Below are 144179 nucleotides of genomic sequence, written 5' to 3' on the forward strand. Positions count from 1 at the left end.
ACCCACACAGCAGAAAAGGAATCGTGATTTGAACATTAGGGCGCATCATCAGAGAAGAGCTGTGACGCGCGCCTACGAAAGAGCACAGCGTCGACAAAAACAGTATTATTGTGCTGGAAAACCACCGCACGGGGATAAAGGACAGCGCCTTCTCTTCGCCTCAGGTAATCACTTACCGTTTCTGGTTTCCATTTAAGCCGGCCGGTCAGAATAGTGAACGAAAATATCAATGACTGGTAGCGGCATTTCGAGTACAGCAGAGGTGCGACCGCTTATTACTGAGGTGTAACGTGTGATGCTGATTGACAGATAATGTTGCTATAGTTACAGCAGTGACCGTTAAGAGCTGTTCGCGCCGTCAGCTGGATAAGCGCGCGCATTAGACCCATGCAAATAAAACACATTAAATTAATTTCCAGCTGGAAACAGATGGGGATCACCATTCTGCTCGTGTTAGCACGGTTAATATTATTGCATTATTCTGGCGTGAGTTCTGTCATTTCGATGCGGTGCTGGATCGCCGGATTGTCATTTTATGTTTCTATTTCGCAATATCCAACCATTTAGATTAGTTTCAGCCGCGTAATACAGATTTGAAGCATATGGCTCCGTTTCTATCCGTGTCAGCAGCTGTGAGTTATGTAATGCATATGCATTATTGTGGTGTTATTTATCGTACTGCAGAGAAATGAGCAATCTCTCGCTCATCTCCCCCTCTCTTAAATGTCGTGTGGATGTAAACATGTGCTTGAGGGGAAAAAAAGACCCGTTTAACGCAAATGACCAGTATTTAGATTGATTTTTGTTTTACAGCTGTTTTTAGACATTTTGCAAATACAAGCTCATGTCTTCATGGTGAAAATTGTTGTGAAAATCATCCAAGTGGCTAACGAAGTGTCAAATAATCTTTTATGACCTTGTGAGGTCATAAGAATCCCTCATTGTGGGAAAATTGTCTTCTTAATGGTGTGAATTGTGATAGCGTTGTACAGATGTGGCCGAAACCCTCACCCTCTCCAACCCCATAAAACTAGGTTAAAATCAAAACCCTGGAAATACAAGCATTTTTAATGGAACGCATGCACCATGCAACAACTTTTTCAAACTCCATAACCCCTCGAAACATGTTACATCACAGTGTAGGAAAAACTGGGAGAAGGGGAGAAGAAGAGTGAACTAAATGTATTATTAATGGCCAGGGAGGTTTTGCTTTGCATGTGTTACAGCATAGCAAATGGCACAGTTCCAGTCAAACAGATGCAAAACCCTGAACAATGCATACAATATGCTGGGTTCAGTCAGAGGGATGGGCGTATGGTCAGGTTATATGAACATGTTATGTAATGTATTAAAGTGCAGGTGCATTAGGGTCTGGGTGCACAACCCTGGAGGTTTATATTGTTCAAAGTAGGAACTATAGAAGGAACAGGCTGAGGTGGGCATTGTTTTATGAAGTGCAGAGTAGCTGGAAGTGGTGGTAAGTCTGTATGGGGGATTTTTAGTGGGATATTTTAGTGTTACAACTGTGTTTTTTTTAGATCAACAATGTGCTTTAGTGTTTTTGATGTGTTGTTGTAGGGTGTTGTCTTCCTGCTGCTTTGCTGATGTGCTCAGTACGGGATTTCAGCATTGTTATTTATGAGTCCAATAATAGCTGTGTCATCTGCATATCTGAAGATTTTATTGAGCTGTGATGGGATGTGAAGTGGATGGTCTAGAGAGAAAACAGCGGAGATTAATTTTAAGTTTAAAGCTGAATGCTGATTGTCATATCTGCTCTTGTTCAGGGTTTAAGACGGTAATCGTATACAGTTATTTTTCTGTCATTTCAAGTTTTTTGGACAACTAAGTCATGCATTAAAAATATGCATTAGACCAAAAGGCATTTACAAATGTATTTATAAAAATAGATATAACAATATAGAAACTATAAATTAAATAATTAAATTAAAAGGGTTAATTAAAAATTACAATTTTGCATAACCTACTCACCCTAATGTAATTTCAAACCTGTATTTTGAAATTACTGACTTGCTTTTTCCTGTGAAACACAAAATAAGAAATTTATGTTGGCAACCAAACAGATTCAGTGACCACTGACTTCTATTGTATATATGAAAAAAAAAAATGTTCTGGGATGAATTAACCCATTTTTCACTCTGCTAGTACACCTGTGATCAAAAATCACCAAACACCAGCTGAAAGGGCTAAAATGTACATAAATTAAAATTTGCATATCACTTATGTTTTGTTTTGTTTTTGATGAGTTATTTAATACAATGACATTGCATTTTAAATGTGAGAAAAAGACAGTTAATTGCATGTTACTTACTTTACTTTTAATTAATAGAAAAATGCGTTATAGTTGTATTTTATGTTCAATGCAATTAATTAAAACTTGAATTTAGTTAAGGAGTACTTTTTAAGACGTAAGTTCAGAATTATTCTATTGTCTTTGAAATATGGTTAAAGTATAACTGCTGAATGTACTGACAAGTATCTATGATAAATTAAAACACATTAAGTACATTTTTTAAAAGTCTACTTAAGAGTGTTAAGAAACATAGTCATGAAAGTGTCTCTCTTTAAGTACACTGAAGTGCCCTTTTATTTTGTTAATATTTTATCTCCAAGTTCAAAATAAAAAAATACACTTTTAAGATTTAAAGTACATTACAAGTGCACATTCAATCAGCACACTTCATTTTTACAAGGGTTGTCAGCCCTGACTCTGAACTGATGCTTTCACTGATATGTTATATAATACTTTAAGCAGTATTGCAGACTATTGCACTTTTGTCACTGCTCACCAATGTCAGAAAGTGAATACAAACTCATCCTTGTTTGTGTGGAATTAGGCTTAAAGAAATTTATTTTCAGAACAAAAATGTTAACATATTCATGTCTTTCTTTCTTTGGTCGTAAAGAAATTATGTTTTATAAATTACGTAGGAAAACATTTCAGGATTTCTCTCCATAGTGGACTTCTATGGTGGTTCTATGGTGAGTTTGAACTTCCAAAATACAGTTTAAATGCAGCTATAGAGGGCTCTAAACTATCAAATCTGACGAATAAGGATCTTATCTAGAGAAACAATTGGTTATTTTCTAAAAAAAAAAAAATTACAATTTATATACTTTTTAACCTCAAATGCTCGTCTTGTCTAGCTCTGCGTGAACTGTGTGTATTCCGGTTCAAGAGAATTAGGGTATGTCAAAAAACTCCCATCTCATTTTCTGCTCCAACTTCCAAATCGTCCTACATTGCTGTTTTAAATTTTTTTTGTAAAGGCCGTTTGATCATCCTTGTGCGTTCACTTTGTAAACACTGGGTCGGTACTTCTGCAGTGATGTAGGACGATTTTGAAGTTGGAGGAGAAAATGAGACAAGACGAGCATTTGAGGTTAAAAAGTATATAAATTGTCAAATTTTTTTTTTAGAAATTAACCGATTGTTTCGCTAGATAAGATCATTTAGAGCCCTTTAAACTGCATTTTGGAAATTCAAACTCACGTGCACCAAGGAAGTCCACTATATGGAGATAATTCCTGAAATGTTTACTTCAAAAAACATAATTCCTTTACTACTGAAGAAAGAAAGACATAAACATCTTGTATGACAAGGGCGTGAGTACATTATCTGTAAATTTTTGTTCTGGAAGTGGACTTCTCCTTTCCAAAACAAAGATTCACATATAATGTACTCACCCCCTTGTCATCCAAGATGTTTATGTCTTTCTTTCTTCAGTCGTAAAGAAATAATGTTTTTTGAGGAAAACATTTCTGCATTTTTCTCCATATAATGGACTGATACGGTGCCCCCGATTTTGAACTTCCAAAAGGCAGTTTAAATGCAGCTTCGAATGATCCCAAATGCAGTTGTAAATGATCCGAGGAAGAAGGGTCTAGCGAAACGATCGGTTATTTTCATTTTAAAAAATACAATTGAAATACTTAGACAGTTAGGGTATGTCGAAAAACTCCAATCGTATTTTCTCCCTCAACTTCAAAAATCATTTCAAAATTATCCTACATCGCTGCAGAAGTACCGACCCAGTCTTTGCAAAGTGAAAATCAAACACCCTTAACAAAAAAGGTAAAACAGTGATATAGGACGATTCTGTAGCTGAGGGAGAACATGAGATGGGAGTTTTTCAACATACACTAACTGTCATGAACTGGAACAAAAACAGTCCAGGCAGAGTAAGACAAGACGAGCGTTTGGCATTAAAAAGTATATAAATTGTATTATTTTTATTAAAATAACCGATCGTTATGCTAGATAAGACCCTTCTTTCTCGGCTGGAATCAGCTGCATTTAGGATCGTTTGAAGCTGCATTTAAACTGTATTTTGGAAGTTTAAACTCGTGGCACCATATCAGTCCATTATATGGAGAAAAATCCTGAAATGTTTTCCATAAAAAACATAATTTCTTTACGACTGAAAAAAGAAAGACATGAACATCTTGGATGACAAGGGGGGTGAGTACATTATATGTGAATCTTTGTTTTGGAAGTGGACTTCTCCTTTAAGTATGTTTAGCTGTATTGGCATGCTGTGGCAATTGCCTCATAAAATCAAACCACATTGCACCACAGACTAGGATTACCATTTTTACCCTGGTGAATAATGTTTGTGGTGAAATCTTAATGTAATTACATGGTATTATGCTATTGAAGCTGGGAAAACTAGTTCTCAGGTTGTCTAAGCATGGATTTTACCTGTGTATTAAATGCTCCTCTGTAATCCCTACTTAGAATTAGAAAGTGTTAGCAGTATTAAAGGCATAGAGTGAAAGGTAGCTGTTAAGCTCAAAAAAAGTACAAAAAGTACCATAAAAGTTTTGTGTACTATATTCAAAGTCCTCTGAAGTCATACGAGAGCTTTGAGTTATTTTTATCTAAAAACCTTTGACTTTGTATCCATACCGTTCGCTTGTGATCAAATCATGTTGTTCATTATCTTCTGTAAATGTAATTCAGGGAAGCAAGAAAGGCAGTGGAGACGGGGATCATCAGGATAATGAAACATGAAGCACCTGTCTTCAGCTTAATGGGAGTTTGGTTTCATTCTGGGCAACATTAAATATTGAACATTACTAGTGAGTGATAAGAGCAAGAGAAAGTATTTATAGAGAGCTAGCTCATATTTTCACTCTCTCTGTTCTGTCTCCTATTTTTTCAGTCTGCTGAGGCAGAGAGAACTGTCAAAGTTGACTGGTTTTAAAGTAGCACTTGGAAGGAACAGAAAAATCCCTCTTACATTTTTCTCTTTAGTATGATTGACCACACTTTAAACTGACACGTGCCTTTTTAATGGTTTAGTGCAGTGATGCTGCAAACTTCTAACGGAGCCTCAAAAGGACTTCTTCATTCAAGAGGAATCACACAAAAATGAACATTTGCTGAAAAAGTACTCACCTTCAGGCCATACAAGATGCAGATGAATTTGTTTCTGTATCAGAACAGATTTGGAGAAATTTAGTATTACGTCAGTTCCTCAGTGAATGGGTGCCATCAGAATGAGAGTCCAAACAGCTGATAAAAACATCACAACAATACACAAGTAATCCAATATCACTCCAGTCCATCAATTAATTTCTTGTGAAGTGAAAAGCTGCATGTTTGTAAGAAACAAATCCATCAAGGTGTTTGAACTTCAGATTAGTGTTGGGTGATATGCTCAGTTTTCATATCGCCCTATCGTCAGCCCATGAGATCGCCGATACACGATACTATAGTGCTGTTTTATTTAATTATTTACTTGGTTTCATTGGCGGTGTTATGCCAAATTCTGACCCCTGCCAGATTACTACCCCCCTAGTATTGGTAGGTTTAGGGTTTGGTGTGGGGGAAGGTTTAGGATTAGGAATGGGAGTAGGATTAGGCAATCATGTAGCGATTTAAACGAGAGGGGGTAATAATTTGGCAGGGGTCGAAAATGGGCACAACACCGGCAAATAAACCAACACCAGCATACGGCTAAGAGCAGCCTAATGTTTTCATGACTTAATTTGTGTTTAACATGATAACAGTTTAATAGAAACATTGTAAGTTACTAATAAGATAATAATCATTTCCTTAGTTATTCAAAAAGCAGCTACAGTAAAAGAGCAAAGAACATTTACTTTATCAAAGAACATCATCACTGAATAGCCTTTATGCACTTTAATAGTACCATAAGTGAACAGAATAGTACATCACTATATGATGAATACATTTCTTACCCCTTATTTACACTGCAAATGTCTGTGGTGCTAAGGGGAGCCGTTTCCTACTAAATGAGTTACAGTGTCCCCTCTTTTCCATCCTCTCCCCTCCTTGCTGAACCGGATCGATTTCAAAAGTTAAAGTAAAACCGGAAAAACAGCGCGCATTAGAAAGCGATTGCGTGCTTTCGCGAGCATCAGCAACTGCACGCAAAAACAGATAACACGTTGTGTTTATACCAGCCACCTCGCGGCAAGTTTCTGGAGCGTCCCAGAAGCGGCTCTCTGCACTGCATCGCTAAAGTTAGACGCCTAGTCTATTTTTGACGGATATTAATAATAATCGTCTTGCTATGGTCAAAGGCATCAGCAATAGGCAATATCTCTGACTGTCGTCGATACACGATACTATCGTCCATCGGCACAACCCTCAAACTGTCCATAAGGTCCATAATCCACTATAACAGTTCCACCAGTGAAAAAAAGTCAATTTCCTGTTGTCCTTTACATCAGTCAAGTTCCCAGCCAACATTGATATGTGGGCCCCATATGGGTTATACCTGGGCAGCATGGGTTCCATGTGGGCATGGGCTGAATATGGGCACTTTATGTGGGTCCCATGTGTGTTTCACAGTGTGGGTCCCATATAGGTTTAAACATATGGGACCTTCATGGGATCTATGTGGGCATGGGCTGAAAATGGGCAATTTATGTGGGTCCCATGTGTGTTTCACAATGTGGGTCCCATATAGGTTTGAACATATGGGACCTTCGTGGGATCTATGTGGGCAAAATTCTTTCACACTTAAAATACATTATAGCTTTTTTGGTTAATAGTCACTTTTTAACAAAGAATATAGATTTTATTGAGCTGATCAATATAACTACTTTTTAAATGAAAAATGCATTATTTTCTATTGTGATGTTTCATTTTTTTTTTTTTAATTTTCAATATTACAATGTTAGCATGCTCCCTGAAATTTCAGGGGGGGCGCTACTGTAAAAAAGAACGTGGGTACAACTTCCGGCGAGGTGGCGGACGTAGTATACCAGTGGTATTTTGTGTGATAATTAGCGAAGAGGCTAAGTGTGTTTTAGACCATTGTTTACTTTGTAAAGATGCACACCTTTATGAGAGATGTCATTACGTTCTTATGGATAACATATGCTTTTCGAATTTGTGTTATTAGCCATTTTGGATCGCTAAATCTCGAATGACTATCAACTAGTGAAATGACATTTGATCCAAGACTTCAGAGCTTGTGTTAAAGGGCATGCCAGATGAAGCCTCGATTTGAGGCTTGTTAATGTAGAAATCACTTTCGTAAAAGCCTCACTTTCTGTCTACTCATGTGCGCGATTCACTTTGCGTGTACATTTTCGACCCCCAGATCTTACTTTGCGAGTACATTTTCATTGGGACCCATTTAATAATTACATTTTTAAATACCCAGTCATACAAGTAATATGAAGAATACAAATTATTTCAGGAAAATTTAATATATGTCATATACAATTAATATATGTGTACACTATTCATATATTACATCATATTGATATTCGTACTGACATTTAATGGCACTATTCTGTAAATTGTGGTGAATGCGTCTTCCGACGGAGCTTTAGACTTTTGGCTGCTTTATTTTTACTAACCACCAGACCGCACTGTTTTCGACACTCTCGGAGCTTTGAATCTTTTCCCGAAACAGTCAGAGGAAAGTCTCGGTGCTTCACGAGGCTTCATTTGCCCGTCACTCCTGTCAACTGTTGAATAAATGAGTGTCACGTCCCGCTTGTTTACTTTGAACTGGAAGGTTCTTCATTGGCATTAATGGTTCTTTGAAGAACCTTGAACATCCATGGAACCTTTCAAATGCAGAAAAGGTTCTTTATAGTCAAAAAAGCTTCTTTAGATTTTAAAAATGTTCTTCAAAATGGTTCTTTTAGGAACTGTTCACTGAAAGGTTCTTTGGGGAACCAAAAATGTTTGGTTTGGGGAACCAAAAATTCTTCTATGACATAAATGCAAAAACACCCTGTTGGAAACTTTATTTTTAAGAGTAATATTATGAATAGAAAACTGTATTTTAGCAATGGTTTGAAGTTAAACAACATTTTAATGATGGATTTGTTTTATCAGCTGTTTAAACTCTCACTGAATTCCTAATTTAAAAGTGTGATTTTTTTAGACCTAGGAAAGTCATATAAATGAATAAAATAGTAAATCTCCATGGGTATTTTTATGATGAATGTTCAGTTTTCTAGTTATGCCAAACTCAAAATATTTTTATGATGTAGAAATTGTATTTTTTTTCTTTTTAAATCCTTATCCAGTGAATCCCTAATGACTGGAAGTGAATATTGTAGTAGACAATGAAGGGCTTTGGAGTAAATGATTTTTCATACAAAAGAGAGCGAAAATGTGCTTGAAATCAAACTATTTTAATAATAGATTCCCATAAAAGCAAGAATATTAAAAAAAAATGAATGTCTTCCAAATGTCTTTTGAATTTCAATAGTTTGATGCTATTTGCTGGCAGTAATTCAGTGCACAGATAAAGAGTTTATTTGCAAAAACAGATAACTTTTTTTTTTTTTTTTAAATGTTCAAAAATCATGTTTTTATATGCTGTCATATCTGTATTGTGTTTTGCTTGAGATAAATTGGAATGAATGGGGAAAAAAAATGGAATAAAAAAAAGATTTTTGAAAATTTGAATGAGGACATCAGTTTCTGTTAAATGATAGATAAACAAGTAAACAACAACATCTAAGTATATATCTTATTATGTATTTCTGATGAGTTTTCTCTGCTTCTCTTTTTTCTGTTTCGCATCTGAACTGGATCCTCCTTCATTGGCTGCTGATGTCATTGGAAATGGTCTGGTGTGATTTGTGGTGAGTCTGTCATTTTACTTCTAATGTTTATATTGAGATTTGCAAAGCTCAGCAGAGCAGAAACCAGTCCTTCGTTGCTGCAGGTCACCGTATGCTTCCTTCAGAACTCACATTTGTTTAATGCAGTGAGGTATCAGTCTTCCCTGTGCTAAATACAGAGTGCATAAAGCAGCATGAAAGCAGAATATATGCTCTCTTCTGCACTGATTTCATAACACTGGCTAAGCATAAAATTTGGTTAAGAAATACTAAAATTGCTTTTAAAACAATAATTCATAAAGTAGAAATCTCACTGTCTGACACAGACAGATGGAATCAGATCAGTGTATCTGTGCTGTCAGAGATGAGGCCTGAAACACTAAACCTGAGGCCGATGAAGAGACACAGGTTATCAGCACATCACTAAAAAGCCTTTTCACAGTGTTCAGATGCTGACAGATGGTGGGAAGTGGGAGCAAATGATAGATAAACAGTGTAAAGACAAAACATTGCTTAGGATAGAGTTTGTACTTGCCTATTAAATGGCTATTAAAAGGTTAAGAAAGTGATTTAATGCTTTAAAGATTAAATCATTGTAAATTTCTCTTCTGGATTTCTTATATTGTAGTTGCTTGACTGTTTTGTAATACTTCACAACAGATTTGAGGGTTTTATGATTGAGTCATTTGTAAATATGCGTCTGTTTCATTGCTGAGCACAAAGCCAAAGTAATTACATCAAATCAAGCATCTACAAGGTTCAGCGTGTCCACTTTCAGTGACCCTTGCGATCTTTTAGCAATCTTTTACTGCGTTCATATTTTCTTCCAAGCATTGGTGACATTATAAATCAGTATATTAAAGCCTTATTTTACAAGTGATTTGGTTCATTGGGCCATTAGGAAGCTATGTTTCTGACCCTGTTTGATTTATTTTAAATACTATTCATTTTATGTTTGTTTATCATTGACATTGTACAATTTATGTAGAATTTCTGCAAAATAGGGTGAAAACCTAACTACTGTTTGAAATGAAAACTTAAATTAAATTAAATTAAAACTTATTTTGTTCCAATTGAGCTTTTTTAATGGATTGTTTCACCTTTTGGGTTGTGTCTTTGGACTGTAGTCTTTTTTTGTTGTGGTCTTGAAGGATCTTGCCTTTGATTCATCATTTGGATAAATGTAAAAGCTATTATTATTATTATTTAATTCAGCACATTTACCACAGGCTTAATTCTAGCCTCTGTCTTCAAAATTGATACAATTTTAATTCAAGCACTTCATAATTGTATAGCCTAGTAGTTTTATGCTCATTAGAACATATTAGACATATCAAACACTTTCCCTCAGTTTCATAGGAAAATATTGTAGTATTTTTGATTATGCAGAATAGCGATACATGTGACCCTGGACCACAAAAGCAGTCATACGTAGTACAGGTATATTTGCAGCAATAGCCAAAAATACATTGTATGGGTCAAAATGATCGATTTTTCTTTTATGCCAAAAATCATTAGGATATTAAGTAAAGATCATGTTCCATAAAGATATTTTGTAACTTTCCTACTGTAAATATATCAAAACGTAATTTTTAATTAGTAATATGCATTGCTAAAAACTTTGGTTGGACAACTTTAAAGGCAATTTTATTTTGACTTTTTGCACCCTCAGATTCCAGATTTTTAAATAGTTGTATTTTGACCAAATATTGTCCTGTCCTAACAAACCTACATCAATGTAAGCTTATTTATTCAGCTTTCAGATGATGTATAGATCTCAGTTTCATAAAAGTTACCCTTATGACTAATTTTGTGGTCCAGGGTCACATATGAGAAATTTTATTTGCCTTTTTTTTTGTGACCCAGAGATGACCAAATCAAATATTGGCGCTCATGTTATTCTACATACTGTCAGCAGATGGTAGCAGAGAGTCAGATGAGGAAATGGAGGAACAGGTGGCCACTGGCTTGAGCTCTGGATTAACAACATGCAAACAGAAAAAACAAAAAAAATCATCCCAGGAGGAAACAGCAAAACTCAAAAACACCCAGAGGAAGAGAGCATGTACAGTGGATGTTTTTATCACATCAGCCTTTTTTGTTCCACACATTTTCAAATAACATTATCCAAAAAAAGGCATAATACTGATAATACGTTTCTTGTCATTCTACGTACACTGTCAGCCAATAACTTATTATAATATTATTTTCAGGGTTTTTGAAAAAAAAAAAGTATCTACTAACTACTCAAGGCTGCATTAAATACATTAAAACAGTAATATTGTGAAATATACTGTGGTGAAGCCAGATTGTTTAACATCATTACTCAAATCTTCAGTGTCACATGATCCTTCAGAAATAATTCAGTATGCTGATTTGCTGCTCAACCTCTATTTTATTATTTTTATTTATTTTATTTATTTTATTTTATTTTATTCAACAATAATTGAATTGATACATTAAAAATATGTATAATGAACTTTTTATTCATGAAAGAATCCTGAAAAAAATTAAGTCCAAAATCCAAAAAAACTATTAAGCAGAATTAACTATTTTCAAATTTGAAAATAAGAACCATTATTAATAATTGAGCACCATAATAACTGAGCAGCAAATCACCATATTACAATTTCTAAAGGATCATGTGACACTGAGGACTGAAGTAATGATGCTGAAAATTCAGCTTTGACCACAGAAATAAATTACATTTTAAAATAGATTGCATTAGAAAACCTTTGTTTCACATTGTAATAATATTTTGCATTATTACTGTTTTTTACAGTATTTGTGATCACATAAATGCAGCCTTTTTTGAGCATAAAAATGTAAGAGAGTGAAAAAAAGCATAAAAACAAAGTTATTCCAAGCATATTGCTGTTTATAATTACATTAAAGTGCTATGTGGATTACTATACGTGACCCTGGACCACAAAACCAGTCTGAAGTAGGGCGGGTATATTTATAGCAATAGCCAAAAATACATTGTATGGGTCAAAAATATAGAGTTTTCTTTTATGCCAAAAATTATAAGGATTTCAAGTAAAGATCATGTTCCATGAAGATATTTTGTTAATGTCCTACTATAAATATATCAAAACTTTGATTAGTAATATGCATTGCTAAGAACTTAATTTGGACAACTTTAAAGGTGATTTTCTCAACATTTTGATTTTTTTGCACCCTCAGATTCCAGATTTTCAAATAGTTGTATCTCGGCCAAATATTGTCCTATATCCTAACAGACCATACATCAGTGGAAAGCTTATTTATTTATTTAGCTTTCAGTTGATATATAAATCTCACATTCAAAAAATTGACCCTTTTTGTGGTCCAGGGTCACATATGTAAATGTAACACTATGACTAAAGTCTCTATAAATCCTGTGAGGCTCAGAAACGGTTGTGTTTGAAACACAGCCAGTGTGCTGACGATTTTTGACTGCACTAACGATCCCCAAAATCTCTGGCCCATATTAGCGTGAGCTCATCTGACATGACATCATTCATCCTCCGGTCGGACGTCTCCTATGGCCTGTCAGGTTAGAGGTATTTGACTAATGATGTGGTGGTCGACAGAGCAGTAATTAGGGCTTTGGTGCCCAGCTGGTGCCACTACCACAGATGTTAATAGAGAGGATCTGGGGGCGGGGTGGAGATGCGGAAGGTTCTGGAAGGACGGGGTGGGGTGGGGTGTGACTGTCTCCCCTCTGTCGCGCCCATCTCTGGGGACTCTGACTGTCTGGTTGGTGCTGTCATTTTGTTTTAGCAGAAAGCACCTGCCCTTTAAATTAGTGATGGGAAGGGCCAATTCTCCTGACGTGGGAAACCACAGGAGATCAGAATGTGACAGACAGAGATCCATATACGATTAATTATCAATCAACCAGCCTCTTATAAAAGATCCAGTTATGTTTTTAAAAAGGGTAACGTTTTATGACATCCCATGAGGTATCACAGGTTTTAAAATGATTCATATTTGCATCACATTTTAAGTATTTTTTTCTTCACTCATAAAAACAGCTTAAAAGCATAAAAAAGCTTCCAACAGTGGGGTTTTCTCAGTGATCTAATAGAAGAACCATTTTTAAAAAACGTTCTAAAAAGAACAATTTTTTTCTTAGTGTGAACATTTAAATATTCTAAAGAACCTTTATGTGGAATCTTTTGTGAAAAGGAAAAAATCCATGGACATTAAAGATTTTTCATATAACCATCAATGCCTATAAAAAAACCTTTACCTTTTATGACTGTTTGCTGAATGCTAAGAATTTACCTCCACACCAAAACAAATAAATGTGCGCAAATAAAAGTGCACATGCACTTTTTGTTTGTGCAGTCACTAGGGCGGCACCATTATGCATTATTTAGTAGTAGTGATGGATGATGGCGTATTTTGAGGGCAATGGAACACACCCAACCCTCCAGTCATAATTATTGTGTGGTTTGACAAAACACTGAGATTTACTACAATCCAATGGAGACATTAGATGTCCATTAATGGCAGGAGACACCTCATAACTGAACCTGAATTATGCAGTTTATATCTGAGATTTGTGGCAATAATTTATTTATTTTGCTTTAAAAGAAATGGCAATGAAATGCGCAAAACAAAATAAAGTAAAATAATAATAACACACTGTCATTCAAAAGTTTGGGATCAGTAAGATTTATAATTTTTTAAAAGACGTCTCTTATGCTCATCAAAGTTCCATTAATTTGATCAAAAACAGAGAAAAAGGTAATATTACGAAATATTATTGCAATTTAAAATAACAGTTTTCCCTTTTAATATACTTTAAAATATTATTTATTTCTGTGATGCAAAGCTGAATTTTCATCAGCCATTACTGTGTCACATGATCCTTCAGAAATCATTCTAATATGCTGATTTATTACTTTACTTTTATTATCAATATTTTTTTTTCAGGTTTTTTAAATGAATAAAATATTTAAAAGAACAGCATTTAATAAAAAAAAAGAAATATTTTCTAACAATATAAGTCTTTAGCATCACTTTTTATGAATTTAACACATCCTTGTTGAATAAAAGTATTAATTTCTTTCAAAGAAAGAAAGAAAGAAAGAAAGAAAACATTTACTGACCCCAAACTTTTTTTTTTTAAATAAATGCTTTTCATTAAAGAATCCTGTAAAAAGTATCAGTTTAAATAAAAAAAAAAAAAAAAAATAAAATAAAAAAAAATAAAAAAACTGTTTCCAGCACTGATAATAAATCAACATATTATAATGATTTCTGAATGATGTGACACTGAAGCCTGGAGTAATGATGCTAAAAATTCAGCTTTGCATCACAGGAATAAATTCTATTTTAAAGTACATTGGAACAGAAAACCACTATTTTAAATTGCAATACTATTTCATAATATTACTGTTTTTTCTGTGTTTTTAATCAAATAAACGCAGCCTTGATAAGCAAAAAAGACCTCTTTAAAAACATCTGTTTAAAAATCTTATTGATTTTAAATTTTTGAATGGCAGTGTACGTAACAAAACAACAATAACAATAAAATAAAATAAATATGTTTGTTTACGCCACCACAAAAACAGCAAAACCTTTATTGGAAGTTGTGATTAAATGCTGAAATAAGCGTGATAACACTTTCCCCTTAAAATGTGTGGCTTTTATTTTATTTAAGGGTTGTAAAAAAGCTAAAAACCAGTTTTTCACTCAGGAAACAAAGTAGAATCTAAAACAAAACAGCTACAAGACGAATCCATTTGATCCCGTTTCTAAGTCTCCTTAGTTACGATGCTGCTAACAGCCTTAGCGCCAGGGACCGAAGCTCAGTGATCTCGCGTCTGATTGGCTCATTCCAACCTCCGCTCGCCTCCCATTGGTCGCCTTTCCAAATACGCTTGGCTCATTGCATAGCTAGCCCCCCCTATTTACTAGAATCTAAACACCGTTTTAAAAAAGCTTGGATAATTTTCTACATGGGTTTGCTTGTGTGATATCTGTGGGAGAGCGGTTTCAGGATATTTTGTAGTGGAATATTTTTGCCCGTTGATGAGTTAAAGGGAAAGGTAAGAGGGGGATCTCGCTGCTGGATTATGTATTGTGTGATGCTCGGGAGGACGGGAATCTGTTGACATTTTTTTCACATTCGGCGCCATTTTCAGACATTCAGGCGCACCTGCTCACCCATTATGACTCTCAATATCAGAGCTTTCTGATGGACAGCTGTCAGAAAAACTACTAAAGCTGTAAAGTTACAGTCGTTTGATGAGCGCTCTGATTTATTGTATTGTTTCGGTGCTCTGTTGGCGGGCTGTCCGCATCTCGCATGGGTTTGATAGTTAATAACACTCAGTACAGGCAAATGTTTTCGTTTTTAAGCACTTAGATTAGAAATATCACAATTTAGTTGCGAAATGTATCATTTCTGTGCATTTTTGTGTCCGTTCGGTCGTGCCGGACGAAATTGTCCCGTGAGGCTGTGAGAGAATCAAGCGCACGTTTACTTCAGGCAGGTGCATTTACTATAAACAATGTTATATCGCTATTTCAGTGTTTATTACTAAGGCTGGTTGTGCACAATACGGTTGTAGCTTGTTTTGATAGGGTTAGATAATTAGATTATCTCAAGTTACCTTTGTTCTTCTACTCTTTCTTTCTGTCTTTCTTTCTTTCTTTCTTATTTGTGACCCTGGATCATTTTTTTGAGATTTATACATCATATGAAAGCTGAATAAGTAAGCTTTTCATTGATGTATAGTTTGGTAGGATAGGGCATTATTTGGTGTTTGGTGAAAATTAAGTATTCAAGGGTTTCCAAAAATTCAAAGTGTTAAAATCACCTTTAAAGTTCTTCAAATAATGTTCTTAACAATGCATATTACTAATCCAAAAATAGGTTTTCATACAATTACAGTATGAATTTTACAAAATATCTTAATGGAACATGATCTTTACTTAATTTTCTAATGATTTTTGCCATAAAAGAAAAATCAATTATTTTGACCCATGCAATGTATTTTTGGCTATTGCTACAAATAAACCCCAGCAACTTAAGGTAACCTAAAGCATGCTTCATATGGTAACATCCGAAACAACTCTTTTTATTCAATATTAATTAACAGGACAGAACAAACCTGGCTGCACCAACAAAATTCATGTTTAAATGTGTGATCACTTTATATAGTGCAGACTGGTTGTCTACAGTAAAATGAAACATGAGAAAAATTAATCCTTTTGCAAGACACAGTCTTGAAGTCAACAATTCACGAGTCCTGGAGACTTTGCATTGCATTTCAAACCCACAGGCCACGTTACTGTAATAGCAACCTTCAGTTTATTGTTTCAGTGCTTTAGCTTCTACCTTCACCCATTCAGAAATGTTATGCAATCAAACCCCATTTATAAATTGAAGTGATGTAAGCCTTCCTTTGAAAAATGACAGCGATGTGTAATAAAAAGCGCCATTTTGATTGAATAGTGTTCTCTCTGATGTGATTTTTTTTTTTAATGCAGATGTTCTTTGCATGCTCTTTGTGGTTGCTCTGTTGTGCAGCAAAAGCACTCAGGAGTGTGTAAGTGAGTACAGTTACGGTTTCTTAAGGCCCTTCCCGTATCTGTGTGTTCTTGATAACCCAACAACTTCTGCACGTGGTGCCTTTCAGATTAGAAGGAAGTTTAACACACCATCAGGGTTCATCAGGGTTTGTGTGTTTAGAGACGCTGTTATGCTGAAATTAGAAATTCTTAGCAGAATTATGAGTTGTGAGAGTTTATGAGCTAACACACCTGGGGTGTTAACAGTTATTAGTAGAAGGGTTATTGTTTGGGGCCCTGGGTGTTAAAAGTGTAACGGTTTAATATGGTTATGCTTTCTGTGTCTTGTTGATGTGCTAACATTTTGTTGTACATTTTGAGTAGTTTTCTTCTTTTGTCTTAGGTAGTTCTTTCTTCTCTTCCATTGTATCTTCTTGTTTCTCTATGTCTGTTTTATTCCCGCTGTCTCGAGCGACCACCCCCATCCGTTTTGTGTCCGTGGAGATCAGGTGCACTGTGGCGGCCTGTGCGACCATGTGGTCATTGATTGGTTTGATTGTTCTTCAGTTCATCCTCCTGAGCCCCAGTGTGTGTGTGTGTCTGTGTGTGTCTCTGTGTGTGTTTTTCACGGCCCCAGCCACTTACCCTTTGCTGGTCCCAAGGGGAACCTCTCAATTTTGTTAATTTGGTCATACTTGGTCTGTCCATCAGTGGTTTGCTGAAAATTGGCATCTTAATTTGGTTTATCGGACCATTTTCTGTCTGGACGCTTGTGTATTGAATCTAGAGGCTCTCCAAAGGTAAAGTGTGCAATTTTGGCACTATTAGTGGCACCAAATGGAATTACAAAAACAACTCAATTATTACTTTTAAGAAAATGTGAGTGGTTGCTTAGAATGGCATGTGATTGCTTAAGTTTACATGTGTAAAAATAATCAGGCTACTAGAGATTTAGTTTTCACATCATAATCAAACCTTTGATCTAGACAAAAATAAAAAAATAAAAAAAATAACTTCTGAAAAATGTTATAAATATATTTTATATATTCATATCTTATGTGTGTATTATGTAATATATTTCTGAATATAAATATACATATATATATATATAATGCATATATTTATATATTTATAAAATACATCTAAATATATTTATAATATTCCATATATATATTGGAAGTTTTTAAATGTATTTTTTTTTTTTTTTTTTTTTTATGTATTTATTTATTGTCCCTTGAGATATTTTGTAATTTGGCATTTTACGGTTTAAACAAAAATGTTTAAATATGACAATTTTTAAAGCGCTGTTTACAAAATATATTTAGCATATATTATATTTTTTGGTCAGAATGTAATTTTAATAATATGGGATTGAATACACTTAACTCTTTGAACTGCACATTAACTGCACATTTCAGAGCAAGCAATGTTTAATTAATCCTTCATTCACATTATCTAAGTTTGTTGGGTTCTTTTATTCAGATTAAAACGTGCATTAAAAGCAGTTTTAAATAGGCCAATTTTTTTTTTTGCTTTAGTTCAGCAGAAACTTTTTAAGTGCATGTAAACAGATTTAGCCTGCTAATATAGTCTCAGTAGTACATTAAACTGAAATACGAAAAAGGGTTTTAACATCAGTCAGAAACAGACACTTAAGCTTTAAATGCTCAAAACATATACCCTCCATGTTCCTCATTTCTGCCGTCTATAGCGCATGTAAAACGGGTTTGCTCAAGCAAGAGTTTTCTGGGTCATTCGCAGCTGGCGCCTGTCCTTGAGCCCTGGGTGAGCAGAAACCGGGTGTCTAAAGATGGAGACCAACATGACAGTGAGAGAAAGAACAACTGACAGCAAGATCCAGATGCTTGTTCTCCCTACATTACAGAGAGAGAGTGTTTGTCTCTAATCCCGCACAGGACCCCGATTAATTTTAAAGCCGCTTTCCAGTCTTAAGCTCACTTTCTGCATCCAGTTACAAAAGCGCACAGCACTTAGGCTTTCTACTACTCTGTTTACTCTGTCTTCCCGTCATTTATGTCACCATAGCCCTAAAGTGCCTCTGTTGGTGTGGCATCAGCGGTAGGTGTGATTGGAGTTAAACACAGGAGAAGAAACAAGTATGAGACAATGAACCCAGAGGAAGGATTTTCTTTTCTTATCGAGAGCCAAAAATGTGTGCATATGTGTTTAAAGGGAATAGTTCAACCTAAAAATGAAAGTTATGCTCATGCCAAATCCTGTATTGCTTTTTCTTGAGAGGAACACAAAATCAGATATTTGGCAGAATGTTCACATTGCTCTTTTCCATGCAATGAAAATGGATGGAGACTGTGGTCAAAAAAGTCAAAAAAGAAAGACTGTTGTACTATATTTTTAAATTATCTGAAGCAATACAAGGAGTTTGTATTGTTTACACATATCGTGATGTAAAATTACTTAGGATTTGTGATTTGTTCGTAGCACGCAGTCCTAAAGTGAAAGTGTAAGTTGTGTCACTGCAGGCGTGAATGTGTTTGTGTGTGTTTAAGTGGGTGTACTGTCACTGTCAGCATTCGGGTCGTGTACACCTGCTCCTGTAGGGTTCCCGCTTCCCGTTTTTATGCCCAATCAGCAGCTCCTGCTCCTGCCAGCCAATCACAGGGCAGCATTCCAGAGCTGTTATTTCTGCAGATTTAACCAGAGATTTCCAGCACTCATCATATTTTCTCAGTCTCACTCTCTCCTTTCCTTTATTTCTCAGTCTTAAAAACATTATGGAGATTTTAATAGTGAAATACATGTTCTAATTATGCTAAATTATTTAAACAACTAGAAATACTCTTGCTGAGTGCAGTCTGTAGAAAATGGTTTTATCATCCTGATGGAAAGATGTGGAAACCCTTGTTCAGCTCTTTTACTTGATGAACATTATAAATAATCAGTAATATGCTGTGGCTTTATTTATTTATTTATTTATTTATTTTGTAAACATGTATGGGCCATTCTACAGAATTGATGCCAAATGCTGACCCTCGACCAAAAAACACATTTAAAAAACAATTAAGTATTCAAATCTTAGATGTTTATTAAGATCCTTCTATTATCTATTGAAACCCACAATAATATTTAAAATATTAGTGAGCTTAATATATATAAAATCATCATTTATTGGGTACTTTCAATTGGGAGGTGGCTGTTTTGAACTCTAACCCCTAAATTTCAACTTATGAAAATTAATAAAATATATTTTTTTTCACATTGTTGTTTTAAAAGTGCCTTTTTGATTCTTTTAAAAAGTGAAGTTCAACAAATAAAAAAATTTATATTTTCTTTGTAAATGATAAAACTTTGTTTTATGTGTCCTGCATTTTTCATGTCGCTTCCGAAACAGTGCATGTTTTAGTCTGTTGGTTGAGACTGATTTTAACACTTTTTTTTTTTTTTTTTTTTTCTGGTGTTAAGCACACTTTTTTGGGAGTTATTCCATTTAGTTGTTATATGTATACCACTGTTAAAAACTGTGCTAGTTAACCATGTGCTGATTAGCATCTTTGAGCTAGGTTTAAAAGATTCTGCAATTGTCACTACCAAAATAGTCACTATTGAAACATTTGGTGGAGTTTCGTTAGTGACCCCTTTGGGGTTGTTATCTCATCAAATTGTCACTACTGAAACATTCATGACCAAAACATATCATCATTGTTTCGGTAGTGACAAATAATTCTTATACTTGGGGAAAATAAACAAAATATTGCTACAGTTATGCAGATTTTTTGTATTTTAGTATGTTTTTGTAGTGTTTTAGTATGAGTTAAAATTATGTGATGTGGTCACTACCAAAACATGGGATGTTTAGTCAAAAATAAAGTATACTACATTATCATGATGTTATGATAGTTTTTAGTTCAATGTTTATTGAAACTAATAAATCCTTAACTTTGAAATCAGCATGATCAACTTTTTGCCTTTTACAAAGAAAAATTGGATTCAAAATACAACTAATCTTATAAATTACACTTGAAATATTGTTACAAAATTTAATTGTTATGGATTTACCTCTGAAAATCTTTTAATAAAATAGCATAAAATTTCGGTGGTGACAAAATTTGGGAGAGGACAAATATTCCAGAATTTTCTGAAAATACAATATGAGAACTAACTGCATAATTACTAGAAATGTTACCTTGGATATTATACAGTTTGCATACATGCAATTTTTTTTTTGTAAAAACACTTTTTTTCCAAGACATTTCTAGCTCTGACTTTGGACCAATTCTGTAGAATTGCCCGTATTTGACTTCTGTGTTTATGAATAAATCCTAAAGCTCATGCAAGGGCTCCAAAGCATTAAATGGCATACTCATATGTGTATTAAAAAGGTCAGTGTGACATACAAGCTCCTACTTGCATATTCTCTAGTCTTGGACAGTGCTTGAATCTCAGCCATTGTCTCAGCTGATGTACCTCTGTATGACCAGAGCGACAGTTCAGTATGTGCTTGTTAAGCCATAAACACATGTTGGTTTGCCATGCAAACTAAAATGTACTTCGGTTGTGCATTTTCCAGCATGTGTAATTAGAACATTTCCACTTCTTGCAGTGTTATATTTACACTGTTATTACCAAAACATAGTATATGTGTTAGAAAGATAAAAACTTTTAATTAAACATGCTTTTTACATAGCATATTAGGTTCTTAACGTTCAGTTTTCAAAAGGTGAAAAGTGTGCAGCTGTAATTTACTTTCATGGCATATTTCAATTCACAGAGACACAGTACTGTTCAAAAGTTCGGAGTTAGGGAGGTTTTTCAAGGCTACATTTATTTGATTAAATACACAGTAAAAAGAGTAATATTATGAAATGTTACAACTGCAACTGTTTAATATATTAATATATTGTTATTTATTCCTGTGATGAAAACTTTCCTAGTCTTCAGTGTCACGTCGTCCTTCAGAAATCATTCTAAAATGCTGATTTGATGCTCAAGAAACATTACTAATTATCCACTATCACAAGACTTTCACACAGTTTCATATTCTCCAGAATTCATGTCAGTGATCACTATAATAAATCACAGAATATGTTCAAGTTCGCATGACAAGGTGTAGTAGTGTCATTGGCCAGAAATGCCCCAAAGAAGCCAGTGTAAGTTTGGTCAGCTGGCCAGATGCCATCAGGCTGTCCATATTATTGAGTCCTGGCACACAGCATCAGTGTGCTGGACTGAGACATGTGAGTCTGCTCTCTGACTGTATAGTATAGTACTCTTACGAAAATGAAAACAGCTTCTGCTTTTACACATCTTTGTTTTCAAAAGACCGATCTGTGCTTCCTGGAACATTTCCACATAAATCCTCTAATTAGCTTGATGTTTGTAAATAAACACAAATATAGCCTAGAAGTTTAACGTAGCTCGGTTTTAATTAATTAGTGATGCTGCACTACTGAAAAAAACACATACTGAACTTGATAGTTATTACAACGTTTTGCCAGTCATCAGCATTTGTTCTGCACTCTCAGAAATAAGTTACGGTCTCAGCTTTTGTACTTTTTTTCTGAGAATAACAGACCCATATATACACTCAAAAAAAAAAAAAAGAATCATTAGATGAACTCAATTTAATTGAGGACAGGATTTCCATCCAATAGAAATGTGTAATCCCAGCTCATAAAAAACAAATTCATGCAATGAAATGTAATTGAGTTGAGCCAACTCAATTTAATCAAATATAGTTAAAATGAAATTGATACGTTTTTTTACACTCAAAAAAACAAACAAACAAACATAAAAACATGCCAAGCACATGCTCTACACCATTAATTTTCCTTAACAAAATAAATATCTAGAAAAATAGAAAAATTAATTTCTGCATGTTCCAATGAGTTATATTGTTTCAAATCAAGGTTTGCGTTGTCTGATACTACTACTACTACTACTACGAATAATAATATTATCACTTTTTTTGTCTCATAGAAACGCACATTTGATAGTAGCTTGAGGATGCAGAGGTACATTTTTGTTCATTATCAATTAGTAACATCTGTAAAAATTTTAGCAAACTTTATATGGTTGACCCAGTTTTTTCTTTTTTTTTTTTTTTTTTTTTTAGTTAAGCATTGGTCTCCCATAGTAGCAAGCATACATTTTAAATCATGATAAACAGTTAAAACCACACATAATGGTACCTCGAAACCATGGTAAAAATATAACTACAAGGTTTTATAGGTAGCCTATTTGTATGAAAAATGGTAGTCTAAAAAAATTCCATATCAATGCACACATGCTATAGCTAAATCACAAATACATACATACTATAATTATATACCATTACTCCTGTAATAAAATTCAATGCGAATATCCCACATTTCTGCCACAATACCATGGTGCAGTGAGTGTTACTACAGTAAATCCATGGTAAATGATGGCGATGTGTAGATTGAAAAGCCTTCTGACTGTCTCGTTGCACACAGCTTTAAACTAGTTTGAATCACAGAGTCATTAGTGTGTTTCACACTGGATCTCACAGCGCTGTTTAGTGCTCGCATGATGGAGCCGTTCACATATCACGTCTTTTGCGTGCTCAAGTTTGTTTTTTCAAATGTAGGCGTGCAGCAGCTGCGCTCATAACGGAAGTGACATGGTCGCATAATAAATGCATTTTCTCTAGTGAGCTCGCGCAGCACGGCAGTTTAAACTTTGGTCAGAGTGGATAAATGGTCCGTGTGGTGCGATTCAAATAAGTTGCGCTGTTTTGTTTCGCTTTTGGCACATAAAAATTATATTGAACATTTATCAAAGTCTTCATATCGTTTTATCGAGGAAAATTATATCGCGATGATTATCGTTATCGAATTATCGCCCAGCCCTAACAGAATGCAATTGTTTAAATGGGAAACCTAACACAATGGTGTTGAATGAAAATTATTTCTTTCAAATAAACTGAACAGGGTTGTAGAATCATTTTTTTGAGTGACAGACTGGTTATTCTGCCTATATTTGTCTGTTTTAAGATGATTGGCACTGATTGATGTGGTTACTTGGCTAAGTAAATGAAATGTGATAGATTGAAGAATATTGAGGTATATTATTTTATTTTAGCTATACAGCTAACACTTTTCTCTTCCAGAAAAGAGCAGGACTAGAAAAGTGTGTGAAGATAAACAGTATTGATATGTCAGTGTAATCTGATCTTTAGTTCTTGTGGGACTGATGATGATCTGAGTCAGTAACTGGAGAGTGTGTTCCTCTATGAAGGGTGTCGGACAGGTCAGAGGCGAAGGGTCTCGCATATGTCCACTTTTCACGGTCTCTGAGAGGCCAAAACACCCCACACACACCATCTGTCACCACTGCACCATCTGACACGTGTGTGTGTGTGTGTGTGTGTGTGGAAGATAAGGAAAGATGGCTTCAGCAACTACGCAGATGTGTTGTTGTGGACGTGAGAGTTTCCTGCTGCCATCTGAGCGCAGTCGACTGTAATATACTGTAAGTGTTGCAGTGAGATATAATTGGATGAGTGTGTGTGCATAAGAGGATGATGGAGTGTGTGTGCGTACCTGTGCATTTAGGTGAACTGTAAAGGGATGATGTTGTGCGTGGGCAGGCCTGTGTTGATGTCATGGATGATGTTGTGTGTGTGTGTGGATAATTTAGAGAGCTGTAATTAGATAAAGTTGCGGGTGTCCAGTGGCAATAATTGGATAAAAGTGTGTTTTGGCTGATGGGGAGCTCGGGGAGCGTGTATTTTGAAAGAGTTATAAGTGATGTTATTTGCATAAGAGAGTTGTGTGATGTATTGATGGATGGCAGATGCAGCAGGGCGATGGAAAAGTGTGTGTGTGTGTGTGTGTGTGTGAGGGGGGGGGAGGGGACTGTACAGAGTGGATTAGTGTCAGCGCAGCGGCCAGAGAATCCAAACAAAAGCAGAGCTACATAGAGAGTTTGTACAGTGGAGTATTCTTAATAGTCATTACTTTCTTGTTAAATCTTGATATTATTTATTACCAATGCCAAAATATTTATCTATTTATTTATGCACTTATTTATTTATAGAGAAAGCATTTGTACAGTGGAACAGTGGAGTTGCAGTGAAGTAACATTTGTTATTTTGTTATTAAATGTTTATTTAAATATGCTAATTATGTATGTTACAAACTTTTATTTATTTATTTGTTTATTTTTCTGTTATTTTTTTTTATTTATTTGTTTATAGAGAAATTGTTTGTAACATGGAGCAGTGGAGTAGCATTCATTATTTTGGTATTAAATATTTATTTAACTTAAATATTTATTTTTACATTTTTTTTTTTTTACCAACTACTAATGAATGAGTTATTGAATGTATATATTAAAATATTACAGAATATATTTTTCTTTCTTTCTTTCTTTCTTTCTTTCTTTCTTTCTTTCTGTCAATATTTATTTTATTACTTTTATCACTATTGATTTTACTACCTTTACTAGCATTTATTTATTTATTTACAGAAAGACTTCATACAGTGGAACAAAGGAGTAACATTCATTATTTTGTTATCAAATATTCATTTAAATATGTTAAATGTTTATTTTACTTAAATTTTTAAATAGTTAAATATTTAACTTTTTAGCCAGCTTTACTGCTACAAATATTTATTTATTTATTTATTTGTATGTTTTTTTATTTATTACATATGTTATTTAAATATGTTAAATATTTATTTGACCTTTTTTTTTTTTACCAATTACACTTATTACATTTATTTATTTATTTATGTTATAAATTTATTTATTTGTTTATTTATCTGACATTATTTTCTCTGTCAGTATTTTATTACTTTTGTCAATATTTATTTGACTACCGTTATTAGGATTTATTTATTCATTTATTTATTTATTACAGAGAAAGATTTCATACAGTGGAGCAATGGAGTAACATTATTATTATTTTTTTTAAATAAATATTTATTTAATTATGTTCAATATTTATCTTTTTAACCAGGTTTACCATTACAAGTATGTGTGTGTATTTATTTATTTATGTTGTTTTATGTATTGTGATATTAACTAGCACATCTTTCAGTCAGTATTTATTTGATTATTTTTACTGCCGTTACCAGCATTTATTTGTTTGTTTGTTTACACACACACACACACACACACACACACACACAGTGGATATCCATTATTTACTTATTTAAATATGTTAATTTTTTTTTTTATACTGTAACTAGTGTTCATTCATTCATTCATTATTAATATATTTTATTTTTGTTACATTTATTAGAACATTTATGCCTTTTTTGTTTGTTTGTTTTATTATGTTTATTAATGCCATGCTTTTATTTATATATTATTATTTTTTATTACTTGTGTGTTATTTGAACTTTGATCTTTTTTTGTTTTGTTTTTGTTTTTCCTGACAGTTATTTTATTTAGTATTGTTTTTTAGTAGTTGTTGTTGTTGTTGTTGTTGTGTTGTTACTGACTGATGTCCTGATCAGGCAGGGTTCAGCATGTCTAATGCGTCCGTGTCTCGGTTTGGTGTGTTTGTTTCAGTCATTGTTGTCTCAGTAAATCCGTGCCGTCACGCCCTCGGCCCCTCCTTCCTCCACCCCACTCCATTAATAGCCACCGTACAAAAGCATCGTAAAACACAAATGCATGTAGACAGGCCTCATATTGGCGGTGAACAGGATATTAGCGGTGTGATAGTGCCTGTAGAAAGAATGACGTTGATTTGGGTGAGATATTGGACGGCCTTGGGAGAAAAGAGACTCGTGTTTGTTTTCTGTAATTGCAGACGGGCAGAATTATGTCACAGAAAGCTTCCAGATATCCACACACTCTTACCGCTCACCTGTTCCTCCAGGCCAGCAAAATGAGATGGGTTGAATTATACTGCTTTTTCACAGACACAGCGCTGAAGACAGGACAGTTCTGGGGCGGAAAAATGGGCTCTGCACCTGCTGTTCTCAAATCAGGAACTGACGCAAAACAAAACTAGATCACTCCCATCATTATCAACCAAGTTATTCAAACTTGAAGCACCCAGTGTTGTGTTCAGCTGACAGAAACCACATTATTGTTGTTGTCGCATTACAAACAGACTCTAGCCACTTTATTTAATCTGTTCATTCGAAATAAAATTATAGGGTCATTCCGGGTCAACACAAATGAAGAAGAAAGCCAAAATATTAAATGTCACAAAATTACAATTTTACCAGAGATTTGGAGTTAAATAACATGCAGGTAAAAATTACTTTGAAAGATGGCATTGTTATTTTTACGCAGAGATTGATAGCTCTATTAATAAAATCTGTTGGCATTAGCAATCTTTGCTGCATTGTTTGCCATTTGTGATCATTCAAAAATGGGAAAAACATTTCAGTTTTCCTTGATTTTTGCACGGCTATAACTCATCTTAAAATCCTTTTGTGGTTCTTAACAAAGTTTTGTTTTAGTATCTTAATTTAAAGCCTTATATGGTTCATTTCTAGATATATTGGGATTGCTAAACTTTTCAGTGGTCAAAAACCACATGTGGGTCACTTTGCATACAACTGATAACTATTGCCACTGGCACATAATGCAAAAAGAACTATCAGACCAAATAGACCTGACGATCTCTGTGTGAAATAACATAATGATGCTGCCGTCTTTCTAACATCATTTTTACCTCTCCAAACATCAAGTGAAAATTGTAATTTTGAGCCCTCACTGTAAAATGATGAATTACCCAATAAATATTAATTTAACATTTGTGACCCTGGACCACAAAACCAGCCTTAAATAGCATGGGTATATATTTGTAGCAATAGCCAAAAATACATTGCATGGGTCAAAATTATAAATTTTTTTTGTATGCCAAAAATCATTAGGATGTTAAATAAAGATCATCTTCCATGAAGATACTTAAACTGAAATTAGTTCATTTGGCTTTCATTACTATTGGATCACACTTTTTTTTAAGGACCAGTTCTCACTAAGTATGACAGCTCCTAATTTGTTGCTTATTATTAATAGTTAGTAAGGTAGTTGTTAAGTTTAGCTATGAAGAGGATTAAGAGATCTAGAATATTGTCATGCAGAATAAGGCATTTCTAAATGAGCAATTACACACTTGTAGCCGTGCGATTTGGCATTTGGCCATCACAGCATGCCAAAATACAGCCAAACGAGTGTGATATTGCGTTTATACAACAGTTTGATGGCACAAGTGTGTAAACCACCATGGATTTAAATCTAAGTTTGATAGTTTAACAGCTGAGCCCAAGCCTCCGTTACTAATTCCAAAACATCACTTTAGAACCAGTAATGAAGGAACGTTGAGTTGCTTCATTGAAAGCTTATTGTATAACCGTATTAAAAGCTCACTGTAGAATGTAGAATATTATGAGAGAGAGATGGACTGAGTGAGTGTAATTACCTGCATCTGATACAGCATTCATTCTTCATATCAATCTTATATTCATAAAACATTAGTTTGAATGTCCGCTGAGGAATGTATCTTTGTCCTACTATCCTTTCATCTGTTAAGGGTGTTTTCCAATGACAGTGTTTCTCAGTGCATTTGTTAGCTGTTTCTTACAATGTGTTGAAACTAAAATAACTTCCTTGTTTGCAGCCGTTTCAGTCTTTTTTTTAATATAAAAGTCTTTACTGCTGACTCAATGACTGCTGACTTGTCGCTATGTAATGAAGGAATAATGTCAAATAAAATTACCATAACAAACACACGCCTAAAAAAACTCTTAACTATAATCCGTGACGCAAAAACAATATTATTTATAAAATTATAGTGGATTTGGGCATCTGCCATCACCCTCACTGTGAGAAATACAACAAGCGGAGTGATACAAATGATGAAATGGTTGGAGTTCTGATATCACTGGAATATCACACACCTCTCAGCCAATCATATTCAAGGACCAGAAAGAACTGTTGTACAAGTACTCTAATAAACAGCCAATATGCTAGTAATATGCATGCTAGTTAAATTGGTCATTAAAATAAAGTTTTACCAATGTTTGTCTTTCTTCATCAAACATATTGACAAATTTAAAAAAAATAGCGGGGGAAGTTTCTGAAATTTGTTTGATTTGACATGGAATGACCCTTTACTTCAAATAACATGTTTTCAAAAGTCGTAAACCATCATGAGACCATCATGCACTGTGTATTTGTAGGCTGGTTGCAGTGTGTGTCATTATTTGACTCTCAGGTCAGTGAAAACGTGGGCTGGTTCTTCTGAGAGTTTCACAGATCCCCTAGCAGAGCACTGTGTGTGTATGTTTGCTGTAAGGTTATTGTCTGCTGTTGTACAGATGTGAGCAGGTAGATCAAGTGCTTTAAAGTGAGAACTTTGGCAAAGTACAGTCATGGGCCAAAAATATCGGCACCCTTGCAATTCTGTCAGAAAATGCAACCCTTCTCTTAGAAAATTTGCAGTTGCAAATGTTTTGGTACTCACATGTTTTCTTCAGAACAGAGAAGAAAAGTCAAATCTGATACAACTCCACACAGAACCCAAAAAATGCACTGGACAAAATTATTTGCACCCTTAACCTAATATTTGGTAGCACCCCCTTTGGAAAAGATAACTGAAATCAGTCGCTTCCTGTAACCATGAATGAGTTTCTTACACGTCTCTACTGGAATTTTGGACCACTCTTCTTTTGTAAACTGCTCCAGGTCATTCAGATTTGAAGGATGCCTTCTCCCAACTGCTGTTTTGAGATCTCTCCACAGGTGTTCTATGGGATTCAGATCTGGACTCATTGCTGTCCATTTTAGAACTCTCCAGCGCTTTGTTTGTAACCATTTCTGAGTGCTCTTTGAAGTGTGTTTCGGGTCATTGTCCTGCTGAAAGACCCATGACCTCTGGTGGAGACGCAGCTTTCTGACACAAAATTCATTGGTAATCATCAGATTTCATGATACTGTTCACACAGTCAAGGATCCAGTGCCAGAAGCAACAAAGCAACCCCAAAACATCTTTGAACCTCTACCATGTTTGACTTTAGGGACTGTGTTCTTTTCTTTGAAGGCCTCATTTCTTTTTTTGTAAACAGTGCCATGATGTCCTTTACCAAAAAGCTCTACTTTTGTCTCATCTGTCCACAGTATGTTCTCCCAGAATGATTGTGGTTTTGTCACATAAGTTTTGGCAAACTCCAGTCTTGCTTTTTTATGCCTTTGTGTCCTTCTGGGTCTTCTACCATAGCGTCCCTCTTCATTCAGATGGCCCTGCGTCTGCAGATCAGCTTGAATTTGTTTGGAAGTTAATCGGGTTCTTTATCCACCATTTGAACAATCCTTCGTTGTAATTTTTTCATTAATTTTGCTTTTCCGCCCACGTCCAGGGAGGTTAGCTACAGTGCCATGGGCTGTAAACCTCTTGATGATATTGTGCACAGTGGACACAGGAACATTAAGATCTCTGGAGATGGACTTGCAGCCTTAAGATTGTCCGTGTTTTTCCAAAAAATTTTTCTCTCAAATCCACAGACAACTCTTTACACTTCTTTCTTTTCTCCATGCTCAGTGTGACACACAACACAAAGGTTGCGTCAACTTTTCTCCATTTTAACTGGTTGCGAGTGTGATTACTATATTTCCCGCACCTGTTTCTTGCCACAGGTGTGTCTAAATACAAATTACAGGAGCATCTCATGCTTGAAAAGCAATTATTTCTTATAATTTTGACATAGTGCCAATAATTTTGTCCAGTCCATTTTTGAGTTCTGTGTGAAATTTATCAAGTTTGACTTTTCTTCAGTTTTTTTATGTTGTTGCAGTGCAAACAAAAACAATAAGCATGTGAATACCAGACAATTTTCTGAGAGAAGTGTTGCATTTTCTGACAGAATTGCAAGGCTGCTGATATTTTTGGCCATGACTGTAGAAAGGCAATGCAAGACACACTCTGCAGTAAAGCACCTATTTTGTATATGCAGCTGAATGGTTCAGTTAGTTGAGCAGATACTGGGTGGGGAGTTTGGTTGTTGAGGACTTTAAGTAGATAAATGAAGAAGTTGAGAAGTTCACTTCCTGTTTGGTTTAATTTCAAAATGGGAGGTGTAACATTTTGCTTTTGTCAGTCACGTATACACACACATGCGCTTAAAGGAGTAGCCTATTTTATTGCATGGCACTCAAACAAACCTTTCTGCATTTTTATATTGTGTTTGTAATTGCTAGTTTGTGAATTAAATAGAGTATTGGCCAATGCTGATAATTTAAAAAATACCAAATATTGGCCAATATATCAGTCTTTGTGATACGTAGTGGTCAGGCATTACCCATATTGCATTGGGTTTGATATGACTACAGAGCACAGATACAAAAATGTGAAAGTGTGGTCTGTAGTTTGTACAAAAACCATAAAACAATCAAAAGCTCACCAGATAATGTGATAATGCTGATAAATAAATAGGGATATCTTGGTGCAGGTAACACTAAGAAAGAGTCTGTGTTGCTCATTTATATAAACTACGAGCACTGTAACAATACAAAGCTAGCTGAAGCTTACCATTTAAGTTATTTTCCCCATGATATAAGTGATTTCAAACTTTACTGTTCTTGTGGGGACATTTTGAAGCTGACTCACTCACATTAATGACAAGGAAAGTTCCTTGACCTGTTGATTTACTGAGAATAAAGTAATATTTCTTGTAACAGGGAGGTTAAATGCATCTTAAAACCAGATTAGTTGATTAAACAGTCTGACTCAAACAGACACAGCCGTTCTGCATGAATGGGACAGTCTTTAGTCCAGTCTGTCCTCAAGAGACTGCATGTGCTTAAACTTGGAACCTCATAATGAGGCTTTGTAATTAGTTTGCTAGTGAATGAGAAAGAACGATTGCTGAATAGCAGACCTGTGTGTGTGTAAACAAGATGATTAAACGGGGAGCTATTTGAGTCTGGATTTATTTACTTGTGTGTGCGCTGTCAACTAGAGAGGCAATTAATCATTTACTTTATTGTCATCGCCATGCAAAAATAAAATGAAGTCTTTTTTATATATATATTATCATTGAACAAGTCAGCCCCATCAGCCCACGTTAGCCCCGATCACAAATGTGATATGAATTTTAAACAGCAATGATCCATGATCCATGCGTGCAGTCACCTTTTTTTTTTTTTTTTTTTCTAAATTTTTTCTAAATGAATCAGCCAATTTTGAATGAATCCTTTGAATGAATGATGCAATGAATCGCTCATTAAGACATGCACTTGCTGCCACCTACTGGCGATTTTAGTTATTTATCCATTACAGGCCTAAATCAGCACAAAAACACAAGATATCAATTTGTGTCAGTATGCACACACTTACTCAGATGGTTTAGTCTGAACTGTACATGATACAGAACAGCATGAGAGCTTGTTTGGTAAGATCATGTTCTTTGTAGTCTCAGTGATTCCCTTTGATGCAGGTGCAGCTGGTTCCCAGCAACTGTGTAATCAGCTTGTTGTGTTTGTCCAGGCTGATGCTGACATGTACAGAGGACACAGCAGCACAATATATACAATTAAATCCTTGTATAATATTGGAATTAAGGTGCGGTCACATTAAAACTTTTTTTTTGTGGCGTGAAAAAGTCACAGGTCAATGCACAGTTCACATGAACTCATCGCTCATTTTTCTTGTAAAACTTGCATTCATTTGCATTTGCTTGCAAAATGTTGATGTTCGTTCACAAAACTCACAATAGTTCACTCACAATCCGTTCTCTCGCTAAAGTATTCAGTTCCCAGACTTTGCTTTCGCTTGCTAAAAGTTTACGTTCGCTCACAAACGTATTATGTTCAGCTGCAAAATAAATATGTTCTCCAAAGAAACTTTGTGGTCATGTGCAAAACTATTGAGTTCTCTCGCAAAAGTTTTCCATTCCCCTGAGAAAGTTTACTTTTGCTTGCAAAACATAATGTTCAGTCTAGAAAAAATTGTGTCCTTTTGCAAAAGTAATGTTTTCTGCTGAGAAATTTTGTGTTCACTCAAAACTATTGCATTCCCCGATAAACTTTGCTTTTGCTTGCAAAAAGTTTGTTCGCTCACAAATGTATTATATCCAATTGCAAAAGTAATGTGTTCCCCAGAGAAACTTTGTTCACGCGCAAAACTGCCGCATTCTCTCACAAAAGTATTCCATTTTCTACTGAGGAACTATTTTATTTGAGAAACTTTTGCTGTTGCTTGCAAAACGTTTACGTTGCCCTATGGTTGTCAAAATGCCTGAAAAACGAAATTAGAATTTTGTACTTAAATATGATCAAAAAATGATCGAATTATATTCAAATTTAAAATGCATAATTTCAGTCGAGGCCACAAGAGGGCGCATCAAGAAAAATATTACTAATGCAGGTTTATTCAAAACAATAAAATAACATGACTATATGTGAAAAAAAGTGCGTAATGTTTAAAATGATGTTTATAAACCAATTATAATTAAGTTGCTTTAACTATAAATTAGTGATCGACCAATATTGATTTTTTTTTTTATAACCGATACCGATTATCTCCATGTTTATGTGCCCGATAACCGATATACAGAACCAATATTTATTTACTGTTGTAAATTAAATAAGTAGATACTTCACTTTGACTTTTCTTCCTTAATCTTCATATTACAACAATAAAAACGTTTTATTTATAATTTGTTTTATTTATAAAATGCATCAGCTGTATAAAATGCATCAACACTAAGCAAAACAAATGTAGAATGTCTAATGTTTTCAAATGGAGAAAATAAATAAAGGACAGGAGTCATATCAACTTGATTTTAAACTACAGTTTTAGTAGGTTTATAAGCTGTTTAATATAAAGAGTGAAGAACAGCTCACTGGATAATGTTAATTCACTGAATAATATTCTCTGAAATATTGGAATATAACAAACAAAACATTGTATTTTATTGCATTTCTAAACTGGTATGTTATATCAGAATCACTAATATTTTATCGTTCTAGATTCTGACAAAGCGCTGTTTACACAGAACTATACTCAAACTGCGATCGCTCGTGGAGATAATAAATAATTAATTTCCATAGAGTTGTATGTTTTTAGATGTGTATTAGCGAAATAATGGTTATGTAGTAAATGTTAATATAATTTAGGGTTTTTTAAACAAGAGAATCTTGTTAAAAGTTAGATGCGGTGACTATGCTGGAACATTTCCTAAGCATCAACCCGGTGAGTGAACAGCAAAATGAAAGCGAGTTCATGAGATTAATGACATACACAACAGAGAGAATTAAATTAAGCGCTTTTATTTCCAATATGCGCTCATTCATTGCTGTATTATTTAATTCAGGCAAAGTTAAGTCTTTATTGGGACAGGACTTGACGGATTGTTTTAGCCGACTCCAACTTCACGAGACTAATGACGAGCATACAGACAACACAGAGAGAATTAAGTTCAGCGCTTTCATTTCCAACATGTGCTCATTCATTGCTGTATATTATTTAATTCAGACAAATTTACGTGTTTATTAGGACAGATTTTCTTACGTGACTCTGTGAGTTCGTCTGTTTCTTAGAAAGCTGCATAAACTAGCTACATATCATGCATTTATGTAACACATCTAATATGTGCATTAATGGCTGTTATGTTAATTAAAGTTTACTAATTACAGCTAAGTAAGTGCTTTACCTACGCATGCCGTTGTTGTCTCATCTCTCCTCAGACGCGCTGAAACAGTGATCCTGCCGGTAATTCTCAAAACACCACGATGGCGGCATTTATCTGTGAATCCGATATTACAAAACCGATAACGGATTATGGTAAAATACTTAAATATCAGAAAATATCTGTGAATCAATATATCGGTCGATCTCTACTATAAACAAAACAACATCATGTATGAGTTTAATATAAAGGACCAGAAGCCAATCACACAGTACTTCTTTTTTTCATTTAAAAACAGGAGATGTAAGAACCCGCCATAAAGTCTTGAGATATGTTTTTTCGAAGTTGAACTTCGAACTTCGAGTTGAACTTAATTCTACATGGCTTTCTAAACATGCGTCTCTCCTGTACAATGTAATAGATGTCCCTCTAGAAAATGTGTGAAAAAAGGCTTAGTTTCAGTTTTGACAAAAACTTTAACTGAATAGGCTAATAAAGACATTATAATGCAATGACATTTACATCGTCATCGCATGCCGTGCACCACTGATAAGGCTGCCTCCTTAAAGCACACCTAAAACGTTTTTGCATTCGAATGTGGCATTTTATTTTAAATTTGACAAATATTTGAAATTGAGACTTTACTTTCGCTTGCAAAAAGTTTACGTTCGCTCAAGAAAGTATTACATACAATTGCAAAAGTAATGTGTTCCCCAGAGAAACCTTGTGTTTATGCACTAAACTATTGCGTTCTCGCAAAAGTATTCCATTCCCTGAGAAACGTTGCTTTTGTGTGCAAAATGGTTACATTCACTGATGAAAATTGTGTCCTTTTGCAAAAGTAATGTTTTCTGCTAAAAAATGTTGTGTTCGCTCACAAAACTGTTGCACTCCCTGAGAAACTTTTACTTTTGCTTACAAAAAAATTAGGTTAGCTCAAAAACGTATTACATTCAGTTGCAAAAGTAATGTGTTCCCCAGAGAAACATTGCGTTTGCTCACAAAACTACTGCCTTCTCTTACAAAAGTATTGTTCCCCTTATAAACCTTTTGTTAACTTTCAAAAGCATTGAAATAAAGCATTTGAATATGTTCTCATATTTGTGGCCAGCAGGGTGTGGCAGAGAGCCGTGGGAACGGAGCCGGTGGCGGCAGTGCCAGTGAGCGACACCCCGGTCTCAAGTTACCGTACAATACAATATTACAATATTATTTTCTTCATTTTCAGAAGTTTAGCAATTGAACACAAATTTTCTCGGCTGAAAACGTAACTTTTAAGAGAACACAAAATCAATTAAATATTTTTTTCATCATCACGTCTAAGGGCCTCCGTAGTTGCCGTAGTATAGAAAAGAATGTAAACAGATGTTTAAAGTACTGCATGTTAAAGTTAATGTTGGATAATCTAGAAAACTAGTCATTTTCAGAATTGTTATCGTATCATAACCAAATATTAGATTTGATGATGCATTGCGTCATTTAGTGAAGAGTTGTGATCTGATTGAACACTACAGTAAGTTCATTTCTGGTGAGCTGAAGTCTCGTCACTGTGTCTGAATATGTGAGTGCACGCTGACCTCAGGCAATTCACTGTTGCCTGGGCAACCCAGGTCAAGCTGAACTGAGTTTTGTAACCGGCTACTTTAAAGACCACCTACCCATAATGCTTTAGTGTGTAAATCCGCTGTGTTGTCATTAGGCCTGGGGTAGGCTGGCTGACATACACCTTTACTGAAGATAAAGTGTTTTTTGTGCTCATTGGATTACATTAAACACTAAAAGTGTGATCATGTCAAAACTGGATATGGTTTCACTTTTTATTGTATAATACACTGTTGCATTGTAAAAGAGCACATTCGATTTACTCTGTTGTGTGTGTGAGAGAGGGTAAGAGGCCCATTCAGTTGTTTTTGTTGTGTTAACCTCTTCAGGGTTCAGTGGAGATGCACAGAGGGCTGTAGTTGAGTGGCAGTGCTCATCTTGTCTTTGCTGAACTCATTTGTGTCTGTTCCGCTCACACAGTCTCGCTCTTACACCTAGATTGCAGGAGTGATTGGAAAACAAAAGATCCACTTTCCTGTGCAACATAAAACATGATAATGTGAAGAAATGCAATTGCAATGAATAGTTACTAAAGCTTTTAGGCTTCAAAAAGACATAGTGTTGCATGATATACCGGTACTTAAAAAGTATCACGATGCCCTGCTTTTGAAAACGATACGATTCCGAATTTTACTAGTACCGGTGCTGAATGCATTTTAATAAGAGCCGTATTTCTGCGTGTCAGTGTTAGTGAATGGCGCAGACCCGTAGGTTTGTTTACTACACACATACACGTGACGCTCGTGCTGTTTTCAGCCTCTGCCGCCTCAGTGAGCACATGAACACATGAACATAATCTCTAGAACTGCTCTGAGAGTCACTTCATGAGTATTTTACTGTTTCTTTTGCAGAAAACTATGGTCATATAATGAAGACCCTAAAGGTCTTCGCAGCAGCCCGTCAAAATAAAAGTTCGGTTTAACTTGACAGTCAGAAATATATTAATATAGTACGTAATGTAAAGATAGTACTACTACTAATGATAAAAATATTATTAAAACAATGTTTAAGGAATATTTACCAGAAAAAAAAAAAAAAGAAAATTACCAGAATTTATTTACCATTTATTACCAGAAAATGGTAAATACACAGCACAGTATTTCTGGGGGGAAAAAAAAAGAAAGAAATAGCCTATAATAAATTAACTCTTTATCACATCTAATTATCCTTTATAAATTCATTAAACATGCTTTTGATAATTAAAATGTAATGAAACTACTAAAGTAGAATCCAGAATATTAATGGAAAACAGAGATTCACAAACAAAAATTAAATTTGAGAAAAATTATTAAAACATATTTTATAGGGCCTTAAAAACGTAATTTTGGTTAAACTTTTAATAAATTGCTGTTAAATTCTGCAAGTTTCATCATTTTAATTCATTAGACATGCTTTTTGATAAATATTTTTAACGTAACCATTAAAATGGAGTCTAGAAAATTTTAAATGGAATTTAGGAAAAAATAAAACATTTCATAGGACCTCTTTATTTCATTTGTGTCTTTGTTTTATTTTAGTTGTCCTTTAGTTTGTTACTTGCATCTAGGTTCTTATTATTAATAACAAAGATAAAAAAAAAAAAAAAAACAAAAACAAACAAAAAAAAAGACTAAATGATATAAATTGTTGTTGTGAAATAAAATTACTATATCATGAAATAAGATTTGGCTTTAAGCTAACTTACCAATATAACAAAGATCTCTACATACCTGTATGCTTGGTAGTTGTTCACCATAATCCTGTGTAGTGGCACTGGCATGTGATTATTATTCTTTTATTTATTTATTTTTTAAAGGGGGATGAAATGCTTTGTATTAATAGATAAAATAACTATGATATCCTTTTGCATCACCTATTATTCAGTTACTTTTCCTGTTCTATGTTTTTTTTTTTTTTTTTTTTTCGCAGTATCGGTTCAGTAGTAGTATTGTGATATTTTAGTTGGGTATCATATCGAAGTCAAAATTTTGGTATCGTGACAACACTTAAGACATAAAGCACCATAAAGCATTATAATAGAAGACTATACACCAAAATATACACTTTTTTAGATCTGTAGTTAACTGACAGCTTTGTGGGTTGAATGGAACAGTGCAAAATTTAAATTATTCCCTGAGTCGCTCATTAATCGGACATCAACACATCTCTGATGAACTGTCATGAACATGCCAAGTACAGTGTCTGAGTAACCATATGTGCAATTGGGCACATGGCCAAGGGTGCCATGTCCTGAAGAGGCAGCAGTGCAGAGTCTTAGAAATATTTACAACACATTGACGAAAAATATAACACTATGGTCTTGCTGGATTGTGTTCGTTGTGCCATTAAAAAAAGTCACAAGTGCAAAGGTTTTTGCGCAATATTGGCCAAAAGTGTGCAAGAACACACAGGGGCTATGAAAATGCCCACACTTGTTGTCTTTGTATTTGATTGTTCTTGTCTTTGAATTCTTGTGATTTCAGGCCACATGAGTTCATGAACCTGATGAATGATGGGATGCACTTGGCCTAAAAAACAAAGCGATATTAGAGAGGGTGTGGATTTAGTGTGGGTTAGGAGCACTGAGTTTGTTTCTTTGTCTTATGCACTTACTTCTTATTGCATGCACACATGCTCAAGTGTGGATATTGGGACAGACACATACTGTGAAAATCCACTGGAGATAGTATACCATCTGAACTTAATTCTAAAATACTGCTTTCAACACTACTGTAAAATAGACATGTGACTTTAACTAAAACGTCTCATCCTCCAGTGACTGCCATGACCACAGACGAGGCGGAGAGCGTTCATAAGAAACAGGTGTGCGAGCAGCAGCAGGAAGAGGAGGACCCCGCTGCACAGGAGCCAGGCCCCGCCGACACCGCTCAGGACAGCCACTCCGGCACCTCGCCGCCCCCTGGGGGCTCGGAGGAGGAACAGCAGTTGAAGCCGCGCCAGCGCACCTCCGCTGGCCGTGGCCTCTCCCGCCTCTTCTCCTCCTTCCTGAAGCGCCGCTCACAGTGCTCGGACGGCGAGGGGGTGGAGACGGAGAGGGCCCGGGAGAAGGACAGCCAGGACGAACCCAAAGCTCCAATAGCGGACCCCGAGCCAGAACTGCGCATAGAGGGCGATGTTGCTCTAGACCAGCACTCAATCAGCAGTGCTGAAAATCAGGTGAGATAAAGAAACAGATATGTTCAGGTAAAGGTTACAAAGGTACTAAAAGGCATTAGAACTAGAGCCAGATTTAAAGGAAAAGTCCACTTCCAAAACAAAGATTCACAGATAATGTTCTCACCCCATTGTCACCCGAGATGTTCATGTCTTTCTGTCTTCAGTCGTGAAGAAATTATGGTTTTTGAGAAAAGCATTTCAGGAATTTTCTCCATATAATGGACTTCATTGGTGCCCTGATTTTGAACTTCCAAAATGTAGTTTAAATGCATCTTCAAAGGGCTCAAAAGGTTCTTATCTAACGACCGAATGCGCAAAGACTAAGAAATTGCAAGTAAGTTTGTAAATGCTGTTTACAAACAAAAAGGTACAACGATGTCCTCCACTCAAGTTGTACAAGAAAATAAGATGGAGTTTTTTGCCATATTCAGTACACAGACGATGAACTTACACGTGATTCGTAGTAGTGATGGGAAGTTCGGATCATTTTACTGACTCTGACCTTTGAGTCTCATTCAGCAAAATGAACAAATCTTTTTTCGAGTCAATTCGTTAATTTTAGCAAAATATAATTAAAATGTTACGTGTTACTTCCCTAACACATCTACTGCTTACACAAACGTTGATCACACTACAAACAAGACAAAACTATAATGTTATAAGAAACAGAAAAGATTAATTCATTGTTTACCTGGGTCTTTAGTCTATGATTAGCTCACCTCACCTCTTACCTGACAAGTTTTCAGGTTTGAGTCATTCGTTCATCACGTGACAGCCCCATAAGATGAACGAATGACTCGAAACAGGTGAACTAATTCCAGTACAGAACCTAATAGGATGTTGTGCATGTGCACCTGAACAAATCCCTCTCCGAGACAACTCGTTCTTCCCGAGTCACATTAAAGATTCGTTCAAAATGAAAGAATCGTTCAAGAACGACCCATCACTAATTCGTAGCATCATGGATGCGCATCCTAGAGCCTGTGCTACACAAGCTTTTGTGCTTAAAAAGTATACAAATTTTTATTTTTCGAAAAAATGACCGATCATTTCACTAGATAAGACCCTTCTTCCTCGGCTGGGATCATTTAGAGCCTTTTGAAGCTGATTTTAAAAAGCATTTTGGAAGTTCAAAATCAGGGCACCAATGAAGTCCATTATATGGAGAAAATGTTTTCCTCAAAAACCATAATTTCTTTACGACTGAAGACAGAAAGACATGAACATCTTGGATGACAAGGGGGTGAGTACATTATTTGTAAACTGTTGTTCTGGAAGTGGACTTCTTCTTTCATTATACTGTAATGTTGAATGGCTATAGTCAAGGGTTAAATCCTAGAGACATTAGTAGTATTGGTTTCAGCGATACTCATCTTCAGTTATAATTTTTTTTTATCAAATAGTAAAAATATACTGTCTTTATTTTGTTTCTACAAAATAAAGATCTAATTTTCTAATTTTGAATGTTTGAATGAAGATTGAATATGAAATTATTGCAATTTAAAAGTATATTTACAAATTTTAATAGTGGGGGATTAATCTATTTTGGGAAAAAAAGTGCAATAATTAGTTACATTTATTTTAATCGATTGACAGCACTAATTTCAGAACATTCACTGGTTAAGGCAGTGTGATGTGAAGAGCAAAAGTGAATGCCTTGATGATGTAGATTCATTAAATACAAATATATCACATTGGTTGAATTTGACATCATACCTGTTTCACGTTTAAAAAAACATTATTCATTGTTTAATAAAACACCATTATTTATTGTAAACATTTATAAAAAGAACAAAAAGCACCATAAATGAGTAAAGTGATACAGAAATTAATTTGTTACCGAAACTGAAAATAAAGTTTTATTTGTCTGAAAATTGACATGGAAAATTATGTACCAATTATGTAATTAATCATATTTATTTATATCATGGTCTGTCTGAATACTCAATTCTGACTGGCTGACAGGTATGCATTAAAACCATTTAATGCACAGGTAGTTCCAGGTCAGTTTAATCACTGTTCTATATTAATGCACTGCTTTTACTGATGCACACAAACACACACATAAACCCAGGGATAATGCACATCTAGCCATGCATTATCCCTTACTTAACAATCAAGTTGTTGTATGTAATATATACATTTAAACTGCATTTTAATGATATGCTTAAGTTGCTAGTTGTTCAAATATAAACATTTAAATTTAGTAAATTTCATGACAGATTTCTTAAAAAATGCATTGAATATTAAAGACAGCAGCAAAAAATACCGTACCATATTGTGGAATGTAAACAATAACAATCTAAATCAGTGATCCTAATGCATTTCCTGTTTTACATTTTTAACATTTTATATTTTAGTCTTTCTTTTTCTGATTCGGAGTTATGACTGAATCGCCTCCTGTTACCGTTTTGAAATAGTTTAACAAGCAGAAAATGTTCATGAGTCAATGAGTCAGTCCTCCATTTAACTGGTCTATAGTGCATATATTTAGTAAAATGCTCATCTCTAGAAATATTTTTTTCTAGCTGACGGGCGATGTTATGGACATTGAATGCTTTCCTGAGGTAAATGTTATGTGTTGTTTTCATGCTGTTTTACTGACGTTTTTTTCACACTTGAAACACTGACTGAGCAATTACATGAGTCATGATACATTTCAGTAGGTTGTAGCCTACTGTTTTTTCAACATACCTTTCATATTCATATCAAATAATGTTTAGTGGTGTTTTATTCAAGCATAACTGGAAATAGCATAGACTAAGAGATCTATGTTTATCAAAATGAAGATCTGTTCAAATTGAGAAATTGACATTGTTAATCTAGCCCTAGCATCCACACAGCTGACATGTTAGCCTGTTGTAATTTGTCTCTTTTGTTTGCATGAAATAGAGACTGACAGAGTCAAAATGTGCCATTAGAGAGGTTCGACTTAAACATCACCATTTCAGTCAACTGTTTTGGCTGAAATAAAAGTGACTAAACATGACTAACGTCTTCTGAAGCATAACAGTAAAGCGTCTCCGAAAAATCCTCAGCCTACTGGTGTGTGGGCTTACCCACAGATATGACCTCAGGGTGACAACTGAATGTTTACATTGTCTGCATGTAGCAAGGGTTGTCTGTGCAAAGGCAACTGAACTGTGGAGCTTCACACATCTCACATTCACACGTTTAAGTTACGGTCAAAGGCTGCGTGTTAAAACCTTCTCTGTGTAGCTCTCATCTGCTCCAGAAGTGCACTAAATGCTAAAAGCTTTCTGAGAGGCTGTTACTGAACGGCTGGTATTTTAGGCAATGCTGACTGGCTGCTGTCAACATGCTTCAGTTTTTTTCTCTGTGCTAGCTTTTCATTTTTTATTCTGCTCTCGTTTCTCTTTAATATAAAGCGTTTTAAAAGGATAGATCTTTCAAAAATGAAAATTTTGTCATAATTTACTCACCCTCGTGTTTTTCCAAAACTGTATCAATTTCTTTTGATTAGGAGTTTTGTTTTACACTGTAAAAAACAAAAAAAACACAATTTGTTGAGTCAGCTTAAAATAAATTTATTACGCTGCTACCATAACATTTTAAGTTCAGTCTACTCAAATAAGTTTAGTCAACTTCAAATGTTAAGTTGTACTAAGTGACAACTCAGATATGTGTTTGTTAAACATAAAAGCTGAGTAAGTAACCCAGCTGCCTTAAAAATTTAAGTTGAATCAGCTCAAATATCTAAGTTGTCACTTAGTATAATTTAACATTTCAAGTTCAATAAACTTTTTTGAGTTGACTGAACTTAAAATTTTAAGGCAGCTGGGTAACAAATTTTTTTTAAGTTGACTCAACAAATTGTTTTTTACAGTGTACTTCATAGTAGTACATTTGCAAAAAGTTTTCATAGTCAGTGTTAGTATCATCAGAGACTAAAAATGGCCTTTAGTTTATATTTGTTTACACATACACTATAAAAAATGTTGAGAAAACAAAAGGCAACTTGATGCAGTAAGACTTACTCTCAACAATACTTTTTTAGTTTTTCTTAGTAAAGATAATTTGTGTAGCCAACATAAATTTGTTCATCCAATGCTGATTATTTTGCTAACAGAAAAGTCTTGTCACAGCAACTGAAACAACAATTGCTGTCGTTGAGGTCATTTATTTTTTTCATGGGTTCGTTTTTTGTTTATTTACAAATGACAAACAGTGAATTGTTATAGAAACCTTAATAGATAACTTAGTCGAATATGTAGACAACATTGTCCTTGTTTGTAAAACATCTTACAAGACTAAGATATCCAGCAAACAGATATAAGTGGTTGAACATAATCTAGACCTCAAAACTAGACACACAAACCTCAACGTTTGCAATCAACAAATGTTAAAAAGATGAGCTCTTTACATCACAGTGCAACAAATAACTAACAATAATGACAAAACAACAACAAAAAGTTTAAATTAAGCCAGGAAAATGTTTCTCAAAATGACTCAAAATGTTTCGTAAACTGGAAAATGTGCATTTGCATTTTTTACAGTGTACAAAATGATTATTGGTAACACAAGTTGGCCTAATTTCAAAAACTCATTTTGTAAGAAACCTAACCTTGATTCTAGTAAAGACACATATTTGTCTTTCTCCAGCAAACTAGTTGTGTAATAACCTAAACTTTGCATTTTTAACTTGTTTGAATTTGTCTTCCTCCAGCAAATCGTAGCAGATCAGAAGGAAGACGCCGAGCTGGAGTCCTGCAAAGTAGAAAAGGAGAAGGGGGAGAAGGGGGAGAAGAAGGAGAAGAAGGAAAAGAAGGAGAAGAAGGAAAAGAAAGAGAAAGCAGATAAGGAGAAGCCGGAGAAGAAGGAGAAGCCAGAGAAAAAAGAGAAGGCAGAGAAGAAAGAGAAGAAGGAGAAAAAAGAGAAGAAGGAGAAGAAAAACGAGGACAAGGCCAAAGGAGAGGAGGGGGAGAAAGACAAGGAGCACGAGAAGGAAAAAGAGAAAGTAGAGGAAGAGGCCAAGCCGGAAGACGCAGGTGCGGCAGAAACGGAGGTGAAGGAGGAAGAAGAAAAAGAGGAAGAGAAACAGGAGGAGAACGCGGTGGAGGAGGAGGAGGAGGAGGAGGAGGGGAAGAAGCAGAAAGCATCTCGCCGCCCCAGGATCATGCGCTGCAAAGTCAAGCTGCTGGATGATACTCTTTTCGAGTGTGAGCTTGAAGTAAGCGACATACTCACACACACGGCACACAGCACACAACCGCCGCTTTTGTTGCTTATCAAGTGCGGCGTATCGTTGTCTAGTCCCGAGAGAGCGGCTCTGAAACTCAAGCGTTGCTCAAGGGCTTTTACTTCCTTTGCTAATTAACTCTCAGACTACCAAGAGACTATTTCTGCTGATCTGACACTTTGGCCTGTTTTTGTTGCCGTCGTACTGTGTGGCTCTTGCCTGAATAGCGACTGAGCTAACTCGATGTCTGCTATCTACAGAGACAGCATTCTAAGTGAAACAGAACATCCCTTTTAGCAGCAACTTGACCCGCAAGTCTCGCTTTACCTTCGCAGTTATACCTGACGTTAGCATGTAGCGAGCTAAGCTAACGATCCGATTTCATGATCCACACAAAAGTCTCTACAGTATGTTCAGAGTGGAATACAAGCCAACAGTTTGTATAGAATATAAACCATACACTTTAAAAATACTAGGAGAAACTGTTTGCATAATTTCACATTTCCAGCAGCAGTGTTTGTGGTCACATGACCTCCTCACTTTGCATGTGATCTGGTTATCATTGTGTAAGAAATGTCTTAACCTATAGCAGTACACATTATGGAATATGTAGTCATCTAGGTAGTCCATGCATACAGATGATATGCTTACTATGCACAGTATACATTCTGTTTTATAGAAGCCCATTTGTGCCACCTAAGAATTAGTTAATGCAACATATACTCATTGGAAATGCATGCCTCTATACACTTCTGCTGAACTAAAAAATAAATAAATGGTACATTGGGTTTAGGCTTGGGGATGGTGGAGAGGTTATTTCCAACACGATAGAGCATTAACCTTTAGCGACACTCCCCGGATATTTTAATTCCTAACAGCCGCAATATGTGCCTCAAGCAGCATAATAAAAATGCAGCAATACATGCCTGTACCGAGGTAATAAAAACGTGCCACGGTCACATGTTGAACATGTGTTTTAGCACCACTCTCTGGACATTTCACTTTAAAACTGCCACGAAACGTGAAGGTATGTACAGTGCCCTCCACTAATATCGGCACCCTTGGTAAATATGAGCAAAGACGGCTATGAAGGGAAATCTGCTTTGTTTATCTTTATGATCTTACATTCAAATAATTCACAAAATGCTAACCTTTCATTGAAGTAAAACAATTAAAAGTGGGGGGAAACTAACGTTATGAAATAAATGTTTTTCTCATATGCATGTTGGGCACAATTATTGGCACCCTTAGAAATTATAATGAGTAAAATATCTCTGAAGTATATTCCCATTCATATTTGCATTTATTTAGCACACTAGAATGACTAGGAGTATGATATTGTCCAGCAATAACTTCCTGTTTCACAGGATTATAAATATGAGGAGCACAAAGGCCGAATTTCCTTAATCATCCATCACAAGGAATAAAACCAAATAATATAGTTCTGATGTGCAGAACAAGATTGTTGAGCTTCACAAAATAGAAAGTGGCTGTAAGAAAAGAGCTAAAGCATTGAAAATCCCAATTTCCATCATTAGGACAATAATTAAGAATTCCAATCAACTAAAGATGTTACAAATCTGCCTGGAAAAAGGCGTGTGTCTATATCGTCCTAATGCATGGTGAGGAGGAGAGTTTAAGTGTCCAAAGACTCTCCAAGGATCACAGTAGGAGAATTGCAGAGATTAGTTGAGTCTTGGGGCCAAAAGACTAAAAAAAAAATTCAAACAGCCCCTACGTCACCACATGTTGTTCAGGAGGGTTTTAAGAAAAATCCTCCTTGCTCATCCAAACTCCAACATATTCAGTTGTCAGACACAACTTGAATTTCAAATGGGACTGGCTTCTGTGGTCAGATGAAACTAAAAAAAAGAGCTTTCTGGCAGCAAACACTCAAGATAGGCCCACAGTTAAATATACTGCTGGATCTTTAATGTTGTGGGCTTATTTTTCTGCCAGAGGTCCTGGACATCTTGTTCAGATACACGGCATCATGGATTCTAGCAAATACCAACAGATAAAAAATGTAAACCTGACTGCATCTGTTAGAAGTTCTATAATGAGCTGTGGTTGGATCTTCCATCAGGACAGTGATCCAAATCAAACATCAAAATCAACACAAAAATGTGTCACTGAGCATAAAATGAAGCTTCTGCCATGGCCGTCCCAGTTGCCTGACCTGAACCCTATAGAAAATGCGTGAGGTGAACTGAAGAGAAGAAGCACCAGCATGGAGCTGAGAAACTAAAGGATCTGAAGAGTTTCTGTATGAAGGAATGGTCTCTGATCTCTTGTCAGGTGTTCTCCAAACTCTTCAGGCATTAAAGAAGAAAACACAGAGCTGTTATCTTGAATAAAGGACATTGCAATAATTGGGCGCCAATAATTGTGGTCAACATGAACTACAGAAAAACATTTATTTCATAAAGAGATTTTCCCCATTTTCCATGGTTTTACTTAAATGATAGGTTAGAATATTGTGATTTTTTTGAATGAAAGATTAAAAGGATAAACAATGCAGATTTATTCTTACAGCCACCTTTGCTCATATTTACCAAGGGTGCCAATATTAGTGGAGGGGACTGTAATTACAGTGTTGCAAATATATATATAGAGAGAGCTTGGGTTAAGTTAAAGGGTCATGAAACCCCCTGTTTCAGTACTGGTTAGTTCTCACCACATTTTTAAAAAATGCTGCAAAAGTAGGCGTGGTGCGCAGCGGAGCGGTGGGGGAAGAGGGCAGAGAGTCAACTTTGGTTTCAGACAGTTTCATTTCCCTCCCATTGAGTTAACAACACAAATAAATGCACAGCCATTTGTGCTCTGCATCGAAAACATATATATGAATGCGCTGGTGTACCTCTTAACTTTTAAGGCTTATTTTGTGCTGTTTTCAATCCTTTTGATATGTTGCGTCAAGGAGTTGTAAAAACCGCTATTACACTCACTATATGAATGAATTGCGTTTGTGCCGAACTCTTACAAAACAAACAAAAACTAACACTGTCTTTTGATCCATGAACGTTTCTCTCAGTATACGCAATCTCACAGTCTGAAGCATCTGTCATAGCAAATCAACACACGCTGTCGTGAATAATTAGGCGAAGCATCTTCTCATTGGATAAGAACACGCAGCCTCATGAATAATTATGAGACACTGATGCGTCATCAAAGTACTATAGTCTGTTGCCACGTCACGAAGTGTGACGTCAGCACAATGTAGATTTTTAACCTGGCAGATGAAAATAGCGCAAAAAAGCTCAAAATTAACCAGTTTTCTCCAACAATTAAAGTTAACGGATGCTAACGTTGTCATATATGATGTGCAACAGAAACACCTCTGCTAAAATCTCAGAAAAAGTGGTCTAGGGTTTCATGAACCTTTAATGACATAGCTCTTGATTATGAGATTAATAGTTAAAATTATTAGATAAAGTTGAAAATTGTCTTACGGACATAATATATCTCATAATTTTGACTGTTTGTTGTAACTGTGACTTTGTATTATCTTATCATTTTGATTTACTGACATAATTATTACTTTTTTGTTATAGATGTTACTTTTTTTCATTTTGACTTTTTCCCCCCCTTATAACTGTCATGTTATAACTGTCATGATTATGACGACTGATTGACAACATGATTATGACGACTTATGAATTGACTAATTTCAATTTATATAACTTGACTTTTTATTTCAGAATTATTTAGTGTCATAATTTTGACTTGTAATTTTGACAGTTATGACTTAGTATCTCATAATTTTCACTTTTATTTCATAATCATAAGATACGATTATCAGCAAAATTGTTAAAATTATGAGATTAAAAAAATAAAAAGTTTTGTCATATTGACATTGTTACTTATAATTTTGACCTTCTGTCATATTTGAGACTTTGTGTCTTATAGTTTTGATTTACTGCCATAATTATGACTTTTTGTCATCATTTTAACGTTCTATGTCAGCTGTTTGTTATAGTTTTTACTTGTCGTAATTTTGACTTTTTATCTCAGTTCTAATTCACTGTCGTGATTATGACTTAATTAATAACTTATTTAATAATTTAGACTTTTTATCTCATAATTGTTACTTAGTATGTCATAATTTCATTGTCGTATTATTTCTATTATAACTAGTATTTTTTTATCTTATAATTTTGACTTTCTAACAGTTATAACTTTTTATTTCAAAATTCTGACTCACTGTCATGATTATGACTTTATTGATAATTTCAACTTATGCAATGATTTTGACTTTTTATTTCTCAATTATGACTTAGTATCACAAAATTTTACTTATTTCATGTTATGAGTGGTGATGAATTGTGAATTATGACTTTGTATCTCCTAGTTTTGACTTATGTCTCAATTATGACTTAGTTTTTACTCATTTTTATTCTAATTTAGCAAAGCATAATTTTGTTTGTGTGTGTATGTGTGTGTGGCTGGGTTTCTATACTATATACAAAAGGAATAGTAAAAATATTATGGTAGTATGCTACTGTGTACATAACATCACTTGCTAAATAAGCTGCTCAGTTTATAACCCTAAAACATGAAAGAAAATTTCAAGCCATGGTTTTCCTCAGATTTTTTTTTTTTTGACTCTTTATGTTTTGTTCTACAAAATAAAACAATCATATCTCATAAGTCGCTAACAAGTTGCTGTATAAGGACTACTGTTGTTGTCTGCCTAAAATATTAAAATAGTACTGTTCCAAACAGCAGCTTCTGTGTTTTAACTACATTTCTTTGTTTCCAGAAACATGCCAAAGGCCAGGAGCTGTTTGCAGAAGTGTGCGACCACCTGAACCTATTAGAGAAGGACTATTACGGTCTGGCCATATGGGAGACGCCAACCATAAAGGTGCCTCAATCTGTTAGCACTCAATTTCACTCTTTTAATATTAATTTTAATATATTATTATTATTATTTTTTTTTTACACAACATGTTTTCTTCAGGTTTAGTTTAGCTTTTGGAGTGGAATTATAGTCAAAACTGAATTATGACTGTATTGTTTTAATGTCTTTTAAACAATTTGCTTTCTTCACTTATATCAGAAGTTCTGACAGCAGTAAAAACCTGTTTTATAAGAACTATGAAGTTATAATAATTCTACCATACCATTCTACCATAATCTTCTAAGAGCAGAATTCCATGCCATCGTTACAACAATAACTACACAGAAGAACCATATCATTAAAATCACTTTTAAAATTATAAAAACATTGACAGCCAATCAAAATCCACCCCACTTGAGCTTTTAAAGCAATGACTTAAATGCACTGGTGTGGGAACTAATGTAGCCATAGTAGTGGTAATATATTTGTTGTTGTAAACGGACCTTCAGTTAAAGGCTGTCTTTGTCTTTCAGACATGGCTGGACTTCACCAAGGAAATTAGACGGCAAGTACAAGGTGAGTCACAACATGCCGTTCATCTCTTTGGCATATGAAATAATTGTCAGAAAGTCAGTGTTGAGTTTTCTCTTGTTCCTGTTTTAAATCAAGCTTGTATTTATTTAGGCACCAACTATGATTTTACATTCAATGTGAAGTTCTACCCACCTGATCCAGCCCAGCTATCAGAGGACATCACCAGGTGAACAGCACTTTCTTTTTTTTTACAGTATATGTGATGCAATCTGGGAAAACCCAACACATGGAGAAATTTTACCTTTTTTTAGGTTCAAGCCCTTTCAAGCTGTTTTTATTTTGTCCATTGCTTGAACATAACAAAAGTTATGGCTGTCTTAAGTTGGCTGATAGCCATGATTTTCAGGAATGGAATTTTGAGAAAAACAGGTTCAAAGTGAGACTTTTACTTCACGGGTTTAACTAGAGCTGTCTGGAGCGCTATACTGCATCATTACACAAACAGACTAACTTTACCCTGACAGTTTTCCATTCTTTATCATGGGCATGAACTTTTGATCACCTCTTGTATGTTCAGACAGCACGAATAGTGTACCTTGTAGTTTACATTTAGAAAAGCGAGCAAAGCGCAACTGTTTGTGCACTGTTCATATAACAGACTGTCATCGAACTCCTCCTCTTTAGTAACTTCATCATCTGATTCTTCATCTCTGGATGTGAAATAGTCCATTATAACATCTTTAGGTCACTGACTTCACCAAGATTGAGCAGATTGAGATGAGTAAGATTGGTTAAGTGAGCAGCTGCAGTACTTCAAACTGCGTTGTTGCGCTCCGCCATCTCACGATATTAAAGAAATAAATAAATAAAAAACTCTGCGTGTCGTAGTTTACACAGGACTGGCAGGGAATGTGCATTGATACTAGTGATCGACCGATATTGTTTTTTTATAACCGATACCGATACCGATTATTTGCATCCAATATTTATTTACTGTTATTAAGTAAATCAGTGAAGTAAATCCATACTTCACTTTGGTTGTTCCACCTTTCAGTCATCTTAAAAAGTGTTGAAAATGAGCAGTCTTTCGTGTTAAATTTAATCTTCATATTACAACAATAAAAACATTTTATTTATAAAACGCAACAGCTGCAACACTAATAAGCTAAATAAATGTAGAATGTTTTCAATGTATATATTTAGAAGTGTATAAGAAAAATAATGGTTATATAGTAAATGTTAATATAATTGAGGGTGTTTTAAACAAGTGGATCTTGTTAAAAGTTACATGCGGTGGCCATCAGAGAATCAACCCGGCAAAGTTATGTTTACTGGGACAGGACTTGACGAATTGTTTTACATGATTGTAAGTTTGTCTCTTTTTCTTAGAGCCAAGCTGCTTAAACTAACTACATATCAGACATTCATGTATCACGCCTAATATGATCATTAATGGCTGTTATATTAAATAAAGTGTACTAATTACAGCAATGCAAGAAAGTATGCTATGCTTTACCTTTGCAAGCCGCTGTTGTCCGGTCTCCCCTCAGGCGCGCTGCATGTGCAATTCTCAAAACACCCAACCCGATATTACAAAACCGATAACCGATTATGGTAAAATGCTTAAATATCAGGAAAATATTGGTAAATCAATATATCGGTCGATCTCTAGTTGATACACCTTTATCAAATATGTTACGTGGTTTATTTTAGTAGGTTAACTGTTTTTGTGGTGTTCAGAGAAAGCATCTCCACAGCACGATCTTAACATAAGAGAAAGACACAGCCATTTCTGCTTGCTTTAATAAATCGCTATTTTTCTGCACTAAACAAGTGAATTTTGCCAAGATATTTTTGCCAAGACAAGATGTTACAAAATAATAATTTAATGAAAACCTAATTTTGACCAAAAAATTGACATTTAACCTGTTTTTCGGATTTCCTGAAAATGTCCCAGCACGACATCCGACAGGTTTTCCCAGATCGCATCACATATGTAATATGCAATCCCTATCACTATCCTTATCTCTACTTAATGATTCCTGTCCCTGATGTACAGGATTATAACTGTATAGAAATAAAGTATTATAATAAATTATATTGATTTTGTAGTATGGCTTAGTGGGATTATCAAATTGCAAAGTCTGTGATTTAACTAAATAAATATATGTGCTGCTGTATGTGTGTTTTGCAGTGAAGCGCAGCACTGTGTTCATTTACTGTAAACGAAGGCTGAGACGCATGAACCACACACATGTAAACAAACAATGCTGCGCTTCGCTCTTAAATGTGACCCTGGACCACAAAACCTGTCATAAGTGTACATTTTTACGATTTTTACAATTTTTGACTAGAAACTAGGGATGCACGATATTTTTGCCGATATCCGATATGCCGATTTTTGTCGATATCCGATATGCTGATTTTTGTCGAGATCCAATATGCTGATTTTTGTCAATATCCGATATGCCGTTTTTTGTCGATATCCGATATGCCGATTTTTGCCGATATCCGATATGCCGATATTTTTCATCTCATTTTGGCCGATACGATATATATCCTTTTGTTTGGAAACAACACCAATTATAAGCAAAATATTTTTCATTTTGGTTAGTTTTTAACAAGAACTTATTTGTTAGAATTAAACAATAATGAAGTGGTTAACATTCTTTTTCATCAGTAGACTAGTATTATTTGTGATTTGAAATTTTTAGAAACTAGTAGAAACAAGACAAAAATACTCAGTAAGATAAGGTTTTTTTTTTTTGCAGTCCTGCTACTTTAAAAAAAAAAAGTGAATGAACAATTGGAATTAGAACTAGAATAGTTACATTTTTCACAACTCTCATTTCTAATCTCCACGTAATATCCACGTAAGATAGTAGTTTGTCTCTCTTCCCATCTCTCTCTTGCCCACTCACTAATTTTAAAACTAATCTCCGATACTTGCCAGATTACATCATTAATAAAATGGAGAGCCTCCTGCTGTTTCCTACCAAGTGAGCATGCAATTCTCTAGCCAGTTTCATTATCACACTCGTAAATTACAAAAGCCCTTTCACCCCAAATAATCGCAGCAGTGCGCTGATGTCACTTTACTGCTGTTGTCATGGAAGCCGTTCTGGACTCTCGTGCATTACGTTTTGCAACAACATCTTGTCCCGACTTGTAACGTGAAGAGTTGGCACGTAATGTAAATAAACAATATTATTTGTGCTCTGCAGGTACTACTTGTGTTTGCAGCTGCGGAAGGACATCAAGAACGGCCGCCTGCCCTGCTCTTTTGTGACCCTTGCCCTACTGGGATCTTACGCCCTCCAGTCTGAGCTGGGCGAATACGACCCCGAGGTTCACGGAACTGATTACGCCAAGGAGCTCCAGCTCATCCCAGGACAGACCAAGGAGCTGGAGGAGAAAGTCATGGAGCTTCACCGCACATACAGGTGATCATGACTGCTGCTTACTGCTGGGCTGACCATTTACACACATGCGGTACACAGTAGTCAACATTTGAAGTGGATCAAAAATGTTCATTAAAGTTGTCCTAAGACAAGAACGTGTATTGTTTTGTTTTAGGACAACCTTGATGAAAGGTTTTGATCCACTTCAAATGTTGACTACTGTATTCTTAAAATGGATGTTTGGGGTATGTATTTTTAATGCAAATGAAATAAATGCACGTTTAATAGAGGTTAAAATTAAAATATTTGCACTTTTCTTTTCTTTAAGGAATGTAATGTTGTTATGACACTGAATACTATTTATTTATTTAATTATTTATCTGTTTATTGACAGATCTATGAGTCCGGCTCAGGCTGATATGATGTTTCTGGAGAATGCTAAAAAACTGGCCATGTATGGGGTTGATCTCCACCAGGCAAAGGTACAGGACAGGAGACACTTCATAAATATGATAAAAATGGAATGAATGAATGCACAAACAAACAAACAAATAAATAAATAAATGGTTAACCTCCAGTGAATGTTGTTTGTCATACTAAATATTAAATTAGTTTTTATATTGTCTTTTTTTATGAGATTTGCATTGTTTGCAATAAAATCCATGATTTTATTTTCTTCTCAAATATTTTCAGATTAATTTGAAATAATATCAAATATCAATATAAATCAATATAAAATAAATAAAATGTTTAACATTTAATGTATAAAATGTTTAACATTTAAAGTGAATGAATGAATGAATAAATTATATGCCATAATATTAATTAATTGATTTATTTATTCCAGTAACTTTGTTTTTTATTGAATAATAATAATAATAATAAATGTAATATATTTTAATATATTATTTAATATATTTATATTAAATTTGTTTTTATGTTGTATTTTTATGAGGTTTGCAGTGTTTGCAAATAAAACCCATTATTTTATTTTCTTCTCAAATATTTTCTAATAAATTTTAAATAAACAATATCAATTATCAATATCAAATAAATAAAACATTTAACATTTTATTTATAAAATATTTAACATTCAAAATGAATAAATGAATCAATGACTATGAATGAATAATAAATAAATAAATAGTACATGTCAAAATGGGATTAAACAAATTTATTACTTTTTTTATTTTTATTTCAATAACTGATTGTTGATTGGATAATAATAATAATAATATTATTAATAATATATGTAATATATTTTGACATATTTTGTATATTAATATGACATTATTTTTATATTGTATTTTTATAAGGTTTGCAATAAAATCCTTTATTTTGTTATTTTCTTCTCAAATATTTTCTAATAAATTTTACATAATATCAAAAATCTGTATGACATAACCAAAAATGTTTAACACACAAAATAAATGAATGAATGAATATATGTGAACAAAGGAATGGACAAAAAAAAAAAAAAAAAAAAATAATAATATTTTTACAATAACTTTGTTTGTTGATTGGCTAATAATAATAATAATAATAATAATAATAATACATTTACATTAAATAAGTACATCAAGTCTTCATTTACTGAGGTGTGCTTTGACTTAAAATACATTCAATTATACGCCCTACTTAGGCAATGTGACTTTTCCCAGCACTGATTGATCCATTGCCTTCTTTATGTGAAATCATCAATCTGAGCTGTCATAAAAACATCAGTTAGACAGAAATGTCCTTCATCTCACAGGAGTGCTCGTGATAAAAGCATTGCATGTCCTGTCACTGCTCAGATTTGGTAGCTGAAACCAGGTCAATCTGTTTGCATCAAGCCATGGATTTAAATAAATTATGGCATTTACTTTTTAAAAGAGAAGCCAGGATGCCCCCTAGTGGTGGAGCTTTGTGATCGCAAAATCTTTGTTTATGCAGTGGATTTTAATACCTCCAGTCAAGAATGTCAAATGATTATATAATCGTTTCCGTGTTCTTTTCTTCTGTTTCTGTCAGGATCTGGATGGGGTGGATATAATGTTGGGCGTTTGCTCCAGTGGTCTGATGGTGTATAAGGACAAGCTGAGGATTAATCGATTCCCCTGGCCAAAAGTTCTCAAAGTCTCCTACAAACGCAGCAGTTTCTTCATCAAGATACGCCCATCTGACGTAATTATACAGTCTTACAAAATACTACATTTATTTAGGTCACATTTTATTATGTTTTGATGCCACAAAATTTTTTTTTTTTTTTTAAATCAACCATTTTTTTAATTTAATAATTTGTTTAGATTTGATACTTTAAAAAATATACTTAAATGTGAACTGAATTTATTACGTAATGTATTTTGCACACTTAATTGCATATTAATTGCAAGAAAATAAAAATGTATTATATTTTAAGTTTATATTAAATGCCATTAGACCTAAGCACATTTAAAATTAATTTCATTATTACTTATACGTTTTTTTTTTTTTTTTTTTTTTTTTTTTTTTTTAATATATGTCCAGCTGAATGTACAGATAAGCTTTTATGATAAATTAAAATATACTTCAGTGTCATTTCTATTGAAACATGTTTGTCATTTATTAAAATATATTTGTAAATAGACATTTATAGTCTTTAAATATAGTCTTGAAATGTAATATTGAATAACACACTACAGTTAAAATGATATTCAAGTACTTTACATACATACAAATGCAGCAGTTTCTTCATCAAGATACATCCATCTGATGTAAGTGTACACAGCCTAAGAAATACTGAATTTATTCAGGACATATTATGTTTTATTTTGTTTTGATGTCACAATATCAGATTTTTTATTTTTATTGTTTTTTTTTTTTATAATAATTTGTTTTTTAATCATTTATTTTAATTCAGAATTTTTGAGAAACTTTCATATATAATAAATAAATACTGTAAAAGATGAATAGTTTTTTTTTTTTTTAAGGCAAACCCTCGCTTGTATTTATTATTTTATAATAATAATTTTATAGTTATTTATTTGTATTTATTGTAGGGCAGGTATGCTAGCTTTGCTTCACAATAAATAAACAATCACAAAAATAATTTTTATTTTTAATTTTATAACTTATTCTATAATTATTTAACATTTTATCTTTTAATATAATTATTTTTACATTTTTATAATTAAAAAAACATATTTTTCAATTTTTTTAATTTTTAGAACTCATTTCTGTTCTTTTAAATAAATTAATATAAAAATTAAAAAAAAAAAAAATGTTTCCTTAATTTTTACAAATTAAAAATTAATTTATTATCATTTATTACAGTTTCAGTTTTAACTTTTTTATTTTATTTTATTTTATTTTACTATCAGATGTTTGATACAACATACTTTTTATACATTTTGTTTGTAATTTATTACATTGTCTATATTTTCACTTGGAAATTAAAAGATTTAACACCATCTTTTTATGTACAAGAAGCATGCGTATTTTTTGTTAGTTTCAGAATGGTATTTCATAATGATTTTTTGTTCATGAGATTCACCCTTATTTTTTTATTGTACTACTTATTTTAGCTGGAACATTACGAAAGCGCCATTGGCTTTAAACTGCCCAACTACAAGGCTGCCAAGAAACTGTGGAAAGTATGTGTGGAGCATCACACATTCTTCAGGTATGAAGATCAAACAATACCTCACAGCAAGTATCCGCATCTTTAGTTAAATTATTAGTGTGAATTCATGAGTCTTCCGACATTATCGGTCTCAGGTTGACGTCCACAGAGGCGGCCACCACTCCCAGGAAGTTCCTGGCTCTGGGATCAAAGTTTCGCTACAGCGGCCGAACTCAAGCCCAGACCCGTCAGGCCAGCTCCATGATTGACAGACCCGCACCGCATTTCCAGCGCTCCGCCAGTAAGAGGGCGTCCCGCAGCTTAGACGGAGGTGTGTTTGTCCGACTTTCTCTTTTTTTGCCCTTTACTTTAGTTTCTCTGATAGCCTATGGACAGAACTGGTTAGATTGAAAACAGAGGTAGATGATTGGCTCTCGTTGTTGGATTCCGGCCAATCGGGGAGTTCGATCACAAGTCTGACACTCACTTTTACTCCGTTTGAGATCTCATTTTCTCTTTCAATCTTCGTTTCTCTGCCTCTCTCCAGTTCTCTAATGCACTTCCCATGGGGAGGTTCAGACTCTTTGTGTAAGTTGTGCTGCAAGCATCTGTTTTTATTTGAGCTGTGAGCAGAGGTCATTTGTCTTTGCTGGCTTTGGGTTGAAGGACAGATAGACTCAGCTTTCAGGCTGCTCTCTGAGTGTTCACAGCAGACAAAGCCACTAACAACCTGATGCTGGACAGCTTTCTCAGTCCTCAAGCGTAGGCTTTGACCCCTGCTGGCCATTTGCGGACAGAAATGTTAAGTCATGTTGACAATAGTATATATCTGAAGTGAGTATGTGACTCAAACTGTGTGTCAAGTCCATTTCACACTCATGCTGCTCTATACCCTTAGGAAAAAGAAGTTTGTTCAAGTGTGCTATTACTATACTTCGTTTAAGCTAAAAATAGAAAAGTATACTTTCAGTCTACTTTTCAAGTACTTCTCAGAAATGTGATTTATGTACTTCTCAGTGATTTACCAGAGTGTACTTGACTTAAACTAAGAAAAAGTCTAAATGTATTTAAGCTCTACTATACTAAGCTCAGAGAATCCATGTTTTCATTGTTATACAGTAGGGGGCGCTATTACACGTCTTTTGTACAGAAACACAAGCGAAGAAGAAACCGAAACAACAGATGCTTCCACATGCATAACACGATCATCAGACATTAAAAAATCATCAAAACTGTGTAACGTTATGGAATAAAATGTCGACCCATGAAGAGCTAATAATGAATGTCAAGCTTTGGTGTGTTGATCGATTACACTGTTGGTGTTGATTGATTATCACTCTGAATCCTGTTCAGTATTTTGTTAAAAATATTGTTTATTTATTTCCTTATTTTATTTTATTTTTTATGAAACTTACCCACATTTAAGTGTTTATAAAAAAATAATGCATGAATCTAGAATTAAATATTTTTTGTTTACAAGCAGATATGTGACCCTGGACCACAAAACCAGTCTTAAGTCGCTGGGGTATATTTGTAGCAATAGCCAAAAATACATTGTATGGGTCAAAATGATTGATTTTTGTTTTATGCCAAAATCATTAGGGTATTAAGTAAAGATCATGTTCTGTGAAGATATTTGGTAAAATTCCTACTGTAAATATATGAAAACTTAATTTTTGATTAGTAATATGCATTGCTAAGAACTTCATTTGACAAATTTAAAGGTGATTTTCTCAATATTTATATTTTTGTGCACCCTCAAATTCCAGATTTTCAAATAGTTGTATCTCGGCCAAATATTGGTCTATTATAGCAAACCATACATCAATTGAAAGCTTATTTATTCAGCTTTCAGTGATTTTATAAATCTCAATTTGGACAAATTGACCCTTATGACTGGTTTTGTGGTCCAGGGTCACATATCTTGTTCTTTCTTTTGATGTTTTGTATGTTCAGATATTCATCTAACAAAATATATACAAATTAATACCTAAGTAGGCACACAGTAGTATATATACAAAAATAATACCTAAAAAGTAGGAATGTGACTGGATCCAATGTATCTCGCGAGAACTCGTGACAATATCCTCCCAAAACATTTTGCAGTGTTTACATTAGAGCTGGACGATTAATCCTTAAAATATCGAGATCTCCATTCAAAAACCCACGGGATCTTATTCCTGAATGACAACGATTTGGCTATGTATATTAGGACTGTTTCACATCGCGAGTGTCAGTGGAGCGTGAGAAGCAGGTTTTGTCGTTGCTCATGTTAATGAATCAGAGGGTCGGGGTAAATGTGAACGCAGAAAGAGCAACACAAACATTGTTTTCAACCACATTATAATCATTATTTCTGTGTGACAGACATTTAAATAATAGAAGTACAAGGATACAAGTTTATAGTGTGGGTATAAACACTTATTGTCTACAGTAGCGATCAAAACTAAAGTATTTTAACACTTGTATGTATTGTAACGCTTATCCTCTTTCGCCAGGAGGTGGCGACAATTGCCCGTTTAAAAAAGTATGTCATTGAATCATTCATTCAGGAGATTTCAAGAGTCAAACAAGCCTTAATGAAGTGAGACACTGTCTCCTTCATTGAATTTTTTATTTATTTATTTATTTTTATTTTGTTTAAATTAATATATGTTTTTAAAAGGCTTAAGGAATGAACAGTTTGTCAGAACCACTAGTACATTATGATATTTTGTTTAGTTTTCTAATCTTTTTTCTCCAGAATGGTGAGAGAATCATGGTCTCCAATTTATTAAAAACAACTGGGCTTCTCAATTTATCCAGAATTGTGAAGCTCTTGTTTAAATGTTGTTTATTATTGCATATAATTCAAGGAAGTTTAAGTTCATAAAGTTCCAAATGCACCTACATTTTTTTTTTTTTGCATTTAGTCTTTTTCAGTTGAACAAAAGACTGTTTTTCCTATTTATGTCATCATTGAGGATTTCTTAAGAAAAGTTTAAAAATCTTGTCTCGTCTTGTTCTCGTGAACCCAGTCTTGTGTCTCGTCTCGTCTCGTGGGATAAGTGTCTCGTCACACCCCTACAAAATAGGGATATAGCAGTATACTTAAAGTATGATGTAAAGTTCACTTAAAGAAAACTTATGAGTATACTTGCAGTATAAAACTACTAAACTAGTAGCTTACTGAGACTATATGTCAGTGTACTAAAAATGCTTCAACTTATCAGTATCTCATAAGTACCTATAAGTTCACTTGTAGTATAGTTGCTAAACTAAAACTTAGATGTAAACTAGTTGTGTGCTCAAAGTTTACTACTGTTATACTTAAAAGTATACTTTTATATACTAGAAAGTGGGCCAATTTAGTCCCAAGGAGTATTGAAATAGTACACTTACAAGTATACTACTAGTACAAGTACTTACTACATAAAGTATACTTAAAATATACTTGAACTTTACTTAAGTATACTTTATAAAAATGAACTTGAACACTGTAAAAAATAAAAAGTTGAGTTAACTTAAAAAATTAAGTTAATCTGCTGCACAGCAATTTTGAGTTTACTCAACTTTAAAGGAGGGAAGTTGTGCCAACTCATATATAAAAGTTCAGTGAACTTCAGTGAAGTTGAGTGAACTACCAGTCAGAGTTGGCACAACTTAGTTCTTGAAGTTCAGTAAACTCAAAAATGCTTTGCAGCAGATTAACTGAAATTGTTAAGTTGACTCAACTTAAAATATTAAGGTTTACTGAACTGAGTTTACTGAACTTCAAGAACTAAGTTGTGCCAGTAATTTTTTGCTTGAAGTTCAGTAACCTCAAAAAAGCTTTGCAGTATTTTTAAGCCAACTCAACTGCATTTTTTACTATTTAAATGTATAACTTTAAATCTTACATCAAGACTCTAAGCCACATTGTATGCTCCTCCACATCCTTTAAGAATACAAATGCATGCAGTATGAACAATACTGTAAATATAACACAAACAAGATTTTGTTATCATTACAGAAAGTATTTATTGGCATTCTGCAAAATGAACACAATTTAGCTTTTCTCCACTCAAACTATGATGTAACTAGGATGTGACTATTTACAATAAAAACACTCTTAAACAAAAAACACACTTAAAAATTATTTTTTTAAGTGCCAGAAAAATGTAACATTAAACATATTAAAATTCTGCAGCCTTAAGTAAAGTTTTAAATCAAAAGTCACAAAAAAACTTTTATATAATTTAAAGGAAGCTAAACTTTACCGTCATTTTAAACGTTCATCTTGCTCCATCTATTATTTTGGCGCATCCATAATGCAACAAACACACTGGATCAAGAAGCAAAATATTTCAACTATTAACACAACACTTAAAGGAATAATTCAACCAAAATTATTCTGAAAATTTATCATTTACTCACTCCCATGTTTTTCTAAACCGTTGTTCACACTCAACACAAATTTAAATATTTTAATGAAATTTGAGAGACTTCTGTATTGAAAGGCTGTTCACCCAAAACTTCAAAGCATTCATAAAGAGATCATAAATAATTAAATAAATATATAAGTTAATATGAATTGAGCAGTTTAAGTCTCATGAAGAGACGCAATTGTAGGGATTGTATTTTCATTAATATTAGTATATTTATACCTTTGATACTAGTTTTACTTATTAATATTATTTACATATATTATCTATTAACATTTTTGTTTTTCCTATAATGTATTTTAGCCTGTATTAGGGTTTTACACACTCACACAAAAACTAAACAAAACAGCATTTAGTTTCAGTTAGGTACTTTTATTTTTTTTTAATTGACATGATCTTGAAGCAAAAATGAAAATGAAAAAAACTCACAGCACTTGCAGAGATGGAGCAGCATTTAGTGTGAAATACGTGATGTGTAATGTGATCACGTCTCTTCAGAAGACTTTGTTTAAACCATTCGATTCTTATGTATTTGTTTTACAATCTCTTTATGAACATTTTGAAGCATCAGAATTTTAGGTGAATAGTTTTTCAGTGAATGGACAGAAATATCTCAGGTTTCATTAAAAATATCTTCATTTGTGTATTAAAGATGAACAAATGTCTTATGGGTTTGGATCGACATGGCTGTGAGTAAATGATGACAGAATTTTCATTTTTTTGGATGATCTAAATTAAGCCAAAGAGGACAGCAACAGCAGTGGTAAGGCCATGTATATATTCCAACACAATCTGCGTCTCTAGTACTACATCCTAGGCACCTTTAGGTTTGAGTGGATGACAACATCATCTTCCAGTAATAGTTAAGATGCTCATCTTCATACCCTTGGTGTGGACATCCTCTGGCTTTGTGTCCTGCAGTAAAAAAAAAAAAAAAAAAAAAAAAATTATATTTCCTACGAAATATTGACATTAAATGTTTAAAACATAACAAAAATAATAATAATAAAATTCTGGATAAGGACTAGTTTTTACCAGTACAGAAATAAGTCAGAAATAATACAAAAAATACATGTATAAAAAAATACTGCATATCTTCACTGTATGGAATAAACTGACTCTTATTGAAGCTGCTAAATTTGTTCAGTCAAGAGGAGTGAGTGTTGTCTTAGCTTTTTATTTATTTATTTATTTATTTTTTGTAACATTAACGGAACAAATATCAGCAGGTTTATGAGGCTAATCAAATTTACTGACACAGGCGATTTTGTCTCAGACGTTGACTCTCATTTCAGACTTACAAGTGATTGTTTATGTAAATAATCACATTTTGACATAACTTTATGTGTATTTGACAATTTAAGCGAACTAAGCTGCTACAGAGAGATGAATCTGTGATCGCATATTTTCTGCACGCTTCGGTTGTGTGTCAATAAACACGTTTATCATCTTACACGTCTTGCACTTTCACATATATGCACCAGTATCGCGGATTCACAAAAAAACAAAAAACAAAACAACAACAACAACTGTGTGCCAGATAAACTAGTAAGTTATATCGCCTAGCACAACGAAATACAACACATAATTAACCTCTATCTGGTTAATTATATACTCGTTTAATCGACATTTGAACTGTATCTATAAAAATATATCTGTATACATACCTTGCAAATGCTAACGTTAGCTGATCGTGCTTGGAAAAACAAAGCTAGCTAACTAGTTAGCCGCCAGACTTCATTCAACAATGTTTATTCTTTCTTTAAAGAACATTTACAAACCTAACTGTGTAGTTTATTTGGCTTACTTTCTATATTAAATCTGGGCAGAAAGAACTTACCTTAAAAGAAGACATCCACTCCCTTTGCCATCGTTGTTTATGTTTGAAGCAGTAAACTCCGTGTATAGTTCAGCGACGGCACTTTGCGCATGCGCAATAATGTCAAGTTGACCGCTCAAATGAAGAAATAAAAATACTGAGTTTGCTCAACTTTCTTATTTGTGTTCATTGAGAAAAATATAGTAAACATTGAGTTAACTTGTTTTTATGTGTAAACTCAACATTTTGCTTAAAAATGTGTCCACTTGACTTACATTTTTAAACTGAGTGAACAGTTTGCAAGTTGGAGTTTTTACAGTGAAGTATACTACTTACTGGCAAGAGTAAGATGCCTCCATTTGACTAAATTCCAGCACAGCATGTTGTACTTAATGAATAAAGTCAATCCCAGAATGCAGACCCATTTTAAGTAATATTTACATTGTATTTTAAACATGCTAAAATCAAAACCATTGTAATTAGCTGCCCTTACCAAAAAGTATACTTTATTAAGTATACTTAATTAAAGTTCAAATATATATTTTAAGTATGCTTTATGTAGCATACAAATATCAGTGTACTAGTAGTATACTTTTAAATGTACTCAATACTCAATAATTTTACATGTATTTCAATACTCCTTGGGTCTAAATTGGCTTACTTTCTAGGCGATAAAAGTATACTTTTAAGTATACTTCAAGTATAACAATAGTAAAATTTGAGTACACAACTAGTTTACATCTATGTGTTTACTTTGTATTGCAACTATACTAAGAGTGAACTTATAGGTATACTGATAGTTTACTAATTAAATACTTTTAGCATACTTTGAAGTATAGTCTTACTAGTAGTAAACTACTAGTTCAATAGTTTTACACTGCAGCTATACTTGTAAAGATTTCTTTAAGTGACCTATACATCATACTTCAAGTACACTACAATGTCCCTATTTAGGTATTAATTTGTATATATTTTGTTATATGAATATCTGAACATACAAAACATCAAAAGAAAGAACATGGTATTTGCTTGTAAACAAAAACATTTTATTGTAGCTTCATGCATTCTTTTTTATAAACACTTGAATGTGGGTAAATTGCATAAATAAAAATGACATTTTGAACAAAAGGCTAAAAAAAAAAAAGACTATTTATGATAATCAAAATGTAGATGTTGATCAACACCCCAAAGCTTGACAATCATTATAACCTCTTCATGGGTCGACATTTTATTCCATAACGTTACAGTTTTACATATCTATGGTTTTGATGCTGTTTTATGTCTGACAATTGTGTTAGATTAAAGGTGAAAGCGGTTTCTTCTTCACTCGTGTTTTGGAAATTCTGTACAGAAGATGTGAAAACAACTTAGACCTTTTCTAAATATAAATCAAGTATACTTAAATGTCATTTTAAGTATATTTCTGAGAAGTATATAAAGCACATATCTGAGAAGTACATAAGAAGTAGACTGAAAGTATACTTTCCTATTTTTAGTTTAAAATAAGTATAGTAATAGCACACTTAAACTTCTTTTTCGTAAGGGTGAGCTTAAATTCACTGTTCTGAGTACGTACAGAGAGTGTTCCAAATCTTGAGGTTCCATTTCGATTAAGGTAGCAGCCTGTGCAGACAGTGACAGCTCACTAGAGTTTGGAACGGAGCCATAGAGTCTCTGAGGTAAAGTGGAGGTGATTTCTTGTGGTATAAATAAACTGTGCTTGCTTTAGGCAGTGCAGGTGAACTCACTGTGGGAGAGAAATCACAGCAGGGGTGCGATCCAGAAAAACAACCCTGGTTAACCCACTGATAATTTAACCATTCAGCCCTCAGGTAGAACACGGACACAGATTTAATTACTTTCTGACTGTAGGTTATTTACATGAAGACTCCATTAATCTTACATAGTCAGTTAAACGCAATCAGCAAATGACCCCCTGTGAAATACTAAGCAAGAGAGATTGCTGTTTTGATCAGTAGTTTGATTGACAAATTGTTTCCTGGGACTTTTAAAAGAAGGTAAGTTTGGTGTTATTCATTATTGTGGCTCCCAACTCCCAGAATGCACGTGTGAAGATTTAGAAATCCATTCAGAGTGAGATTTAAAGTTCCTGAAGCAGTTGTTTTGTGTTTGTTGGAGTTGTCTTTGACTGGCAGGTCAGTATTAGCCCAGAGCGTCTCCCACAGTCCAAACGAGCTTGATCAGTTCAAAAGGCTTGAAAGTCCTAGAGCCCAAACTAAAAAATATATACCATGGAAAATAAAGCAGCGCAGGCTGATTGGTTTGTGCTCCTGGGCTGCACTCTTTGTGAGCAGAAGTAGAGCTTTATGCCTCCAGCTTGAATTTCTTTCCTTCTAAACATTCAACTCTTACAAAAAACAACAATATCTGTTACAGTGTTTACATGATCCTGCAGATATTTTTACATTTTTAGAAGATTCAGTAGACTTTTTTAACTTACCCTTGTGAAAAAAGAAGTGTACTTAATTTTATTGAATGTTGCACTTGCACTTAATATAATATGTTAATGAAATAAAAGAGCACTTAAGTGTACTTCACCCGTTTAATTCAATTTTTTTCCAGACATGAACATATCCAAATGATGTTTCATTAGTAAACCTTTGAAATAATCAATAATTATTTTTAGAATTTTTTTTTGGAAAATGTGTTTACTAAATTAACATATTTCTGCAGTCTAAATTGTTATATATCTTAGCCCAGCTATTTTAAACTGTTTGATCACATTCTAGGGTTACTATTATGCATTAAAAACATTATACAACATTAATAGGAACACTGAGACAAAAGACGAAAAATACAACCATCAACGTATTTCAAAATTGTTACTTTTTTTGTGAAACATAACATCAGTTTTTATATTAGTGCTACCAGTATTACAACATCAATATTGTATTTTTTTTTTAATTAATGCAATATATTTTCATTGCAACATTGTAGTGTAATTTTCACTAACAACTGCAATTGGATTTATATTGTATACCTAAGTTCATTGTTATCCCACCGGTCACTATTGTGACCATCAACATGTTTACTCATTCTATGACCACACTCAACAAACTGAATATATGTGAATTCATATATTGATACTAGACCCCTTAAATATAATGTGTGCCAAAAATATTTGTCATATCTTTATGTTAACATACTTTACTAGCCTTTCCTTTTTGAGCTTTGATGCAGCCATCATCTTCTCAAGGTGCAAACAGGAAATAAACTGCTCTGGTCATGTGACAATTTACACTAAATGTGAAACTTTTTTTTTTATATATATTTACAGGAAGTGCACCAAAACATCAGTCAGTAAGGTTTATAGAGCTTTATATATGAAACCTTTTTTTACGGTCACTGTTGTGACCGGTGGGATTAAATGGGTTAAAGAGAGACGCATTCATGACTGTTTCTTAACATGCTTAAGTACACGTTTAAGACGTAAACTTTCCAATAATGTAAGATTAAAAGTTTTGCATGTAAAATTAGGGATGCACTATATTATCAGAGCGATATCGGAATTGGCCAAAAATGGCCTTAAAAGTAAATATCAGCATCGGCCCGATATGAAAAATTATGCCGATATGTCTTGCCGATAAGAGGAATAACTTGCATGTGCTCAGGGTGTGCTAGCGATTAGATCATGTCAGCAGTGTGGCTCATTCCTGAAGCAAAGTTTTGCCTTAATGATTAGATTCACTGTTTTGGATGGCTGCATTTAATCTGAGAATGCACGGACATAATGACGCGTTCAGTGTGTAATAGAGTAAACAGTGATAGCCTGTACAGTAGCAGCAGCGGCAGCTTCCCCCGGGTCCTAATGCCTGTTTGGCGAGGAGTTTTAATTCTGTAGGGGGCGCTGTTGGCCTACTTCTAATACAATGAAAGTAAAATACACAAAAAACATTTTGACTGTTTTTACACTGTACGTTTAGACTGATTGAATAAAGCAGTAACTGATGTCATAAAGGTCAGAAGCTACAGCTTACATGAAAAAATAACAAACATGACACTTGTAAAAAAATAATTTTATATATACTGATTTATTCATTAATGTATAACGTGTTAAATTTTTTTAAACAAATTATGATCTCTAAAAGATTTTCAGAATTTTTATAACTCTTTTGCTTTAGACCATCTACAAATATTAAATCTTAAAATAAAATGTTAAGGTTACCACAGCATTTTTCTGGTTCTTTTTAAAAACGAACCAAAATGAAAAATAATTTGCTTATAATTTCCACACAGGAGAGACTTGATGTTGTTTCCAAACTAAAGGAAATATATCGTTATCTGCATCGGCTATCAGCCAAAATGAGTTGAAAAATATTGTCAAAAATCCAATATTGTACATTCCTATTTAAAATATATTTTGTTCTGATTAAAAGAAGTACACGTATTGTGATGTGTTGACTAACATACTACAGCACATGTAAAGTACTTTTATAAGTTTAATTGTAGTGTGTTTTTCAAGTAATAAAAAATTTACTTAATACAACTTCAACATCATTACATATGCATAATTACAAATATATTTACTGTAAACACATACAGATTTTAATGGAAATGTCAAACATACAGCGGTGCACTTTAACCATATTTCAATACAATAGAATAATTATGAAATTACATGTAAAGATGTACTTAAGTCCTAGGTGGAACAAAAAGCACTGTAAATTGCATTGCATTTAAAACGCATTGCATTTATATATAATACATTTCATTGCAATTAAGTGTCTGAAAACAGTACATTCATTTCACGCTTATGTTCTTTTTTACAAGGGTGGTAAAATCAGTAAGAGTTGCTTTATGCAACTGATTTAGGATTGCATCATCCTATAATAATCACAGTAAAACCAAGAATGTGTATTTCTATGTTTGTTTGCTCTATGTACTTTATCAAAGGTGTACATTATGTTAAAGTAAAAATTAATTTTTAGTCCATGACTTCAGTGTAACATACCCTTTTTCTTTCTCCTCTGTCCAATCTCTTTCTGACAGCTATGGCCTCGACCCCAGATAAGAACGCCCGTCCCGTCAGTGCTCCCATCATGTCTCCCATCTCCCCGGGCGACATGGCTCCTTCCCCAGTAGCATCTGCTGCCCGCACTGATCGTAAAGAGACGTCCACGCCCACAGGCCGTCCACGCTCCAGTGAGAGGAAGAGCGAGGTGAAGGCAGAGGCCCATTTGACAGATGGCTCTAAAACACACAGCACCAAAGCAGAGGGCACACCTGAAGTCAAGGTATGACACACACACAAACATACACTATAGCTTTTCAATGTGAAATTAATGGAAATATGTTTTAAATCATAATTTATTTTTTGTATTATATTTTGTTGTTCAAAATCATTTTAGAGTTTATGTTTTCACCTATTTTATGTGTTAGTACAGCTGAAAGCCCTGGAAACTTAAACACAATATAAGCAAATGTTTGAACTAATTTTTATAAACGTACAGAACAGACACCTACCTGAGATGTGAAAAGAAGTGCTCAGACGGCAATAAATTAAGAAGCCTTAAGGTTTATTCTCACCAAGATTGACATGAACCAGTGCAAATTAACAAAAGAAAGCATCTTTACTGTGACCACAAATGCAAGACAGCCATGATATTTAGGCCTGTGTGAGACAGCAGGAGTATGTGTACTCTCTCTGTGCTGCTGCAGACGGTAGCCCGGCGAGAACGGCGGCACCGTGATGCCCCGGTGGTAACGGCCACCAATGGGGAGAGAAAGAGCCAGGTTTGTGCTCATGATTTTAGCCAGTCTCATAAGAGCATGTACAACAGTGATTTACCCTAGTGGCCAGCTTCATTAAGACTGTTATTATATGCAAATCATTTCACACAGTTGGTCCTTCACTAAGCTCCACCCCTTTTGATTGCTCATGTTTACTCAGTTTTCTAAAATGCCCCACAACTACGATGTTCTAAGTTATTAACATTAATGTACCATGGATCAGATGTTGCACATACAATAAAATTTCAAATTAAAATTGTTATATATAGAGTTCAGTGTTTTTGAAAGAATTCTCTTATGCTAACCAATGTTCCATTTTTTTAAACAAAAATACATGAAAACAAAAATACTGTGAAATATGATTATAATTTAAAAGAACTGTTTTTTTGTTTTAATTTTTTTTTTAAATATAATTTATCCCTGTGATGCAAAGCTGAGTTTTCCACATCATTACTCCAGTCTTCAGTGTCACATGTTCCTTCAGAAACATTCTGTTATGCTGATTTGCTGCTCAAAATATTTTTCTTGATCTTATTATTAATGTTAAAAACAGTTATGCTGCTCCTTTTTTATGGAAAGTGTGGTTCAGCACCTTTAAAACATTTACAGTAGGATTTAAAAAGGATCAAAAGTAAAAGTGTAGACATATATGTGACCCTGGACCACAAAACCAGTCATAAGTAGCACGGGTATATTTGTAGCAATAGCCAAAAATATATTGTATGGGTCAAAATTATAGATTTTTTGTTATGCCAAATTGGATACTGTTAATATATGAAAACTTAATTTTTTGATTAGTAATATGCATTGCTAATAACCTCATTTGGACAATTTTTAAGGCGATTTTCTCAGTATTTAGATTTTTTTTTTTTTGCACCATCTGATTCCAGATATTCAAATAATTGTATCTCGGCCAAACATTGTCATATTAACAAACTATACATCAATGGAAAGCTTAATGATTCAGCTTTCAGATGATGTATAAATCTCAATTTTACAAAATTGACCCTTATGACTGGTTTTGTGGTCCAGGGTCACATATAATGTTACAAAACTTTTCTATTTCAAAGAAATGCTAATCAAAGTATCCTGAACAATATAAAGCAGCAAAAAATGCAGCATTAATAAGAAGAAGAAACTTTCTTAATATTTGAGCAACAAAATAGCATTAAAAAAAATTATTTCTGAAGAACCATGTGATAACACTCAAACATACACAAAAAACAACACAAAGCTTTTCAATGAGAAATAAATGGAATATATTTTAAATCATAATTTATACTGTTTATTTATTTATTTATTTTTATTTTTTTGCTTTTGTTTAATTTAGATCAATTTAGATTCTACATTTTCCCCCTACTTTATGTGTTAGTACAACTGAAAGCCCTGGAAGCCAATGTTTCAGTATTATTTTCATTATTGATGATTGATAATATCAACACTGATAATAAGAAACTTTTTTTTAATAGCTAAGCAAAAAAACAAAACATCATGTTACTGAAGTAATGATGCTGAATCTGAATCTTTATTATTGCTGGCTGCTGAAAATTCAGCTTTGTCATCACAGTAATAAGTTACACTTGTACTGAAACAAAAACTTTGTGATATTATTTCATGATGTTACTGTTTTTACTGTATTTTTGAGCAGAAGAGACTTGCACCTTGAATGCAGTGTGAGTCGCTTTGGATAGAAGTGTCTGTCAAATGCATGAAAGTAATTGTCTTTTGTTGGATTGGTCAGTAATGTAAAGGTGGAGCTTAGCGAAGGATCAGTTCCAAAAGCAGTAATATGACTTTCAATAACAGATCATCAGCAGATATTTTTGTTAAACTATATATTAGTGCATGCTGACAGTATTACATACTATAAGACATAAATGAACAGCTGTAAATAAATCACAACCATTGTGAATCTTGTTTTAAGCAAAGTAGCTTGTTTCATAAACACTTACATGCTCTCTTCCTTCCCCTCTGGGGTCTGAACAGTCGCCACGGGCGGACACAGAGATGGTGCGCATGAGGAAGGTCAGAGCTCGTTCCGTACGGTTATCGCAGCATGAGGACGATGCCATTGTACTCATCATCTCCTCACTGCCCATGTTTTACAACAAAAAGATCATTTTATTGTTTTCTCATCCGCTTTGGCTGTATCTTGCTTGCACTTGTATGAATTTGGCTGTACCAGACAGCACTGTAGCTGTCAGATACGTACTGTACCTATTCAGGCAGCGACAGTGAGTCAGTACAAACTGAGGTTTACAGAATGAGGAAAGTGTTCATTATCAGTTAAGTACAAATGAACTTTTGCATTGTTGTTGTGGCATTTACTCTAGCATGCATTGTCTGCATTGTCATTCTTTGTCTATTACATAGACAAAATTGTAAAACCTGAAATACTCCAACTTTAAAACCAACTGAGATAAATAATAATTAAAAGAAACACTCTTATAAACTTGGACATTTAGCAATTTTCATATTTTAAGGATTGTTCAAAACAGCTTAGGATCTGTCAACTGAAACATGGTGATAAACACAACTGCAGAATAAAACTAATGAGGTGTTTGCACTTTAAATACACTACCAGTCAAAGGTTTGGACATACCTGTTTTCCTGAAAAACCCACGTCCTGGATAATTCCAGCAGTATATACTGAAGGAAGGGGCCGAGAACCGAACCCTGTGGTACACTGGTGATTAATTTAAACTTTAGGATCCCCTGAAGAATCTACCTGCGAAGCAGGACTTAGGATGCCCAAGATGTAGAGTTTAAAAAAGATACAAAGGCTGTGGATACAAAGGATGTCGAAGATACAAAGGATTTCAAAGGCTGCATACAAGTCCAACAAAATGAGAACGGATTATGTCCTTTCCACCCACAAAGGCTTCAGTCAAGGCTGTATCTGTTGAATTTCCTCTTTGTAATCAACTCAGTCAAATCAAATCCTCACTGATTGCTGTCCAGCAGCTTGTTCTGTGAGAAGAAAGAAGAAAACATCTTGCTGAAATGTATTTAGCAGTGAATTGGAGAAGAGAGACTAATCTGCAGGTGCTTTGGTATTCAGTGTTGGTTGCTCACGTCGGCTTGAATTTGTTGGGAAGAGTGCCAGTGCGTAGTGATGCATTTATGATGGATGTGAGCGAGGGTTAAAGTGTAGGAGAGATGCTGTGTAAAATATGGGAGGGAATTGGATCAATGGGGCAGGAGGTAGGATGGTTGTAAAGGAGAACTTTAGAGACCTCTGCCTCCCTAAGAGGAGGCTGGAGATTTGCATGCGAGTCGTGGGTGTTTGTTAGTTTGTTGTGTTGAGAACTGGCTGCTGCTGATTGTTACTGTATCTGTGAAAAATTGGTTGTCAGCCAGGGAGGATGTAGGAGGGAAAGAGGTGAATGCTTACTCATTTTGCGAGTGTCTGAAGTATTGTTGATCTTTTGTATAGTTGGATGCTTTTGTAATGGTAACATTGGCAGAAAAGACAAAAGCAGAGCAATGGGTCTCTTCTTTAATACAGATCTCTAAAGATATGACAGCACACGCTGTGTGTCATTCTCAAAACCAATTGAAATATCTTTCAAACATGCCAAGGCTATACATGATTGGCTGTTTTTTTATACAGAACCGTATATTAGATAAAGCTATAACATAATAGGTTCCACGTGTCTAAGACCAGTGTCACTTATAACATGTGCAAAAGCTTTCTGGGACCACCAGAAATACAGTTGAGATCAAAAGTTTACCAGCACCTTGCAGGATCTGCAAAATGTTAACTATTTTACCAAAATAAGAGGGATCATACAAAATGCATGTTATTTTTTATTTAGTACTGCCCTGAATGAGATTTTTTCACATAAAATATGTTTACATATAGTCCGCAAGAGAAAATAATAAAGTTAAATTTATAAAAATGACCCTGTTCAAAAGTTTACATACACTTGCTTCTTAACACTGTGTTGTTACCTGAATGATCCACAGCTGTGTTTTTATTTAGTGATAGTTTTTCATGAGTCCCTTGTTTGTCCTGAACAGTTAAACTGCCTGCTGTTCTTCCGAAAAATACTTCAGGTCCCACAAATTCTGTTTGTTTTTTCTGCATTTTAGTGTATATGAACCCTTTCCAACAATGACTGTGTGATTTTGAGATCCATCTTTTCACACTGAGGACAACTGAGGGACTCATATGCAACTATTACTGGAGGGTTTTTCTGCAAAACAGCTGGCAGTTTAACTGTTCAGGACAAACAAGGGACTCAAGGGAACAAAACAAAACAAAAAAAAAAAAAAAAAAAAAAAAAAAAAAAAACAGCTGTGGATCATTCAGGTAACAACACAGTATTAAGAATCAAGTGTATGTAAACTTTTGAATGGGGTCATTTTTATAAATGTATTTTATGTGAAATATCTTATTCAGGTCAGTGCTAAATAAAAAATAACATGCATTATGTATGATCCCTCTTATTTTGGTAAAACAACATTTAGCAGATTCTGCAAGCTGTATGTAAACTTTTGACCTCAACTGTAAATATTCAGTCATGTATGTCCAAACCTTTGATCTTTTGATTTTACATACTGCAAATAATCACAAAATTATGGACAAAGTCACCAATATATAGCTTACAACAAGACAAGGTTTACACTGAGCCAGCGTTGCTGGGTCAGGATGGTCAGGATGCTGTTTTGATGACACCAGAGAGCTACACAGCAAATAAACAGTGTTTCACCAATGATGGAAAAGAGAAGCTTTACTTTAAACTGATCTCTCATTACACTTTCATAACTTTACCCATTGCACAATTATCCTTGACCTCTCAGTTACCCTTGACCTTTGACCTCTCCCCTCTAGCTGCGGCTGCCGTGGTTCATCCATATTTGATTTGTCTCCATTCCTCCACATTCCCACACAACTGCAGATCAAACTTTAAAAAAACCCAAGAATCATTTCATTACTTTCTCCAAGTTCAAACACTGCCAACTCTATTTTTTTCCTGTTCTTCACAGAAAAGAGCTAAGAAAATTGAGGGTGAAACTATTTATATCAGACATAGCAATTTAATGTTGGAGGTTTGTATGGAAACTCTGGAAATGTCTTGTTTTTGCCGCTGCATGTCTCACTGCATGAGATTCTGTTTCATGTTGTTTCTTTCTTCATTCTTCTCACTGCACACTCTCTTTTGTGTTTTCTTTTGTTTCGTAGCTTAACCCTAAAGGCTTGGCATGCACTATATACCTCACTAACTGTAATGCAAGTACTCGCTTCTATTTTTTCTCTGTTTGCTTAGCACTACTTTATTAAATATATGATTGGGAATTTAGTTTGTTTGCTTCTTTTATGTTAATTTTTTGTTGTTGTTGTTTATAATTCAACAATGAGCCGATCCAAACATGTAGTAGTTGGATCACATAAAAAAGCTTTTTAATAAATTAAAGCATTGTTAGATGGCTTTTACAGCATGTTAGGCTTTTAGCATGAATGCCTCTTATTTAATTTTATCTGTAGACTCTATGCCTGCTCTGTTCCAGCTTTTTTTAAAACTATCTAATGGGCTTTTCACACTTGAAATGAATAACCCATTTGTAACCCTGACTTTCACGCTGTTCACATAGTTTAGATACTTTACCTTGGATTGCTAAATTAATCATGAGTAGGCAGATTTCATGCTAGAATTAGCCTACAATTTGATGTCATGGCTAAACAGATCAATACTATTGATTGGAAATGTAAAGAATACAGAACTGTCCACTTGTGAAATCATCACCACATAAATCTGCTAATGCACAAAACTACTGTCTTATATCTAGATAAACAGTTTTCTGTCACCACTGTTTTCTGTTACACTGAAACTAAGAACAGCAGCTGTACAAAATGCATGGATATTTAATTAGGGAATAGTTTAGTTTACAATTGGTTTTTAATTGCTAAACTAATTGCTGCAACATTCTGGCACCACTTTGTTTGGCACCACAGATTGACGTCAGCACTACAGAAAAGGCGCCAACCTGCTTCTGAACCAGGATTTCATAACTCAGGGTTAAAGTGACCTTAAGTCTGGGTTAAAAAAAAAAACATTTACCCAGGGTTAAACATACTGTGACAAGCCCATTAATACATTGAAGTCAAATATGTAATCATTGGCTGTACATTTAGCTTGCTAATGCATGTTTGTATTGTTTAATTTGTTATCAGATGACATGATTATAATATTACTGATTTGTAGTGTTACATACAGTAATATACAGCCTGTCCCAGTCATATATTTACATAGTTACTACAAAGGCTGTTTCCACTGTTCTGATGAGTTTGAAACCCAGATGGATTCTGTGACATTAACTCTTTCCTCCGTCCCATGACCTCTTCTCTATCCCTGTGACCTTTGTATCTAACCAAACCTCATATATAACACTGTGTCTCCATCACATACACTGTCATTATATTAAGTGCTTAAGATTGCTGTTGGTGCCTGAGCCAAGCGCTGTTTTTGCATTCTGCCTTGTTTCATAAATCAACAGACATGGGTCAAATATCTATCATATGCTGCACTGACAGCACGTTTTGCACTGATATAAACCAGTATGTGAAACGGCATGTGTAGAGATCAGAGCCCTGCCATTTGACCCATGTCTGAAACCAAACTGTGTTCACATTAAAAGCTTGAACAGTTTATCTAATGTTAAAACTGCTGAAGTGCTCACATGATTACCACCACTCATCTCCTCCTAATAACAAATTAGAATTTAGAAGAGTTTAATTAATGATTTTAATGATTTAGAAATTCTGTCTTTTACAAACTATAGTGAACTGCCTGCCAGACTAGCTTTTTAGTTCACTCATGAATTAAAATGTTCTGATAATTTACTCACCCCCATGTCATCCAAGATGCTCATTCTTTCTGTAGTCAAAAAGAAATGAAGGTTTTTGATGAAAACATACCAGGACTTCAGTGGGGATCAACAGGTTAAATGTCCAAATTGCAGTTTCACTACAGCTTCAAAGGGCTCTGCACGATCCCAGCTGAGGAATAAGGGTTTATTTGTGGTCCATTTTTAACCACAAATGCTCGTCTTGCACTAGCTTGACCTCACACATTATGTAGTGATGTTGGAAAGTGCTTGTGTGAGGGGATTAAAAAGATATCAACATTACTCTAGTCTAAATTAGTAAAAATATGTATATTTTTTATCCCTTTGGAAAGAAAAAGCGCATACACTTTTTTAAAAAGTATCAGACTTTCTAGTGTGCATGTGTTGAGAAGAAGACATTAAGTTGGGCACGTTATGTGCTCTGTCTGTCTTCAACTGAACCAACCAACCCTACTACGCAGACAGCAATGTCGCTCCAACATGGTGGCTGGTTAGCTAGATGACTAGGTAAAAATTGTAAAAATATTTGGAAAACAAGCTCTTTTTTTTAAATAAATTTTAGCACTACTGGTGCCAAAAACAGGCATGTTTCATTTCAACTTTGAAATGTTTAGCTTGGCAGCTCACTACAGTTTGGAACAGAGCCATAGCGTCTTTGTAACTTCACCACAACGCTACTAATCTGCAATTTAAAATGTGACACACCTATGTAAATGTTTCTTTAAAAGGATTAGACCAAAATTTAAGGAGACAGACAAACATCTTGGCTTTGTTTATTTTTAGGTGCCCCGGTCTGTCTGAAGTCTGATGCAGAAGATGAGGGCTGGTTTCTCATGAGAGTGTTTCGTTCGTGCAAATGTTCTGCTGGGCACCAAGACACAGATCTGTTTTATTTCCAAACTCTGTAGTTCTGTGGATAAAGATCAGCTGATATTTTAGGCTGCCTGTCTGTCTCTCTTGAGCTCATTAATCACAATCTGTCTGTGCACACATGGATCATTTATTTTGGGCAATCACAAAGCCTCCTCTCTGAATGAATATTCAAAGCCTCATAGTGTCTGAGCATGGCTGATTACCCGATGCCACTGAGCGGAGATGATGGGAGACAAATCAGACCGCAGGTGATAAAAAGAAAAAGGAAAATGCAGTTAGAAGACAATGAATGTGGAAAGAAAAGACCTGTGTCTTGGTGGCCAATGGGTTATTGACTGAAACGCATTCGCTTGAGTGAAAAAGATGTGACTAGGGATGGGGATCATGAGAAGTCTAATGATTTTGGTTCCTTAATGATTTCATTAGTTCAAACCCATTATAAACCCATGAGTTTAAGACTGATGTAAAGTTTTTTGGCTGGTCCATTAAAACTAACTGGTTGAGTCATTCACCAGTGGTTACACTGTACTTGATGTACTGTATTTGATGTTACATAAAACCAGCGAGGACAACAAAATATAAATGTGTTGTCTAGTTATTGTTGTTGTATTATTTTGAATATACTCGTAAAAATAAACTTTGGTGAAGAACCTTTACCATCCATGGAACTTTTCAATTGATTATTTAAAAAATGGTTCTTTTAAGAACTGTTTACTGAAGATTCTTGGAGGAACCCAGAATGGTTCTTTTATGGAATCACTGTGAAAACCCTCTTTTGGAATCTTTATTTTTAACAGTGTAGCTCATTCCTTGTTTCCCATCATATTTAAATTCAGACTGCAACTTTACAAGCATCTCTAGATGGAATCTATTGGCATTCAAGAATCGTTAATGGAACCAAACATCTTGAAATTATACATTAAATATACTTGATTCCCAACCCTAGATGTGATACCCCTAAGATAGTTTGGGGTAAAACAGTGATTCTCATCAGATCATCTTACTAATGAAATGTCTTCATTGGGTTGTTTCCCCTCTCTTAATTTCTTCATCTGTCCTTCATCTTCCTGTACTCTCTTTTTATCTCACTTTTGTTATCGGTTCCCAAATTTCTCTTCTGCTATCCTCTTTTTTTTTTTTTTTTTTTTTCTTTTGACCTTTTTGGTATGCTTTCTCTCTGCCTGGACCTCTCTTTCTGTCTCAGGACGTGGATAAGACGCAGACAGAAATCATGCGTCATCACACCAGTATCAGCGAGCTCAAGCGAAGCTTCATGGAGTCGGTGCCCGAGCCCAGGCCCAGCGAGTGGGACAAGCGTCTGTCCACCCACTCGCCCTTCCGCACCGCCAGCATCAACGGCCAGATGCAGCCCGACGTGAGTACTAGGGTTACACTTCTCTGTTGGATTTAGAGCTTTGTATGCCTTTTTCTTGAAAAGTCTTGATGATAGATTGCTGGCTTTATGAAATGGAGATAACTTTGGCCATCAATTGGTGTTTAGGTGCGTAGTATGTGTGCCTTTCGGTTTCATTGACAGGGTCTTGTGTCAATACAGTGAGCATTTTTGGAAAGAACTAGTGACTGTTTTTTTCAAAGTTTGCTAGTTTAGTGGCATCAAATCTTTGAAGGATACTCAGAGCTTGTTGTGAGTAGTGCTGTCAAGCCAATTAATCACGCTTAATCGCTTCCAGAATAAGAGTTTGTTTACATAATATATGTGTGTGTGTGTATAGTGCATGTGAATATATTATGTAAACACAAACTTTTATTTTTGGATGCGATTAATCGCAATTAATAGATTTAACAGCGCTAGTTGTGAGTAAATTAGGTACTAACAATCAATGGGTATATTATGCATTTTTTTTCTGAGTTATTTCTGTTTTATTCTTTTGAATGGATTTCAGTGCTGTTTTCAGTGACTAGTGCACCAGTATTAGTATTTTCTGTATATTTTTGGTTTCCTATGTATTACTGTGGTGTCGTCAAAGCATTCTTAAATTGCATAAACTTTATTTATCGGTTAGCCTGTCTTTTCCTGTGTATTTATAAGTTTCATAGTTAACTGTTTTATTGTAGTTTTATTTATATATTATTGTTTTTTTTTTTTTTTTTTTAATATAGTTTTATGTGACCCTGGACCAGGATAGGCTGATAGAGATACAACTATTTGAAAATCTGTAATCTGAGGGTGCAAACAAATCAAAATATTGAGAAAATCGCCTTTAAAGTTGTCCAAATTAAGTTCTTAGCAGTGCATATTACTAATCAAAACTTAAGTTTTGATATATTTAGGGTAGGAAATGCACAAAATATCTTCATGGAACATGATCTTTACTTAATATCCTAATGATTTTTGGCATAAAAGAAAAATCGATCATTTTGACCCACACAATCTATTTTTGGTTTTGTGGTCTCGGGTCACATATTATTTATTTGACTTATCTTTCACTTTTATGTTTTGTTTTAATTTCATTTTAGTTTGAGATTTAATCATTTTAAATAAAAATGTACTTTTGTAATTTTTATTAGTTTTTTTTTTTGTAGCTTTATTTCAGTTTTAGTTCTAATAACTTTAGTTCTTCAACTTAAAAACAATTTCAGTTAGTAGCCAGAGCAACATTTCTTTAATTTTCAAAAAATTTGATTTAACATTTATATTTTACTTTATATTATTTAGCTTTACTTTGATTAACAAATATAAAACAGTTTTTGATAGTTTTAGTTTTCACTAACACTAACTGCAGTGAATTGCAATAAACATATACATTTTTAGAGAGAGGTTTACATTAGCCGTATTGTAATACACTCTCAGTATGTTGTACCAAAGTCTCAGTATGATCATTTTTTTAGCCATAGTCTGTTTGATATGACAGACAGTAAATTAGACAAATTCAGAATTTCACCTATGGATCCGAATGCTTATTTTGTCATTCAGAATCATAAGAACAACTCATGCTAATCAAACTCAGTTTTCTTTCTTGTATATACAAAGGAGAGTTGTGCTGGTTGCTGTTTTCAACGCAGTTATTCCTTTGGGAAAAAGCAAAAAGCACTCTGTTTGACACATGCAGTCTTTTAAGTCAAACAAATACCAGTATTAATGTTTTGATTTTCTACTGTTTTGTTTCACGAAAGAAACAAAGTCATAGTTGCTCTCTGATACATGTAGCATGTTATCATAATAAGCAGTGATTTTATAAACTGTCAGTGTGTGTTTTTATGTGTGTGTGTGTGGGCACGTGTGCACACAGGTGAAGAAGCCTCCTCTCCTACCCCTACACAGAGTAGCGGGGGGTATATCGGAGGTAAACGTATTCTCATTTGGTCATTACCGCCAGGGCTGTGAAGCAGCTGCATCTGAAAAGACTGACGTTTCTTTATGTAGATAAAGAACGACGCAAGCAGAAGCGCAAATGGCCGCTAGACGCTATGGCCATGGCCCAGTCAGAGTAGGAGATCTCCTCTCTCTCTGAACCTGCTCGCTGCCCGCGGCTTTTATAGTCCCCCCGACCACGCCCTCTCCCAAAGCCATGCCCCTTTACTACTGCTGCTGCTCTCTGAATGGCTAGCGCCGGCTTTCGTCTGCTTTGATCTGCCAATCGCATGGCTGGATTACACTGCATAGTGATGCTGCATGAGTCTGTTAGTTCATTGACAACCAAAGTAGGTCTAAAAGGAAAAAGTAGTAAAAAAGAAAATAGGACAAGCAAACGATAAGAAACTGACGCTTCCTCCTCTTCATTTCATTGTCTTTTCCCTCTTTTTCCTCTTGTTCCTGTCCTTCACTGGTTGTCCATCCTCTCCTTCCCCTTGTTTACTCTCCTCCATCTCTCCTCGCAAAAGTCTTGTCCTGGATCTCAGTCCTGTCCTCCTCCACTTTCATCCATAGCTCCATCTCCACCACGGTCCTCCTCCTCTCCACAAGCAGGAGTGTATAGAAGCGTCCAGAGAGGGGCGCGTTCGCTCGCCCCACGGCCCTCCTCCGCTGAGGCCTATTACATCATGTACCAGTCTCAGACCTGAACACACTAAACTGCCATTTCACACACTTCTTTCAAATCAAAATGTAAAGTTTTAACTCATTCTCTCAAATTCTCTCAAGACAGTGTGCACTTCTAGTTAAAATGTCACTTTTGAACAAAGCTTTTCAGTGGTTTTTATGCTCATCCATAGTTTTCAAAAGCACACGTTCAGTATTAAACGTCTCTGTGTTTAAGTGTTAGCATTAGAGAATGGAATGATTCTGGTTGTGATTCCATCAAACAATGTAATTAGATTCGTTTGCAAATTAAAAGGAATAATTCCACATAATTGGCCTTAAATATACGTTAAATAAAATTCTTAAACATTTTTTTTTAATGAAAGTATGGGTTATTATAATAATCACTTTCGCAAATATTACGAACATGTATTTCGGAACTATACGGCATGAATTAACATCCAAATGTCTATAAAGACTACTCTTTAGATCTCTTGAAAGATTCAAATGACAGAGGTTCAGTAATTTAGGATACGTTTATACAACAGCATTTTCAACTAAAAAGTGAGAACATTTTTATGCATTTTGAACCACTCATTTACACAACAATGGTATATGGGGGCCTGAAAATGCAAACTTTTGAAAATGGGTTACAAAGTGCAAGTTTTGAAAACGATAGTGTTATCATCTCTGTTTAAATGACAAAAACACACATTTTTAAATACAGTATTTTGGCAGGCACATAGTTTCTTAATAAAATAACATCAACAACTACTGGCCTGGCATGAATAACACAGCAGTTTTAGTCATTTTTGCAGATCCGTGTGAATGGGGATCATTTGACAATGTTGCCGTCTTTTAGGGTTGGGCGATTTACTGCTAGACATGATTAACCGAAAATTATCCGAAATTTGTAGACTGGAAGAGATTTTTGATTATCGCCTCTATCATGGTTACAGGGTCACGTGACATCGCTGTGCAACATGGTCATGAAAACTTAATGTTTGCACGTTTTTTATGCATTGCAGTTTAAAACAAGTGATTTTAAGCCATTTAGAGTGAGGGTTTAAAATCACGATGAACAGTTAGCATGTTTAAAAAAAAAAATGATGTATTCTCACTGTGTTTGCAGAAGTTTTTAAATGATTTGCCTCACAGCAATATGCAGAGATGGAGTTTAAGACACTCCACACATGTAAATGATAACTGTTTGTGTGGAGCAGCATTTACTGTGAATGTGCAGTGTTTTTATACATTTTGATTACTTTATACAATGTGGCATTTCTTATTTATTTGTTCTACTGTAGGTTTTAGTTTTGTCCTGTTTTAATTAGTTTCTTATTCTTATGTAATCGCTGACTGTTTACTTGTTTACAGCTTGACTGTTTTTTTTATTAGTTTTTATGATATTGACACTGGTGACGAACTATAAAAATTCTGTGATATCAAAAAAAATTTTTTTAAAGCAAATATAACTATATTGTGATACAAATCGTTGATTACCGTTAAATAAAAGTACTCATATCTCCCACCACTACGGCCTATACATGGAAATTTTCAGAAAAGCAAAAAAAAATCATTTCTGTTTTTAGTTCATTGTTGTTGTGTAAACGTATCCTAAGTCAACAACCGATCTGGGGTGTTTTTCCCAAAAGCATATGCACTCATGAGATAATTCATGAGCTGATTTGTGAGTCTTTTTGATCAATTCACTTAAAAGAACCAGTTCATAAGAGTCATTCATCCATAAATCAGACTACAACGGTTGTGCTGTATGTTGTTGCGTGCGATTAGTCACAACACTGCAAGAGAAAGACATGTTGCCATTTTTAAACACTCAATCTTTTAGCATATTTGATTCAGACCACAAATTCTACAACAGTTTTTTTGGCTGTGGTGCTGCAGATTCACAAAACCTTGTTTAGTTTTTAAAACTATTAACTGCCGTTCAACTGAACAGAAACATGTAACAACATTAAAAATGGAACCGATTCCCAACCTTAGTTAGCAATGAATGTTCTTAGCAGATGTAGTAAACTAATCTAGCCAATGACGAAGTCTAGTTCTGTGACAGACACATCCACTGATCTGATCCATTGAGGATTTCGCTTAGTGACCCGTCCCACCCAAACCCTGCCGGTTTTTATGGTGTTTTTCTGTCACTGATGAATATTTGCACTGCCAAAACAGTCTGCTGCCAATCTTAATGTCAACCCGGTGTCCACCAACGCCATAAAAACCCTCAAGGCCTTTGCTTCAATCCATCTGGCCTGCTTAAACCACTCTGGCGTCCTCTAAGCTCAGATTCTGAGTCTGGACCCTTCAAATCCACCCCGAAATCTCTACTACCCCTCATCAATCACTCCCCATGTCTCTCCCCACTCCACATGTCTGTTCATTGTTCTGTGTCTCTCTTGGTGTCCCGTTGCCCTGCGCAGAGATGGAAGCGTGCAGCAGGCACATCCAGACGACAGCAGGTAAGGGTCAGGTGGGCGCCCGCGCCAAGATGCCCGCCGTTGCTGCAGCATATGGAGGAGGATGAAGATGATGATTGTTACGAAGAAAAAGACATTGAGGCTCAGGGCCGTGCGGTTCAAGTTTCCATAGCCGTGTCCGCAGAGGAAGACGCTCGAGTCTGCCAGCTGTACCCAGTGGTACTGCATCGCCCCCGCGTCTCCTTCCTGTTGAGCAGCCTGCTGGTCCTGACGCTGATGCTGTGGTGGCTTGTCTTCATTTGAGAGGCTGTGGAGGAAAAGAAATAGATATCAGGGAGGCAGCAGCTGCTCTCAGACTGAGCTTATCTGGATTATGAGACAATAAGGAGGGAGAGAGGACGAGGTCCTTCCTGTTTTTCTGTTTGTTCCTCTTGGATTCTTAATGATTTCATCATTTCAGAGTGGATGTTGATTGACAGTTAATCATTTTAAACAATTTATGTGCTGTGACACAAAAACACTGGAAGCAACAGCACTATGTTATCTTAATAGGAGGTATAGATTTACTTATCGAAGCCAACACATTCACTCAGTGTTTTCAGATTTTCTTAATTTAATTTTTTTTTAAATACAGTGTTTGCAAGATGAGTTCGAGTTAAATTGATCTTCTTATTATGTTTCTTAATTTTCTGCAAATAAGCGCAAAGCATTTACCGTGCAGGCTAGGTTTTAGGTTTTTGACTTTATTCTCATAGTATTTTGACTTTATTCTCGTAATATTTTGACTTTATTCTTGAAATATTACGACTTTAATCTCGTAATCCTTTTTATTTTTTAACATGGCATTAAAACACCGCCGTAATATTGTGATATATATTATTCGTTACCATGAAATAAAATTGCTCATATTGTGATAGAAGATCCTATAGTACATCGTTGTTGTGTAAACGTATCCTAAGTCAACAACCGCTCTGGTGTGTTTCCCAAAAGCATTTGTACTCATGAAATAGCTCATGAGTTGATTTATGAGTCTTTTTGGTCAGTTCACTTAAAAGAACCAGTTCATAAGAGTCATTCGTCCATAAATCAGACTACACAGGTTGTGCTGTATGTTGTTGTGTGCGAATTAGTGACAACATTGCAACTGAAAGATATTTTGCCATTTTTAAACACCCAGTCTTTTAACATATTTGATTCAGACAAATTCTAAACTACAACAGTGTCTTCGGCTATGGTGATGTTTTTTGTTAAAATTTAAATGTTAACAGTAACAAACAAACATACAAACAAATAAAAACATTTGGAAGCGGCCCATTGACACTACCATTCAAAAGAGTCGTGTCAATATTCAGCAAAGATGCTTTAAATTGATCAAAAGTGACAGTAGGTACACAGCACAACTGTTTTTAACATTGATAATTATCAGAAATGTTTCTTGAGCAGCAAATCAGCATATTAGAATGATTTCTGAAGGATCATGTGACACTGAAGACTGGAGAAATGATGCTGAAAATTCAGCTTAGATCACAGAAATAAATTACATTTTAAAATGAATTTTAATAGAAGAACAGTTATTTTAAATTGTAATATTATTTTACAATATTACTGTTTTTACAGACCCCCCCCCCCCCCCCCATATGCGCATAAGAGACGTCTTTCAAAAACATTTAAAAAAATATAGTTGCAACAACAATTACAGGGCCAAGCATTAGACAAGCAAGGCAGCAAGCATCAGAGCAACTGAAGCAATAAGTAATTTAAGCCATTTAAGGATGATTGTAGTCAAAACGGATGAAAAATCAAAAACAATCACTAGTAATATGATTTAATGGGTCATCACTTTTGACCAATAGGTGGTATTGTTATCAAATCGATATGGTGTGTTCAGTGTGAGGTGACAATGCCACACACAAAGTTTGGTGTCAATATGTCAAAACTTTGCACAGATACAGCCTCAGACACACATGCCTCATTTTGAGCCAAGGAATCAGAGGAAAAGTGCCTTATGGTTCAAAAGTTATTAGCATAAATATGAGTGAAAATTTGGATAAGTGGTGGCAAGCGGTTCTACGGGCTGCCATAGATTCCAGAAAAAGATCGCTAATGGATACAATAGGCACCTTATCCCGATTAAATAGCACCTTCGGTGCTTGGCCCCTAAAGAAAAACAACCAGTTCCAAACTTTTGAACGGTAGTCTACGTTGGCAAATTGTTTGAAAGATATGTTTAAGTGATTGGTCTTTTAGTTATGCACAACCAAACAAACCTAAGCTCAGCTGAAATTTTAACACTATTATTTTGTTGTCTTGCAAACACTGTAGTTCTTTCAGTATGTTCAAATGTAGTACTTTAGTTTTAGTTTTTATGTTAATCACTAGCTGCGTACATCACCTTGTGAGCACTGGATTTCTCTGGACAACCTTTCAGCACACGTTGCACTTTGCAGATTTAAATCTCATCCCCTTTGCCAGTCGATGCATAATGAAATGGACATTTTCTGTAATACTGTCTACTTCTTTGTGAAGTGTGTTTATGTCATATCAGCCCTTAGTTGATCAGCATATCAGGACTTTAATTACACAACCCTGTGAACATTATCCTATTTCTCCTTCCATGGGACTCCAGTATGTATCAAAATCATCAGTACTACTGTACTACTGTCATGGTTTAAATGTTTTTTACAAGGTACATCAATAACAGCCTCTCTCTGCAAAGAGTGACAGCATAATGCAGTGATTATGTTTTTTTTATTTAAAATGCATTTAAGTAGCTTAATTTATTTTTTAAAAATACTTGTACACCTTTGCACTTTTTAATGAACACTAGTCAGAGTAGATGCCACGTTTAATTTGACAGAAATTTTGGGTGTCTGGATCGCACTGGTGGAGTGGTGCAGGATAGTTCCAGTAAAGTGTAGCAAATTGTGGATTTGGCAGAACATAATATTCAGAATCGATTTGCAAGATGAGTGATTGCAAATTATGTTCAGTACATATCTCTGTTATCTGATTTGCATAATTTCTTTAGTGAACAGCACTGTCGGTGGGTACATTTTGTTCTTGTTCAGTAGGTTGCCATAGACCATCTGATTTTGTGTGATTTAGTGTTCCATATATCAAAGCCTGATTTTGATTTACTTCAAATTATATATAACATCTGCTCTGACTAACGTCCATTCCATGATAAAGACAATCCAAGGTACAACCAATAAAATTTAAAACTAACTTTTCTACGAAGTCATTTTCACATCTTAGCTAATTAGTTTTGTTTATAAACGTCTGTTTGATTCAAGTTGCGTTGAGCTCAAATGTCAGAAATCCCCTAATACAGCTTTATTGCGCACTCTATAATCCTCGGGCCCTATGAAATCTGTTTTATTTTTTCCCAAATTCCGTTTTTTCCATTTTTTTAAATTTTTTTTTTTAAAAAAATTTCTGGATTCCGTTTTTCCCATTTTCATTTTTCTCAACTCCTTTTTAATGGTTAAATGTAATTATATTAATCAAAAACCATGTCTAATTAATTAAAATCATTAAACTTATACAATTTTTTATTGTTATAAAATTCAGTGTTTTAGCATGTATAATTATTTGAAAGCATAATTAATTTATTCAAATTTATTCTTAAAATAGTCTTATGAAAAGTTTTTTTACCCTCAGAATTCTGTGTTGTGTATTTAAAATATTCTGATTATCAAATGAAGGCATAAAACATTAATTTCATTTATCTTTTAATTATTGAAAATTAAGCAAACTTTTTTTTGGCAAACAAAAAAAAATGTTTTAATTTTTATTAAAATTAAAACATGGAGGAAATGTTCTGTGATTATACCCTAAAAATGTGTTACATTTGTTACATTTTAGTAGTAGTAGTAATAGTAGTAATATATATGTGGCACACTTTTATTTTGACAGGTTGCCGTGTTTACCTTACCAAATGCTCATGAAGTGACTCTCAACAGATATTGTTCATGTATTTATGTCCTCATTTAGTGAGACGACAGACGCTGAAATCACCGCGAGCGTCACGCGCGCTTCAGCGTGTGTAGTAAACAAAACCGCTCGTTTTCTCCATTCATTATAACAGAGACTCACAGAACATGCAGGATTCACATTTAAATGGTATTTTTGCGGCATAATATTTACAGATACTAGTCCATATTGCAGTTTGATTTAAGTATAATGACCTACTTTTGATTAATTCATTCAAACTTTGACAAAATTCAGTTTTTATGACTCGATTCCGCAATTCCGTCCACGTTTTCCACATCACGGAAATCATAGGGCCCTATAATCCCTATATCCACTGAACAAAACAAATTTTCTTAATTATGGTCTTGTCAAAGTCATCTGTAAACACACTGGGTCTCGTTCACTAAGCATGCGTACCCACAAATTTGTGCATGAAACCATGCACGAAAGTTTTCACAAACAAATCATGATTCACTAAAAACTTTAGTACTGAAATTTATTCTAAATTTACAAAAGAAAAAAAAGCCTAACTTAATAATCAATGCAAATAGATATCTCATTTACAGTTGACAAAAATTTAGCTTTTAGTTTTTTGTTATTAAAAAACAAGTAACAAAGTAAAATAATGCATTACTTTTCAAAAAAAGTAACTAATGCAATTAGTTACTTTGATAACACTTTATTTTAAGGTGTCATAATACAGAGTAATTACCTTATTAAGTACTTAGTAGTAGCTGTTTTACTTACATGAAACAAAATGTACTGACTATGTAACTACGCTATGGAACAGCCTGTAGTTACAGTTTGTAATTATGTAGATGTAATAGGCAGCCACTGTTACACATATGCAACAGGCCAAGTCTGTTACACAGCTACATATGTAATAATATGTGTTGCACACTTTATACAATGTAATTAAAAATAGTACACATACGTAAGCTACTTAAAATAAAGTGTATCAAAGATTGTACTTAAGGAGAAGTCCACTTCCAGAACAACAATTTACAATAATTGACTCACCCCCTTGTCATCCAAGATGTTCATGTCTTTCTGTCTTCAGTCGTAAAGAAATTATGGTTTTTGAGGAAAACATTTCAGGATTTTTCTTCATATAATGGACTTCAATTGTGCCCCCGATTTTGAACTTCCAAAATGTAGTTTAAATGCAGCTTCAAACGGCTCTAAATGATCCCAGCCGAGGAAGAAGGGTCTTATCTAGTGAAACGATCGTTCATTTTTTTTGGAAAAAAAAAAAAGTGTATACTTTTTAAGCAAAAAAGCTGTATAGCACAGGCTCTGAGATTCGCGTTCACGACACTATGTACTATTGAATCACGTCAAAAGTTCACGCGGAACTACAGACCTGCAAACGTGCTAAGACTAACAAAGTGCAAGTAAGTCAAACGCTGTTTACAAACAAAAAGCTACAACAATGTCGGATGATTCTGAAGTTGTAGGAGAAAATAAGATGGAGTTTTCCGCCATACTCTACCTTTTTGAGCCGGAGTACACAGACGATGAACTTAGACATGATTCATAGTAGTGATGGGAAGTTCGGATCATTTTACTGACTCGGACCTTTGAGTCTCATTCAGCAAAATGAACAAATCTTTTTTCGAGTCATTTTGTTAATTTTAGCAAAATATTAAAATGTTACATGTTACCTCCCTAACACATCTACTGCTTACACAAACGTTAAGCTACAAACAAGACAAAACTATAATGCTATAAGAAACAGAAAAGATTAATTAATTGTTTACCTGGGTCTTTAGTCTATGATTAGCTCACCTCACCTCTTATTTGACAAGTTTTTGGGTTTGAGTCATTCGTTCATCACGTGACAGCCCCATAAGATGAACGAATGACTCGAAACAGGTGAACTAATTCCAGTACAGAACCTAATAGGATGTTGCACATGCGCGACTGAACGAATCACTCCCTGAGACGACTCATTCTTTCCGAGTCACATTAAAGATTCGTTAAAAACGAATGAATCGTTCAAGAATGCGCATTCCAGAGCCTGTTCTACACAAGCTTTTGTGCTTAAAAATTTAAAAAATGAACAATCGTTTCGCTAGATAAGACCTTCTTCCTCGGCTGGGATCATTTAGAGCCGTTTGAAGCTGCATTTAAACTACATTTTGGAAGTTCAAAATCGGGGGCACAATTGAAGTCCATTATATGAAGAAAAATCCTGAAATGTTTTCCTCAAAAAACATAATTTCTTTAGGACTGAAGACAAAGACATGAACATCTTGGATGACAAGGGGGTGACTAAATTATTTGTAAATTGTTGTTCTGGAGGTGGACTTTAAGTGTACAAGTAGCTGTGTAACAGACTCAGCCTGTTACATATATGTAAGAGTGCCTATTACATCTACATAATTACAAACTGTAATTACAGGCTGTTCCATAACTTAGTTACATGGTCAGTACATTTTGTTTCATGTAAGTACAACGGCTACTACTAAGTACTTAATTAGGTAATTACTCTGTATTATGGACACCTTAAAATAAATTGTTACCATTAAATGGAGTAACATAAATTTTTCATGAGAAGTTTGAATGTGTGTATATATATATATATATATATATATATGAATAATCTACGCAATTATTAGTGAATGAGACTCAATATCTTTTGTGATTTCTTGGTTATAGCCACATTATCTTTATTTCCAGACAAACTGCAGCTGTTTTATAGGATGCTGTAAGAAGGCAGGAAAATATATGTCTGCTATTTCAAATATTCATAATTAATCAAGTTTTCCTCAGTCTAACTAAGAGCATATAATCCATTCGAAAACAGCTTATGGAGATGTTATCACTTTCTTGAATCTCTTTTGCAAGAGATTTTGTGGTTCCCTGCATGGTAAGATTATAACCCAAAACATTTTCCAAAAAAAAGTACATAATCTCAGGCTAATTTGATTTTTCAGCCTTTGCTTTTCCCCCCCTTCCATTATCTTATCAGTATGAATTAATGGATACTTGAAAATTTCCTGAACTCTTCAGTTGCTCTGTAAATGACTCCTCTGCTAGTCTTTGGTCTCTTTTACCTAACGATTTGTACTTTGAGTGACTTTAGTTTAGTTTTAAATGCACTAATAACTATGTGAAAGGAGACTTGTAGGCAGATCTGTTCTTTCGAAAGCGCCACATGGTGAGCCCATGATTTGGCTCGAATTTGCCACTGCATTTATTCTCATCATCATCTGTCAACTTGACGTCGCCATTATTGGATGCAAATAATATTTGACTTACAATGTGCCAAATGTTCCTAAATCAAAAGCTTTTCTGGCTAAGTGCCTGCAGATAAAAAATTAAAAACTAAAACCAACCTAATTTGTTGTGGTTTAGAAATGCACAATCTGCATATCTGAGCCGAGCATTGTGGGTGATAGGAGCGGTGAGCTCCTAGGCGAGACGAAGGCTTCATTCAGGTCCTCTCAGTCAAGAGGATGTATGTCGTTTCGGAATAAACACTCCTCGCTCTTAATGGAGTGAGAAATGGAGCTTCCTGATGGATTTTGCTCCACTGGGATGCACTTGTGACAAAAATAATCATTTTCAATTATTTTCAAGTATATTAAAATTATTTCAAGTATTTTAATATACTTATTTTCTGCTTATTTCCTAGGCTACACATCCAGAAGAAGCTGAGAACTGTGTTCTTGTATTGTGATATATTTGATTAATTGGGAAGGACTTAATTTCAACACTTTTTTTCTGCATTTAATATTAGCTCAGCTGGGTGGCAATTTTATACCACTTATGTTAAAGAAATCCATCGGTGTGCCACGATGAATGTTTTTAGATTGGTTTTCTCATCCACTCACCATAAAATAAAATTATTTGATTGGAAAGGCTTATAAAGTGCATATGAAATCATTGTAGTGAAGTATTTTGTGCTTGTTCTAGCTTTGTTTTTTTGGCCAACCATTCAAAGTATCACCAGCCTAAGCATTTTTTTCTTGTCTAGTAGCTATTTTTCTGAGGTAGTCAGCACTGAATATCAATCTTCTGGTACAAAGACTTGGCCAAAGGTTCCAGATGGTGTTTAGCAATTGTTGATGTGTGTGAGGTGAAGTTAATGTAGTGAGAAAAGCAATTCTCTACTCACTCTCCGCATGTCTTGACCCCTCTCACAGTCTCCTGTGGTGAAGACGAAAACCATCACCATTTCTGATGTCACCAACTCCCTTCGCAGCGAAATCGCCACCAAGGACATCCCGATTGTGCATACAGAGACCAAGACCATCACATATGAGTCTGCGCAGGTGAGCCGAGTCAGTGTGTTGGTGACATCAGTTTTGGTTAGTCTTTTTCTGTGCCAGTGTTTGTCACACATGGAATGAAAAATGAACTGGGATGCAAAATATATCAGTGTCAATACATATTGGTAACCACGTCACCTAGTAGTAGTGATTTTGTTAATAATCAAACATGCAGCAGTGCATGTATCGACACACATCTGTATACAGAACAGAATGTATCATTTTCATAACCTTCTGTTCTGTACTGCATGTGTTCAGTTTCACAGTGCATTTCTGAGTGAGTTTAACTAATCATTAGGATCAATTAGTTGTGTCTCTTTGAGCTCTGCTGAACTCTATCTGAGGACAATTTTTAAGGAGCACCCCAGAGGTCCCACTGCTGTAATAATGTGGGCTTACTTTTTCGTTCTTTCGGAAATACACCAGATTTCAGAAGAAAAACAGTCATCTGTCTTTTATGCTGTATATTATTATGCCTGAATTCACTTAGAGCGTTTAAAACTCGCCGGTTGCATGTGTTGACAGTATTTTACAGTATACTTACAGTAAAATTGTTACTACAGTAAACACTGTACATACACAACAGTAATAAGTAAAATAAGTAGAAAGTAAGTAAAAATAAGTGTAATAAGTAAAAAAGTGCTACCAACTCACTTTTAGCACTTGAAACTTATAAAACATAAAATCTCTTTTTATTCATTCATTTGTTCATTCGTTCATTCATTTATTTAATCATTTATTTATTTATTTAAATATTTATATCCATCAGTTATTGGCAGCACAATAAATAAATATTTTTGGTTTGGGGCAGAATTTCTATATGCTAATGTATATATGCATCATACAATTATTTTTTATTTTTTTTGCATACCAAAGATTTATACATACTTATAATATCCATTATTGCACAGCTATTAGCAAGACAAAAAAGTACTTGTTTTGGACATGCAGAATTTACATATATATATATATATATATATATATATATATACTACCGTTCAAAAGTTTGGGGTCAGTAAGACTTGTAATAGTCTTTAAAGAAGTCTCTTATGCTCATCAAGGCTGCATTTATTTGATTAAAAATATAGAAAAAAACAGTAATATTGCAAAATGTTTTTACAATATAAAATAATGTTTTTTTTTTTTATTTTAACATACTTTAAAATAGAATTTATTCCTGTGATGAAAAGCTGAATTTTTATCAGCTGTTACTCCAGTCTTAAAGGAACCATATGTAAGAAATTTATTTCAGTTAATCATAAAATGGCCCTGACATGTCACTAGACATTAAGAAATCATGTTCATTTCAAATACTTATATCACTGACAACAGTGGTCCGGCCAGGATATTGTCATTTAAAAGTGAAAGTTGCAGCCCTCAACTGATGTTGATGTTGTCATGTTGTGTTTTGGTCTGAGGCGCCACCCTCCAGCTATCTACCAATCACGAAGTCAGTAGAGTTTCGTCATCCGGATTGCCAGCTCTGCTCTAGTTACAGCTGCAGCTACGAACGTGTCGGATAAAACATGTATAAAGTTACGAAACCTAAAAGACCTCATTATGAATCCGAAGTACATCGTGACAAAGTCCGAAATAAAACAAGGATTTGTATAGGAGATGCCTTTGACAGATGGAGACGGCTGAAAACGGAGAAGAATTTTGTTGGTATAGGCTAAAAGCCCCGTGCTTCCGTACACAGTGGATTTTCCACGGTCGCCCGTGCTAAATGCGTTCATAAAAAGCTTTATATCGCACCACTAGCACGGTATGAAAACAATCTATGTTCCGACCGAAATGTGGTATTACAGTACATCTTTACGAAATATTTGGCTAATCGCCTTTAGTAAATTTTTGCGACACATAATTACTTTGCAAAATATCTCTCGTGAAGCATAAACATAATTAACAGAAGAAAAAAAAGCTGGCAACCTTGAGTCAGGCGGGAGGGGGAGGGGATACGCCGTTCTACAGTATTTTGAAAGTGATTGCAGTACCAGTTTTGGCCACAATCCTACATACGGTTCCTTTAAGTGTCACATGATCCTTCAGAAATCATTCTAATATACGGATTTATTATTAGAATGATCAATGTTGGATAATATCAACAGTTGTGCTGCCAAATATTTTTTGGAACCTGTGATTTTTTTTTTTTTCAGGATTCTTTCATGAATAACAAGTTTAAAAAGTACAGTGTTTATTCAAAATATAAATATTTTATAACAATGTAAATTATTTATTATTAACTTTTAATAAACTTTTAATTATTAACTTAATACATCCTTGGTGAATAAAAATATTAATTTCTTAAAAAAAAAAAAAAAAAAGAAAAAAGAAACAATAAAAATGTACTGACCCCAAACTTTTGAACGGTAGTGTATATATATATATATATATAAATTTTTTTATATATATATTTTTTTTTTATTATTACAAAGACCATTAATTATAGTCACCGAATAAAAAAAGAAATTAAAATGGTAATTGGGACTGAAAAACTAAAAATTTATCTCACAATTTTCACTTTTTTTTTACAATTGTGAGTTTACATCTCACAATTCTGACTTTCTCAGAATTTACATAAACTCGCAATTGCGAATTATATAGTCATTCTGAAAAATTAAGTCAGAATTGCATGATATAAACTTGCAGTTCTGACTTTTTTCCTCAGAATTGTATGATATAAACTCACAATTGCTAGTTATAAACAGAGAATTGCGAAACAAAGTCGCAATTCTGAAAAAAAAATTGAATTGTGAGATGAATAAAAAGTGAAGAAAACTATAAAAAAAATTGACTTTTTTTTCTCAGAACTGTGATATAATCTCACAATTCTGACATTTTTTGTGAGGAATTGCAAGTTTATATCTCGCAAATGTGACTTTTTTCTCAGAACTGAATGTGTATATCTCACAATTCAGAGAAAAAGTCAAAATTTCAAGTTTGTATCATGCAATTCTTAGAAAAAATGTCAGAATTACGAGTTTATATCACAGTTCTGAGAAGAAAAGTTTTTTTTTGTTCAGTGGTGGAAACAGGCTTTTATGGGGTTCTCCCATTTCAATGCTTCCCTGCAAAGCTTTGCATTTGCTTGCAAAACTTTTGTGCTCTCTTGAGAAACTTAACCTTCTTCTAGTGAATGCAAAACTGCTGATGGAAATAATATGATGTGCACTCTTAGAAATAAAAGTACAAAAGCTGTCACTGGGGCAGCATCTTTTTAAAAAGTACTAATATGTACAATTTAAGTACTAATATATATTCTTTAGGTACTAATATGTACCTTCGATGTACTTATAAATAACGTACAAAGGTGCATCTTTTAAACGGCAAATGGCCCCGTTGACAGCTTTTGTACCTTTTTGCACCTCTTTTGTGAGAAAACTTAAAACATTGTTTGAGAGAACCCAACAGTTTAGCAAGCAAATGCAAAAGCATTGAAATATAACATTTCCTCCCATCTCATGTTTGTTTGCCATCACTGTGTTCCCTTTGGGGCTCCATAGGAAATGGCTTTGGGTGAAAGTGATAAATGAGAGATTTAATGGAAGAGTATTCTAAGCACTTGTGTGTTTGTTTGCTAATAGCCCAACGCTCTGTCGGAGAAGGAGTCTGGGATGCTTTTGAGTGCTCAGACCATCACCTCAGAGACTGTCAGCACCACAACCACAACCCAAATCACCAAGGTACAGGAAGTTACGCCTAAACCTGCAGTGTCTGCTGCTTAAAAAAACAACTGATTGATGTTAAATTATCGTGTTTAAGCACAATGTAAAACTTAGAAAAATAAGACGAGTCTTTCTGCAAAACATAATTGCAGTAAACTATACAATATCCAACTTATAGCTGATTTGCATGTGCCGCACACTGCAAGTTTGGGCATAGTGGTGCCAAGAGGCTGCGTACATGAGATAAAGCCATTGTTAATTACAATTTACGTCGCCATTCCACAGTATGGTTCCATTTCACAGCGTTAGTCAAGAATTACTGTACTGCACAGATGAGATATTCACTTCACTGTGTTTCTGGCTCTCTCATTCTCTCATTCTCTTCCCTTTCTCTGCTCAGACGGTGAAAGGCGGGATCTCAGAGACCCGTATTGAGAAGAGAATCGTGATCACTGGAGACACTGAGATTGACCATGATAAGGTGAAATGCACCTACACAGTAGACGCAGCATGTTTTACAGGCGTTCTGATAGACGGCTTTTATAGGATAAAAACGTCTAAACGGCCCTGAGAAGTTTAAGTCATCAATATAGGTCCTGAAAGAGAAAAACTTAATGCATATATATGCTAATAAATGTATAAGACCTCAATGCTAACAAGCATCGATTAAAAGCCACAAAGTTTTCATTTTGAATTTACGGGGCTTTTAAATGTATAAGCTTAATGGTCTGGTTTAAATACTGTCTTCTCTGCTCTCCAGGCTCTTGCTCAGGCTATAAAGGAGGCGAAGGAGCAGCACCCTGACATGTCTGTGACTAAAGTGGTGGTGCATCAGGAAACAGAGATCACCCCTGAGTAACTCCTGCATGAGACACAGGTTAGTTTCGCCATGCACGTCCTGAATGAATAAAAGACGCGTGTCGGCAAGCTTTGGCACATGAACGATTACATCTACAGAAGTGAGATTAATATTATATGCGCATACTTTTTTAGTTTTGAAATGCTGAAGTGATGTGCATGCCAAAAACATCTTGAAATAATGCTTTTTAGTCTTCACTCAGCATGTTTTATTCAGTCATGATCAATATGGGAAGGCAAACACTGGAAAAATTAAATGAGCTGAGTGGAAAGTGCTGCATGCTGAGCTGGAAGGTGCAGTATGCTAAAAGAGGATAATCTAAAAATGTATGAACTTATTAATTTTTTTTTTTTTTTAAAGCATGCATACATTAATGAAAGGTTTTTTTTTTACTGTTTAAAAAAAAAAAAAAAATTTTTTTTTTTTAAATTTTGTCAGCCAGATGAATTAAACTGTTAACTGTAACACTTTACTTAAAGCCTTTATGTATAATGCATTATAAAGGGTTATTAACACATTATAGTTATTCACAATGTGTGTTGTATACATTACATCTTGTAGTAAATAATTATAGCCGAATTTAAAGGGGTCCTATTATGCTTTTTCACTTTTTGAATTTTAGTCAGTGTGTGGTGTCGTTTTTAAAAATCCCTTTTCAAGAACTACAACAAATGGCTTCTTTGGACTACAGGGTTTTCCTGATGTTATGATGTCACAGCACAGCCCATTAGAATATCATTAAAATAAATCCCACCTGTGGAAATTCAAATGGTTTGGGGGATGGATAGGGACGAGGTGGGGTATTAACCTAACTTTAGCGGTGCAGCGCAGAACGCAGCTTCTGAGACACTTCAACGAGCCGTAGCGTAGCAAGTATAAACACAAGCATTGACTAGAGTGCCCGCGATCTACTCCGGTGGACGCGTCAGAGCCGTAACACGCCACAGACGTGTTGTAAGAGATTTATTCATCATACAGTGTAGATAATGTTAGCTTCACTTGTAACGCGTGTTTATGCATTTTAAAAAACTTGCACTAGACTAGGCTAGACTAATCAGTGATTGTTCTTTGATAATGTTAATGTTAGGCTGCTTTTAGCTGGAGTTGGTTTCGGGCAATGAAACTAAGTATGTAAATAAATAAATTAGCACGTTAATATCATGTATCGGCGATCTGGCAGGCTGATGATAGGACCCAGCACTGCTGTAGCGTATTATTTACTCACCCTCCATGCATCCTAGGTGTATATGACTTCCTTCTTTCAGACGAATGCAGAGTTATATTAAAAATGATCCTGGCACTCCCACGATTTAGAACGGCATAGACGGGTGTTTCTCTTCATCAGTCCAAAACAAGTCCAATAAAGTGCATTCATACATAATAAAAAGTGTCTCACATGTCTCCAGGGGAATAATAAAGGCCTCCTGTACTGAATCGATGTGTTTTTGTAAGAAAAATACCCATATTTAAAACATAAAAATCGCTTTAATCTAGCTTCCACTAACAGTTGTACACGGAACTTGCTTTTTTGACAAGGGGCGTGTCAGTACTGAAACACCGTCTAAGCTGTTCGCCAATCACAACGCAGTGGGACAGCTAACCAATCACAACACATTTCGTTTTTCGGCGGGCCTTCATTAAACCCAGAACTAATTGAGCCATTTGTGCCAGGCTGGGAGAAAGGTATTGTAATAATGTAAATTATGTGAAAAATAATGTTTTTCGAACCACCAAGCATGAGAGCATGTTCTAGTGCACCCCCAAAACAAAATCAAGACTTTGTAAAAGAGCATAATAGAACCTCTTTAAAATGCATAGTCTAACAATGAATTATGTGATGTGTTATAATGTATTAACTGTGGTTGCAATTATTTATAGGATTGAGGTGCATTACAAGCCATAATTAATGCATCAAGACTACTTTTATAATGCATTATACATAAAGGTGAAGTGTAACCCTGTTAACAAAAGACTTATGAATATGTAGTGGTAAAATAAAAATTATAAAATGCAACTGTCACAACTCTACAAAATAAGATCTGCTGCAGACATGCACGTTTTGAAGTTTTGAAAATCGTGTGGTCAAATTGCTTTAATTCCCTGCAGGCTAATTAGAGCATATTTTATTCATATGGCTGAAAAAACAAACAAAAATACATTTCTCGCTTTATTTAGAGTGCAAAAATGACTTTACGCATGTTTTTCTTTTTAATAAAGAGAAAATCCTTTCAAATCTTTTCAGACTATTAATCAAATCCTTTCAAATCATCAGTTTCAGCAATTTTTCACATAGAAATGGATAATGAATTTTGGTGTGAGGGCAACTGTGATTTCAAGACGATTTTGTGTCAAAGTTTGCCGACTTCTTTTCCTTTCAATATTGCATGTAGTGAATGTTTCTAGCAAAGCATTGCTGCTGTACAAATTCATTACTGTATCAGTGATATCTTCTTCTCTCCCTCTGCAACCCAGACCTTTTAGTGTGTCTTTCTAATAGCGCTAGAGTTTGATGTGTTTATGGCATGTATTTAAATCTCTTCTCCCATGGGTCATACAGTCACACCACTCCCATGATACATTAAACCCATTACAGCAGAAATTTTCTCTTTTAAAAACTACATTTTAAAAATTTCTCAGTTAAAAAATTCAGGAATACTGCAAGCTTACCATTACAAACAAAGCAAAAATCCCATGAAAGGACGGTAACGATGGAAACCCTCCATAGCAAACCTCATACCAACAGAAAGATGTCCTAAGGATCTCAGAGAATTAGACACAGACACTTAAACTGTATGATTTATTGTCACCATTAACTGTGCTCTAATAAAAACCTCAGTCCCTTAGAAAGCACTCTCATACTGCCATATTTACAGCCGTTATACATGCATGTAGCAGGCTGGCGACTGTCCAGTTCAGCTCCAGAATTTCAATTGACATGGTAAAGAGGATGAAGAATTTAAATTATACCTCATATTAATTAGATGGCATTAGATGATATTAATATTTAGTGCCATTAATGCAACCTATAGAGTAGTATTAAAATTATTTACCTTTTTTTATTACTATTGATTTTTTCGGACCATGATAAAGAACAGTGCTATTTTTTAATTTAATTTTATATTATTATTTTATTTTATTTTATTTTAATACATTTATTATTATTGTTATACTATTGAATTAGCTTTTAATATTTTCAGTTTTCTTTTTAAATTTTAGTTTTATAATTTTTTGTGCTTTTGTGATTTTTTTTATTTATTTATTTATTTTTTTTATTATTATTATTACTTTTTGGCTACTTTTTTTTACTTTTTTATTTATTTATTTTTATTTTTATATATTTTCAGTAATTTTAGTACTTAAACATTTTTATTGCTAAATTCTGTGGTTTTTAACTTTTAATCTAATATTGATATTTTATTTTATTGTAGCTTTTTTTTTTTTTTTTTTTTTTTTTTTTTTTTATTAACAAAATGGTTTTACTTTTAGTTAACAAAAACAACATTTCCAGAATCATTCAAGTGACTCCAAAATTTTTAAAACTGAGTCAAACATTTAAAAAGTAAATAAAATAAAATAACCAAAAGAACGTTTGTATTTCATATTTCTTTTGATCTGTTGTCTCAATTGTTTAGACTATGTGAAACGTAGTTCAGAGAAATTTGTGCAATGAAAAAGAAAAACTAATCCAGAAAGTGAAGCGTCTCAGTGTTAGGCCTCTAAATGTGGGCTTTTAGTCTGTTTGTGTGAGGCATTGGGCGTCTGGTGCTGTTTAACCAGCTGTCAGGGTGGTATGTATACAGACACAGAACTCCCAGAGGATAATGGTAACGCTGCCCTGCTAGTTTGTTCCCACAGTGCCCTGTTTTGTGCGTGCAGAGACCCAGTTCACCCCATTTGCCCCGTCGATGTTTACTTCACTCTCTTTCACTCAGCCAGAGAGTATTTACCATCCACCGTTATTTCCATGTCGCTCAGGTCTGCGTGCCGCATGCCATCCCGGTTTCCATCACTGACTCTGTGACCCGTGGGATTGTTTACTGTTGCCTTACCAGAAATGCTGTCCTGTTTTGTGCGTAACGCATGATTGTTGATTAGGCTTTGATCTCACATCAATGCAGGGTGAAAAAAGCGGGACCAGTCGGGTTTATGAATGTGAAAAAACAACGCAAGATCCCTCACGTCCAGCCCCTTCCCATCAACCCACCAAGTTCCCCTCACGGACTAACTCTTCCTGTAGCAGCACATGACCCACCCAGCCATTGCCATCTGAGACGCCGCTTTCCAGACCCTAAACATCTGTCAATACTGCAAACTGAGCATCCACTATCTAGTCCTGTCCAGCGTCCACAAGCAGATTTCAAGCAAAGACCAGTTCTCATCCACTTTTCAACACCTCGGACAGACTTTTTCCAAAAAAACCTGCCTGACCTCCACCACGTCAAAGACATTCCATGACGGACTGAACCATGTTATGAAATCGTTTTCTAAAACAGTCGCTAAAGAGCAACTTTTTATCTCAAATTCATATGGTATTTTTAAGGTGGATTCCAAAGGGGTGGTTCACATAATAACAACTGGGCGGCGGGAATTTTTTAAAGTGTCATTTTGTTGTTGTTGTTGTTGTTGTTGATTTTTTTTTTTTTTTAATATTTGTTTGCAATTGGTTGATGATCTGTCGTAATCTGAAACACTTACATGGGATGTTCACCCAAAATTCAAATTCCACATTTAGTGACGCAAAGCTACATTTTAGGATTTTCTTTTCTCCGCTAAACAAAAAAATAGAAGTTTAGCAGAATATTCATGCTGCTCTTTTCCATTCTTTTTCAAGAAAGTTGAAGACTTAAAGTTAGAGATAATTCACCCAAAAATGATAGTTATGTCATTATTTACTCAATGTCATTCTAAACCTAACATGACCTTTTTGGTAGATATTTTGAGCATTTTTGGTAATTAGTAGTCACCAAAACTGTCTGATTACCAGCATTCTTCAAAATATCTTCTTTTGCATCTCACAGAAGAGAAAGTCATACAGAACTGATAAATTCATGATAGAATTTTAATTTTAAGTTTTCATTCTATAATTTCATTTCCATTGCATTACTCCCTAAAAGAGCAACTAATTGCCCTACTTAGTTACTTTTTGTGTAATGTGTTACATTAATTTTGCATTACTTTTTAAATCTGGACTGGCTTGCTTGTTTGTTTTTTAATATAAAAAGTATTTGTCACAAACAAGTGAAATGAATAAGCCTCAGGCTGAAGGAAATGTGAATTCAGTCAGAAGAAAATTCAACACTCTTCAGCAATAAAAAAAAATGAAGCACAAATGTTAGTTTAATGTTAGTCAAAAGTAATTTGTTCTTATTAGTATGGTTAAATTGGATCATCAAAGGTCAGCAGCAAAAACATTAGTTAATACAATGAGATTAAATACATAAAGCATGTATGTGCTATTTAACGTATTTAAATATTGCAGGTTTGCAGCATATTCTGAGTTTGCATCTGCACATACTCCTGATTTCCTTCAACATGGGGACAGGAGAGTTGTCAGTCTTTCAATGGTTAAACAAAGTATCTGGCATGACTTATTTGAAAAAGTAACTCAGGTATTTTCTTGTAAATTAAAAAGTAATGTGTTACTTTACTAGTTACTTGAAAAAAGTAATCTGATTACATAACTCATGTTACTTGTAATGCGTTACCCCCAACACTGTTAACGTCAGTAATTTTTGAACATGCAAATAGGTTTTAAAGTGTTCACCCAAAAATAAAAAATCTGTCATTAATTACTCACCCTCATGTCATTCCAAACACATTAAAACCTTTGTTCATCTTCGAAACACAAATTATGGTATTTGTGATGAAATTGAAGAGCTTTCTGACCCTGCATAGACAGCAGCACAACTACCATGTTTAAGACCCAGAAAGGTAGTCAGTAGGTGCATTTCCATTACATATTTGCATATTTGTGCAAAACTTTGGTGATATTTTATAAATGTCTATAAAACAGTACTGCAGTGTTTTCATTAACCAATGTTATGCGACTAAAATGTGATTTTTTTTTTTCCTCTTGCGATAAATCATGACAACGGATTTCGGTGGGATTTTGCCACTGCACTAGCCATTATATTTCATTAAAGGAGGCGTATGCAAGAGCCGCTTCTGGGGAGCTTCTGAACCTGCCACAGCACGGCTGGTATAAACACAAGCATTTACAGTACTAGAGTGGCCGCATCAGAGCCGTACTGCACCACAGATGTGTGCAGTGTAAATCGTCTAAGCATTAATGGCATGAAAAGCCCCTTAAACTTTTGAGCGGCCACGTATAAAGTGTTTCTTGGAGATAGGGCTTCACGATTAATCGAAGGCGATTGACATGCGCATTTTTCAGTAAAGCTGGTTGTGTAATCAGTAGTAAATCTCCAGCACGTGCTTTCAGATGGAGCAGCATTTACTACACAGAGCCGTAGTTCACTGACAAGCTACGCTATATTGCGTTCATTATCCCAGACGATTTAATCACGCAATAAAGAAATCGTTCTGCGAAAACGACAGCTGTTTGCGTAGCTTCTCAGTGAACTACGGCTCTGTATAGTAAATGCTGCTACATCTGAAATCACGTGAAAACACTTAATTTAATAACGTTTTTACTCCAAACTCACTTCATAATGTCAGTCGAGTTTTTGAAATAAATCCTTCTGTGAGATGATGTGGCTTTTTACACAGAATAAGGCACTCATAGTATTCTAAGCAGTGATAAAGACATGTAATTATTATATACTGTATTATAAGGAAAATTATAAGACGAAGAACTCAGATAAACCATATAATGCTGTAGCCGTGTGTTTATTAGACACGTTGAATCAATGAAAGCAGTTAAATCTTCTGTTTATTCAGCTGCAGTGAACGTGACTTCCTGGGTTTTTGCTTCGGGGGTATTTGGAGTTTCTGCGCGAGAGCGCCCTCTGGCTTTCGGATGGAGATTCACTGCTGATCACAGAACTGTGCTTCCCTGACAAGATATGCATGACAACCGCAGCTTTTGTTTGATCACGATTGCAATTTCAATTCAATTTATCGTGCAGCTCCACTTGGAGGTTATAGTACGTTGAAGAATGATCATATTTTTTTTTTTTTTTTTTTTTTTTTTTTTTACATACGCCTTGTGATCTGTAAATGCGAAAAAAAAAAAAAAAAAAAGTTTGCATTGCAATTTTGCAAAATATCCCTGATATATGCCTGAAAAACCACCTCATGCAAGCGTGAAAAAACTTCCGTGTTCCGAAAATGAACGAAGGTCTTTCGGGTTTGGAATGAAAAGAGGGTGAGTCATTAATGACAGAATTTTCATTTTTGGGTGAACTGTCCTTTTAAGTATTGCAGAGGAGGGAAAGATTTCAGTGATTAAATGTCAGTTGTTTCTTAAACATCACACGACATCCTAAGACTGGTGCTTTATGGTGCTTATTTTTGGAGCTAGACAGTCTCAGGCCCTTTTCGCTTTCATTGTGTGGAAAAGAGTAGCATGAACATTAAACATCTGAATTCCTCAGAAGAAAGAAAGGTTTGAGTAAATGGAGAGTAAATGACATGATGTTCATTTTTGGGTGAACTGTTCCCAATCCATAACTCCATCCTGTTGTAAAGTCCCATCTTTTTTGTTCCTCTTAAATGTGAAAGTATTATTTTGTTCTTGGTGTAAAAATAATGTGTTATTTCATTCAGAATGCTGGAGCAATTTCAGATGTTCTCTTGTGTTACATTACTTTGCATATTTGTTAAAGGCTTGTATAATTTTTCTTTTGTTTTGTTGGTAATGTCGTCCTGTGTCATCACGGATTGGGGGTCCGACGAAGATGGGGTGGGGTATTGTAGTGAAACTACACTCTATGATGTATCTATTTATTTTCATCAGTTTTGTTTCTCGTTCGTGCGTGTATTTTGCATTTTAGATGCCCTGCTCTCTTAAATGCAGCTTTGATGTTTTTGTATTAGATCCAGAATCCCAAACACCAGCTCCCGCCAGTTTTTAAATGGGATTTGCAGGGATAACTTTGCTCATTTTCAGTATATTTCTACTTTTCTACTAGAGGGGGCAGTATGTTCTTACCCATGAGGTCTAAAGCAGATCTGCAAAGCCTTCAAAGCGAGCATCCACATACAACCTGAAGTGGTTTTAGATGAATTGGAATCGATTAGCCAGGAATGGAGCTAATTAGCAGTTATGGTAATTAACGGTGCCGTGCATGAATTCGAAAGCAGTCAGGTGGACAGCAAATTAAAATGCATTTCAGTCATTCACTGAGACATTCAAAAACCTCCAATTGACTTTAAAGGTCAAGAATGACAATTCCATTGCGGTAATTCAATTCTAGGAAATCAAAGTGAGAATTTGAGGATTTTTATTGTGCATCAACACTGCCGGTGGCGTAAAGCGTACTGCCCCACGTCAAACTGACGAGTCCAGCACGTCCAGTTTTTAAATGTCTATTTTAAAATGTTACGCTTTTATAATAGTTCAAATAGTATCCTGTACAGAGAGCGAGGTGTTGTAGTTCGTTCAGTGTGTTGTTTTCTTCATTGTGGCACTCCTTTCCTATGCTAGTCTGGGGTGAAGAAAAGAAACGAATCGTATGTTTGTCCTCAGAGGTTCCTTCTCTTCTCATCACACCCGTTTTTCTTTTGCCATCACTGAAAAAAAAGACAAATGTACAATATAGCACCATGCACTGAATAAACTCCAATTTAGACACATTCTTCACACAGTTTCATGAGTGTTTGTTATTAACAAGCTTCTTTGCTTTCTTAATACACATTCCTGGTCTTCTTATGAGTGCTTACTTTGTGCATGTTAGTAATCTTTCAACTTGACATCAGTCCTTCTTATTAAACTCCTTGCCTCTAACCAACACCCATTTTTCACAATCCAATCAATTCCCAATAGATAAACAGTCCTGAACAACATTTTTTCCCCTTTAACGCCCTGTTTCACAGAAACAAGTCATATTAGAGAAGTAAAATGGGATGAAAATGTGATCTACCTCATGTAAAAATGATTTCACGGTTCTCGATTGCAGGCTTCTGATAACCATTTTATAATTTTTGGTAGTTATTAAAGAAAAACCTCAACATAGTAACCTAGAAATGGCATTTTCTGCTCCATCATGCAGGCGCTCACATGCATATATAGTATGTTTGAAACAGGCCTAGCTCTCTTCAAAGAGTGTTGCATTTTTCTCACAGGTTGTGGTTTATTGCCAGTGTTTAGCTTGATGAAAGCAGGCTGCAGTTAATGACTTTGATTGCAGTGGATTCGCTCATAACCCTGGAGAGACAGGCTGAGATGAGCTGCCACAGGTGGTGTGAACACAGAACGACACTACAGAGTGCAGAATAAAGCAGATTTATCAGGAAGGTCAGAGAAAAAGTTGGAAAATGCATTCAGCTGGAAATCACAGTGGTCTACTGTTAAAAACAGAGGAATATTGCAGATTTTCTTGTCTTTGCTTCATACTTGCATCATGCATATGCTTTGGTATAGTTGCCTAAAAATGGACGGCACTACAGATGGGCCTGTCGAATTAATTTATTACACTGCATTTAGGGTTCTTACAGGCCATAAAATTACATTTTGCACTTGGATTTAGTGCATACCAAAACATAATATGCTGAAAATAGCATGCCAAGGCATAATGGCAACAAGAATAGGCCTGTGTAAAACCACATTTCCCATCATTAAGCACAAAGAAGATAAAATGCAGATAATGCATCATTTATACACCTAATGTGCATCATTTCCCTAATAAAAAATAAACGTATTAAAAGTATACTACAAATGATGAGTTCACATGCAAAACCAGCCAAAAGCCATCTTGGTCAAAAATGAGAGTGAATGCTCCTGACGCATAGTCAGTCAATACGTCCATCAAATACTTTTACTTCAGCCCAATCAGAAGTACCAGTACTTCCATAGAAACCTATACAAAGTAGCCAGAAAGAAATACGTCAGATGAATTTAGAGGCTTTTGCATCTGAACTACAAATACATTCACATATTATGTACTTAAAATACAGTACAAAATAGTAAATTGTTTTAGTATACTAAACTGGTATATTTAAAGTCTGCTAAACTGGAACAACTAATTTTGTACTTAATGCACTTTAATTGCGCGGAAGTAGTGATGAAGTCCAACTAAATATATATTAAGTATATTCGATTGTGCTAAAGTGGAACTATAGGTACACTTTAAATATTTTGCATTTAAAGACAGATATTATTTAAAGATCAAACAATCCTCATCAGTAGTGACATTAAAACATATTTTAGGCTTAATATTGAGAAATGTGCATTGTGCACTAGTACTCCAGATATAGTTTAACAATTTTTATATCAGTAAGGCTCGAGCGATATGTCAGTAATTATCTTGATAGACTTAAAGGAGAAGTCCACTTCCAGAACAAAAATGTACAGATAATGTACTCATCCCCTTGTCATCCAAGATGTTCTTGTCTTTCTTTCTTCAGTCGTAAAGAAATTGTGTTTTTTGAGGAAAACATTTCAGGATTTTTCTCCATATAATGGGCTGATATGGGGCACCTAGTTTGAACTTCCAAAATGCAGTTTAAATGCGGCTTCAGACAATCCCAAATGTGGTTGTAAACGATCCCAGCCGAGGAAGAAGGGTCTTATCTAGCGAAATGCTTGGTTACTTTCACTTGTCCTGCCTGAACTCTGTTTTTGTTCCGGTTCATGACAGTTAGTGTATGTCGAAAAACTCCTATCTCATGTTCTCCCTCAATTTCAAAATCGTCCTATATCGCTGTTTTACCTTTTATGTTAAGGGTGTTTGATCTTCTTTGCATGTTCACTTTGCAAAGACTGGGTCAGTACTTCTGCAGCGATGTAGGATGATTTTGAAATGATTTTTGAAGTTGAGGGAGAAAATTTGTTCAGAGTTTTTCGACATACCCTAACTGTCTTGAGTCAGAATACACAGAGTTCAGGAAGAGCAAGACAAGATGAGCGTTTGAGATTTGATATCTCCTTTAAACTATACTTAGTTTAAAATAAATGCACTTTAAATCTGTTGCTTTTTTTTACTAGAGTTACTTTTCATTTTGTCATAATTTCATTATCTCTTTATTGGAAAGAAAAAGTGTGAAATTGCTCTTTTTTATTACATTTTAGTTCATGATAATTCATCAGAACTTGCAAATGCTATTAGATTTTACTTGTAAGTACAGGCAAAGTCCAAAGTAGCCTTGTGAACAAAAACTGGCAGAAATGTACAAATGCGTCTCTATTTTGATTACACGGTAATTAACTACAAATTATTTAATATGCATTATAAAAGACCTGAAATATGGACTCCAGAGGTATAGACTCCACAAGATTGTACAAAGGTGTTCACATGGCCAGTGTCACATTTTATTATTGAACTACACATATTGCAGATTCTTTCTTTGTTCTCTTTTGCTTTTTGTTTATTTCCACATTTCTCAGAGTTGCATACTGTACTTTTATATCACCAGTGAAGCACACACATTTAGTACACAACTTTAACGTCTGGGGCCAGTTGCATAAACTTAGCCTCTATGTTAAGACAGTGTCTTAAGAGCTAGTTTGACCAGCTAGCAGTTAGCCAAAGGGTAATCAGTCTTATTTTTTGGATTCAACTTAGACTAATCTACATTTTTATGTAACTGAATTTAAATAATGACGACCAGCTTTAAAGAAAAAAAATTGCTGGCTTACTTTTAAGACTAGTCTTAACCTTTTATGCAACTGGCGCCTGGTGTTCTTTGATATCTGCTTATTCCAGTTGAGAATATTCTCTTCACATCATATAAAGATGCAGACACATATTCATGTTCTGATCATGTCAGCCCGAGCGTCTTGTTGCTGCATTTCTTTTCAGTCTGTCAGAAGGGATCAGAAAGGAAAATTTAAGAGCTTCAGAAAGGCTCTGTCTCTGTAACTCGTGAGCTGAAGTCAGCTAGAAATTATCCAGGCAATTAGTTTTTCCTGGAGCTGTTATTTATGGGAATACTCTGAATGTTTTGAATGTTTAATCTCTGGTTGCCAATTAGCATCTCGCTAAAGGTCAGAGAAAGGGCTGGGCCGCAACCGTTGTAGCATTATTTGTTCAACCAGCCAATAGGATTTCAGGCTGTCTTACTCATGAACATCAGCTCATGGGGCAGATGAATTAAACGCTGAACCGTGGCACCTGCAGTACATTAGATTAGTAAGTGATGGATGACAGGCAATATCTCACTCCGCTAAATAACATTTCTTAGATTTATCCCTAGAATGAATGTTACTAGAAATTTCAGTTTTTCTTTAAGGTGTAGTTCCAATCCAATCATACAAAAAAATCATAAAATTTAAGAAAATGTAGGATTTTTAGAAAAAAAAAAAATGAACCTAAACTGAACCCTAAATCGAACTGTCAGTGGGATGCGGGCAGAGCATATGACAACATGAGATCATACGAATTCATACAACTTAATCACCAATTCAGCAAAACAGAAAATAGTTATGACTTACAGAACATTGTACATGCAGATGTGACTATTTAAGTCATGTTTACACGACAACGATGTACTAAAAACATAAAAAGTGTTTCCTTTTCATTTGTAAAAAAGTTTTGCGTACAGATCTGCGAAAATAAACTAAAAATGCTGTAATATTTATGCCAGGCTAGTAGATGGCGATATCACTTGCACTTTTTGGCGATGTCAATCTTGCACTTTGAAACCCATTTTTACAAGAATTTCAGGCCCCGAAAACACCATATTGTGCAAATGAATGGATAAAAAGCATAAAGCGTTTTCAGTTTTTAGTTAAAGGAGAAGTCCACTTCCAAAACAAAGATTCAAATAATTTACTCACCCCCTTGTCATCCAAGATGTTCATGTCTTTCTTTCTTCAGTCATAAAGAAATTATGTTTTCTGAGGAAAATATTTCAGTGTTTTTCACCCTTTAATGGACTGATATGGTGCCCCGAACTTCCAAAATGCATTTTAATGCAGCTTCAAACGATCCCATCCGAGGAAGAAGGGTCTTATCTAGCGTAACGATCGGATATTTTCATTTAAAAAATTCAATTTATATACTTTTTAATGTCAAACGATCGTCTTGTCTCGCTCTGCCTGAACTGTTTTTTTCCGGTTCAGGATAGTTAGGGTACTCATGTTCTCCCTCAACTTCAAAATCATCCTATATCGCTGTTTTACCTTTTTTGTTAAGGGTGTTTGATCTTCCTTGCATGTTCACTTTGCAAAGACTGGGTCGGTACTTCTGCAGCGATGTAGGATGATTTTGAAATTATTTTTGAAGTTGAGGGAGAAAATATACCTAACTGTCTTGAGAATACACAGAGTAGGGCTGGGAATTCCAAAAAGAATCGATTCTTCGATTCCGAGGCGCTGGGAATCGAGAGTCGATTCCAAAGGTTGGAATCGATTCCATCAAGGGGAATCGACTGTCCATTCAGAGCCGTTTTCAGTTCAGCAAAGCTAATCTATGGGTGCTTCTCAAACAAAAGGCTGCATCATACGAAGGTTGCATATCTCGGCTGCTGTCATCAAACGTTGCTGAACGTCGATTCATGAAAATAAACTTAATGAAAAGAGTTGGTACTGAGCTTGTCTGAGTTTGAGGATGCACCCTTCTGTTGAGCATCCATTAATTTGCCTCTTGCTCGCTAATAGTCATTAGAAGTCTGATTCGTTTCCACGAAAAGGTTCTTTCGGATAGATCATTTTAAAGAACCAGTTCAAAAACGATTCAGAAGTGGAACTGGCTTATATTGTTCCAGATATTGAGCGCTGTACGACAGAATAGATCATGACATACTGGAGGGTTAATTTATGCAAATGAAGAGCGACTTTCGGGAGCGACAGCCAATAGGAAAGAAGACAGTAGAGCTCATGTGATCATTCTCCTCTCAGCCATAGATAAACATACACAATGGAAAAAGTAGGCTCTGCTTCTCATTCGTTTTTGTTTGTACACTGTAAAAAATATTCCGTAAAATGTACGGTAAAAAAACAGCAGCTGTGGTTGCCGGAATATTAGCGTAAAAAAATACGGTAGCAGCATTTTATGTTTTACGGTTTTCACTTAAATTTACAGGTAAATAGCGTAATTTCATTAACTGATATAATGTTAATGTACCAATCTATTGAAGTACTGAAATCTGTTTTGTACCTTTGTGATACCCTAATAACCACCAAAAGCAGGTGGTGATGAGAAAGTCACATGATGAACCAAAGCTCATCACAAACACCTTTTATATATTAACATATAGAAGGTGCACAGTGTCATTTACACAAACACTAAACACCATCATGGTAACACACATGAAACTGAAATAATGCATAAACATTAATTTAACAAAATTAGATGTAACATAGAACCCTAATGTACAAAACAGCTAAGAAAAAACTAAGAAGAAAGGGTTATTTCAACAAAAAAAATAATGTAACACAGGGAATTCTGGAAATGTCAGTTTACAGTAACTTTCACTGTTCACTGTAAATTTTACGGCCTTTTACCGTTAACCATTTAACAGGCATGTAGCATTTTAACAGTATTTTAACCGTTAAATTCATGGTAATTTTTTACAGTGTATGTACAGATTTAATTTATATTTATATTATATTTAGTCTTTTGCCTCTAAAATGTTTGTATTTAGCGACAAGAAACCTGATTCGCTGTCAAGGCAACCAGTAGTGAGAACGCCCACTAGCAACCTCGTCGGTTGAAGTCGCTGCTAGTGTGAACGCAGCTTAAACGTTCATACCCAAACTTTAAACCTCTGTTATTTACATGGGCGTCGGAACCATTGAATGTGGGTGGGACAGGACCCACCCACTTTTAAAGACCAGTGATATCGGACCCACCCACTTTTGCCGTCTCTAATTTGGCAAATATGTCTGTGCACTTTTTAGAGCGCCATCAGTCAAATCCGTTCCACATGACGAATGCGCTAATTGATTAAGCTCCATGCTTAAGCATTTAAACAGGCAGCTTCAGGGGTGGAGGACTGGACCGCACGGCTGGGGGGGCACCAGGCGCAATCAGCAAACACATTTCAGAGGAAGCATATTTAGCCATCCAGGGAGTCTTGCGCCGGCTGAGCAACTGCCATTGACATGAACATGAATGCCACATGAATGCTACATAGAATTGACCATATGCAGAATATTAGAAACTAAGAAAAATAATAACTGCAACATACATAATGATAGCGGCATGAACGTTCAGTTTTATGTTATTTAACAACATATAAAGAGCCTGGAAGTCCCAGATGAGTACACATAGTTATACATTTAAATGCTGACAGCTAAACACTAATATAACTTTTTAGGCTAATCTTATGTAACTAACAATGCTTCTCTTCAATGACATCTTAATAATATTCTTGATAATGAATAACTTTCCTTCATAGTCATGAACACATTTTTAAAATCTTGTAATATTTTAAAACCTTTTTCAACTCTACAGCTGTGCAGTAAAATTCACTTCAATGATTCACTTTTCATTCATAAAGACGAGATGAAAAAAATGTCTTTTCACGGAAAACAACGACTTTTTAAGATGAAAATGATATGAAATTACCTTTATAACCAGAAGATGAAAGTAGAGGATCACTCATTGGCTGCAGCTGCCATTTTAACTCCGTAATTTTTTTCAGTCCTGCTTTTCAATTTATTATAAAATTACTAGTATAACAAATTTTAGTATGTTTACTGCACTTAAGTACATTGTATAGCAAGTGCAGAAAGTCAATAAAATAAATAAGCTGAGACACAAACAGACTATAAGGGTGAATTATTTAAATACTTATGTATAGTTCACTACAAATTAAATAAGTTAAATATTAATGGTATAAGAATTAAATAATGCATTCGATATTCAGTATAAATTTGAAATATTTTATATTTAATAACTACATCTTAAGTTTTATTTTGAGCTGTAAAAGCTATTAAATAGCCTATATTCAACCAACACAAACTTGCTGCTGTAGTTTTCTTACTCTGAATTTAGTTTGAATCATTTAATGCACAGCTCTGTTTTTGACATCGGCTTGTCAGATGTTTAATGCGGTTAATCATAGCAATGACTTATGCATATTTAGCGGATTTACTCGCATATTTTTTACACTCGCGTTTGTCATTCTTGAAAACGGTATACATGGACGTTTGGTCCTCTTAGACAAACAAATCTTTTTGTTTGTCTAAGAGGACCGGAAATGACTGAGCTGGCTTGTTTAAAACAAGGAAGTAATCCGTGCATATGGTCAATTGTAATTGTCTACACGAGACTAAACATCTGGATAGTCAAGGTTGGAGTTTGGCTCTTTGTACAGAGCTTGTTAGAGGAATTTCCAGCTGTTTTACACAGATCTTTAAAATGTTATCATGTGTATCGCCCACGGGTGAAGTCCATCGGAGCGATTAATAATGTAATGAAATAATGTAAGCTTCCAGCATGAGCTGCAAAATGAGCTGTGAGGCCAGCAGCACATGGTCGTGAATTCATATTCATGAGTGCACTGAGTAAATTGATTATTATATATTACCAGCAGCTGGTCTTCCATATGTGGATCTGCCCAGACGTGATATCCAAAGGTCCACCAGAGGAATTTAAAACAAGATGACTACTTCATTCAGCTTTAACTTGGGGATCTTTTGCACTTAAATGAAAAATGAGGTTGTTTTCACACAAGTTAGAATGCTAAATACAAATAAAATGCCCCTGGTGTTTCTTTTCCTAGCGTAAGCATGTGTTTATGTTTTTGGACCTGTTTTTGTGAATGTGAAGAGACCAAGCAAGTCTACTGTAATAAGAAATCAACATTTCTTAATGTGTTAGTATCAAATTTTAAAGACATAACTGTTTTTGTGAAAATAATGGAGTGGGAGTTGGATGTTGATATTTCTCTATGCCTAAAAACAATATTTGAGCAAAAGGTCAACTGACGTTTGTTCCTCTTTAACAGACTTTAAATTGTTTTCTCCTCTCTTGGCATATTGTTATTTGGATCCTAAATACTGAAAGAATTAGAAGCCAAAGGAAACTTATTCACGCTAGATTTAAAACATCTTTTCTATTAGAAATCATTCCAGAAAGACTGTTCTGTTTTCACAGACTATTTTTACTGCTAGTCGAAGGTTTTCATGAGCCATCCTTAAATAGATGTTGATTACAGCGATCATTTTAATGCTAATATTAAAAAAGAAAAAACTAAATTAACTAAAGTAAATTGCGTGCAAATTAAAATTGTATTGAAATGCTAACACAAGAGACTGGTTTTCTTATTGCCGTCATCTTTAAACATTAACAGTTCTGTTTAGGAATGTTATGTGCTGTTTTCCTGCTAAATAAAGTCAGTCCTGCCCTACAGCTAGAGAACGGTGTGTGCTCGGCCAGCCTGCTTACATAAATACCCCCATTTGCTTTGCTTGAATTTAATTATTTATAATACAAATTTGAGTATGTTTGACTCTTAAAAGAATTTTCTACTAAAAAGACTTCATTGATCTTTTGAAATAAAAAAAGACCTTGACGTAGCTGTATAAAAGCTTCCTCCACAGTCCGGAAAAATCATTTTCTGAAACTAAATTGCAAAAACTGTTAGTCTTAAAGGTACAGTAGAATTTAAATGGAGAACTGATTCAAAAAGGCATGAGAGGGGCAGAAAATGATGAAAATAATGATTATTATAAGTGCAAGAAAGTGTAGCATTATAAGTGGACAAATTTGAAAACTGATAAATGTATGCCATGACCCTTTAAGTCTACTACTAAGGAGAAACTCTGCATAAATCTGCAAATTCATTATTCAGGCAATTACAAACACACTGTACTGAATATATCTTGAGTTTGCTAAAGTCTGACCTTGGTTTCTTTCTACAAAACAACACAAAAGCCATTTTCTCTATTCACTCTTCAGAGAAAAAAAGAACAGATTAGGGTTCTTAGGCTTGTAACAATAGCTAAATTTCTTACAGAACATGAGCCTAGTGCTGAAGAAAAGAAGCTTAAACCCCAACACAAAGAACCATCTTAGGACAAAAGGGGCTCTTAGGAAAAATCTAAATGAAACTACTGATGTTGATTTAAAGAACATTTATATTCTTGATAACACTTTACAATAAGGTGTCATTACATGAACGAACAATGAACAATACATTTATAACACTATTTGTTAATCTTTGTTAATGTTAGTTAATAAAAATATGCTCGTTCCTTGTTCATGTTAGTTCACAGTGCATAAAAGGAGAAGTTCACTTCCAGAACAAAAATTTACAGATAATGTGAAATCCAAGATGTTCATGTCTTTCTTTCTTCAGTCGTAAAGAAATTATTTTCTTCAGGAAAACATTTCAGGAAATATCTCCATATAGTGGACTGATATGGTACCCATGAGTTTGAACGTCCAAAATGCAGATTAAATGCAGCGCCAAAAGGCTCTAAATGATCCCAGACGAGGAATAAAGGTCTAATCTAGCGAAACGATCTGTCATTTTCTAAAGAAAGAAAAAAAAATGTGTATACTTGTTAACCTCAAAAGCTCGTTTTGTCTAGCTCTGCAATGCGCATGCAAACTCTGTGTAATCCGGGTCAGTACAGTTAGGGTATGTCGAAAAACTCCCATCTTATTTTTTCCTCCAACTTTAAAATCATCAAACATCACTGTAGAAGCACTGATTACACTATTTACTGTTTACAAAGAAAGTCAAACGCCCTTTACAAAAAAAGGTAAAACAGCGATGTAGGGCGATTTTTAAGTTGGAGGAGAAAATGAGATGGGAGTTTTTCGACATACCCTAGCTGTATTGATCCGGATTACAAAGAGTACGCATGTGCATCGCAGAGCTAGACAAGACGAGCATTTGAGGTTAAAAAGTATAGAATTATTTATGTATTTGTTTGTTTAAAAAATGACAGATCGTTAAGACCCTTATTCCTTGACTGGGATCATTTAGAGCTCTTTGACGCTGCACTGAAACTGCATTTTGGATGTTCAAACTCACAGGGGACAACTGAAGTCCACTATGTGGAGATCATTCCTGAAATGTTTTCCTCAGAAAACATCATTTCTTTACGACTGAAGAAAGAAAGACATGAACATCTTGGATGACAATGAGTACATTATCTGTACATTTTTGTTCTGGAAGTGAACTTCTTCTTTAACTAACATTAACAAACACAATGTGCGATTTTAATAATAAATTAGTAAATGCTGAAATTAATATGAACTAAGATAAATAAATACTGTAGAAGTATTGTTCGTTGCTAATGTAGTTAACTAATGTTAACTAATGAAACTTATTGTAAAGTGTTACCATATTTATAGTGCACCTTCACATATTTGTGCCAATACATCAGTAAAAATGATAAAACAAAACGTCTGACATTTGGAAGTATTTACACAGGTGTAAGGCAAAACCTCAGGAAAAACAAAACTAAACTAAACATCAAGTCTACTAGACACATAATTATTTCAAAAAAGTCTCCTAAACATAAACATTTTTGGTATAAATTTGCATTAGTTACTTTCTTAACATATACTTATAAAGGATTTATCAATTTAATATTAATTTAAAAAATTTGCTAATGCACTATTAAACCAACTGTATGTAGTTTTGTGTATTTTCATGACTTTGGAGCCCCCTACAGTTAAGTGAATGGAATTCATCATCATAAATATAGTACTGTCATAGTTACAGTGGATCGCCCAACCAGCTTTTTCTTCCCGTAAGAGCGGGCACGGCCATTTGTAACTTTGAGGTGTCTCGCTTCCGGTCTCATCCACGTCCAGCTATTTTTAGTTGTTCAAAACAGCTTGTTTCGCTGCTTGATATTGCAAATTGGTGTGTCTTATCATTTTATTATATATGTGTTATCTTAATTATGACAGTTTTAATGTTTTACTGTTTACCGCACGTTGTTATTCTTCTCGTTATTTCCCTATAGCAGCTAATGAACCGGAAGTCTCACCCATAGGTGAGAAAATATAAATTCTGTCATTAATTACTTGCCCTCATGTCGCTCCAAACCTGTAAGAACTTTGTTCATCTTCGGAACACAAATGAAGATATTTTTGAAGAAATCCGAGAGCTCTCTGACCTTTTATAGACAGCAGGATCTTACCACATTCCAGAGCTCGAAAGGTACCAAGAACATCGACAAAATAGTCCATGAAAACTTTATTCAACAACTCTTCCGCTCCGCGTCACCCTAGTGCCATTTTGGAGAGTATAATGAACCATTTGTGTGCTTTGATCTGCACATAAACAATGTATGCACGTGGTCCTGCTGATGAAGAACACTCATACGCTGTGCCTTGTTTACGTTCAGATCAAAGATCATACTCTTCAAAAGAGCTAGGGTAACTGGGACCTTATTGTAATGTCTTACCACATTGATATATGGTAGGCTATATTGCAGTGGAACCTTTTTCACTTTAAAATTTTTAGCATTTAAAGTTTTATTTGCCTTTTATTTTCCTGCTATTCCATTTGTAAGGTCAAGGAAAGGCAAGCTTTAATTTCTCCCTCTTCACGATGAAGGAATAAAAGAATGTTTTACTGAGGTGCTTATGGGTATATGTATGCCATATGATTTATTTTGTTGCGGAGTCAATGACATGGAAGTGCTCCCTGACGTCCCACCAGCCAACAGAAACAATTCAACAGCCCGTAATGATCTACTCATCATATGCTGACAGAACCTCTCAGCTCAGGTGACTGCATTGCATCTCTGTCTCACATACAAACACACAGTGTCTAATTAGAGTGACTAATCACAAACACAGGAATCAAACTATAGTGTGGGAGAAAGATTGAGACTCTATCACAAAGGAGAAATTCAGGTGCAAATTGACCAACATCACAGTCCATAAAAACCACCCTGTGCTTGCAGAAAATGCAATCAGACTGGACATTAAGGCAATATTTTTACATTTTGACAGTCTGCATACTGTAGATAGTAGATACCTACAGAATCGAAAAGCCAAATTCTATGCATCCTTAACCTTCTGTATGTTCATAATTGCATTTTAAAGAGATTAGAATAAATGTGTAAATAAAAGAAAAAAAATGCAGAAAAATTTCCCCTGAATGTATTCAATATGTGTATTCAAATGTGTATTTAATCTGTATTCAATATGGAAATGAAAACACATAAGTTTCACTGCTATAGTCCCAACGCTCTACTAGTCAAGCTAGGGAGAAATATTGTATTTACAACTGTAATTTTAGTCTTTTTAGCTTGTTATATTACATGCAAGCAATAAAAGTAGCAAACTTAAACTAAAGCTGCTTAAGAGGGATGAAATCTCTTTAAAAAATATAACAAATCAATAATGTAATTTATAATTTAATTAAAGCCACCTGACACAAAAAATGAGTATTTGAATGACAGTATTAAACTAGAACAGACATTTACACTAAACTAAAGCAAGAAACTAGAATATATGTGACCATGGACCACAAAACCAGTCTTAAGTAGCACGGATATATTTGTAGCAATAGCCAAAAATACATTGTATGGGTGAAATTTATCGATTTTTCTTTTATGCCAAAAATCATTAGGATATTAAGTAAAGATCATGTTCCATGAAGACAGTATGGATCAGTATGGATTACGTTCTCCTTCGTCTCCGCTGGTCCCGTCCAGTCCTCCAGAGTGCCCTCCAGAGCCTGAGCTTCCTCCAGAGCGCCCTCCAGAGCCTAAGCGTCCTCCAGAGCGTCCTCCAGAGCCTGAGCGCCCTCCTGAGCTGCCGCCTCCTGAGCGCCCTCCTGTGCCGGCCCCTCCAGAGCTCTCCTGTGCCTGCGCCTCCCAAGCACCCTCCTGTGCCTGCGCCTCCCGAGCGCCCTCCTGTGCCTGCGCCTCCCGAGCGCCCTCCTGTGCCTGCGCCTCCCGAACGCCCTCCTGTGCCTGCGCCTCCCAAGTACCCTCCTGTGCCTGTGCCTCCTAAGCCCGGCCTTCCTGTACTCTCTACCTGGCTACCCCCCTGATTCTCCGTCTGGACTGTGTACTCGGCCATGGCTTCCCAAACTTCCTGACCCGCCATGGCCGTCTGGACTGTATACTCGGCCATGGCTTCCTGAGCTCCCTGATCCATCATGGCCACCTGGACTGTGTACTCGGCCATGGCTTCCTGAGCTCCCTGACCCGCCATGGCCGTCTGGACTGTGTACTCGGCCATGGCTTCCCAAACTTCCTGACCCGCCATGGCCGTCTGGACTGTATACTCGGCCATGGCTTCCTGAGCTCCCTGATCCATCATGGCCACCTGGACTGTGTACTCGGCCATGGCTTCCTGAGCTCCCTGACCCGCCATGGCCGTCTGGACTGTGTACTCGGCCATGGCTCCCCGAGCTCCCTGATCTGCCATGGCCGTCTGGACTGTGTACTCGGCCATGGCTCCCCGAGCTCCCTGATCTGCCATGGCCGTCTGGACTGTGTACTCGGCCATGGCTTCCTGAGCTCCCTGACCCGCCATGGCCACATGGACTGTATACTCGGCCATGGCTCCCCAAGCTTCCTGACCCGTCATGGCATCATGGACTGTATGCTCCGCTGTGGATCCCCGAGCTCCCTGATCCGCCATGGCATCCCGGACTGTATGCTCTGCCGTGGCTCCCGAGTTCCCTGACCTGCCATGGCACCCAGAACTGCATGCTCCACCGTGGCTCCCCGAGCTCCCTGACCCGCCATGGCATACCGGACTGTATGCTCCGCCATGGATCCCTGAGCTCCCTGATCCGCCCTGGAGGCGTACCTCCTATTCCTCCTGTGTCTGCCCTGCACGAGCCTCCAGGGTGCGCCACCCCCTCCCTGGTGTATTTGTTATGGCACGTGTCGCGCCTTATGAAAGGGGGGTTAATATACCAAAATTTAATTTTTGATTACTGTAATATGCATTGCTAAGAACTTTATTTGGACAACTTTAAAGGTGATTTTCGCAATATTTAAATTTTTTTGCACCATCAGATTACAGATTTTTAAATAGTTGTATCTTGGCTAAATATTGTCCTATCCTAACAAACCATACATCAGTGGAAAGCTTATTTATTAGTTAGTATATAAAGTATATATAGTTAGTATATAAAGTAAACATAATTTAATTTATCTGAGTCAAAACCACATACCAAAAATCAGTTATTTATTCAGAAAAGTGGACTTAGAGATATGTTTAGTTTAAATAATCATCCAAACAAACCAATTAACTGGAATGAATCAGACTTTTTTGAACAAACTGATTCACAGAACTGATTCCAAACTGATTCACAGAATGCTGCATAATCACTGAGAATGAACTGATTTACTGGAATGAATCAAACCTTCTACTGCACAAGAGATCAAGGATAACTAATAATGAACTGATTCCCTAAAATAAACTGATAATAAATAAAAATGAATCTTTCAGCTCTGTGTAACAGTGTGGAGGACAAACTGATTTACTAGAAAGTCTGATATTCTAATGATTCATGAGAGACAGAGGATCACTGAGGAATAACCGATTCACTAGAATAAATCAGACTTTCCAGCAGTACATATGAGAGAAAATTTTATTTAAGGGGAGAACATTTGATTATTCTCTCTGTTGCCTCAGCATGAAAGGCTCAGAACAAAAGGAGTCATTTGAGCATCACTACTCAGGATTTTCTCCGTTTGCTGCACCAATGTTTTTGATGGTCTTTTGGTCTTTTGCTTTGGACCTTTTCTGCTTCTTTAGCCACACAAGTACTGATTTCCACGTTGTCCCCGCTGGTTAGGCAAAATAATAAGTGTTTTATTGTCTAGTTTTTGCTCTTCTCATCACCAAACAAAACTTTGCCACAGAGGTGGCTGCCAATGAGTGTAACGTTCTCAAACGTTAGTAAAAAAAAAAGTTAAAATGGTTGACCTGCCACACAATATAATAAACACTTTTCATGGAAAAAATGACAATGGGTACAGTCTACATCTCATGTACACCATTCAGATGACTCTTCACAAAACACAGTTTATTTATTCATATGTACAACATTTTAAATCAGCACCAAAGATGGTGTCAATAATCTCACAAAGCACAAAAATGTGAGTGTACTAACGTTAAACCATGTAATATCTAATTATATGTGTACGTAAATCAAGTGAGCGTTGTTACTTCTAGCTCTCTGCTACCCAGCACTGCTGGTGACTGTTCGGTCCGTGAAAACAAACTGTCCTTGTTCAATGTCACTTACTCCTCACTGAGAGCCTGCAGCAGTAACACAGACAGAAGACACATGAGGAGACATTACACTGTCTGACGGCAACCGACAGCACTGTGGAGGAATAAAACGCTGCCTGGAGGTGCTAAATGCTGTCTTACAAGGGCATTTTCAAGTTTAATTTAATAAAGCTACAGAAATTAAGCAACATTATACTGTATTATCAGTATACAAGCTTATATGTTTCAGTCCTATTCCCAAAATTTGTAAACTTGTTATTTTTAGCTACATTCTTGTCATAAACATTTTTGGGAATAGCACAGTTTTGCCTTACAAGGTAGCTGCCTATGTAGACATTAGATAGCTCACTAGGTTTTGCAATAGAGCTCGACTACACTCACCTGAGTATGAAGAATATAGATTTCCAATTCTGTTTGCCTCCCACTCACACTGAACTCACTGGAATCTGTACAATTTGGCTGGAATGATGAAGACGAGCAGAAATGCTTTCTCTCCGTCTCTCACTACCTGCAGTCTGAGCCCTTGAGACACTTCGCTGCATATTGAAGCTCTCATCTGTAATATCATTCAAACTGTGCTGTTTACAGTCCTTGTTTCTTTATTTCTTGTACTTTAACCCTGTCAGGTACCAAATTTCTTGTTTTGTTTTGTTTTTTTCCGTGATAATTTACTCACCCCAATGTCATCCGAGATGTTCATGTCTTTCTTTCTTCAGTTGCAAAGAAATTTAGGTTTTTGAGGAAAACATTACAGGATTCCATTTTTCTCCATACAATGGATTTCAATGGGGGGGTCGAAGGTCCAAATTGCAGTTCCAGTGCATCTTCAAAGGGCTCTAAACAGTCCCAGCCGAGGAATAAAGGTCTTATTTACTGTAACAATTGGTCATTTTCTAAAAAAAAAAAAAAAAAAAAAGTTTAAACTTTTTAACCACAAATGCTCATTTCATTGTTTTAAGAAAATGACCAACTGTTTCACTGGATAAGACCCTTATTCCTTGGCTGAAATCATGTAGAGCCCTCTGAAGCGGCATTGAAACTGCAATGTGTTTATCAGCCCATTGTGTTTGTTAACTCATTGATCCCCATTGAAGTCCACTATATGGAGAAATATCCTGGAAGACAGAAAGACATGAACATCTTGGATCACGGTGAGTAAATATTCAGGAATTTTTTATTCGGGAAGTGAACTAATACTTTAAGGGGTTGAAAATGTTCTTGGTGTGCATGTTTGTTTTGTTCATTGATTAGCATAAAATTTTAAGTCTGAAACATCTTTCAAACTTTATTTATTTATTTATTTATTTATTTTAATAATGCATGACAATATTGCCTTAATGCATAAAAAAGCAACTAATTGCTTAGTTACCTTTTATAAAAAAAAAAGGAAATAAACTTTTTGCGTTACTTTTTCTCATATGACAATGGGGTTTCTTGTTTATTTTTTTTAATATATATAAAAAAGTCTATTTTTGGCAAATGTAAAAGCCCTTTCACACCAAAAGTGAAATGAAGAAGCCTCAGGCTGAAGGAAATGTAAATTCAAAAGCTCAGACAAACATTTAAGCTGTTCTGCCGTTCTGGATTGCATGAAGAATAGGATACAAGGGAAGAAAGGGAAAAAGAAACACAAATGTTATGTTTATTCATTTATGCTTATTAGTATGGTTGAATTGGACCATCGAAGGTCAACAGCAAAGACATTGGTAAATACAATGGGATTAAATATATAATGGATATTTGTGTATTTTAATGTTTAATTATTGCAGGTTTGTCATATACTGAGTATGTGTTTCTCTGTTTTTATTAATTTCTGAATCTGTTTAAGTAAATGCAAGTTCACATTTAGTCTAGTACTACAATAAACACCATGTTTACATAGCACTCACAATGCCTCTGTACTCACGCCCAATTTCTCTCAACATGCAGACAGGAGAGCTGTCAGTCAATAATAGGGAAAACAAAGTAACTGCCATTTCTTATAAATTTAAAAAAGTAATAAGTTACTTGAAAAAGTAATTTGATTGTGTAATTGTAATGCATTACCCACAACACTGCTTTTCAAATATATGTGGTAGACAGATCAGAATAGTGTCATGTGCTCATTGTAAAAAGTGGTAACCTGCAATATGTAAACTGTGCATGTGAATTAGTGTTTCCTGTATGCACTCCTATTTAAAATGGTAGTAGTTTAGAATTGTATTATTATTGTGCTATATTCTCAGTAGCTAACTTGGTACATTCAATAAAACTCGCTGGAATTTGTACAAAATTCACCCTAATTCTAAGCAGTTTATACAAGTCCCAACAATAACTGTGCACACCTAACTACCATACAACAAACTTCATTTGTAACTAATTTACATTTTGGCAAATTGGTGGCTAATTATGTGTGTTTTACACCCCACTGACATTTATGTTGTTATATTAGTTCTAAAAATTTGACAAATTCATTTGCAATCAGCATCTCATAAAATAGTTGTTTTCTCATGAGATTCAGATGTGTTCTACTGTTTCCTCTCCCTTTAACAACAACCACCTTTGACAAAATAAAAATGTTCTTACTTCACACTAAAGGGAAAATGAGAGCTGAGATAATGAAGAGGTGGTTTCTCCCAGTAATCACATCTGAAGGGCTTTAAGTCTTGTTCATTTCCTTCTTCATTTCATCTGGCATCTCACCATCACTCTTGCTCAGTGGGGGGGTCAGCGGCTGCCGTTCGTTATGGTGGTGATCTGTCCTCATTGTCTTTCACCATATGGCCTTCATGAGAAGTCCCTGCAATGCAGAGACCCAGGTGAGAGCTCGCTGGTCACGTACTGTACAGACCCAGACAGATTTTTTTTTTTTCTCTCCACATTTTTTTTTGTACATTTTAGGGGTGAATCTGTAGAATTCAGAGGAATGGATTTAAATATAATAACATTTTCAAATGAATATGAAAGTGTTTCTGTGGAGTTCTGTGGGTGCTGACTGTGGGCCTGGCCATTTATTAGATGTCAAGTGTTTTCATTACATTTGATAACTTTAAGTGCTTGAAATGTGAGGAGGCATTTTTGCTTATGTAATGCACTTAAGAAGTCTGAATGCTGAATGCAGAATTCCTCTAGTCTTTTGTACTGATGCTAATAGCTGATGTTTAAACTATTTAAATGTGACTTTTGTGTCACATAAGATGTTTTGGTTTGTTTTAGTTACAGCCCTGTTCCAGACGCTGTAATGAGGAGAGCTGGCTTTGCACCTGCATACTCCAGTACTGTAAGATTCATAGCTCATATTTTCAGAGGCTGCTAGGTAACAGCCGCTAGATTACAATTTGCTGAAATATAATAAGAACAGACATTCAAATTTCATCATTCGTCTAGCATTTAATTCCAGCACTGTTATAACAGTAGCACAATGCTAATTATCTGATACTCTATAATTGCACTATATAAGTCTTTTCTGAAATGTTATGAGCCTTAAGCTTTACTCTTTGAACTTTATTTGTTTATCAGGGGTGTTTGCTAATGCAAGCATGCACAATTGCTGCAAGTACAATTGCTGATATTTAGGATTCTCTAAAGACTGAACTTATTAAACTCATCTAGCATCGCTTGTGCTATGAATGATAATTCAAACAATTCAGATAGTTGAGTAGAATTGTGCTATTCATTTCTGAGTGTTACTATATACATTATTCATTGACTTTGATGTATATTTGTTGTCAGCGTCTTATAAAAGCAAAAGTGCTTACATCATCTCCTAAATCAACATGATGCGATACGATTCCAGTGACAAACAACCAGACACAGCTACAAAACACTACAAAATCAATCCTACATCACAGCCAATCAGAAGAGTGTGTGGGCGGAGCTTTCTCTACAAGCACTCATAGCTATCATAGCTATCATAAATCAAAGTAGTAAAAATTCAATTCATTAAAAAAGGATGTAAGTTATTAACTTTTAAAATTTCACATTTAAAAATATAGTGTTTAATCATTTCCAAATACTTGGAATGTATATTTAGTAAAGAGCCATACATGTACCTAGTGGGTAAACCATGGCATTACAAATGAAAATGATTTTGTTCGACCACAAGATGACTCTAATTTGCCTCTCTTTTCTATTTACACTTAAATACTACAGTAATTGTAATATAAGTAATATATATATATATATATATATATATATATATATATATGTGTGTGTGTATATATATATATATATATATATATATATATATATATATATATATATATATATATATGTATATATATATATAGTTAGTCATTAATGGACCATAATTATTGGACTGTATGGTCACATTATAAGTAAGCAATACCTGAGGGTTAAATACAATAAAAGCATATTAACCCTTACGAAAATAAACCATGGTTTTATTACAGTAAAAGTGTAGTAAAGTTTTTGGCGCATTGTTTACCATTTGTTTTACCATAGTTTTTCTAAAAATACCATGGTTAAACTATACTTAGTGTAGCAAGACCATGGTTAATTTGTGGTTACCATGGTTTAACTACAGTAACCATGGTTTTTTGGTTTTATTTGTAGCAAAACCATATTTAGTTTTCATAAGGGTTGCCTCTCCATCACTCTCCAGAATAAAATTATACTGTAAATGTCATCGACGTAAAAATCAATGCATAATATGCTGTAATGTTTACCAAAAATTGCTGCAAATAACTGTATAGTGAAGCTGTCGTCTCTATCCTACTTAAACACATTCAAATATATAACATTACTGTCAATGCTGGTTTGTTTTGAGAGCTTTGTGATTGCCAGTGAGATTAAAGCTTGTTGCAGCTATTTTTCAATGGCTCAGGCATTAACAGAAGCCGTACATTTTGCGATTTACGCCACATTATGTGCGCCAAAACGGTATTTATCGTTTGAATTTATCTCCGAAACGACGGAGATTTACATGCGCAGAGTGAGAGCTTGAGGCAGAGCCTGAAAGTGTGTGTCTCACACCAAATGCATGAGAGTTGGCAACCCTGCTTTATACACCACTGATTATTGTACCTTACTATCTATTAATAAGCAGCAAATTAGAAATTGGGAATATTGAGTTAAAGTTCATAGTTAATAGTTAATAGTTCATAATAAGAATTGGTTTCCAAACTAAAGTGTGACCAAATTAAACCCTTAAAAGAGTAATGCAACCTGTATCAATCACTACCTAGTTCCATTGTCATTGACACATAATTTGCATGTTCTTGTTCCCGGAAATAGAAACCTTTCCAAAAATAGAATTCACTGATGCATATCACTGTCACGGCTGATTAGGCCCAAAACTCTGATTAACATGCAAAAGATAGCATTTGTTGAATGTTGCAGCCTCGTGTTGTGTCTGATTAGGATATGGGGCCAGTTGCATTAAAAGTTTAGACTAGTCTTACAAGCTAGACTTTTATTTTACCCCTTGCTAACTGATAGTTGGCCAGACTAGTTCTTACGATATTGTCTGACCCATGGTGATGTCATCATGTTTAAGGTTATTTTTGTTGTGTTGTGTTAAACAGCAGCTAATAACTGTTGGTTAATAACTTGAGTTTTTTTTTCTTACACTATTACCTTTTTATAACAATGTAATAGAGCTGTAACGGACATCCAGCAGTGCTGAAGGACACACAGGCGTCCAAGAGTCATTCATATGATGCTGTGTGTGCTTGTGGTCTGGTTGAGGTTATACAGTAGTTCGCAAGTGAGTGTCATTACTCAGTAGCTCAGTGGGTCTCGATCTGCTTCATTGCCTCTCTGCCTTTAAGATGACCTCTCCTAACGCAACACTGACTCCTGGCACATCAAGATGACATCATAGACCTCATCGCTTCACTCCCATGTGCGTCATTAACCTCTCTCCAGACATGCGACTTCTAATCTACAGTAGTTTTCTAGAGACACAAATGTTATTACAAGAGCGGAATAACATTGAGGTGCAACTGCGGCCTGTGGGCAGAAGTGCACTGAGGCTGCCAGCATTGTTTCCAGGTTTGATAGATCACCACCATTAACACTGTAACTGTGCACTGTGACATTGCAAAGTCATGATTACAGTGGAGTGCAGTCATATACTGGATTCAAGTGCACATGTACACTCTTCAAAATAAAGTTTCTACATTGGCTTGATGGTTCCATGAAGAACCTTTAAAGGGATAGTTCACCCAAAACTGAAAATTTGATGTTTATCTGCTTACCAAGAGAATCCAAATGTAGGTTACTTTGTTTCTTCAGTAGAACACAAAGAAAGATTTTTAACTCAAACCATTGCAGATTGTCAGTCATATAATGGCAGTCAATGGGATCCACAGCTTTGAGAGTGAAAAAGACATACACAAACCCTGCAGCTCGTTGAGGTGTTAAGACACTAACATTAGGTCTGTGCAAGAAACTGAACAGTATTTATATAATATTTTACTTCTGATTCATTGCAATGTCCAACTGTCCTTAGTGCGTTCATAACAGCCGGCACGTGACACGTCAATGTGCTCTGGCATAGGGGAGAGCAGGGCACAACCTAACACTTTTTGAATTTCTCAGTTTGTGTAAATCCACATTGGTATTACAGTATAATTTTTTTATTCACATTTATTTCACACTTGTCTAGTACAAATATGTTGCTTTGTTTCATAATTACAGTGTATACATTTTTCGTTATTTACCTCAAACGAAAGGACGTGAAATGTGACAGGGGTGCGTTTCCAAAAAGCATCGTTAGCCAACTGTGGTCGCAAGTTCTGTCATTACCAACATAGTTAAACGATTCGGTGTTTTCGGTGATTCAACGATTCGGTGAACATTTGCAAACTGCGTCACAAACTTACGTGGTTGGAACTACAGCTCTCCACCTGTGGTTAGAACCATAGTTCCTTGTTAGCAAGACATATGGGCTCAATAAATTATGCCCTTGGGCACAATAAGCAAGCTAACATGCAGTATAAATGCATTTTAATCTATGTATTTTTAAGCTTCCTCTGTAAGCGCAGTTTTTGAATAGTGCGCATGTGCATAAATGCCCCGGAGAAGGGAGAAGGGAACCCCACAGTATGACAGAAGACGGAACATGCGATGAATCAAACATCAAATAAAGCGAAATGACATGGAACAAAAAATAGTAAATTAGTCATCAGGTGCCATGTTCAATATAGCTGCATTTTAGAGACCTCTAATCAGTTAAATAGCAGAAGTTATTGCTCGGTGACGTCATTAACAATGGCCCAACATTGTTGAACTAATGTGGTCAAAACGACGGAGATGTGACCGTGTTCGGGAAACAGTCGTGACTAGCTAGTTTGTTTCCACAACAATGCATCGTACTATAGAGGTTAATCAGGGAGTTACATCATTGTATGGGAAACTCACCACAGTATAGTTCAAAACAATGTGCGCAAATAGGTGAAACACATTCAGACGTTCAGAAAAACACTCCCCTCCCTCCAAACACAGCTCTTATATAACACGAGACACATAAACGTGCCAAAATGCTTTACATTTCTTAAAATAATAATTTCTGAACATTAAACATCGATTGTCAGTCTTTATTCACCTGTTTCTTGTGGTTTCTTATTAAAATCCATAAAAGTAAATAGTGAAAATTACATTGCTAATGTCACAGAATAGCGTATAATAGTGGGGCAGATTGTAACGCAGTGTTACAACTTTTCCCATCAGCTCGACTGGAATTTAAAACTGGTTTGTGTCTTCTGCTGACTTGCAAAGTATTAGTAAACTATCTACACTGATAAATAACAGATTGGAGCTCAAAATAATAAATAAATATTCAGTGATATTCGGAGGCTTTTGAATTTTGGTGCACTTTTTTTCTTTGTGGTGTTGCTATTGCAGCTAGTAAATACCGTAAATTTGGTTATGCTGGCGTGTGTGGAAATATTTAAACCACATGTGTTACAATTAACCCCGCATTAGTTTGTGCCCCACGCTCCCCTATACAAGAGCGGGCTACCATATCTTCAGTCGATCAGGCTCAAAAGTTGGGAACTGGTGAAAAGTCAACACTCCCGGATAATTTTGCGCAAATGAATGTAATCTTTTAGTTTTGTAATCGGTTGCAACAATCAGGATAAGCACAAGTAATTACCATTTTGACTAACTGTCGTACCCACAATCTCACTGTGTAATCAATGAGTGAGGTATACGCATGAAAGATCGTTTCCAAGCATGCGTCTATTATGCCAGAGCACGTTCACGTGTCATGCGCCAGCTGTTGTGAACACACTCAGGACAGTTGGACAGTGCAGTGCATCAGATGTAAAAAATTATTAAATTCTGTTCAGTTTCTTGCACAGATGGATTGTTTTGTGTCTTAACACCTCAATGTATCATCACGAGCTGCAGGGATTAATTTGGTTTTGTCTGTGTATGTTTTTTTGACTCTCAAAGCCATGGATCCTATTGACTGCCATTATATGACTGACAGACTGCAACGATTTGAGTTAAAACTCCTCATTTGTGTTCTGCTGAAGAAACAAAGTACACAGCAAAATCCCCAGTGTTAATTTAACACTCTGAGTGTGGACACATATAAACACTGAAGCAGTGTTAAAGTCAACACTGAAGTAGTGTTGAAGTTAACGAGATAATTAGGTGATTAACGAAGTGATGATTGATCATTATTGAAGACACCTGATGTTAATAAGCAGAATCACCAAAGGAGAAAACCAAAATTTTTAAGCAACCATTATAGTGGTCAGTGTTTACATTAGTTGGGCTCTTGACCCTTAAATCATCAATATTCGGTCTTGTTTGGCTGCAATTACTGAGTTAGATCAGCCAGACAAGCATAGAGCAAAAGTCAATAAAATGGCATTGACTGTGCTTGACTTAATCATCATGTAGTGACTTGAGTATTTAGGATTTCATTACAGATTACAAAAAAAAAAACTGTGAACAAAAGATCAATCAGTTCTGCCATAATCAGACAGATGATGAAAATAAGTTTATCTTAATTTAGACACACAGACATGAAGAATCAGTGTGAGAATCACAACAACGGTGACCATCAAAAAGCGTGTTGTAGCCAATCAGAACTCATCCATGACTCCCATCATGCATTGCGGCATGAATAAATTATGAGAGTTCAGAGTTGATCTGTTTATCTGAATATGCCGTTTGTCACCATTGCTGAGATTCATGGGCTGGTTCTTGATGTCTATGTGTGCCTAGGTGAAATACTTTTTTTTTTTTAAACAGGTTGTAAAAAAAATCTTTCAAAAATGTATAGGAAGTGCTGGATCTTCTGTGGATTGTCAAGGCTATTACAATAAGAAAAAAAAAAAAAACCTAACTTAGAGATTAGACTCTAGGTGATTTATGTCAAACAATGAATATGTTAAAACATAATCACCTGGTGACTTGAGCTTTTGGCTTGTCTGGCTGTTTCAACTCAAATACAGCAGCCAAACAAAATCTAGTATTAAAGATTTAATGGTCAAGAGCCCAACTAATGCAAACATTGACCACTATAATGGTTGCTTAAAAATTTTGGTTTTTCTCCTTTGGTGATTCTGCTTATTAACATCAGGTGTCTTCAATAATGATCAATCATCACTTTGTTAATCACCTAATTATCTCATTACCTTCAACACTGCATCAGTGTTTATATGTGTCCACACTCAGAGTGTTAAATTAACACTGGGGGTTTTGCTGTGTAGATAAACATCAAATTTTAATTTTCGCTTTAACATCTATCAAAACTTTTAACGCAAGGCATGCAGTTAAAAACCCTAACGGGGAAACAGTTAATTTATTCTGAAAGGAAAAAACAAAACAAGAAAAACAAAACAAAAACAATTGTTTTAGATTAATTAGTAGTGCTGTTCAGTTTGTTAACATGAAGGATAATACATCAATAATGAACAACATTTTTACAGCACTCATTAATCTACATGCATAATGTCATAAATGTAAAAAAAAAAAAAAAAAAAAAATTGAAAGAATGAAAAAAATTATCTTTTTTTTAATGCATTTTTGTGATGCATTTCAAGACCCCAAATGCTTCAGATCTTGGCATCCAGATGTTCACAAACACACGCTAAAAGCTTTAAAAGATTCCTCTTGGTGACTGTTCACGTGAAGCACCACTCCACTAGTTTGTATTCACAGCACCACAAGTTCTCTGCCAGTCACACACAGTCCTGTGTGTGTACATGTGGGTGTGTTTGTGTGACGTCTGTGACCCAGACGCTCCCTAAACCGTCCTGTCGCATCTGTCGCTAAAGACATCCAGATATGTGCTCCCACCATGCTGAATACCCAAAAAGCTGTGCAGGAAAAGCAGCCAAGCCCAGAAAGTCTGTGAGGCCTCGTGTTCAAAAGTCTATTTTCGGAGTGTGCTTTTGGAATTACGACTGTGTGTTGTTGAATATTTGTTTGGGTTTCGTCTGATTTTTCTTTGGTCTTTTTCTAAATGTTGGAGCATTCATATGCGTATACGTGTGTGTATGTGCATCTGCGTCTCACCCCCTCCCGGCGCAGTTCCGCTGTGTTTCCTGTACACATTGGCAGTGTTCTGGAGCAGATTGTTAGTATTATCGTCCACGCAGACCTTCGCCAACAGTAGTGGCATTTATTTTTATCTTGGCTCTCTCTCCTTCTTCTCATTCCAGTCCTTTTTTCTGCTTTGTATGCTATTCCGTTTCTTACTGATTGCATCATGCGGCTACAACTTACAGAGCAGGGGGTGAATTTGCTGAACAGTTGCGCCAATTTTCTGCTTGGTTTTCATTGCAAAGACTGGCATCTCATTTACTAACCTGGGATAGGGCTGAGCCATGGGTATTGAATCAGCATCGTCCTTTTTTCATTTTTTTCAGATCAAACACTAATTTCTATGTAAAACAGGCATCATAGACAACATTTTTTATTATTATTTTAAATGTTGTTTCTGTTTCTGTAGTTGTTTCTGAAATTTTTGGCAGCAGTAACTCATCAAATCATAATCAGCTGGCAAAGACATTACAAACAGGCATATATCCAGATGCGCTCTGCAGTCAAGTGCTCATTCAAATTTTAATAAGTCAATTAGGGTGTCTAGATTGCAGTTTTGGAACAAATGTTCCCAGTTTAGTATGCCCAACACGATCATAATCTTTTATTATGTAAAATGTGGTTCTAGCACATTGTGTATACATATGCATCAGGGGTGTTTTCTCTAAGGTGGCAATTGAGACAGTCTCCTCAAAATATTGAATGAAAAGATAAAACAATGCCTATATGACAAAATATAACATTAAAAAGTGTATAAATCACTGTAAACATTGAAACATTGTCCAGCAGCGACACCAGCAGGTAAAGTTACAGCGGGAATCCGCATCTCTTATTTTTTATTGAAGTGTGCGGTGAGTTTGGTTGGGGGTAATTGAGAATGAATGGGGGAAAGTCACGATTTGATTGGCTATGACTGGTTATGATTGGCTGTGATTGGTTCATGCAAAAAATCCCACCTCTTGTGTTTGTGCACACTCCGTGTTCATGAATGAACAATCTGGTGGTGTTAATGGAAAGACTAATTTAAAAAAGTAACCCAAGCTCATGAAAATACGGATCTATAACTATGTTTCTGCAACACCATAATTACACACCTCACTGCACGTTTCACAGCAGTTTCAAAGTGAAAAGTGCAGAGAGTGGCGCTGAAACACCTGTTTAATACATGAACGTGGCACATTTTATTACGCTGGTACAGGCACATATTGCTGCTTTTTTATTACGGTGCTTGAGGTACGTATTGTGGCTATTCAACATCCAGATACCCAGGGAGTGTTGCTAACTGCTCTATCGTGTTGGAAATATCCTCTAGACCAAACCCAACCCTAAACCTACCAGTGTTAACAAATGCAAAAGTGATATAAAAATGCATTTGTTGATGTTGCCTTGCTTTTTTAACTTCCTTACACTGTAAAAAATAAAAAAAACACAATTTGTTGAGTCAGCTTAAAATAATTTGTTACACTGCTACCTTAAAATTTTAAGTTGAGTCAACTAAAATAAGTTTAGTCAACTTGAAATGTTAAGTTGTACTAAGTAACAACTTAGATATTTGTGTTTGCTAAACTTAACAGATGGGTAAGTAACCCAGCTGCCTTAAAATTTTAAGTTGATTCAACTCAAATATCTGAGTTGTCACTTAGTATAATTTAACATTTCAAGTTGAATAAACTTTTTTCGAGTTGACTGAACTTACAATTTTAAGGCAGCCAGGTTACAAATTATTTTAAGTTGACTCAACAAAATGTTTTTTACAGTGTATGTGCATTTGAGCTGTTTTGCTGAACTGTAGTTTCATGAGGTGCTGTATCACGTGAGCAGACCTACTGAATTAGAAAACTCCTGCATATGATGCTGTATATGTGACGACAACGTTCAAAAGTATCAGTTTTCAAATCATGTAGGATGTTAAAATTGTTTTGAAGTCATAACATTATCTGCAAGTAATTGTGTAGTGTAGAAATTAGGCTTTATTAATCAAAACTCTGCACCTGCAAATCATACTTTGTGTGAAAAGAAATAAAAGTTGTCTTCTGGTGTTCATTTCAACTGTTAAACTGCATTTATTCGTACATATAGGTAAGTTTTTTTTATTTTAAATTTTTCAGTTTTTCAGAAATGGTAGCTTAAAAGAATAAGTAAACAACCTACACATTTAGATATAACTTAAAAATAAGACTTAAAATGGTCTGAAAACATGATCTCTTGCAGTTTTTAGTGAGTAATCTCTGCATCTGTGACCAATATTTACTGAGCTTTGATCCTTAATTCACTGTTAATCAAAAAAAAAAAAAAAAAAAAAAAGAAGTATAATATAAATTCACAAATATAATATTTTAATTAAACTGTTACTGCCTTGTAAAAATAGAAAGTAGATTTTTTTCTTTTTCTTTTTCTGAGTAATGTTTATTTAACCAAGACAGTTTGATTGGAACATGAATTTAGATTTGATTAAAAAAATAATAATAAAAAAAAAAACACTTTGATGGCTTTGCCCCCACATACAGTATGAACAACTTTAATTAATACAGTATTAGAGTATTTACATAACTTTAAGCAAAAAAGTTTCTGGTGCCATTTTCTTATTTGTTCACACTTTATTAAGTAACTATTAACTACAACTTTATTACTAAGCAGTCTTTAAGAGTTTATTTAGTTAGTAAGGCAGCTATTAAATGTAGATATTGGGGAGGATTAAGGAACCTAAAACATGATCATGCAGAATAAGCCATTAATATGTGCTTTATAAGTATTAATAAACAGTCAGTATGCTAGTGTTGTTTTTTGTATAGCACATTTAAAGAGGAAGTGCAGCAGTCAGTCAAGTATACATTATTTAGTAAACTGATTTACACTTTAATTTAAAAAACAAAACAAAACAAACAATATATACAGTCATGTGAAAAAGTTAGGACACCCTACTGAATTCCATGGTTTTCTGAATCTGGACATCATTAAAACAAAACTGGTCCTTGGCCGCTCTTAAAAGTTCGAAAATAAAAACTCAGATGCATGACAAATTGCAACGTGTCTTTAATTACTGAACAAAAATAAGCCAAAATGGAAAAGCCATGTGTGACAAAGTTAGGACACCCTTACTGTTAACACTGGAATTAAGAGGGTAAATAACAGTCAAGCACTGATAATCAAATACCTTTGATTAACTGATCATCAGCAAGTCTGAGCGCTTCTATAAACGCAAAAGCTTTGGCAGTTTGCTGGTCTGGAGCCTTCAGGTGTGTGTTAACACAATGCCAAGGAGGTAAGACATCAGCAATCATCTTAGAGAAACAATTGTTGCTGCCATCAATCTTAGAAGAGTAATACGGCCATTTCCAAACAATTTGAAGTTTATTCACAAGTGGAAGACATTTAAAACAGACACCTCTCCTTCCAGGAGTGGACGTCCCAGAAAATTCACCCCAAGATCAGACCCTGTAAAGCTCAGAGAAATGGCAGACAACCCAAGAACTACACCTCAGACTCTACAGGCCTCAGTTAATATGTTAAATGATAAAGTTCATGACAATACTATTAGAAAAATATGGGAAAAAAAGACATGTTTGGAAGGCTTGGCAGAAGAAAACCTCTTCTATCTAAAAAAAAAAACAATGCAGCACAGTTTAGGTCTGCAAAGTTACATCTGAACAAAACACAAGTCTTCTAGAATAATGTCCTTTGAACAGACGAGACCGAAGTGGAGATGTTTGGCCATAATGCACAGCGCCAAGTTTGGTGAAAACCTAAAAAGCATATCAGCACAAACACCTCATACCAAAAGACAAGCATGCTGGAGGAGGGCTGATCATTTTGGGCTTGTTTTGTAGCCACAGGACCTGGGCACCTCACAGTCATTAAGTTGGCCATGAACCCCTCTGTATATCAAAGTATTCTAGAGTCTAATGCGAAGGCATTTGTCCGACATCTAATGTTGGGCCAAAATTGGGTCTTGCAACAGGACAATGATCCCAAGCACACCATCAAATCTACAACAGAATGGCTGAAAAGAAAAGAATCAAATAGCCCAAATTCCATAATTGCAATAGCCCAGTCCAAGTCCAGAGCTCATCCTGACTCAAATGCTGTGGTGAGAGCTGTGCATAAGCAAAAGCTTTGTCACACCTGGCCTTTCCCTCTTGGCTGTATTTTTCTTAAATAAATAATGACACAGTGTGATATGTCATGTGATGATGTTTATCTGAGGATTTATTTTCCAAATTTTAAGACCTGCCAAGGACCAGATCATTTTTTATTATGTCCTGATACAGAAAACCATGAAATTCATATGTACTATTCATGACTTCATGGGGTTGCTTTGCTCTGTTGGCCACTTAAGTAATATACTTTTGAACACACAAATGCTATTTTAACACACAAATGTTTTCGTTTTCAACATAGTTTGGAGGAATATCCAACATCAAACTGTCTACATCAACAAGTTTTGATCGTGGTATCCTAAACATTGTTTTCATAAAGCCAGGCACAACATGATGTAAATGATTCATACAATATCGTTCATGTTGCAGTTTTATTGTTGCATCAAAACAAAACTAATCACCTCATCTGAACAATTAGGGTAGTGCTTCTTCCGCAAGAACATTTATCATTCCCATGTGTTTTAAGACTTGTCAGCTGAAACATTAAACCATTCAAGTGCGAGACAGCACAAAATAGATTTCACTGCTGTACTTGGGCACAAACGCTAAAAACTGCAGCTCAGACAGGACATGAGTAATTGAGTTCTCTTTTGTGTTTTCTTGAGCAAATGCATACAAAATTATGTCATAATGTCATAATGTCATAACAATGCCTTAATTAGTCTTGACGAGTATCCACATAAACACGTATTGTTCCTGACCCAGTCTTCACTCCAAAACTAGCAGGTTTACAACTTCCTTCACCTAACAGTATACTGTTCGGTCCCCTTGCATTATTGGCTCAAATGCATAAGTAATTGTGCATATTATTCTTTCTCTACGGCCCTGTCCCAAATCGCACCTTAAACCGTCACGGCCTTCGCGGTGGCCATTGTAAGCCCACAAGATCATAAGTAAACATGAAGTGTGCTGTTTAGGACAGGGTCCATTTCAAAACAAGCATGTGTTCAAAATGAAATGAAATGCTTATATAACTTCAGTGGACAGTGTAGCAAACCAGTGTCACATGCCGTGGTATTGCAAGATGGCTCTTGCTTCAAAAGCTATAACAAAACATCCTTTTTCCTTTTTTATTAAAGTGGAAATCAGTTTACTAAACAATGCAAACTTGACTGACTGCTTCACTTACACTTTAAAAACAATTACAGTTGGCCAAAGTGCTTTCCATTTAAACAACATTCCAACAGCTTAAATATCAGCATGTCAAATTTTATAAACCCCTAACAAGTTTTATAAACAAAGGAGGGATGCAGCAATAGAAAAGACCTGGTCCCTTTTAGACTAGTAATATGTAATATGCTAGTAATATGCATGCTAAGAGTGAGAACTGCTCCTTAAAATAAAGTGTTACCTCTTGTTTTTATGAATTCAATCATTGTACTTAAGCATACATACATACGTTTGTAAAGATGGCCATTCGTAAATACATTTTAGCTGCTGCACATATACAGTTATTGTATGTTTCAGCATACATACATATGGCAAAGCAATGTGGGAGACACACCATTAAAGGAGAAGTCCACTTCCAGAAAAACAATTCACAAATAATTTACTCACCCCCTTGTCATCCAAGATGTTCATGTCTTTCTGTCTTCAGTCGTGAAGAAATTATGGTTTTTGAGGAAAACATTTCAGGATTTTTCTCCATATAATGGACTGATATGGTGCCCCGATTTTGAACTTCCAAAATGCAGTTTAAATGCAGCTTCAAAGGGCTCTAAATGATCCCAGCCGAGGAAGAAGGGTCTTATCTAGCGAAACGATATGTCATTTTTTTTGGAAAATAAAAATTTGTATACTTTTAAAGCACAAAAGCTTGTGTAGCACAGGCTCTGAAATGCACGTTCACGACGCTACGTACTATTGAATCAGGTCAAAAGGTCACACAGAACTACAGACCCAGTGTTTGCAAAGCGAACGTGCAAAGACTAAGAAAGTGCAAGTAAGTCAAACACTGTTTACAAACAAAAAGGTACAACGATGTCGGACGATTCTGAAGTTGTAGGAGAAAATAAGATGGAGTTTTTCGCCATACTCTACGTTTTTGAGCCGGAGTACACAGACAATGAACTTAGATGTGATCTGTAGTAATGATGGGAAGTTCGGATCATTTTACCGACTCTGACCTTTGAGTCTTGTTCAGCAATTTCGTTAATTTCGTTAATTTCAGCAAAATAAAATTAAAATGTTACGTGTTATTCCCTAACACATCTACTGCTTACACAAACTTTGATCACACTCCAAACAAGACAAAACTATAATACTATAAGAAACAGAAAAGATTAATTCATTGTTTACCTTTAGTCTATGATTAGCTCACCTCACCTCTTATCTGACAAGTTTTCAGCTTTGATTTGTTCGTTCATTACGTGACAGCCCCATAAGCTCAACCAATGCAGTATGAGCCGGAAAAAGAATTGATTAGTTCATCTCTTGAGTCTTCGGGTTCAAGTCGTTTGTTCATCATGTAACAGCCACATAAGATGAACAAACGACTTGAAAAACCCAAAGACTCGAAACAGGTGAACTAATTCCAGTACAGAACCTAATAGGATGTTGCGCATGCGCAACTGAATGAATCACTCCCCGAGATGACTCATTCTTCCCGAGTCACATAAAAAATTCATTCAAAATGAAAGAATCATTCAAGAACAGCCCATTACTAATTTGTAGCAGCATGTACGTGCCTCCCAGAGCCTGTGCTACATAAGCTTTTGTGCTTAAAAAGTATACAAATTTTTATTTTTTCAAAAAAAAGTCAGATTGTTTCGCTAGATAAGACCCTTCTTCCTCGGCTGGGATCATTTAGAGCCTTTTGAAGCTGCATTTAAACTGCATTTTGGAAGTTCAAAATCGGGGGCACAATTGAAGTCCATTATATGAAGAAAAATCCTGAAATGTTTTCCTCAAAAACCATAATTTCTTTACGACTGAAGACAGAAAGACATGAACATCTTTGATGACAAGGGGGTGAGCAAATTATTTGTAAATTGTTGTCCTGGAAGTAGACTGCTCCTTTAAGTAATATGGGAGAAAGAGGGGGGTGGGATCAGAAAGAACAATACCATAACCTTGGGTCATTCGAAGCACATCCACTGCATGTGTCGCACAAAAATGTTTAATAAATCATGTGAATATCAACAAATTCTTTTGAGATCAACTGGTACAGAACGCAGTAGTGAATTTCACACAATACCACTGACGAGTCATTTGTGTCAGCCATTTGTGATTATGCAGAAAAAAACTTTTTGTTGGCACTCAAAGGACCATTCCCACTCTTTTTCTCTCTAAAACTCTTGCTCAGCATTGCTCATATATTTTTGGCAACAAAATCATCTATCAGCTCTTCAAAGATTTAAAGTGAAGCTAATGCAGATTTGCGAAGTGACTCATAAATTTGTGCATGACTACAAGCTTGTTTGATGTCACCTGAACTGAAACATATGGTTTATGAATAACATACATTGTTCATTACCTTAAATGAGATAAACATTGGTTTATTCACCAAGGAGTCCATCATTTAACAGCTGTTGTTCCATTATGCAGCCGTTCACACTTGCAATCCATAGAAATCTGATTTGTGTTCTGAATCAGCAGTATGTTCACTAGCCGTCAGCTCTCTGCCGCTTCCTGACTCACAGGAAATCTCTAGTGGGCTGAAAATTACAGCGTGCCACATTCCTTTCATTAGCCGTAGCTGCAGGTTAAGCAGAGCCAACTGAGACTTAACCAGATAGCAGATTTAGCTTTTCTCTTGCTGCTCAATTTGTCATACAGCTTTAAGGCCTTTTAAAAAGTCTTCAAACTATATTAAAATGGTCTGGCGGTTGACGCATATGCTTTAGACGCATTGAGGTGCTCTCTTAAAAAAGAGAGTGATGGTGCTATTAAATAGGAGGTAGTGAGGTGTAGTGGTTGAGGTATGGCAACTGGAAGGATGGTGGTTCGATCCCTGCTGGAATCCATTAACCATTTGTAATTTGCCCTTGAGCAAGGCATTTAATTTCAGGTTGATCCAGATGGATTGTCCCTGTAAACAGGTCATGATGATGTTCAGTGACGACATTGCTTGCCAGGCCTGGTTGTGGTTTAAATTGCGTATCACTAATGTGTTTTGATTTACTAACAAGTCATTACATTTGGCACATGTGTTCATCATTGAGTTTATAGTGTGAGTTCATTAGGAATTTTATATGGAATGAGAATTCCATAAAGTGCATCGACCAGTGGGTAGAACTGATGGGACGATGCAGCCAAAGGATAATGATGATAATCCTTTCAAGACACACTCATTAGTATTTCAGTCTACCAGCCAGAACCGCAATCGCATCTGGGCAGGAAATCATTTCAAGGGAATCCATTAGCTTGTCCGGTGGGACCACTGGAATTATCAAGTACCATGTAACCATCATACTGAAGACATTTTCTATCAAAATATTGAGTTTTACGGCCATTGGGAAATTACAAGAGTGTGTATGTGCATGGGTAAATATATCCCAATAACAGAGTAGCTGGACGCTCCGGGAACTCGCTTTAAAAATTCAGAACGGGTACCAACAAAACAGCTTTGCCCTGGAAAACTAGTGCAATAGTGCAGAGCATTGTCAAACTTTCTTTCTAGTGAAAAGCAAGTGCAACAGAATTTGTGAATGCCGGAAATATCCTGTATCCAAGTCTGGTTTAATATGCTTACTGCTGTAATCAAGGGCTAGCTTCCTGCTACTCTGTCTCTTTAATGCAATCGGTTAGCACGTTCAGACAAAATACTGAAAGATGGGAACTGAAAGGTTGGTGGTTCAAGCCCGGAAGTATTTTGGTGCCGTGCCACCATGTAAACACTAAAACATACACAGGATTTTCATGGGCAAATGAAATACTTAAATACATAAATAATTAAATCATAAATTATCAATGTTGTGGTGTCAACTAAAGTCCAAAGTATGCTTGTTTTGGTACGTGTACGCTAGCGTATGCACACAGTCAAATAATGCGTAGCCTTTCAAAGTGGTTTTTTTTTTTTTCTAAGTTATGACTGAAAAAATGTCTAAAGTTGTGAGTATCTCATAACCCTCTCACACAAGCACTTGTTAATGTGGCTGTTTTAGTTGTTTGTAATTGCACTCTCTGCTGTTTTGTTCTAGTGTTTTCTCTAGTGTATTTATGTTCATATTTATGTTTATTTATGTAGCACCGTGGTCCTGCGAGACACGACATTTCATTACACTGTATGTCCACACATGTAGCGGAATGAAAATAAAGCTTGACTTGACTTGACTTGTTGCTGTTTGATGTTCCATCTTTCTAGTTTTGTTTTCTACTGTGAAACAACAGCCGGGCCAGTGCTGCCACCTTGTTTAACAACTGATATGATGCAATTTATTTGCATTTTAATTTGATGCAAATGTGTGGCCTGATGCAAATGTGTGGCCCACTATACACTAGGTATTTATTAGCATGCATACTAACATATTAATGCCTTATACTGCATGACCATATTGTAGATCCCTTAACCCTACCCAACTACTATAACAATTACATAACTTACTTTAAAGGGAACACTGAGTATTAAGACTTGTATGGCTTAATAAACGCAATTGATGTCTCTTACTGAAATATGTAGTAGAAAACCCATGAAAGATTCACGTTATTTAAAAAATCCACATAGTTTTATAAATATTTTGGACTATGGAGGGCGCTCTTATTTAGATGAGGTAAAATGGTTGCAATCGGTGAGCTACTGGCACTACCTGTTGCTATTTTTACTGCAGTACAACTCGAACAATAAAATGCTTATACAATGACCACATTGTGCGGCTTTTGGTTGTAATTTTCAGTGAAAGGGCAACAAGAGAAACGGTGTAAGTCTTTAATGCTTTCCTGATGATAAGAAGAGGAGGAAAGAATGGGAAGATGCTGGTGGACGAATAAAACTCCCTAAAGACCTGTGTCTTTTTCTCTCCACTTTAGCCCTGATGCCTTTGAGGCATTTAGTAGAGCACAACTACTGAAAGAGCTTACAAACGGCAGAGACAAGAAATGCTAGATGCCATCCTGGCAGAATGTAAACATGCCGATGATTGTCACAACATCCCGGCCACTGAAGGAGTTTCTCAGCGCAGATTTCATTTAATACTCGGGGGCCATTTAGACTCCTTGTGGGGAAAAATCTATGGTACAGCATTTTGTTTAAGCCTACGCTTATATCCATTGCCACCTGAAAGCTCTTTCAGTAGCTGTGCTCATTGTATAAGCATTTCATTTTCCATGTTGTGTTGCAGTAAAAATAGCATCAGGTAGAGCCAGCAGCTTACCAACAATGTGGATTTTTAAAATAACATAAATCTTTCATAGGTTTTCTAGTTCAGAGACATCATTTCAGTAAGAGACATCATTTCCTTTCTAAGAAGCCTTACAAAAAAAAGCTTTTTTTGTCTTGTTTCCATCCAAAATATCTAAAAATGATTAAATCAAGAAGAATGTTTTAGACAAGTAAAAATTATTGTCTTGTTAAAAAAAAAAAAAAAAAGAAAATTCTTTGGTTGGAAACAAGACAAAAAATCTAAGAAAAGCATTTTTTGCAGTGTAATATCTGGGGTTACCTTTAAATAAGCAGCAAATTGGGAGTTCACTGAGATAAACCACTTAGTTAATAGTGTATATGTGTTCCCTAATCTAAAGTGTTACAGAAGCATCTTGAAATGTACTGACAAAGTTGCAGCCTTATAGCTAGGCAATTATGTCTCAATCCCTCCTCTCAAGAAACCTGACACTTACATAAAGCGATTGCAGCAATTAGCAAACAACAACGATCCACCCAATCCTCAATGGACGAATCAAGTCCTGCCAACTGTTTTTTCAAGTGAAGTTGTGGTTAAAGATCTGGGATGGTAACCAACAACTTGTTCATGTGTTGATCCTTGAGTTACCGCTATTGCACCATTTAGTCTCTACTAAATTACTTCTTACCATCTTGTCTCCTTGGTTCTTGAGCTTTTTTTAACGGCGTTATTTAATAGTGCTTTTTCTCCTCTCATGACTTGCATACTGGTACAGCATATGAGCTAGAACTGCTGATACATTACTGAGAAATCCCTTTGGGCTTGTGAGGAGAGATGCTCGATCTGTCCTGTCAAGGCCTAAACACATGACCTCATGTGTAAGACCCAAATGCTCTCACCAGCGCCTTAAAAGGGTTGATGGTTTTATTCTGCTCAGCGGCACCAGCACATGATTTCACTGCATAATTAATGGAATCTTCTCTAGAGCGACTGTTCGTAGCCAAATATGAAGTGATTCAGTGCGTTACTGTCAGGAGCTATCAGTGAGTGGTTAATGAGTAGGTGGAGATACACAAGAACTTGAATCCAAGGCTTTCCTGCTCCAAAAACAAAAGCAAAATCCAATGACTCACAAAATGCATAAAACTTTTAAGGGCTTTTCACACTGAGCTTAACCCTTGGTTAACCCATTCTAAACTCCACTTTTAACCCCAAGTAAAGGCATGGGAATGTTGTGGGAACGTTTTGACATAACGCAAAATACGTACCAATAAGTACATATCACTGCAGTTTCCAACAGAAATGTCCACTAAAGATAAAACAGCGAGCACTTATGGATGTTTTCATACACAGTTATGATTACAGCTCCATATATTTCACTTTCCAGATTTAACAAGCTTTCTCTGTAGCTCAGCCGGCATGGAACTGGACTTAGGATGTGGAGTCCTTGGGTACGAATCCTGTAAAAAACTTGAATCTCAATGAAAGAGCTGAAAGATGAGAGATTGACAAACAAGCTAGAATGGCATGTTTGCGATTGCGTATTTACGTCACCTGCGCTTTCATTTATACTATCGGGTAGGTTTAGATGTAGTGCAGATGGTATGTTATTTTAAAACATAACAGAGCAGTAGAGTCATAATGCCACTTAACAAACTTTTCAAGTCAGAGCTGGCGGTGACACATACAAAACCAACGTCACAAAAAACGTACCATATGTATGTTCATCTGTTCCAGGGAAAAAAAAAACCCTGAACACTCTTTTAGCACCAGTCAGTGGACAATTCTGTTGGAAGCTGCAGTGATATGTACCTATTGGTACGTATTTCGTATCTTGTGAAAACATTCCCACAGGTACGGTTTCGTCATTATACCAGTTTGGCTTTTTCCCAGTTTTAACCCTCTGGGGTCGAAGAATGTGCTTAAAGCTTAAACTTATCCTTCATTTTAGATCGTACAGATACAAGCAATACATTCAAATCTGTAGAGGGTCTATGTTTATTTGTATACACTCATAATAACAACAAAACCCTGTGCTTTTATAAAATAAAGAAAACAGACAGTGTGCACTCTCTGTCGTCTTTTTTACCAATGCTTCACCAATCATTATTAATTACGTATCATATTAATTGTTACTAATTATAATTATTAATTAATTAATAAAATAATTATTATAATTAATAATTACATCCATATATATTCAGCATAGATGATTTTACCATCACCAGCTGGATTTCCATTCAAAGTTGCAAATTTAATTATAACTTTGCAACTTTTTAACTAGCAAAACGTCTTCTTCAAAACATTTGCAAATAAGCACCATTTCCATCCAACGAGTCAAAGGGAACAAAACCATCACTTCGTGATAAACTGCCACTAAATATCACTAAGAAATTTAGGAGAAGCCACTGAATATAATAACTGTCATATATAATATACTGTATTACTTGAGCTTTAGAGTGTGCAGATGAAACAATAAACGTGGTCATTGCTTTCAAGGGTGGATGCTGCTGTTCAGGAATGCAGTCGTGTAAGACAGTTCTGGGGGGCAATTACACACAACAACATTTCAGATGCTGTTCAGAGAGATTGGTCCGTTGGTTAGCCAGGTTATCCACTGCACGCAGCCACATGACTTTTTTTGATACGCATGGAGGAATTTATTCGGCAAATGTGCTTTCCATCTCCCTTTATTCGCATTAACCTTTTTGTACACAAGTCAAAACCCACCTCAAGCGAGTGTAAAAACTTCTTTGCGAATTAAGGCATAAAAACAGGTTGATGGAAACATAGGGTGTCATCGTCAAAGCACACTTCCCCAGTACATTCATCATCTGCATTACATTCGCAATCTCAACCATATTCTCAAAATCATTGTTTTCAGTAACTTCAAAATCAGTATTTGAATTACTGGCAGCTTATTCACCACATACACCATCCAATGACAGTGACACTTATATGTGACCCTGGATCACAAAACCAGTCATAAGGGACAATTTTTCAATACAAGATTTATACATCATCTGAAAGCTGAATAAATAAGCTTTCCATTGACGTATGGTTTGCTAGGATAGGACAATATTTGGTCGAGATAAAACTATTTGAAATCTGGAATCTGAGGGTGCAAAAAAATCAAAATATTGAGAAAATTGCCTTTAAAGTTGTTCAAATAAAGTTCTTAACAAAGTATATTACTAATTAAAGTTTTCATATATTTACATTAGAAATTTTACAAAATATCTTCATGGACCATGATCTTTACTTAATTTCCTAATGATTTTTGTCAAAAAGAAAAATCAGTAATTTTGACCCATACAATGTATTTTTGGCTATTGCTACAAATACACCCCAGCGACTTAAGACTGGTTTTGTGGCCCAGGGTCACATATTTCATCAAATATACTTACACTATCGCTAGCGACCCTATACACTTAAAAAAAAAAAAAAAAAAAAAAAAAAGAAAAAAAAAAAACAGAAAACAAACATTGTTCTATATTTATTTTTCTTGTTACATTGTTTATAATGAATAGATTCTGGAATACTTAAAATGCTGGTGTCTAATTTTAAAAAATGAAGGAGAGAGAGGCTAGTGA

General features: G+C 35.2%; 1 protein-coding gene across 8 annotated transcripts; it reads left to right on the forward strand.

Moving 5' to 3' along the window:
* The first annotated feature begins 1434 nt into the window (after positions 1 to 1434).
* Positions 1435 to 104161, forward strand: epb41a (erythrocyte membrane protein band 4.1a). Of its 8 annotated transcripts, none has more exons than XM_051137618.1 (21): positions 1435 to 1477; positions 38569 to 38951; positions 43639 to 44142; positions 48914 to 49018; positions 49528 to 49570; positions 49679 to 49754; positions 52753 to 52971; positions 53324 to 53411; positions 54943 to 55095; positions 56475 to 56572; positions 56668 to 56843; positions 67745 to 67989; positions 68414 to 68488; positions 70472 to 70510; positions 73478 to 73540; positions 77415 to 77585; positions 90748 to 90876; positions 94458 to 94556; positions 94939 to 95019; positions 95299 to 95415; positions 99516 to 104161. In XM_051137618.1, exons 1-20 carry the CDS (start codon positions 1450 to 1452, stop codon positions 95395 to 95397), a joined length of 2874 nt encoding a protein of 957 aa, XP_050993575.1. In that variant the 5' UTR covers positions 1435 to 1449; the 3' UTR covers positions 95398 to 95415; positions 99516 to 104161. The 8 variants fall into 8 exon arrangements, with proteins under 8 accessions (XP_050993575.1, XP_050993579.1, XP_050993578.1 ...); XM_051137619.1 differs by lacking the exon at positions 1435 to 1477 and adding an exon at positions 14997 to 15131 and having other exon boundaries at positions 38551 to 38951; XM_051137620.1 differs by lacking the exon at positions 1435 to 1477 and adding an exon at positions 23950 to 24069 and having other exon boundaries at positions 38551 to 38951.
* The last annotated feature ends 40018 nt before the right edge of the window (positions 104162 to 144179 follow it).

The sequence above is a fragment of the Labeo rohita genome, chromosome 19, assembly GCF_022985175.1.
Source record: "Labeo rohita strain BAU-BD-2019 chromosome 19, IGBB_LRoh.1.0, whole genome shotgun sequence".
Taxonomy (NCBI): domain Eukaryota; kingdom Metazoa; phylum Chordata; class Actinopteri; order Cypriniformes; family Cyprinidae; genus Labeo; species Labeo rohita.

Excerpts from the sequence above, each read along its gene's own strand:
- epb41a (XM_051137618.1), top strand. The coding sequence starts at position 1,450 with ATGAAGTGCAGAGTAGCTGGAAGTGGTG. Across the intron at positions 77,586-90,747 it reads ACGGCCAGATGCAGCCCGAC|TCTCCTGTGGTGAAGACGAA; the intron begins GTGAGTACTAGG and ends CCCCTCTCACAG. Across the intron at positions 94,557-94,938 it reads CCACAACCCAAATCACCAAG|ACGGTGAAAGGCGGGATCTC; the intron begins GTACAGGAAGTT and ends TTCTCTGCTCAG.